The 144,179-nt window shown below is 38.0% G+C and overlaps 6 protein-coding genes and 1 non-coding gene across 10 annotated transcripts; 1 reads left to right on the top strand and 6 right to left on the bottom strand.

Moving 5' to 3' along the window:
* Window positions 1-28,294: 28,294 nt before the first annotated feature.
* On the bottom strand, window positions 28,295-36,170 carry LOC145777444 (uncharacterized). Its single transcript, XM_082588817.1, has 7 exons — window positions 36,086-36,170; window positions 35,078-35,155; window positions 34,712-34,837; window positions 34,300-34,442; window positions 33,570-33,709; window positions 32,844-32,933; window positions 28,295-32,442 (listed from the first exon to the last, which is right to left on the bottom strand). The coding sequence occupies exons 1-7, from the start codon at window positions 36,168-36,170 to the stop codon at window positions 31,953-31,955; spliced, it is 1,152 nt and encodes a 383-aa protein (XP_082444943.1). The 3' UTR covers window positions 28,295-31,952.
* Window positions 36,171-41,668: 5,498 nt separating this feature from the next.
* LOC145777443 (transcription factor E2F5-like) lies at window positions 41,669-42,514 on the bottom strand. The gene has a single exon (XM_082588816.1). The coding sequence runs from the start codon at window positions 42,494-42,496 to the stop codon at window positions 41,669-41,671; it is 828 nt and encodes a 275-aa protein (XP_082444942.1). The 5' UTR covers window positions 42,497-42,514.
* Window positions 42,515-55,400: 12,886 nt separating this feature from the next.
* Window positions 55,401-66,617, bottom strand: LOC145777595 (dual specificity tyrosine-phosphorylation-regulated kinase 3-like). Its single transcript, XM_082589015.1, has 9 exons — window positions 66,344-66,617; window positions 65,207-65,379; window positions 64,599-64,753; window positions 62,555-62,689; window positions 60,757-60,886; window positions 60,265-60,358; window positions 59,867-60,112; window positions 59,044-59,161; window positions 55,401-56,827 (listed from the first exon to the last, which is right to left on the bottom strand). The coding sequence occupies exons 1-9, from the start codon at window positions 66,516-66,518 to the stop codon at window positions 56,758-56,760; spliced, it is 1,296 nt and encodes a 431-aa protein (XP_082445141.1). The 5' UTR covers window positions 66,519-66,617; the 3' UTR covers window positions 55,401-56,757.
* Window positions 61,686-61,796, bottom strand: LOC145777816 (U6 spliceosomal RNA). The gene has a single exon (XR_014290386.1). It is a non-coding gene; the product is annotated as a U6 spliceosomal RNA (small nuclear RNA).
* Window positions 66,618-75,144: 8,527 nt separating the features above from the next.
* On the top strand, window positions 75,145-89,835 carry LOC145777675 (tektin-1-like). The gene is made up of 9 exons (XM_082589110.1): window positions 75,145-75,269; window positions 80,157-80,362; window positions 84,099-84,264; window positions 86,997-87,125; window positions 87,414-87,557; window positions 88,502-88,724; window positions 89,013-89,180; window positions 89,373-89,483; window positions 89,698-89,835. The coding sequence occupies exons 2-9, from the start codon at window positions 80,173-80,175 to the stop codon at window positions 89,773-89,775; spliced, it is 1,209 nt and encodes a 402-aa protein (XP_082445236.1). The 5' UTR covers window positions 75,145-75,269; window positions 80,157-80,172; the 3' UTR covers window positions 89,776-89,835.
* LOC145777676 (uracil-DNA glycosylase-like) lies at window positions 85,960-124,426 on the bottom strand. 4 transcript variants are annotated; one of them, XR_014290347.1, is made up of 8 exons: window positions 124,146-124,426; window positions 96,301-96,368; window positions 95,905-96,019; window positions 94,271-94,441; window positions 93,876-93,987; window positions 93,234-93,412; window positions 92,415-92,686; window positions 85,960-86,226 (listed from the first exon to the last, which is right to left on the bottom strand). XR_014290347.1 is itself a non-coding variant. In XM_082589111.1 (7 exons), exons 1-7 carry the CDS (start codon window positions 124,227-124,229, stop codon window positions 92,546-92,548), a joined length of 870 nt encoding a protein of 289 aa, XP_082445237.1. In that variant the 5' UTR covers window positions 124,230-124,426; the 3' UTR covers window positions 90,405-92,545. The 4 variants fall into 4 exon arrangements, 2 of the variants coding, with proteins under 2 accessions (XP_082445237.1, XP_082445238.1); XR_014290346.1 differs by lacking the exon at window positions 85,960-86,226 and adding an exon at window positions 90,405-92,006; XM_082589111.1 differs by lacking the exon at window positions 85,960-86,226 and having other exon boundaries at window positions 90,405-92,686.
* LOC145777385 (transmembrane protein 53-B-like) lies at window positions 118,987-119,850 on the bottom strand. Its single transcript, XM_082588754.1, has one exon. It carries the CDS (start codon window positions 119,848-119,850, stop codon window positions 118,987-118,989), a length of 864 nt encoding a protein of 287 aa, XP_082444880.1.
* Window positions 124,427-144,179: the final 19,753 nt, after the last annotated feature.

Raw genomic sequence — 144,179 nt, 5'->3', positions numbered from 1 at the left:
GTAATAAACATCAAAAGTTCTTAACCAGAAAAGTTGCTGCTTTTACTTTAAAAGCGACAACTTTCACTGCCAGGGTTAAAATGCACTCAAAGATACAATAACATTCCGATGAAAAAATTTGAAAAACTTTTTGCATATCCTGCTCAGCATTGGCACCTATCCCTATAGGACAGCAGGGACATTTCCCCACCATCTTTTTGCATGTCTCCGCCATCTTTTTACATAATTTTATAACGTAAAAGGGATAATATTAACCGAATGTCACAACTTCATTAGTCAGACGTTTAAAATCTATTGAAAGGAGGGAACAACATTTTTGTTTTATGCGAAGAAGTAGAAATGTTTTATTATGCGGGGAAACCTTGGCGTAACTCGCTAAGGTATCCTTTTTTCCCGCGCTTTTACAAAGTAAGCACTTAAGCAGCAAAGATTTTGTTCTCCAGGTTTAAATATATAAATTGGATTAAAGAAAAACTTAGGCCTAGAGATTAGCTAATTTTAGACAAATTAAAAATGGAATTTAATTGTGGTCATTTCAGTCCAAAAATTTTCGAAATTGATAAAGAATTCGCAAAGACAGAACAATTCAAAGAAACCCCTATCAAGAATCCAAGTCTGCGGTTGCCGCATGTAGCAAACAAGCAATTGACTCGCCAGCTTCAGCTTTGAAAGAATAGGGTTGAGGATAGTAAATTATTATCCAGTGAAGCAAATGAAGTACAGTACGGTAGAAAATTTATCAAACAACGATTAGTAAGCCATGTGGATTAATTGTTTTACATTCTATTGTGTAACATCTTGTTTGCTGCCCATTATCAAATCGGTTCAAAGTTTGTCCTAAAATTTTTTGTTTTAAATTCAGTTGTTTTTTAAACTTTTCTGGATTAGTGTGTGTTGTATCTGTATAAATCAATTTAATTAAACCAGCGCAAGAGTTTTTAATCAGTAGCGTAGCCAGGAATTTTGAAAGGGGGGGTTTTCGCCTAAGACGACACCCAGCGGCGGGGGGTCTGGGGAGCCTCCCCCAGAAAATTTTGAAAAATTAAAAATTTAGTTGAAAGTAACATAACAAATGCCTGTAAATATGTTGACTGTAATCAGTACTTGTGTAATGTGGATGTGGTTAAAATGCTGTGCAAGAAGCTATGTTTAAATAAATCTACTGGCCATGATAAGATTTCTGCTGAACATATTCTCTATTCTCATCCTGTAATTTTCCTGTATCTCAGTATCTTCTTCAATATGTGTATTTTTCATGGATTTGTGCCTAACAATTTCATGTATACTGTGATTTTGCCTATGGTAAAAAGTAACAAAGGAGACATTACTAGCACTGCCAACTATAGACCAATTGCAATTGCTACAATCATATCAAAGATTTTTGAGTATTTTATTCTTCATTGTATCGAGCCACTGTTGAGTAGTTCTGACAACCAATTTGGTTTTAAGGCTAAGCATAGCACAGATATGTGTGTTTACCTGCTAAAGCAGACCATTTCTCATTATGTTAAGCATGGAACCCCTGTGTATTCTGTATTTTTAGACTCGTCCAAAGCGTTTGACAGAGTGAATCACTCTTTGCTGTTTTCAAAGCTGATTGAACGGTCTGTTCCCATATTGTTTGTACGTTTATTGTTATTCTGGTACGCCAATCAATGTATGACAGTAAAGTGGGGAGGTCAATTCTCCCAGCCATTCCATGTGTCTAATGGGGTGAGACAGGGTGGTGTATTAAGTCCATATTTTTTTGCTTTGTACATGAATGATTTGTCGTGTGAGCTGAATAACCTTGCCGTAGGATGCTATGTTAGGAATTCCTGCCTTAATGACATTATTTATGCAGATGATGTATGTTGTTTTGCACCCAGTATTAAGGGCCTGCAAAGAATTATTGATGTGTGCCAGCAGTATGCTATGTTGCATGACATTATATTTAATTGTAATAAAACTGTTGGAGTTATGTTCAAAACTAAGTTCTTAAAACTTGATTTCCAACCGTTTGTTTATCTGGGTGATGAATGTATTCGTTTTGAAACGACAGTAAAGTACTTAGGCATTGTGATTAACAACATGCTGTCTGATGATGAAGACATGAAAAGACAGCTCCGGTCACTTTACTGCTCTGGCAATATGCTGAGAGCAAGATTCCCCAGGTGTTCTACCACTGTCAAAAACGTATTATTTCGATCCTACTGTATGCCAATGTATGGATCTCAGCTGTGGTGTAAATATTTTTCGTACAGTATCAATCGTCTACGTGTAGCGTATAATAACAGCTATAGAATTACATTTCATCGTCCGAGACGTATAAGTATAAGCTCTGTGATGGTAACTAACAAAATTACGACGTTTCATGCTCTCCTTCGTAAAAGTATATATAAATTTACTGATCGCTGCTTTAACACATCGAATACGTGGATTCAGCATTTGATGAATTCCGAGTGTTATCATCAATCTGCTTTCTTCCAGCATCGTGATCGTGCTCTCCAGCCTGAAACTTGTGCTTAATATTTGTGTAGTACCAATAGCTGCTAGGCCTACTCGATTTCTGTGTGGTGTTGTATTTCGTTTTCTTTGTGTGTTTGTATCCTATGGACCAATTCTACTTGTGTCTGAAACAAAATCCAAATAAATAAATAAATACTGATCAAAGTGAAGCCAAAAAATTACACAAGTTATGCATCTAAACTAGTTTGCAAGATTTTTAGATTGTGACTGACAATGTGGTAACCTATATGTGACGGTATAATGATAGGCTACTCGTGTTGCTGAAGTCATAATAGAATGTCGGTTGTAACTTCTAAGCTACAGCATTGTTAAGCCAATTTAGCTTTGGCAGTTAAGTTTGAATTAGTTTTTAGTTTATTTTACTTTCGCGAGGAGACAGGAAGGGACCGTGAGATCATCGAGTCAACTGCCACCTTTAGGCTACCATCTGTTTATGGTAGATAGATGGGATTCCTCTATCTTCGTGTGTGAAGATGGGTTAGGTTTGTGAAAGGTTTAAAGTTTCAGGTTTGAAATAGATCACTTGGCTTAACTCATCAAGTTTGCAATTGTAGTTATTGTTTTTTAACTCGACTGCAATAACGAGGTGAAAATTAATGAAGGAATCCTTTTTGAATTTTTTTCCAATGCACGGAAAAAATGCAGACGAAATTATCAACTGTATTCTCAATGAGTTTCAGCAAAATAGCTTAGACATAATGATGTGTAGCCTAAAGGCCCAGCATACGACAATGCTTCCATCATGGCAGGAGTCCGTACAGGACTAAATGCAGAATAAAAGATATTTGTTCTGAGGCCTTATTTATCCCATGTGGAAACCACTCACTTAACCTTGCAGGAGTTCACGCAGTGGGATCGTCGGAAGTTTCTGAAACATTTTTTGCTGTTGTAAAAAGGATTTATTTCTTCTTTTCTGCTTCTACTCACAGATAGGAGGTTTTGCTCAAGTATGTGCCAAATGTGGTAAAACGAGTGACTGACACACGATGGATGCGCACTATGAAGCTGCGAAAGCGCTTCAGCAATATTTCATTGATCAAATTGAAAATATTGATAGGCTACACCAGGACAAGCGGTTACCGTGAAAAGGTCTGCCTCTGGGAAAATGTAGCCTACCCACACGATGAAAGCATTTATTTTATTTTTTGAACAATTAGCGCAATTGAGCAATGCGTTGGTAAAGCAATGCATTGAAAGAGCGATCAAGATCTGTATCGAAATAGATATGGACAAATTTGAGACAATATGCTGATGACGTAACTTTTACCGAGTTAAGACTAGAAATCTCTAAATTTAATCGACTAGTACAATCTAGTGGTTTTACATAAACTGACGCTACAGCGCTGGACGTGCTGCAGTGGTTAAACAAACATCGTTTATGTGAATCAACACCTTATTTATTTACGAGTCCTTTACCTCAGTGTTGCCGTTTCTATTGCAAGCTGTGAAAGAAGTTTTTTGCAAAACTTCAGTTGATAACATCTTAGTTGAGATCGACTATGGGAGAAAGCAGGCTGTCTGCGCTAGCAATAGACTACTGTCCATGTGAAAGTGATATAGGCTAGTCAAGACATTATCTTTTGACGATTTAATTTTTGAATCTGCTTCAATGAAAGCTGAACGTATTGAATTTTAAACTTTTAATAAAACTAAACAAACACTGCTTTAATTCTTCTGTTATGTGGAATTTTAATTTTACGACGGTGTTAAGTGAGGGGCGGCATTTCGTGCAAAAATCCAAGGGCGGCATATTGCGTTGCTACGCCACTGGTTGCTTTATGTCGGTGGAAAAGTGACAAAAATTGTTATAAATTGTTATTTTGGGCTCAAACTTTGTAATGATACGTTGCCTGGATTTGATTTGTTAAATTTCATCTGAAGAAAACATTATTGACCTATTGTGTTATTCGGTTACACTCAATTATTTCTCATTTACATTCTATTCAATTTTTTTGTCAAATTATACAGTCACATTGCGCTAGTTTCATGCAGCCTAACAGGTCACACTGAGAGTCACTCAGCCATTTCTTTTATGAAAGAACAATAGGCCTATACCTTTTTTTAAATTGTGATTATTTTTGTTTTTGTAATACTGTTACTGAAAAATTTTTTTTTTCGTAGCCTTGTACTATTTATTTTATTGGCTTGAACTTTTCTTGGTTGCACTGAAGTTTAAATGTCCTTGCTACAAGAGTTTATTTATTTCAAAAGTTTTTCCTATTTTTAGTCACCCGGAATAAGTTTATATTTGAATAAAACCACAGGACTTCACTTGAGGATCGCAGCAGCACATGATTTCTTTTCTTTCATTAATATTACTGAACATCAGCCTATCTTGTTTCAACGTAATCTGCCGATGCTTGACATTTGTCACATTAAGAACTGGGAAGCAGTTGACTCGATGACTGCTATAGTCTTTCGCTGCTTCCTGGCTGTTGTGGTATTTAGATAGCTATGGTACTATTTTATTCGTATTGTGAATAATTGTACCGTAGGCTACTATTGTCGCAACAGACAAAATAAAAGGTTTTCTCTCTCTTCTCTCTCTCTCTCGCAAATCGTATTTGTTTTGGGGTAGCCACTTTAACAAGTAGATTTCTAATAAACCACGAGCCAACCACGAACCATTAACCAATCAGAAACTACGCTGTTCATGACGTCATCAAGGTTGCGTTTAGGAAGAACAAAGGAAAAACGCAAATTCTAGCTAAATTAAATCATCGCTTTGCCATCGGTTGACTTGGTGCAGAGGGTTAAGGCGGTGGTAGTCATTTCATTGACGTGGATTTGACTCCCACCCCATTTATAACTCTTTTTTCTTCTGTAATTACCAAGCAAGTTCAAAGTAATAATCAATTCTCTGGCTGAATGCTGGAATGGTCACGAATCGATTCCAATTCTCTGCTATTGTTTATTTTTCTTCTGCAGCTGAATTGAGTGCAAGAAGGATCTTAATGACTGTAACCAATTGAGTTTATAAGGAAAATTGTCCTACCTTTCTTAACCAATGCGCCGCGGCGCGATGGTGGTAGTTGGTTCGCACGGAAAACTGTCCTATGTTAAAGTGTCTACCTCTTGCAAAACGTTTTCTGTGCAAGCGGGAGTTTTTTGCTAAAAAGTTTTAAACAAATTTGAAAAGATTTTTTTGAAAAACATTGAGTGGAGAAAATTTCACCAGATTTCACCGAAAAGTTCTCTGGTTCCTAGTTCAAAAAGCTTGACACCAAAGACCTCTAAATTTCACCAAATTTTTTTAATCTAGTATCCCATTTTCCATCTGGCATCACTATGTTGAACAAGACACAGTATTTCCAATTTCTTTTTTAATTTGACCGCTGTTTGAGCACAGTCTCTATATTACTAGTCTGGAAGGCTAACGAAAAAGGTAGTTGTCGTCGCTCGTAAAGCAGCGCCCCTAGTGGTGGTATAGTACATTATGAAAGCAAAGCACCAAAGTTACGCAAATACAGGCATATTGTCTACTATCAATGGTGAAACTGTGCAAGATATTATGGTTGCAGACTTGTTTTTAACTAATGTAGAATGTTTAGGACGTTAGTTACAGTATTTATCTAGAAAAATTCGTTTGGATTACTTTTCTGAGGCTTGGGTTAGCATGACTACAAGTAGTTAAAAGATGGTGTAAGTTCAAATTATAAGGAATTGAATTTTGGCTTCTTTAGCAGAAGACCAAAACATAGGTTGTTGAAAGGCTGGTTAGTTGATAAAATTTTCTGCCAGGAATATTAGGCACTGGTTAGTTTAAAGGAAGGCACTTGTTTCCTATGGAAATTGACCTAGACTGAAGATTAAACAGTAGGCTACTTTTGTCTATTCAAAGTCTATAAATATATATGTACACTGTACAAGTTATTTATACTAAAGAATTTTTAAAAGATATTAATTACATTATGTAAATCTAGATAAGGCTATACTAGACATGTGCAAATTATGATGCACTGGTCAAATCTATACTTGTCACAATCAACAATTTTGCTGTTCATTAAGAATATGTGAATTACAGTCAAAAATTTCCCATTCTTGTGGCTAGTTTTCTAGGTTAGGCCCAATAAGTTTATTCTAACTTGCCATTGAATATTTGTTGTTTGTCAGTTTACACTACAGACTGCAGATATACTGGCAAAAAACTTGTTTGTTTACTAGCCTACTGATAAAAATATAAAGTTGCATATGTTATTTCCTTTCTTGTTCCTCTTAAGATATTTTGCACCAAAATGAAGAAGTGCATTTGACATGACACATTTGTAGCCTATATATTATGGGGTTCTTATTCACTACCGTAACTATAGTTGATTTTGAGCCAATTCCACTAAAAATATGCTGGTGGTAATTCTCGTAAGCACATACATACGGTAAGCAAAATAACTATGTTTGAATTAAACACCGGTGGGCTAAAATATTGGTTACCGGTACTTACTTTTGAATGCAAACAGCTAGCTTCATACAAAATGAAGTACAGTACTTCTATATTTCAGATATGTCACATTTAGCATGTTACTCGTGGGCCACTCATGATATACAAAACAATTTATATGCTTAATACAAATAGAGCATGTAATGGGCAAATGGGCTGCCATGGGCAAGCATATTAACCCTTGAAAGGGAGGTATCACGACTGCCACGTCGCTCATTGTTGCCTGGTTTCGGAGGATGTTTGAAGTTTCTTGATTGGGGTAGGATCTCTACACAAACATATAAAAAATCATGTAGTGCAGTCAAGCATCTGTAGGAGCAGACAAACCTACACGATCAGCTAACTCAAACAACTGGGCATATTCCTCTGGTACACAGTCTTGGATTTTATGTACATTTATAATCTTGCACAAGCAATTCTTTGCAAGCCAAGCACTTTCTTCGGTGAGATACACTACGTCCAATGTGTCCACTAACAAAGCACGTAACATTAGCATCAACAGTTCAACATCAGATAAATCATCTATGCTAACTACAACAAAGAAATCATCAAGCCAATTGAAAGAGAAATTCACATTCAAATGACCTTCGCGACCCCTTTGTGGGTCGCAACCCCCAGGTTGAGAAACGCTGCTATACCGGTAGGCCTATATGCTATATATACAAGTTAAATCTCAGAACTTTTAACCTTTGTGACTTTGTCGCTTTAAATTACTGAACCTGCATACTTACCAGCACCGTACTTAAAATTGTCTTGCTAATGCTCTTTGTTTACAAATTATTTTTGGGAGTGACTATTTTGAGTGCCACAGATTGAAACATATTAACTTTTTGTTGTAGGCCTATCACTAAATAAAACAACTTTATGCACTTTTTTAAAATAAGTGTCAACTGAATTAGTTGATCAATCAATGTTTTTGGAAATGATGCTGGCTAAGTAGCATCTGCCAATTACGGTACTAATTTCAAGCCTACTTCAGCTTAAAGCTTCCACAAATATTTAGAAATTATAAACCCTTCAATTATTAAGCTGCTGTATGTACTTGAACTGCAGTATGAACTTTAAAGACCACTACTTCAAACTATAAAGTAATCAATTCCTTAGCAATTTGAAAACTCACATCATATTTTAACTACTTGTAGTCATGCTAGATATTAACTGTAACTAACATCCTAAACATTCTACATTAGTTAAAAACAGTCTGCAACCACAATATCATGCAGTTTCACCGTTGATAGTTGGCAATATGCCTGTATTTGCATAACCTACCTTCCAAGCAGATTCTGTAATTTGACCACAGTCTCCATATTAAAAACTTAAGACTAACTTAGAAGGATAATCTGGTAATAAGAAAAAATAGCCTAGGCCTATTTAGCCGTAGTCTGCAAATAAGAATTTAGCCTACTAAAAGTTAAAACAACCTGCAGTTGACATTACTCGGCTAAGCCTACCTAGTGCCTAGACTTTTGGCTACGACTTGCAAAAGTACCCTACCAACACTTTAGGCGCTGTCTCAAATGCAAAGACACAGCCTTGCCTGGCAACGTGGTTTGAGCAGTTGCACTAACTAAGACACATAATTTCTGAGTTGTTATTATTGCCAGTTTCCCCACGTTTTTAACATTTCAATGGGTATGCCAAATTTGAGTATTTAACAAACACTACCGGTAGCCTATTAACTGCACAAGATTACACACAGCAAAGAATAAATTTCACCAAATCTGGAGGATCCTGGTATTTTTCTCAGCACTGTCATCCAGAATGTTCTCAATGAAATCGCAAAATTGGTCAGTGGTCAGCTTTCACAAGCCCCTGGGCACGTTCCGTGTTGTGTTGGGAAGACACTTATACGTATTCCACTTCTCGAAAAGGTAACGCTATCATGCGTGACATGACTGATAAGAAATTTTGCGGTGGCTATGTGCTGTAGGCCTACTGACATCTCTTTAACAGTTTTTGTGTGGGTGTTTTTTTTGCTTTTCTCATAGGACATTTTTGATATCTGAATATAGGCTAATCACAGGACTTCACTTGAGCATTATAACCTCTTTTCATTTTTACTGCACATCAGCATATCTTGTTTCAACGTAGCCTAATTTTCCGATGCTTGACATTTGTCACACCGGTATTAAGAACACGGAAAGCTGGTTGGTTGGTTTTGAATCTTTATCCTCGGACTAACAAAGCTTTCATAGGTTATTAGTGGTAATTTCGCATACTTGTAGACGCACTTGACGCAGGGCCGGTTCAGGGGCGCCGGAACGGTTTTTGACTGGGAGCGCAGGATTATGAAAAAAGGGCACTTTTGTTGCTGAAAGACCAATTTTTTTTTAAGTTCTATGATAAGTTTTTCAATAATGCTCATTCATCAGCTCATCATTGTTTGTTTGCTTGTTTGTTATATCTTTATACTGCATTGCGAGAAAGCGTACTTGAGCGCTATGCATCGGTGTACGCCTTCCGACGTAGGCTACACCTGACCCACGCTGCAGCCGACGGCAATGTCTGTTTCCGGTTGTCTACTTTACTTATGACTTAAATTTGGTACTACCCATTACTCGAAATCGATCACTAGCGTAAAGGCAATTATCGTAGGCAATTATCGTAAAGTTTCTTGCCCAGAAAAACAACAGCAAGTGCAGTGGCTGGAGTCGAACATGCAGGCTCTCGACTGCGAGCCCAACGCGCTAACCACTCATCGAGTATTGATACAAGTGTACGGTAGGCTATAAGTTACAAAAAACAATGGCACGGGAGGGCATCATGCTATGTTATGATAATGTGGGCTATATTATACAGTAGGCTACCTACTGTAATACAGAATTTTGTGTCGTGAATATGATTTTGAGGCAGAAATGAAAGATTATAATTAGGCTAAAAGCTAATAGCTGAAATTGTTATATCGTAGCCTATTGCAAAATGTGCAGTAGCTTACATGACCTTAAAGGGCACCATTGCCCCCCCATCCACAGAAAAATTGAGGGCAGTGGGGCATCCGTCCCCCCGCTTCCGACGCCCCTGGGCCGGTTACCGAGATTAGCAGAGTGAAGTTTTTAATTGTTGAAGTGTTGTTGCCGGGGAGTTATTCCATTCTCTTGGTGCCGCTGAATGGAGAGCAGTCCTGAAATGCGTTGCTCAAGCACACACCCAAAGAGTCAAACCAGCGCCCCCGAGAGTCGAACCAGCGCCCCCGAGAGTCGAACCAGCGCCGCGTGATTTGAGCCGAGCGTGTAACCACTGAGCTAACGGGGCGGCTTACAAAAATTACACGATAGGATAGGAAGCAGTTGACTCGATGGCTGCTAACGTCTTTCGCTGCTTCCCATCGTAGAATTTTTGTTTACAATCGTATCGGTACCGTAGCCTACTGTAACAACCCCTTATTACCAGCTACACAGCTGTAGTAGTTCATCACCAGTTGATGGATTGCTGTTTGATAAAGACTATACAATGTATAGGCCTACATTCTGGCCTACATGCCTCATTAATGTCATTATATCCAAGCTTAAATCCGCATCATAAAGTGCCCATCGAATAATATCATGTGGATAGGCCAAACGTGCAAGCCAGCAATGGCAAATAAAATGTTGAAGTAGTCTCACCCAAAGCTTACGCATAATTCATTAAAGAATTAAAGCTTTCACTCACGGCAAAAAAATTGAGTTAAGCCACAGCTCTTTCTTGCTCTGCTTCTGGTTAATAAGGTTGATTTATTCAACACAGAGCATAATTAGCCTATGCGCAGGGCCGTTGAGAGGATATATTGGCTAAGTAGGCTACTAGTGAGATCCTTGTGCGCCAAATCAAGACATTAATAAATAAAATGTAGGCCTACTCTATCCAAACAATACGCTGTGGTTTCCGGGACTCTAAAAATAACCCGGGCCCGGTCAAAAAGTAACCACGTCAATGTTTCTATCTATCTGTGTATTTCTATGTGTTTGTGAATTGTAGCCTATGTTATTGTAATGTAAGCTTATTGTGTAGCCTACTATTATACAGTGGCGGCTCGTGCCATGGGGCTACAGGGCTGCAGCCTCACCTGAAAGGGAGAGAAGAGTGAAAATATGTTTTCCTCTGTGTTTGTCCGACCCGGTTACTTTTTTCACTTAAGAATTGCGGATGGAAAATTAAAATATTAAAAGTTTCGTTTGGCAACACCGAGTTTGGGCATACTTTTTTGCAGGCCGAGAATCTGGATTTCAAGCGCTCTGATTGGCTAAAAATTATCTTTGAAGCTCCACCTCTTCTGGTGTTATACAGCAATTTTTGAATCTGTTCGGGCTGCATGGAAAACAGCCCCCCTAACCGAATAACTTTACAGACTTTTTAAAGGTAGTTTTTGTTTTGCGGAGTAGCGATGAGCCATTAATGTAGAAGTGTTAGCTGTAGAGTTAGGATATCTAACAAGTTATAGGAAGTGCTTAGGGCATCTCAAAATCACTTGAACCTTGTATGCAACGGCTAGGCTAGTCAGACTAAGGTCAATACTAGTAAAGTTTGTCTCCAAAGCAATAGGCTACTGTTAGCTTTTTTTTAATAGGCCTACAGCTTAGGAATACATCAACTTTTCAACAAAGTTTGAATGCATTTTTTCAAAATTTGGGGTAAACACATGCTCAGCAGATAACCTACGCACCAAATTTAATGAGATGTTTTGATTTTTTTTGGGGAGAGAGAGACCCCCCAGCGAAGTCGTTTGCAGCACTGAACTGCTCTTACACCAAATTAAGAATAGGATAAGGCTTTTCAGCGGTGTGTGGAAGTAGGCCTATCTGTCAGAGAAAAATGTCGGCATTGATGATGCTAAACTGTTCGATCTATTTCAGTGGTTCTCCAACTGGCGTCTGCGAGACAATTCTCTGGAACCGCGAAGCACCTTCAAAAAAAAATAAACACAATTGCGCAGTGGCGTAGCTAGGGGGGCGGACCGCCCCGGGCGGCACGTCTGGGGGGCGGCACTTTCAGACAGGACGTCTTGTTTTTTTGTTGATAATGCAAAAGTACATGGAAAATAAAAGCAAACAGAATGGCAACGTTCAAAACAGTGGCGTAGCCAAGGGGGAGGAGGGGTTTGGGGGTTACAACCCCCTTTGGCACGCATGTGACGTCACGATATTGAGAATGATACTTTCAGTCTCTATGTCTCTAAGACAAACTTTGCCTAATTTTAAACGAAACTCCATTAAAAGAGCGAGTTTTGCCAATACCAAACATTCAAATATCTCAGCCAGGAATTAGCAACAAGAAAACATACCGAAAAATTCCCAAGAAAACATGATCTTATCCTTTTGCTATGCCACCGGACAGCACCATTTTACAGGAATATTTATACTAGAGGATTTATACCCACATTTTTGTTGAAAATGCTCTCAGAATGCAGCAAATCAAAAGTAATTTTTCAAAATTATTTTTCAAACCAAAGTTAAAAGGTAGGCTATAAGCTGGCTTGGCATCCCTCCACACAGGTTTTTAAGCCTGCAGGCTAGGCGAAGTTGATTAAGGCTGGTTATATTTACTGATTAAACTTTTCAATTGAACGCATCTCCGAACTTTTAGCTTTTTTAGCCTTAGTCAAATTAGCCAAAAATTAATAACTTTTTAACTTTGTGCTACTAATTGAATTTTTAACTTAAATTTGACTCAGTGATTCCTATGTTCAATTTGGTTTCACTGTGATACATTGTGGAGAAGAAAAGCCGCAGTGCGTGCTATGTTGTAAAGTTTTAGCAAGTTCTGCTATAAAACCGGGGTCTAAAATTTAGCAAGCTGAAAAAACATTTGGTAACACATCATCCAGATTATCAAAACAAAGATGCAGATTTTTTTATACGGCAAGCTAATAGTTTAGTTAGGTCAAGATTTGATAGCACTAGTGATCAGTAGCGTAGCCAGGAATTTTGAAAGGGGGGGTTTTGACGACCCAGCGGCGGGGGGGCTGGGGAGCCTCCCCCAGAAAATTTTGAAAAATAATTTTGAATTTGATACATTCTGAGAGCATTTTCAACAAAAATGTGGGTATGAATATTCCTGTAAAATGATGCTGTCCGGTGGCATAGCAAAAGGATAAGATCATGTTTTCTTGGGCATTTTTCGGAAATAAAGCTAAGTCTCTATGTTTTCTTGTTGCTAATTCCTGGCTGAGATGTTTGGTATTGGCAAAACTCGCTCTTTTAATGCAATTTTGTTTAAAATTAGGTAATTTTTTTTGACTGAAAGCATCATTCTCAATATCGTGACGTCACACGCGTGCCAAAGGGGGGGTTGTAACCCTCACACCCCCACCTAACCCCATGTAACCCCCACACCCACACCCCCCCCCCCCCCTTGGCTACGCCACTGCTAGTGATCATTGGAAGGAAAATATTGCAGGATTAAGGGCCTCCTACGAAGTTGCAAGAAAAATAGCTATCGCTAAAAAGCCTCACACCATCGGAGAACAACTGATCTTACCTTGTTGCCAAGTTATTGTATCAAACGTTTTGGGAGCATCTGAAGCTCAAAAGCTGAAGCAAGTGTCTCTGTCAAACGACACTGTGAGCAAAGGTGGGCGAAGTTACTTTCAAAAGTAACTGAGTTACAGTTACTTGGCCAAAATAGTAACTGAGTTACCGTTACAGTTACCGATTTTAAAAAGTAACTAGTTACCGTTACTAGTTACTTTCAGTTACTCACAAATCTGAACATAAAATTCTGCACCTGGCGAGCTCTGCATGCAAGTCCAGTTTAACCGCAATGTTTGATATACGGTATAGTGTTAGAGCCATCCATGCTAACCTAACAGCACAAGTACAAAACCAACAATGTTTTATTTACAAAAAATTACTGACTGGTTTATATGTTTATTTCCTTTGAGAAATACGAGCATTTCAAAGTGCTCGTCACTTAGGCCTGCTCTTTTGGGCTTTAAAATGTTCTTGCCCAATCGTCGTCGTCGTATGAGCCTCTGGGGCCGATGGTCTATCCTTTTACCGCCCCAGATTCACGATGCTCCCGGACTACACTGGAAGGTTACTAAAGAGCAGCCAGTCTTTGGTTTCATCATCCATGACATGCAGATCTTCCACTCCATTAGGTGGCTTGAAGATGGTACAGTCATTGATGATGTCCGCCCCGATAGTTCAATTGGTTAGCGCATCACTTCTGGAACGGAGAAGCTTCAAGATCAGCGGCACTGGTTCGACTCTCAGGGCGTGCGCTTGAGCAAGGCACGTTAAGGACTGCTCTCCATTTAGCGGCATCTAATAGATGGAATAATTCCCCGGCAACAAGACTTCAACAATCGGAAACTTCACTCTGTCAATCTCGGTGACCGGGCCTGCGTCAGTGATTTAAAGTCTTTAGACTACAAGTAAGCAAAACTGCCAGGATTAAGCTCTGCAAGAAACTTTCCCAGTCCGAGGATAAAGATTCAATCAATCAATGATATTGTCTGCGGTCTATTCCTCTGCACCATATTCACAGGAGGAGGAAGAGGCCATTTCCCATTGGTGCATGGTTGAGCGGAAAAGCCCGATGCCCGTACGGAGACGGTTGAGGCGCACCCATGCCTGTCTTGGTAGTGTCAGGCCGATGAGGCAAAACAATATTTCCACTGCAGCACTTGACGGAATGTGAGTGTTATGTTTTTAAAACAGTTTTTTCATCGGTCCGCTTGTGAATCTGGATCCGCTTAACTTGGGTTCAGGGTCCGCTTCCAAATACTCCTGTAACAGATTCAACGCGCACGCATCGCTTTCTTTTCTTGGTTTTGCGTAAAGTGGTGCAAAAAAAGTGCTCCGTGGCTCTACCACCATCCACTTCAATGTCGCTGCTACTCCCCTCTTCAGCAGAGTAGTTTTCTTCTTCAATTGCTTGAAGCATGTTCTGTTTTATTTTGGTCTTTAATTCAGCAGTATGGATTAATTGTCAGGCATTAAACACAGATAAATCTAAATTGTGGGTGGAATGCAGTCGCAAGCTGAAAGTCACTGTCCTCGACAGTAGCGCACCCAGAAAAAAATTTAGGGAGGGGCTAATTCAGAAATGTCGGCCGAGTGATTGCGACAATCGTTACAGTGACAATAGGGCAAGCCCATCCCATTGATTACTATTTAAAGGCACTCACGGCTCACAATTCACCGGTTGCCGATACATCAAGATTCGTTCTCTCAATCACATTAAAAGTTGGCCTACTGAACCTCATGCTACTAGCACCATCAGCACCCTCATCCCTACGTCCACTCTCGCAATCTTCTATAGATCTCGACTTTTTTGTCATGTAGGCTAATTTATGACAAAATAGAATTAGCTTTCCGTTTGCCAACACGAATAAGTTCGAAAACAACAACTAGCACGAAAATAGTTTGAAACAAAACACTAATTTTGTAAACAGTAAATTTGATGTGGACATTTTTCCTACTTAAAAAACATTCAAAATTAGTTCGTATTTTCAAGTAAAGTCCCAGACGCCTTCGTCTCTCTGCTCAAATGTCGTATACAGTTTTACACCACGAGAGTATGGGAGCATCTGAACTTTAGGGAGTTAACCCTAGCTGTAGCGACACGGGGTTTAATGAGGACGCCCCACTCTAGTAGTGAAATATTTCTCAAAAGGAAATATGCTAGAAATGTGAAATTTCTTAACTTTTAGTTTTTGTTCTTTGCGAATTTTTTAAACCTACACTGGTCATTTTTTTACCTTCCTGCCCTTCACAATAAGCATTTCGTCTCAGGTGGCTAGACATTTTCGTGCAATGCTAGATATAGCCTAATGTAAAACAATAAAAACTATTAACCCTTTGCTTTTCAACGTTTTTTTGGAAGTTAACTGCTCAAGGGGGGGCCGTTTTTGGATCAAATTCAATCAGCTGTTACGTGTTATCCGCTGATGCTATTTGAACAGAAGTTGCACTGGTGTGAAAGCAAATCATTTGTATATAAGTTTGAAAAGTCATTATTTTAAAATTTTATATGTTAAACTTGATATTTCAATTTTTGCAAAGGTACCCAAAAACGACAATTTTGATTTAACTTGCCGCTATTTAATTACCGTGCTAATCCGATTTCATGCAAACTTCTGAATAACAAAGAGCTCGATCGAACGCACGAAGTGTGTGTGCGGTGTGCCGAATCATTGCATTGATTAGAATTTACGACTTGCGAGCAAATCTTATTGTAAGCTACTCACTGATTCTAAAATAGTTACAATCAAAGTAACATTGTTACACGAATTTGAAAAAAAAACAAAACTGCGTTTGTTGTCTTACATTTTTATCCTAAACTAATGCATTCCCAAACTCATGGCTAGCTTCTAGTTTTATGGAACCAAATTTCTCATAAGTAACACCTTAGCCTGCTTGAATAGCTGTTTACATCTTCGTTTGTGTATTTAGGTCTACAATTGAGTTTGTAGTATGAATATTTTTAGTAGAGAGAAGACAGTTGAACAAGTTGTTGAAATTATCTGAAATTTCTAAGTTCAAATTAGGTGCTTTTGAAATTGTGGATTTGTGTCAAGTCGCATCACAAATATCATGCAGGCCACATCATAAGTCATTTCGCTTACGGGTGTTTATAAACATGACTCATAAATTACATCCACAAAAAATACAGCATTTATATCAACAAAGCTAAGTTCGAAGCTCACTTTTTATTGAAGATTGTGTCAATCAATTCGAAATAATGCAACAGCGAATTGCCGCCAGCGTCGAAATAATGCAACAGCGAATTGAGGAACGTGCGTAAACAAAGGAAATGTGAAATAACCCACAGTCAGCAAATCTACATAAATTTAACGTTTACAAATGTTGAATCAATGTAAAAGGACTGGATTGCTGACTGGGTCCTTATTGTTTGAAGCACTAAAAATACGCGTAATATCGACAACATCAGCAAGGCAGTGATTATGTTTCTGGCCAAAAAAAAAAAAATAACTTTTGACTTCAAAGATAAAAATGATTATAACGAAGCTTCAAAGTTTGTCGTAAAACATTTTACAGAGATACAATAAACATAATCATTTTGTGCCAGATTGTGAGAAGACTTCCTAGATTCTTTCCAACCATTTGCATGATTGCAAATTATTTTCTATAACTCTATATTGCTAAAAAATGGCTTCTTTGTTGAAACAACGTGGCTACAATTCTATAAGAAATTCTTAGGCCTACTACATTGAAGTAATGAAATTTTTTTTGTGATTTTGCTGATGACGTTTTACAATATCCGAGAAGTAAAAAATAATAATGATGAATTATTTTATAAAACCGTGGTTTGCAAGTGCTTCACAAAAAATTGTTGAGGGAAAATTTACTATTAGACGTAAAACGTTTGTAAAAGAAAATTGTCGGTTTACGTATTTATAATGTTTATTGCGCTGTTATCGAATTATAAACTGCCTGTATTGTCTACCTTTGTGGTTGCCGGCCAGCTTAGAGCAGCATGCAAACCATGCGTTTTTGGTATTTGCATCGTGTTATGATTCTCGAAAATCTCCCACAAGGTCTTTATTTTTATCGTGATATTTTTGTGCCTTGTCTGTCCTGAACTTGAAGTCATTGTGCAGCACAATCCACACCGGTTTTTAGACTCAGTCTTCATTGAAAATCTTTTGTGTGGTGCATCATTTCAAGTAGTGTCTTCCCCTAAACTGTTACACAAATCGCCCAGAACCAGAACCATCGTGTTATCTTACAGCAGTTGAGAGCCCGTTATTGTATGTGTGGAATTATTACTGTAGATGTCTGACTAAATTCATGCCAAAGTTGAGCAAATTCTGCTTTCGGGATCCTTGCCGTTATTTACGGTATTTTTTGTTGATAAGTTTGGGCAGCATTTTTCCAAGATAAATGAAGACATCGGTATTGTTCGTCACTTAGATTTAGTTTTCTCAGCATTGTTTATTCATTCTTTGATCCACTAGTTTGTCCCACTTTTGGTATAATCGGATCGTTTATAGCCTAAATGGCGGGTCTTCACAATAGCCGGCCTCTTATACATTGGCGCAACGTATTCAGATGTTGAATCAATGATGAAGAAAGCTGATTTGTTGTTTGTCTTATGTGACGCCTAACTTTATGCCTCGTCTACAGTACAAAATATTTTGTAATGTACATTGTGTACATTGTACATTTTGTTTGTAGGCCTACATTACAAAATATTTTGTAATGTAGATGAAGCATTATCATCTTTATTTTGCGCTCTTTGGAACAAAACACAGTGCACTGTGAAACAAAAATACAGGACATAACAACAAGTAGGCGACATAAATCAGTGAAGGGACGCCATCGAGTTAGCTGCTACGTGTAAATGAAGCCTATCTCATAATTTTGAGTATCTCACAATTACTGTTTGCAAAAACGCTATTTCTCCGGCTTCTCCCAAAAGCATTTGCAGTGATACATTTCCTCAATTGCAAGTTTTGTCAATGAGAGCATTTCCATAGAACGTTTATTTCGAAACCAAGTTTTCGTGTCTTTATCCAAGAGAAGATTTCTTATTGTAACGTTTTTTATTCGTCAATGAATATTATCTGCTTGAAACAACTGTTTTGAATAGTTTGTGGCCTCCATAGTCTACTATTTTGATCGTGGATTGCTATTCTTCTTTGTAGAGCTGATAACGCAAAAAACGTTTGCTATTATTGTTTCTAATTAACAGCTTTGCGATCACTGGCTTTTCTTTGTAGCATAAGAAATAACGCGCTTTGTATTATTGAGGTCAAACCAAACAAAAGAAAGCAAGAGAATGCTTCTCTCTGCTCGCGCATATCGATGCACGAAGCAATTATGAGCTTATGGCTTGTCATCGCAATGTAATCCATTTCACGCTTTGCTGGAAGTTAGCTAGAAATAGCAAAAATTCACCAAAATCTTGAATTTACAAGAAAACTACACAACTTTTAGCATCAAATTTAATATCATCAGATCCGCCTGGCAATTTTAGGAAAAGTCAAGAAAAACCAAGTGCATGGCGTTACTGTGCTTCAAATAATTAAAGGAAATATGAGGGGGGGGCCAAATCCGGCCTCCCTTTGAGGAGCAAAGTGTTAATACTACAAAAAGTGCTCAATGCCAAGTAAAGCAGAGCGAATTAAATCAAATATAGTAATAACTATATTTAATTTTTAATGCAAATGCAACATAAATGTTACTGCAATTAAGCTTACTTTGAAATGTAAAAACGCCCAAAAATGCCTTATATTTATGAGCAAAAGCAATTTTTTGTTTACTTTAGCATTAGCCTACTTTATGCTATAATTCAAAACTTTCAATTTTGAAGCTATTTTTAGGAAAGTAGAATAAAAACCGACTTTCTGACGTCTTTTCATCTCAAACACTTTGTTTCAATAAATTTGTTGGGTAAAAATTTAATTTCTATACGCACAATACACATTGCTATTATCTTGTAAAATATTTTAGCCCTGTGATTTTCATAGCTCTCGTTATTAGCGATTAATTAACCCGGGGGCTAAGATAGCCTGTGACGTGCTTTCCGCGTACGAAAACAGCTCGTATTAAGATAGGGTTGAAGAAAGGTAGGGCAAGCTGGGGTAAGATGATCACGGGGGCAAGATGATCACCCCCATTTATTTTCTTTTAAAATGCAGCTTTAACACAATGCTGCCAGGTAGTGACAGCTCTACCAAAACGCCATTTATATGTAACTTTCAGCCATTTTAGACTAGCTGTTGAGGACTTGTGCTGAAAAACGTGATTTTGGTAGCTAAAAGTAAAATTGCAAAATCACAAAAAGCAGGTGATAACGTTGTTTTTAAAGAATGTCAGAAAAGCGAAAGTATGCGCATCAGGTAGGGAGTCAATTCATAATTCAGCCTTGCTTCTTACAGCTCATTAGTATTTTTAAGTTTCAGCAGAGTGCAGTTGAAAGTAAAATGTTTGGCATGGGGCAAGATGATCACTTGCACGTGGGGCAAATTGATCAGGGTGATCACCTTGCCCCACTTGAAATTATTTTGGACAATATAATTCTGCTAGTTTGAGACTAATTTAAATGAGTAAATTTATAAGTTAAAATTGCTTGCACTGTTCCTGGTTAACCTCGTGAAATTCCATAAAGTGACATCTCCCTGAATTACTGTAATTTTATTGCAGATCTTTTGATTTAGGCCTACCATACTTCATAACATATTATCTTTTTCTGAAAGAATTAGGCTATGGTACGGGTATATAAACGAAAAACTGATCATGGGAATGCTTCTTTGGAACGTCTTTTGCAAGCTTCTAAAGCGGTTTCTGACGGTTCTGGGTTTTAGACGGCAGCAAAGCGATATAGTGTTGATCGAATGACATTGAAACGATTTATAAAGAGGCAAACGCAAACACCTGCTGATCAAAATATTTTGACTGGACTTACTCACCTTGCAGATATCAAGAAAGTTTTGAATAGCACTCATGAAGCTGACCTAGCTGCACATGTTATCAAACTTTCAAATATGTATTTTGGCATTACTCCGGACAAATTTCGGAAACTTGCCTATGAGTTTGCGAAAGCCAATGGCATAGCAATTCCAGCTGCATGGAACCAAAATGAAAAAGCAGGAATTGAATGGTTTAGGTCATTTCGAAGCAGACACAGTTTGTCTGTTAGAATTCCAGAAGCAACATCAGTTGCTCGTGCTACTGCTTTCAACAGCCGTGTTGTAAATCAATTTTACGACAATTTGGCTTCTGTACTGGACAAGCATGCTTTTGAGCCACAAGATATCTACAATTGCGACGAAAGTGGTTGCCACACTGTGCAGACTCCAGGGAAAGTGATCACTAGAAGAGGTCAAAAGAGAGTTGGAGCTATAACCTCCCGAGAACGAGGAGAATTAGTTACACTGGTGTACACAATAAATGCGCTTGGAAATGTCCTGCCCCCGATGTTTATTTTCCCCAGAGTAAGGTTCAAAAATCACTTTTTGAATCTTGCACCCAGTGGATCTACCGGTGTTGCGTCCAAGACAGGATGGATGAAAGAAGAAATTTTTCCAACATACCTAGAGCACATCAAGAAATACTCTCGCTGTTCCAAAGACCATCCCATCCTACTAATCTTGCACAACCATGAATCACATACTTCGTTGGCCTCAGTTGACTTTGCTAAAGAAAATGGTATAACGCTTCTCACAATCCCACCTCACACATCCCACCGCCTTCAGCCACTAGATGTGACCGTTTTTGGACCTTTTAAACGTGCATATACTACTGCAGTGGATGGATGGATGCGAAGCAATCCCGGAAAAACGGTGACAATACATGATATTCCTGGATTAGTAAAAGCAGCTCAAGAAGTGGCAATGACTTCTCGCAATATCGTTTCTGGATTTAAAAACACGGGAATATTTCCATTTAACCGTGATACCTTCACTGAAAGCGATTTTGTTTCCGCAGACGTTTACGATCGACCGCTTCTTACACCTACAGTTGACGATCTGGCAAATGAACCAGGCACATTTGATGCAAATGCTGAGGAAAGCATAGCTGATCTGGGTCATCGAGATGGGGCTGAGGAAACTGAAAACCCGTCTACTCAACTTCCAGGAACAACAAATCCTCAATCATGCTCCTCCACCATCACCATGTCTCCACAACTAGGAGATCATCAGCCATGCTCCTCTACCATGTCTCCGCATACACCAGTACATGATCTTCTTCCTTTGCCCAAAGCTCCACCACGAAAGAATACCAACAAAAGGAGAAAAACTGGCTCTACCAAAATATTAACAAACGCTCCAGTGAGAAATGAAATTGCGAATGCGAGGATGCAACGAGAACAGCGCAAGAACAAGCCCAAACGAAGAAGAATTCTGAACAAAATTTCAAACAAAAATGCTAGACCCCCTCCACAAGAATCCAGCGACGAGGACTGCAATACAATGCCAATTCCTTTTGCCGATAGCTCCAGTGACTGCGATCTAAGTGATACAGAAATTGTAGAAGGAGACTTCGTTGTAGTAAATATAACCGGAAAATCGAGAGTAGTTCCATATATCGCGAGAATCGACTCTTTTGAAGATGGCGAATACGAGGGAGTATTTTTGAAGAAAATCCAGAGCTTACCAGGAAATTTTGAAAAGCTTCTCTTTGTAATTGATGAAGATGATAGTGCTTCATTCACAAAAAGTGATATTGTTCACAAATTGCCGTCACCTCACTTCAGGAGTGGAAGTATGACACTGTATGGCACAGCGGCCTTACCTGCAAACTACTCCGTCTCCTTCCTGATAGGCACATGGTCCATATGATTATGGAACTTGTGCAAAACCGCAGCTTTACCCTTTCCACCGGTAGCGGCCGACGAAGTAGACTACGTCGACTCAGGAACGGCGTCCCACAGGGCTCTGTCCTGGCTCCCCTCCTCTTTAACACTTACATCTATGACCTGCCTGACACCATCTCCAGGAAGTATGCTTATGCAGACGATCTGGCTCTCCTGCATCCAGCCGGAGATTGGCAGTCAATGGAGAGGAACCTAAGCCAGGACATGTCAACTATATCAACATATCTCCAGAAATGGAAGCTACAGCTCTGCAAGGCAAAGACAGTGTCGGCAGCCTTCCACCTAAACAACAAGGAAGCAAAACGTGAGATCAACATTACCACCGATGACGAACACCTCCCCTACTGCGCCGAACCCACCTACCTCGGCGTAACCCTGGACAGGTCACTCACGTACCGACGACACCTGGAGTCACTGCGCAAAAAACTATCTGCGCGCGTTGCACTTTTGAGGCGGCTGGCGGGTTCCGGCTGGGGAGCTGATGCGAAAACCCTTCGCACAGCTACCTTGGCCCTTGTCCATTCTACCGCTGAGTACTGCGCACCAGTGTGGTGCCGCAGCTCTCACACCCGCCACATTGACACCGCCATCAATGACGCACTACGCACTGTGACTGGATGCCTGCGTCCCACTCCAACGGACTGCCTTCTCATCCTTGCAGGCATCCAACCTGCTGAGCTTCGCCGTAAAGGAGCCATGATTTCCCTTGCTCGTCGCGCACTGGACCCCGACCACCTCCTCCACAGTACATTCCAGCGCCTACCTGGAGGACAGCAGCGACTGAAATCAAGACGCCCATTTGTGCCCGCCGCACGACAGCTTCTGAACAACGTTGAAGATCTTGGAATAAGTGCGGCACACTGGACGAACTACACATGGAACATGGAGTGGCAAAACAACACCTCCCGACTCCGTGATTTCCTACCCGACGTCGATCCCCACCCTCCGGGAATGTCCCTCGCAAGACTTGCGTGGGTCCGGCTTAACCGCCTACGAACCGGCGTCGGTCGCTTTCGTTCAGACATGTGCAAATGGGGCCTGGCTCCCTCACCGGGATGCGAGTGTGGCGCCACAGACCAGACAGTAGATCATGTCGTCCATGACTGCCCAATCCATCAACCACCACATGGAGCGCTTGGACTGAAGGCCCTGGATGACGAAACTGTCGAGTGGCTGATGACATCATGCCCAAACATATAGTCCAGAAGAACAGCTCATACGACGAAGAAAGGAGTGGAAGTGAGAGAAAATCACACCAACTGTATTTTAATGCCAACCTGTCCGCATTTAATTTGTAAAAACTTTGTCTAAGATTCTCCAAACAGGGCCCAACTATAAGGGAAGCACATTTATGTTTGGGGAGTAGAATAAAAATCAACGTTTTTGGGAATATCATGAAATCAGACGATTAACATCCCTAAATTAGCCTTTGATTGACATTTGTGCATGCTACAGTAAAGAATTGGGTTTTGTTCAATTGTACCCCATGATACCCCTTGTATAGTACCTATGGCCCTACTGTTGAGCAATGTGCCGTGTGTTTGAATGTTTTTTGCTGTTCGTTTGAAAGATTCTTTTACAGTTCACGTATTGCATATCAATCGTTGTTTTTCATAATGTCAGTCACTTGCCTTTTCAATTTGTGGTTACACCAAGTTTTTTCTATTTTTGATAATAAACCCCACCTCACAGAATGCATAAAATGTATGATCACCTTGCCCCATATGTGTGATCATCTTGCCCCGGTACTGGGGCAAGATGATCATCTCGTCTACATTTTTTCAAATGGCTATAGATTGTCATGCTTTTGGCTTATAATGCAAAGCATGCTACCATTAGATGCGCAAATGAACACATACTTTTGTAATGCTAAGAATTTGTAAATATCTTTTAAACTTTGGATTTTATTGAGATTTTAACCTTACGATGATCATCTTGCCCCACCTTCCCCTACCATCAAAGATCATACCATGGAGTGTTCTTTTTGCACAGATCAAAAATTCTCTGCTGACTCATTTAAAATTTTACGCAAAAGAAAATCCCAATTTGACACCAGAATTCAGGAAGCACTGTTGAGTGTTAACGCTACAACCCAAATTCAAACAAACAATTACTTGCTGGAGACGCGTCCATTCTTCTTAACATTTACTTGATATATCACGTTCCCTGTGGTGCACATTTTTTTGTAGTTATTTACAGTATGTTGTTGCCTTTTCCTAATCTCAATTTACCTTCAAAAAGTTGAAATTTATTGCATTTTTTAATTAACTTAATTATTTTCAGATTCCTGATGAGGGCTTAAAGTTAAGCCGTAAACGTTTGACTGTTAAAACCATATGTACTGTAAATATGTAAAATATATTGTTATAATGCTCAGCCCTGTTGTAGGCTATTGTTGTGTCTTATTCATATCTAACTTGTAAGCAAAAGGTATAACTTAAATGGGGAACATACAAAAACTTCATTTTTTGTGGCGGGTTTGGGGGGGGGCTTGATCCCCCTTAGCCCCATGCTGGGTGCGCTACTGGTCTTCGAACCAATGACCAAATCTGGTTTGTATTGATTCCACAAGAACGTCCACCAACGGCAAGCAAACAGCAATGCTGTTGCTGGTTTTGATGTCAGACAATCTTTTTAAAAGCATTGAACGCGTTACACTAAATGCAATAAATTTCAACCTCTTGAAGGTAACTAACTAACTGACTATAAGCATCAAGAAATTGCTTTTAATCGCTGCGTGTTTCGTGATGCTTATAGTCAGTTCTACCAATTCGACAAACACTGGACACAAACGTGCAAAGACAGACAAAATCATAAAAATATGAGGAAGGCCTTCGTCCTGCAGTGGAACAACAATGGCTGACAATGATGATGATAGTCAGTTAGTAAGTTAGCCTACCTCTTGAGACCCCAATATATCTGGCTACAACAATCAAAGAATTTCCCTTCTCTAACAAAGTCAAGGCACAAGGTTTTTTTTCCACTTTCTTCTTCTTTTGACCCATATTAGTTTTTGAAAAAAAATTGCAAGACCTCGAAACTTTAAGAAAATGAAAAAAATATTGTGCGATTTCACCCCCCTTACTATTCACGAAGCTGGAAAGCAACACAAGGCACGCAAAGCAACGGCTTTACGATGAAGTGTTGCCAGAGAGTAGCTAATGATGTAACTATAAGCGTTTTTGTGCCGAAATGCTTTTGGCGGGAACAGTAAGCTAAGAACTTGTGCAGATTCTACATGTAAAGTTTTTTTTTGCCGATTGAATGTAAAGATTTTTTTTCCGGCACTGTAGAACTGATAGCACCTAAGCAGTTGCACCCATTTCATTGACGTGTGAATTTTTAATTGCATGTAACAAGTAAATTATTATTATTTACCGTTTTTTGCGCTAATTTGCCTTAAGTTATTGGAGGACCGTAAGTCGTTGAAAAAATCACAAGAGGACCGTTCAACAAAGTTTTTGAAAAGTTTGAGAACCACTGATCTATACCAAAGCTAGTGCAAAGGCGTCTTAAACCTGATAGCTAGCTTGCATTAACTTTATTTAAATGATGGCACATTAGAAAATGGACAGAATAGTTCAAACATTGCATAACTATTAGGGTGGGTCGAAATTTGGACTTTTTCTCCGATTTCATTGCTACAAACCTTTTTTCTTGCGAATAGTCATAAAACGACATTCCTGAAAATTTGAGCTTAATCGGACATCGTCTTCATTTCTAAAAATCGCGATTTATAAAGGTACCTGAAGCGATTTTTTCGAGGCTTGAAAGTGCATTGTTTTTAATAGGAAGTTGTTTTTACGAGATTTGAAAACGTCATAACTTACCTAATTCTTATTGTAAAAAGATGATTTATGCGTCCACAGATTCAATATAATTAGGAGAATCCAATTCATTGTGTCCTGACCCCGAAAAAGGTTGACGTCATCAATGACGTCATTAAACAGTAATTTGGAAATAGCGATAAAACTGATAATTCTACATGCATGTAGAATGCTTCATCTCTAAGTTATTTGATAATGAATTGATGTACTTTCCAAACATAAACATCATGCTGGTCCTTGATGACGTAATTGATGACATCACCCACTTTATTAAAATGAAACTGTTAAGATAGCATCAAGAACAGGTGGAAAGATTTTTGTTCGCGAAAAACACTACAGTGTTGTTCAGAAACCTGGATATCAGTATTTAACTGTTGTCAGTCCAATATCAGAAACAGCTGAAGATATTACAAATGCTCTCATGGACTGTATCAAAAAATATAGTATGGTGCATTGTGTCAAAGTAGTTGGGTGTGATTCCGTGAATGTAAACACTGGATTTAAATCAGGTGTGATAACTGGACTGGAACAACGCCTTGGTCATCGTGTGAGTTGGTTTATATGCATGTTGCATCCAATAAGTTACCCCTTCGACACGTCTTCGCTACATTAGATGGACCTACCAGTGGTGACACACCATTTAAAGGGCCAATAGGGAAGCTTCTAAGTAGAGTTGAATTTGAAGAAGTCAACCCTTTATTTGTGCCTGTGAATACGGGGCCAGGAAATCGTTTGCTACCGGAGCACAGAGTAAAAGATCTATCGACTGATCAAAGGTATCTGTACGAGATTACCAATGCCATTAGGAATGGCTATGTTTCATCTAAACTGATGTACGCAAAGATTGGTCTGTTAAATCATTCGTGGTGGCTAACTTTCGCATCACGTTGCTACAAACTATACATCAGTGATCACAAATTGCCAAGTGACATTGCAGAAAACTTGAAAATAATTGTTGCGCATATAGTCATTCAATATGCCTCATGTTGGTTCAATATAAAATGTGAACCATTGTACAAAGACGGACCAAAGCATGTCCTTAAATCATTGCAGTGCTGTTCACTTTTGCCTGATAAAATTCGAGACATTGCGTTGAAATATGTTAAAAAGAATGCCTATTTTGCACACCCGGAAAGGCAGTGTGGAACAAATCTTTAAAGAGCAATATTGTTATTTAAAATCAAGCGAATCATAACTAATTGATAACGATCCATTATCTATCACAAACACGCAATATTTTCCAAAAGCCATCATAGTGAAACGTAATTTAATAATGTAGATGACGTCATCAAGCACCAGCATAATGTTTATGTTTGGAAAGTACATCAATTCATTATCAAATAACATAGAGATGAAGCATGCAGGATTATCAGTTTTATCGCTATTTCCAAATTACAGTTTAATGACGTCATCATTTTTCAAAGTCAGTAGACAATGAATTGGATTCTCCTAATTATATTGAATCTGTTGACGCATAAATCATCTTTTTTCAATAAGAATTAAGTATGTTATGACGTTTTCAAATCTCGTGAAAACAACTTTCTATTAAAAACAATGCATTTTCAAGCCTCGAAAAAATCGCTTCAGGTACCTTTATAAATCGCGATTTTTAGAAATGAAGACGATGTCCGATCAAGCTCAAATTTTCAGGAATGTCGTTTTATGGCTATTCGCAAGAAAAAAAGTTTGTAGCAATGAAATCGAAGAAAAAGTCCAAATTTCGACCCACCCTAATAACTATAGATTTTTTTCAATGAATTGTTAAAAATCGAGCAATTCTTTATCTGCAATAAGCTATGGCTCAAAATGCAAATGTAAAACGCATGTTTTCTGTGGAGAAAATCAAAAAACAGCAAAATGTTCATTGACCGAGTCTGACAAATAAATATGTTATGTTTTTTATTTGTCACTTTTGCTACGTAAGCCTATAATCATCTAAGATTTAAAATTGTTTAAACGTAAAAGTCCACTGGCATTTTACTTGCTTACTAAACATGTCTTCTTTTTGGGTGATAAAAATATGGCAAGCCTACAAATGCACCAGCAAGACTTTGAAACGAACTTGGTCAAATTTTAGAATATCGTATTAATAACAAGTTTAAGTTTTACACCTTCACGATGTTAAGGCTAAAGATTATCATCAATCGGCCTGCCATAGCCTACTATAATCAAAATACTGACGACAAAACTTTATGCTAGACTCTTGAAAGCTTTACGTGCAATGCTGTGTCTACCTGATAAAATAAAGAGGGTGGAACGATTCAGTTTATCGTCAGTGCTTTAATTCGAATGCAATCTTTCGACCACATACAATTGCGAACATAATGGACATTTCAAACAAGGCACATTTCGAAACAAGCTATACATTTTTCATGCACAAAATAGAAAAATATTTTTCAAAACGAAAAACAAAGACAGTTCATTTACTAAAGTGGCAGCAATCTACAAGAAATTTACAATATGTTTTGTTGCGGTTCGACTGCATGTGAAACAGTGTGATATCGTTTCTGCACATTTTTGGAGCTTCACTTGGACAAAACAGGTGTTGAGCTGGAACTTTCTACGTGCACCAATGAACACGACAGAGCAGGAAGGTTTTTATGGCATCACAATCAACTCAGCGCTGAAGTTTTAACCATATTTCAATGCACATTGGAAAACAACGATGCTAGGCCTATATTTATTTCATCATCAGTCGTCATCTCCGCTTGCAGCAGATTGCGCATCAACATGGGTTATTTTCTTCCAAGATTGGCGATTTTGAGCCTATATTTATTTAATCAGCACCAAAGCCAACAGCTCCAGCGTGGAACACTAAGGTCTTTAATAAGATCAAAGAAGTTACTTTGCCAAGCAGAGCTTACCTTTGGTAATCTCTTCTATTGTTTTCCGCCCCAATAATGACCTTTGACCCCCCCTCCAACGCTGATCTTGCTCAACAAGGCTAAGCAGTGACGGGAACTTCATTGTAACGAACAAACGGAAAACGAATATTGGATGATATCAATAGAAAAACATCGTTAAGACGGATCAAGAATGGAAAGTTACATTTCGTATCAGGGCGCAAAGAAACACTCTTCATGAAAACAACAAGACGGACGTTGCGAACGTATCTAGTCTAAATTATTCTAATATCAATAAATTATAAAATTTATAACAAACCGCAATACTGAAACACAGAAGACATCACAGCAGCATATCAAGCAGAAAATAACAAAAGACAAGGGAAATAGTTCGCATAGCTGGCCTTCACAGGCACCGATAAGTTAACGTCTATTTAACGTACGGGGTGGAAACAATTTCCAGCGAAAGGGGTACGTTGCAACAGAATCTTCTTTTCATTTGACCACTTTCTCAATATTGCGATGCACACCCTGTGAGGTGCTCGACTCTCTTCATGGCCACCTAACTTGACTTTGAAGTAAGCAAGATAAAGTCTCTTGACAAACTCGTTGATTGGGCGGCGCTAATTAGGGGTCCACGTCTTTTAGGCGCCGGTCAGATAGGCGCGCACACTGTGGCGTCTAGATATTTAGGTGCGGAGCACTGTGGCGCTCGTTCATTTAGGTGCTATTCCTAGTAAATTCTGCAGATTGTATCAGCTTGGCAGGTAGGGCAATGCTTTTCACACAAAATGTTATATTGAACAGAAAAATATGTCGTTTTGTCAATACGCTTGTGGAGATGAGGTGCGAGACAACGCTCTACTACTGTTGATATTAGCACATCTCCACAGGACATTTGCTATGCATTGGTCGTGTGGCGAGTTCGTATGAGACAGCGCTCTACTACATGAATACCTTTCTATAGGGCATATGAACCCTGGCTACAAGTTGCAGGCATAATGGTACGACTTTGCTCGTTATTAAACCTAGTCGGGGTTTTGACGGAAAACTAAGTTACTCTTCACTCAAGCCTACCACCCACTTGAATATTGGCTACAGTATATTTTTGACTGATGTTTAGTGTAGTTATTATTTGACTCACTAAAAGTGAACTCAGTCATGTTCGGAAACTTGAATAATTTATCGATAAAGCTTTCGCCGACGCAAACTTGGACTAAAAACAAAAAAATGCCGAACACGCGCATTAAAATACAATATATTTTTCTGTTCAATATAACATTTTGTGTAAAATGCATTGCCGGTTTAAGTAGCTTCACGCACGGAAACCATAACATATTTTTCTGTTCAATACAACATTTTGTGTGAAAAGCATTGCCCTAACTGCCAAGCTGATACAATCTGCAGAATTTACTAGGAATAGCACCTAAATAAACGAGCGCCACAGTGCTCCGCACCTAAATATCTAGACGCAACAGTGTGCGCACCTATTTGACCGGCACCTAACTGTCTGCGCCAAAAAGACTTGCTCCCCTAATTAGCCAATATGGTTGAACCATATATAGCAAAATGAATTACGGTAGTTGAAGCTGTTGGGCCACTCCTGCTAACCGCGCCAAGCAAACCAACCTTGGTTGGCTTGACAAAACTGAAGACAATCGATGATGACATTATCAGATGATGCATGACCACGTTGACTGGTGTGGGCATTGTTCGTGAGCATCGCTGCCAGAAAGATTTTGCTGTCTGGATATTTGCAGTTGGGCAACAAGAGCAATTTTTCTATTTTCTAGTAGTTTAGGAATAGTTTTGTACAAAGCGTCACAAAGATTAAACCACCACCTAAGCACAATAAATTATCAGTCGGTGATGATTGAAACTGTTCAAGCACAATAATTTACTCTCAAACGCGAACGGCATGCATGTAAAGTTTAAAAACGAACAGAAATCAATAATAGTCAGAAATGTTACAACAACTACTTGGAAGGTAGTTACCACTCGAAAGCGCTTAAGTGGATTTTTGTAATTTTCCACTACACATGAAGAATCTGAGACGAGTGTAGCAGAAACCGTGTGAGTCCGAGTCATGTTCAAGAAGCCGATGTGTTGGCTTGGATGCTTGCAATGCAGAGGAGACCACGGCACTGAGAATTCCTACCTTCAGTTATAACATGATCAAGTTGCCCATGCCATCACCCAGTACAGATCATAAATGTTGTTACTCTTTCAAGCCGCGTCCCCAAGCGCATACCTCGGACTTTTACAGAGTGCGAGAGTACAAGGTGGATTCACGGGCATCACACTTCCGGTCTATATAAGGGTCCACGTCTTTTAGGCGCAGACAGTTAGGCGCCTGTCAAATAGGCGCGCACACTGTGGCGTCAGGATATTTAGATGCGGAGCACTGTGGCGCCCGTTCATTTAGTTGTTATTCCTAGTAAAGTCTCCAGATTGTATCAGCTTGGCAGTTAGGGCAATGTTTTTCACACAAAATGTTGTATTGAACAGAAAAATATATTGTTTTTTTAATGCGCGTGTTCGGCATTTATTTGTTGTTAGTTGTAATTTATTGATAAAGCTTTCGCCGACGCAAACCTGGACTAACAACAAATAAATGCCGAACACGCCCATTAAAAAAACAATATATTTTTCTGTTCAATATAAGATTTTGTGTGAAAAGCATTGCCGGATAAAGCAGCTTCACTCACTGAAGCCATGACTAACAACAAATAAATGCACGCGCATTAACAAAACAACATATTTTTCTGTTCAATACAACATTTTGCGTGAAAAACATTGCCCTAACTGCCAAGCTGAGACAATCTGCAGACTTACATAAAAATGCACCTAAAGAAACGGGCGCCACAGTGCTCCGCACCTAAATATCCTGACGCCACAGTGTGCGCGTCTATTTAACAGGCGCCTAACTGTCTGCGCCTAAAAGACTTGCTCCCCTATATAATGAACCGCTTTGTGTAGCTCCAGTGAGAAAACATCGCCTTCAAAAACAGTGACATGCTGAGTTAATATTGTGCAAACAGGAGGAAAGATGTGTGGCCATGAGAAGCAGAAATGTCATAAAGTTTCCATTAAATTATGACAAGTATGGGTTGCTAGGTCGGACTGTTGATCAAATATAACACCACAAGTTGCGCATGTTAGTTCTGAACAACCGTCCTCCAAGTCGTCATTTGTTACCATAGAAGCATACCCGGGGAGTACGAGTGGCTTGCCAGGAAAAGGCCGATCTGGTCCATTGTCCACATGGGTGGAGGTCGTCGCTTTGGACTTGACAGAGCAACGATGCTTTTTAAGATAGCTGTCCAACTTGAACTGTTTGCCGCACGCTTCACAGTTGTACGGCCTGTCTACAGAGTGGGTTCGGACGTGCCTGGTGAAGTGACTGTTTCTATCGGTGGTATACCCGCAAATATCACAAGAAAACTTCTTCACAGTCGCTTGACCTGAAGAAGCATTGGAACTTGTGGGAGAAGAGTCGTCGGTTGAGCATTTGACACGGAACATCAAAGCATCGTTTTCACCCTGTAAGAGTGGGCCAAGATTTCTGTAAAATCGACGTTTTTTATGTAATTCGATTAAATCAGGCACATAAACTAGCAACACCAAGACATAATCAGGCTTCAATTGCATTGCATTATTACATCAAAATGATGTCAGATTGATACTGCATGTAGTTGACAAATAAAAACTTGCCAAGCCCGTATCGTTGCCAATACAGCACGTCATTTCAACGTTTGATAACGTTTCCAACAGGGTTGCCACATATCTTCGACTTTTGATTACAAAAACTTGAAACATTCACACGCAAACTTCATTCTGTTTTCAGTATTTGCCGATAGGCAAACTGCCTCTAACTTGATGAAACCGAATTTGTACGATGCCGCTTTTAAACGATTGAAACTACATAGAGCCTCGAGCGAGGCTTTGTCACGTCTATCAGCCCACCTGGCATGTTGTGAAACGCTCCGTATCCCATTGTATTCACATTGCTTGCTTATTTCTTCCTTGCTCAAACCATGGCGCCCCAGATGGCGTCTGAAACACGAAAAGGATTTGTATCCGTGGATTGAAATAACCGTCATTTGAAAATAAACGTTAATTTGAATTTGTACTTAAATAAACAATAAACATATGTATTCCATAGCCGATTGTGATACGGACCTCTGGAGCTACCTTTCAACAAGTGAATGCGTAAGCAAATGTTCTTTCCCTGCACACACTGGGCCCCATATACCAGGCTGTATCGGGTAGCAAGACCTCCTTAGAATTTATTAGTTGTGAGGAAGTCACACTAATCTGGATGGACCTAGAGAAGGAATCTCGATAAGACAGTAACTGAAGGAGCCACTGCACGCAAGTAGACGACCTTGATACGGCAATAGAGGTTGAAGAGCATGTGAAAAAGGCTTGAAACAAAGCAAATTAATCAACGGACCAGGGAGAGTTGTAGTAACAACCCAAACATCTTATCTGCAGGCTATGCTTGATCTACTTACAAGATTTACTACAACTCCGCGTGATTGAAAGTTAGAAAAAAAATTTCCTACATTGAAGCATATCTGCTGAAGTGTACGCTGTAGTTACAAGTCAAAAAAGGCAAATTCCAAAACATAATACAAACGTGCGACCAGTTAAAAGGCTTTATAAGTTTTTAAACACGACCTCACTTACTTAAAGTGGTCCGATCTCCCGCTCCGATAGCCGCAAGTCAAGCAAACGAGGGGCTTCTCCTCAGAGTGGGTTATCAAATGACGTTTGTAATGGTCGCTTCGATTGGTGCAGTAGTGGCATACATCGCATTTATATTTCACCTGCACAAAAAAATCTTTCAACAGAATCAAACTTTGACAAATACCTGAAATTGGACACACAAGTTCCTTCAAGGTTGGGGGATATTCGATAAACATACGCAAAAAATTACTACAACGTTGCGCAGTAATGTAGTTGCTAGAGTAGGGTAAATCTGGTTGTTGGAACACTTGTAAAGTTCTCTCAAACAATGTCAAGAAACAAAAAGCACGCATTAGCTTGTAGTTTAAGCATATCAAGCCAGCCGAGAAGCACGGCGCTATAATGAGATAAGCCTATTCATAACATGATAAAACGTCTTATAGAGCTCGATGCTGACAGTTTCATAATGCAGAAGCTTGAGCAACAGATGCAGCCTCATCACTTGTGTCGGCAATTTGAAACTTCCGCTTGATATCGAATTTTCAACACATGAGGGACAGAAGCATGACAGGCTATTGTGGTTGTTCGGATAATAGTGGTCGATTTGTTCACCACGACGTTGGCCTTTGAAACATGAGGGGTTTTCTAGCATTTGAATATCGCCCAGAACTACAAAGATTTATGGTTACTTGTTCCATATACTATCAAGTGCATACATCCTCCGACAAACCTGAGAATTCTCATGATATTTATAACGGATTTTTCTTGTCTTCTTCGGAAAAGGCCGAGAATTACTGTAGTCAGACATCAAAGGATCATTATGTTCCCCGTTTGTCAACGGGCTTCCTCGCAAGACATCGAAAGCATTGTCATCTGCGGATGAAACAAAGTCGCATATAATTTTTGCTATACAAACAAAATGAACACCAAGTAGATTACTTGTGGAGCAACATGACAAATATGTATAAGACTTACGTTACTCACATACAGATACCAGGCAAGTCAACTCACCATGTATCTTCACGTGACTACACAAAAGAGAATTTGACATTTCAACAGCATTTGACACCTACTGCTTACCTACTGTAGGATGCACACAAAAAACGACAGAATAAAATAATTCAAAAGTGCAAACCACTTACCACTGCTTTTTCCACCATAGGAAGAACTTAGAAGCCACTTTGAGTTGGATGTGGCATAAGGCGATACCATGGTGGGGGGGTCTTGTGGTTTGTTGGGGAGAGACAAAGTAACTTGCCAGGAAGAAGCTTAATTCATAACCAATTTTTCAAAAAATAACTATGCAATGATGCAATCGTAAACGTAAAACATGTAACGTTCATTTCCTTTTGACACACTAGCAAATATCATCAATAAAATCCATCTATCATTTTTTTTGTGAAGTTGACTGGAATTCCAGGTAGCGACAATGTGTATTTTAATGCCATACCTGGGTATTTAATCAAAATCTTATAAAGTAACAATCTTTCATGGAAGACGTGAGATACCTTGTTCTGCTCCAGAAAAGCCTTGCTCATGACTGCTGGGGAGCTCTTCATCTGGATGAGGAGGAACTGCTGGAAGACCTGAATAATTTGAGATGCAATAAACATACGTCAGTTATAGGATTATTCAACAAAAACACGCATGGAAGGAATATAAAGTTAGCAATGAAAATATAAACAGTTTCACAGGATACTTACATCCCTATTTTTACCAAGTTATCTATCATAGACATTAGACACTCCTCTGAAGTAATAAGATTAGACTGTGGGTCAATTATTATTTTCAACCAAGCGCAAAAAAACATAAACTTTAATTCAAAATTATTTTCTTGCACATTTCTAAATTATTTTCTACGAGATATTTTATGCAAAGAGTATGTGGATTGTGGACTGATTAGTTACAAACCAATTGCTCGATGCCATCATTATTATGTCAAGCATTTCAAATTGATTGGTTTTATGATTCTCTACCTATCTAGTAATGCAAAGAAATTTATTCTCACGTACGTGAGTCAGTTCAATCATATATAGCTAAATATCGATTTCGATCAGCTAGAAGCTAGATCATCTTCATATTCTATTCAAATAGAAATAGAATGATTCTATTTGAATAAGCTTAACTGAAGATGATCTAGCTTCTAGCTGATCGAAATTGATATTTAGCTATATATGATTGAACTGACTCGTGTGAGAATAAATTTCTTTGCATTACAAGACATGTAACCAAGTCGTTCATATCAAGCATTGTTGTGGGTTTGACACCTGTCAAAAGATACTTCATTTTCTTGATCTACCTATCTAGCATTCAGTGCAGGCAGGGGGCGTGAAAACGTATTAAAGTCGACAATAAAACAAATATTAACAATGACAACAACAACCTATTCACAATATTTAAGTTCATGCAGACAAGTTACACATTAAAGAACTTCAACAATTAAATTACTATTAGACATTCACCATTACACTTGTTTTCCACAATTACACGCTTGAATACCGAATTAGTTTTCTTACCTGACTGGACAGAAGGGTTGCTGCTAGATTGCAAAAAAATATCTGAAACCCTGATTGGCTTTGTATTTTTTCTTTTAGAAGACATTCTTAAAAATGAATTCTCATTGAAAGTTTTTAAACTATAATACAATGATCACTAAATAGTCTCAATCATAAGATTTATAATACAGTATAGCTACATTCTAAAGATGAAATATACACAAAAATGATGAAAACATATTTGGAAATAAAAAGGGAGTGCCACAGAATTTGGTAAATGGCGATACAAGTCTAATAAAGTGTTAAGGTGAAAACAACTACAAAATGTTAAAAGACAACCTGTATATGTAATAAGATAGACAACATTTTAAACCAGTAAATGTTCAAGGTGCTTGGGTTGCTGTCTAACAAATTTTCTTTATCAGTGCTGCATGACATGGCTATAGGCAAATCCAGATAGCTTCACAATATGAACAGCATAAAGATCTTCAATGTTAAACAATGACCGACATTAGTTGAAAATATAGTTCAGTTTATTGCGTATGACTTTAATAGAATCAGAGATACAAGCAAATATCAATTGTGCAATTTTTTTGAACGCAATTTATAACCAATCAATCACTTGAGCACTCACTCTTTATTTACAAAATATAATTCTTTTTATTTCACCTTTACTTAGTCATGTATTGGTGTAAGATATCCAACATGTTGAGTTTTGGCAGTGCGTTAAAGTGCACATTTGGAATAATTAATTAAATGCATTGCTTATGGGATACAACACAATGAAATACAACTTTATTATTAAATAATTAATACGATACCAATAATTAGGAAAGTCCATAGTAGCAAAGGCATAATTTGTTGAGTCACAATTAAACATAAAAATAACAAACACATTTGAAGACTTCAAAGCTATTGTGGAGACCTTAGTTCAAAAGTAATTAAGTTAACAAATGAAACAGTCAATTAGTTTAACTGTGGTGAGCAAAGCATAACAGATTTCGTTCAATATGTAGCAAAAATTAGTTTAGTTAAAAAAAACAGCTCTTGGTAATTAAAAGTAAGCAGAAAAATCACAACAGACCAAAAACTAAAAAACACTAAACAATGTGATTTAAAATTACTTAAAATATAAAAGAATTATCAATAAAGCAGTTGCTTGTTGTAAAACTTTTCTAGTTTTGAAAGGGAGATAAAATGTAGATAAACAAAGCTGGTGATATAAAACCTGTCTTGATATGAGAGCAAAAAGACTTGGGCTAAAAAAACTAAATTATGCTAGTCACAATCAAAAATCGCAGTCTAGAAATAACAACTTCACTGCACTTGGCAACCCTTCTCTAGCCGATTAAAGACTCAAGTTATATGCAAAGCGCAAGACCACCAATATTTATGTTACAATAACACATGGGGTGGCTGGTATCGATCTGCTAGTATTCGGAGAATCCAACTTGGAGAAATCCCAATTCAGAGAAAGCCTTTTTCGGAGATTTTTAAAATCCCACAGCAGCATCTGTTTAGTGTTTAATAGTTAAAGAAATTAGCTTATGATTGAGATTAACCAAGTAAAATGTCAGCGAAAAAGTCTCAACTAAAGTCATAGCAAGAAAAAAATGTTATCAAGCGACGTTTCATGATTAAATACAGTGACATAACTAACAAAAGGAAAAGGTGGCAAAGCCGTAATGGTTTAAGACATTCATGCAAAGACCCTATTCCAAATTACCCATCCATACATGTTATGCATGAATCATAACCACAAATGACATATCAGTGGCGAATCTGGCAATTGCTTCCTTAAAACGAAATAAAGATAAGAGTTAAACTGACTGGTAAAGCGGTGGTCGAATAAATTTGTGGCAGAATACGGTGCGATACTGATGAGCCCAGCCTCATGGGCGAAACACGTGTCTATCGCTGTCAATTCTTGCTACAAATCGGCTGCCGAGAAACATAAATTAACTTTCTTAACCCAGGCAAGCTTATGGCTGGTGGACAGCTTCATAAAATTAGAAGATAAATTTGTACCTACTTTTTGCATATCAAGCAAGCATTTGTTTCAATGTTCAATCAACCTCATCTTGAGCTACTTGCTCTACTCTAGCACAATACTTGTTAGTTAGTTTGTCCTGTAAAAACTTCTTCAGGACCAGTGTTATAGGTTAAGTTAATTGTCTAACCTTTTGTATGGGTATAGAAAGGTAAACAATGCCTATTATACTAAATAATCCCTACAAAATCTCAAAATTCACCAAATTGCTTTTCTCCGAAAAAGCCAGTCTCCGAAATTGGATTTCTCCCAATGGGATTCTCTGAAACGGACCATTCCAAGCTGAGATAGAGTCACAAAACCATCATGTCGTTGGAATCCATATTAATAAATATAGTTTCATAAATAAAACATCAGACCAATAGTAGCCATGATTGAAACTCAAATATATCTGAATTGAGAGTAGACAATTCGTATCAAATTCATGTTGCACACTGTTAGTATGTTCTGCTTAAATTCATCAAACACATTTATTCTGATCAAATCCAAGTTCAACCACCACATTACAAGAAAAAGTCAAATCATGGTGTGAAAACTCAGCTACCAAATGTCATAGCACCTACAGCCTATTGTGCTCAACAACTAATTTAACATGTATTGCATACCATAGTTTACCCTTATTTGCAAACATTGTATATACCCACCCACATAACCCACTGTCATAGGCGCCGGGTTTTGAAAATTGCAAACTTTCTAGCCGACCGATTGCTTACATTCAAAATGCTGATGTTTGTTTGTCAGCATTGATGTTTGTTTGCGTCTATCTGCCATTGTATATTGCCAAGCTTCATAATGTAGGCTGGCCTCGAAATTCACGGCGGACATGTCCGCCGTCACAGCATGTGATGTCCGCAGGAAGTATCATCTAGATCGGTCATATTTGTTCGTCGAGAAATAACACAGGAACTAGCGATACAAATCGTCATTGCATAGCACGAACAATTGTTGCGATAATATATTTTCCAGCGCATTTTAGCGCGCATCTAGAAAATGTGAATGCTGTATCCCTTAGCTTCCATTCAGGGAGAAAAACTGTCAAATTTTACGTTGCTTCAACGATTGATGACATTGAATCTGCGTAACAAAGGTGAATTCTTCGCTAAAAATCGATAGGAGTACAGGTACTTCTACACTAATCACGCGCAATTTAGTTCAAGTATTACGTCACAATGTCTGGCTTTGATCTCCGAGTAATAATGATACGGCAAGGTTGGTTACTAAATTAGATTATACGAGTAGGCTATTACAGCAAGATGCAACAAAATTTGTTAAGTTTTGGTATTACAGTAAGAAAGAAAAGACCCAAGGAAAATTTACTTTCGCTCACATGACACGCAAAAATAAACTTAAAGAAAAAGCCTGTGAAACTTTGCACAGCAGAAAATAGTAGCGTTGGTGTAGAAATTTTCCGACTCCTGCCCACAGTGCCCAGAGCATCGTGACGTAATAAGTCACACGACCTCGTTCGGTGGAAGTTAATCAGTTATGTGACGTATTGACCAGCTACACGGCGCTTTGACTCTTCAAGAGCAAGTCGTTGGTCTGATGAAAGCCTTTCAGAGTGACTTTACTGATTTTTTAGAAAGCCTTCTAAAACCGCGCGAAGAATTATTATCAAGATAAAGTGATTAAGCATGACGATCGACGGCTAAAACTGGTGTGTCCGCCGTGAGACTTGATTTGTCCGCCGAGATAGCTTGTCCGCCGTCAACAAAAACGAATTTCGAGGCCTGTAGGCTACTTCGAATTATATGCTGGTCACTTTGAACTGTAGCTCTTCATACGCGTAGATACTAAACTGAGCAAACAGCACTTCGTTATTGACACTCCCAAGAAAAAATAAAGCGGAAGAAATCAAGAAAAACGTTTTTCAATCATTGTTACTATGCTTCAACGGCACCATGCTGGCGTTTATCAGCTACCGTACTTCGGTTTCTTTTGTTATCTTAGGAGCAGCGCTCTTGTTGCAACAAGTAGATCTTTTAATTGAGATCGATCCGCAATGAAGGTCAAACTAACGCAAATCTGAACTTGGAAACATTTGATTTAGGATTTTTTTAAATAATTTGCGGGGGGGCAGCCACCCCGAGCTAAATTCACGGGGGGGGCGCCGCCCCTCTGCCCCCCGGAGTCGGTGCCTATGCCTACTGTATATCTAAGTTAAGAATAGTTTCACGATCTCTCTTCAAAACTGTTTTATCTTGAAGTTATTTTTATTAAAAACTTACATCAACTAAACCAGGGATGTGCAAACTGTGCCAAGCAGACTGAATGCAGCTGTGACTCCTGTGAGCTTAAACTTTTGACCCGAGATAAGGTCGGGATTTTAAATAACGTGTAGCCCGCTAGATGATTTTAATTTATATCTTAAGTTTGCAAAGTTTAGAAAACATTAGTTTTTGTTTGGCAACCCGACAAGTTCAACCAGTGTGAAATTAAATGCGAGGTAGCTGTGTGGTTACTTATTGTGTGCACATCTGTCATAGCATAGTGAACAACAGATATTTCCAGTGAACACAAGTGAGGACACTGGACAGTGCAGGTGTTTTTTGTTTCAAGGATATGGCCTAGTTGTGACAGAGCTGATGTTGTTACCGGAATTTACCTACGTTGAGGCTACTTAGTATTTTACATAGTGTATGTGAAACACAGTTGGGACCCACGGACCAAGGTGATTATGTGTATTTGGCCCAACAATACGGCAAGTTTACACATCCCTGAAATAAACCGTTTGTATAATTAATCTATAGTGGAAACACAAAGATATTTCACAAAGCATGGCTGCATGTGACATATATAGATCACATAATAATATCTACAACCTAGGAAGTTGTTTTGTCAACAGCACACTTTCCAATAGCATGATACCATCAGCATGGTAGCTCTAATTGTGCAACACCTATAAGGGCGATACACACAAGCAAACGTTTAATTTATTAGAAATAATTCTAACAGAGATACAAAACTGCAATTTTGAATGCTCTTTGCTAACAGAAACATGAGCTTAACATTTAAAAAAGTACAGTTATACAGAAAATCCAAAAAAGTGGTGATGCATGGCAGAGAAGCAAATTAATTTTGGATTTGAAGGTTTGGAACAAAGCAACACTTCTGCTGAGCGGATACTTTATACAAGCATTATCTTGCTTTTGCTTTCTTATTTATGAAATCAAATTGTAACTGTTTGTACTACATCTTTGAAAAAAATTACGACTTTACGTCATAAACAAATAAAATCTCACCAGTTGGGATGGGTCTCATGCTATTGGGGAGCATATTATCGGTACAGCACCACCTACAAACCACAGCGATCAAGTTGACAGTTTGTACAAGGATAACATGTAAACATGAAACTGTAAGAACGTTAACATTGTTGTTTTCTATTCATAAACGAGTTCGTCTTTTCCTTTTCTGTTCACCTCCCACACTTCAATTGGAGCTTCAAAAACTGGGAGTTTGCGTAATATTTGTGTTTTCTAAAAAGAATTCTTCCAGAGTCATACTCTTGTTTGCAATCCAAACATTGCTGTTTAACAACAGTATGCTATATACTATTATAAATGAATATCAAATAAGTCACAGGCTCCTTCACTTTCATCAAGATTAAAGCAATAATCTTGATCAGCAGGTAAGGGGGACAAGCTAAGAAATGGTTCAAAAGCATCCGATAAACCCCATTCATCAAACGAAGTGGACTCTGTTTCATTAATAGATGAAAGCATGTCGAAAGATTCAGAAATTTCAATATCTTCAACTGGAGCAGCAGCCGGTGGAGGAGGAGGAACTGGAAGAGCAACAGGAGGATAAGAAGAATCTTTGTTTACCAGCAACACTGAGATAGGCCCAGACGTTGATCGCAAGTGTACCTGGTATTTCTTTTTGCCATCTACACCATCAGGTACTGGCACCTCTAGCTGAGTTCCAGATGGAGCTTGAATGGACAGTAAAGTATCTCCACGAAAGCACTTACAAAGATCTTCATGAGTGACATATGCTAGTCGATTGTTGTCAACATCGTCAGTTACATTTTTGATGCTCTGATGAACCCACATTTTTTGCTTATCTAAGTCCAACTCTTGCTGTTCTAGATCATTGATTTCTTCACGAAGTTCATTCAATCTAGCTGTCATGTCACTGCTGTTACAATCTGGCCCAGCACCTTTCCACTGGATGCTATTCTTTGAACGTTTTTCAATTAATCCAATTCCTTCCAACACATTGGTGATGTCATAAATCCTTCGTTTTTGTCTTACAGCTAATTGATCAGCTGCTACTTTTAAGTCCAAAACGCCATTTTGGGCATTTTTTAGCAATCCAACAAATTTTGTTGTTAACAAACCGAGTGATTTCTCATGGCGACTTGTCGGTCCAATTTCTGCCATTGTATCAAAGCAGCTAACATATATGAGTACGAGGAAAAATAAACCTGATTACCACATAAACAAAATTTCATTAAAAAAAAAATAATGTAAAGAATATCATATATATATATGTAATGCTTAAATCAAATATAGTTATTACTATCTGAAGCCTTTACAAATTGTTTCACCTAACGGATCATCAGAAGGTCTGCAAAAACATGCAAAAAAAGTAATGAATCGATAATTCCTGAAAAGATATTAAATATTACAACTGTAATTTAATCTGCAAAAAAAACCTTTAAACCTGTACTTCCTGAAAAGATATTAAATATTATAACCGTAATCCAATCTGCAGAAAAAAAACCTCAGAATTACTAAGGGCTACCTTCATCCATTACTACAAAGATTCAATTAATTTGTCCATCTGGAAACCAAGCAACTTGATGGCAACCTCTATGACATCACAAAAAAGCAAAATGCAGTTTGATGATCAATGCAACCTGTAGTAATCTGAACAAAATAAATGGAAATTGTTTGTTTAAAAACCTGTAAAAATTAAATGAGATTTATAACCTGTAAGAATCAAATGAAATTTAATTTTTTCAAAATTATAACCTGTGAAAATCACAAAGAATTGTGATGATGTAACCTGTAGTAACCTGAACAAATGAAATGAAATCTGTTTCTAAACCTGTGAAAATTAAATGAGATTTATAACCTGTAAAAATCAAATGAAATTTTTTTTTAAAATAACCTGTGAAAATCAAAAGGAATTTATTTTATTTTGAAGTACTTGAGTTTAAATTTGTTTCTATGTCGACATTTACCCACCAGTTCGGAACGCTTGTTCAAAAGGTGGCCACTATCAGCCTTCAGAATGGCCAGCTTTTCAGCCAAACATAGGCCACAATTATTACGACCACCTCCACTATAAGGCCGAGCACAGCTGTGGATGGACTCTACAGATGTGATGATGATGATGAGATGATGATGATGAGATGATATGATGAGATATGAGATATGATATATGATATATATATATATGTATATATATATACAAGCCTTAAAGCAGCCGGCGGCCATCGCGGCCATGGCCGCTAAGTAGTTCTTGAATGACCGCCGGTGCTGCCTCCTCGGTCGGCCAACTTGGCCGCCGGTTTCTTCTAGCTAATTATTTAATTTCGCAATAGAATGATCGTGGATTAACTGTCGAAAATATCTAGCATCAAAGACTGACGCAGAATTAGGTCAGCACGTCATAATCACCACTGTTGTATTGTGCGGAAACATTTGCTATTGTATGGAAAATATAAAACTGTGATCACCAGCTATAAGTCTTGTTTGTAATTCCCAAGTCCCGACGTTTATTTTAACAAAGTGTTAATCCGAAGTGCTAATTTACATCGGTAGGCAATATTGTCGTTTTTATGTCGATTCAATGTTGTCGGACATTGAATCGTTGTTAAAAAGAAGAACTACCTAGACAACAAAATTCGTCATTTTTACCCTGATTTAACGACTGCAAACGTAGAATCAATGTAAAGATGACAGATTTTGTTGTCTGGGTAGGTTATTTGACATCCGAGGGAAAAATACGTGTTTTCGAAGTTGAGAAATGTTTCCGCTGTGGGTTAGTGACTTCACACTCTCAATGGTGACATCATAACAATATAAATGGTCAGGTTTTATGAAAGGCGGTATGCAGTTGAAACAATTTACTGAGCAGCGAGCAGTTGAAACAATTTAGTGTCGTTATAGTTAGATGGTCCCGCAATACCGGATTACAATCCCGCTAAAGCAGTTATTGCGTGGTACAACGATTCTATAGCAGGACGTCGCCCAGACTTCAACACTAAGTGATCATTTTGGCCTTGTTGCAAGTTTAATTCCATTTACTTGTGCTATCGTTATTTGTATTTTGGCCTCCAAGCACGCAGATTTGGCCGCCGAGAAGGAGCTCTCGGTAGGCCACGATGGCTGCCGGAAAAAAACACGAGTTTTAAGGCCTGTATATATATATATATATTTATATGATATATATATGATATATGATATAGATATGAGATATGATATAGATATGAGATATGATGATGATATGATATAGATGAGATGATGAGATGATGGAGCACAGATGTGGATGGACTATAAGGCCGAGCACAGCTGTGGATGGATGTGGAAAGTGGAGGTGGTCGTAATAATTGTGGCCTATGTTTGGCTGAAAAGCTGGCCATTCTGAAGGCTGATAGTGGCCACCTTTTGAACAAGCGTTCCGAACTGGTGGGTAAATGTCAACATAGAAACAAATTTAAACTCAAGTACTTCAAAATAAAATAAATTCCTTTTGATTTTCACAGGTTATTTTAAAAAAAAATTTCATTTGATTTTTACAGGTTATAAATCTCATTTAATTTTCACAGGTTTAGAAACAGATTTCATTTCATTTGTTCAGGTTACTACAGGTTACATCATCACAATTCTTTGTGATTTTCACAGGTTATAATTTTGAAAAAATTAAATTTCATTTGATTCTTACAGGTTATAAATCTCATTTAATTTTTACAGGTTTTTAAACAAACAATTTCCATTTATTTTGTTCAGATTACTACAGGTTGCATTGATCATCAAACTGCATTTTGCTTTTTTGTGATGTCATAGAGGTTGCCATCAAGTTGCTTGGTTTCCAGATGGACAAATTAATTGAATCTTTGTAGTAATGGATGAAGGTAGCCCTTAGTAATTCTGAGGTTTTTTTTCTGCAGATTGGATTACGGTTATAATATTTAATATCTTTTCAGGAAGTACAGGTTTAAAGGTTTTTTTTGCAGATTAAATTACAGTTGTAATATTTAATATCTTTTCAGGAATTATCGATTCATTACTTTTTTTGCATGTTTTTGCAGACCTTTTGATGATCCGTTAGGTGAAACAATTTGTAAAGGCTTCAGATAGTAATAACTATATTTGATTTAATTTGCTCTGCTTTGCTTTTTTGCTTAGCATTGAGCACTTTTTTGTAGTATTGATAGTTTTCATTGTTTTTTTATGTAATGCTTATGTAGACAAATGATAAAATTTTCCATCAGTATTTATATATATTCCAATTTCGAAAAAATTGTGTGCATGATTCTTATGGTGATTGGTTAAACATAAGTGGTAAAAAAGTTAATATTTATTGTCATGGCAGTATATAAAGCTATACAGTATACTAAAAATAAACTTGATTGATTATTATTATTATCACGGTTAGCGGTTTGGTTTTTTGCTTTTTCTCAAACTATTTGATTGATTGTTTTCGTTTTCACATAAACAGAATGATTCAAGCACGATTTAGTGCTTTTAAATGAGTGAAGTGAAAGTACAATATTATATGGTTTAATACCGTATTATACTAATTGAAAATCGAATTAAGTTTAATTCAAGAAACGTAAACAAACAGCAATTTTTACTCAGGTTATTTTAACATTTTTTTATATCTTAAATCGTATTAGGCTAGGAAGTTAATGATGGGAATTGAGATGGAAGACTGTCTTCCATCCCATCATCCAAATCTTTCATCACATTCCAGCTTTGACACTTTCCAATCATCCATCGTAAAATATGCCTTCCATTCCATTTTCGGCTTATAGTTACTTGTTAATTCAACTACCCATACACTTGCTTTACACCTAGCCTATTGCAAAGATTACCGTATGTTAAGAAAAACACCTTCCAACTGGCTTTCCAAACAAGTACCGTAAAACGGCACAGGATTGCCCAAGTGGAAACTTTGCCCAATATTTGTAAGTTAAAGTGTGACAGCAATTATATATGGTCTTTATGTTTTATTGGGCTTGCCCAATGGATGATAATTAACAATATTATCCATGAATACTGAAAAGCTTGGGTGTTCATCAGGATAACTATCATTTCTAGGGTAGGCTACCCGGACATTTTTCCAAAAGACATTTTGCCGAAAGACATTTTGCTGAATGGACATTTTGCCGAAACTCCTTTTTGTGTTATATGTATCGATATTCTCCACAATGTGTTTTAGTCTATCGTTCACAACCTTAGCTCTTTCGGCAATTTGTCCATCGGCAAAATGTCTTTCGGCAAAATGTCCTTTCGGCAAAATGTCCATGCACGATCTCTAGAACTAGTTGCAACCTTCATCTGATGAAAGTGAAAAGTCAAGCAATAAACAGGTTGATGTATTGCTTCGCTGACGTTTTGCGCACCATGACAATGCGCATTCTCGGAGCGGATAACATACTGAGGATGCGCATTGCCATGGTGCGCGAAACGTCAGTGAAGCAATAAATCAACCTGTTTATTGTTGCTTTTACTTTCATCAGACAAACATTGCGACTAGTGCTAGAAACGAATATTATCCATTAGACCAGTGGTTCCCAACCGGGGTGCCGCGGCACCCTGGGGTGCCAATTGCAATGCTCAAGGGTGCCGCGAGATATTGCAATATTCTGGCCCATTCTTTATTTTATCTTTAACCCGTTAAGTGCGGAATTTATTTATTTCTAACCGAGTTTCAGTGAGTAAGTTGCGCGTCTCGCAGTTATTCCCAGCTCCTTTCTGGAGGGTCGCTTAGTGGAGAAGTCGCTGGCGGTAAGTAGATAATCCGCGGTAAGCCTTTGTTTTCTCGCCCAGGAAAAACAGCGTGAAAGAGATTTTGACTCGTTGCTGTTCTTTCCATAAAAACGTTTGAAACGCATCATTATTGCCAGGTTTCATGATTTTATTTTGCGAAGAATTCGAGAAATCCAGTTTTACTGGACTATCATATTGTTATGAATCTTAAAGAAGAATTAATTGACATTCGTAACGATGGAAATTTTAAGCTTATGCACAAGCAGATGCCTCTCCACAACTTCTGGATAAAAAATCAAAATGAATATCCTTGTAGCTAACTGCAACTTTCCAATGCAAGGATATTCAAAATGAATATCCTTGTGTTTGTGTTGATCAAAATGAATATCCAGTTGCAAAGAAAGCTATTGTGCTTTTGCTGCAGTTTTCCACGTCATAGCTTACCTATGTGAGAGTGGATTTTCCGTAATGAACTAAAACACGAGAACGACTGCTTAGTAGTCGAGAAAGAAATGTAAATGGCTTTATCGAATGTGCCCCACATATTAAGGGACTTTGTGCAAGAAGTCAAGCCCAAATTTTACACTGACTTTTGAATAACAACATTTATTTACGCGCTATACTGTATATACAACTCATTCTGTGTTATTTCATACAGTTATTTGAAATACAGAAACCCCATAGAATTGATCTAGTTTTGCCAGGGTGCAGCAAACTATTTATCTCTTTGATAGGGTGCCGCAAGGTCTAAAAGGTTGGGAACCACTGCATTAGACAAATTAAAATACAAAAATGAAGATCATAACACGATCACACTTCAACTCATAAATTTTGGGCAAAGTTGTCCACCAAGGCAAAATTGTGCTGATTTATCTTACAGTACAGTATTCTTTAAATATGCTCTACATAACATTTGCTGTCTTTGTAGCTGACTGTATCAGCTGCACCACAAAACTTTCTGCTACTTAAAAAAAAAGCATTTTTAACATGGTACCAACTACCACCTAGTGTCATGAAAATAAGACAATCTGTCCGCCCCGTTAGATCAATGGGTACGCGCCCGGCTCAAGATCACGCGGCGCTGGGTTAATTCTCGGGGTGTGCGCTTGAGCAACGCATTTCAGGACTGCTCTCCATGCAGCGGCACCGGCACATAGTGAATGGAATAATTCCCTGGCAACATGACTTCAACAATCGCAAAAACTTCACTCTGTCAATCTCGGTAACCGGCCCTGCATCTATAAGTATGTGAAACGACCAGGAATAACATATCAAGGCTACACAACAGCAGTAAGGTATGTAGCCTCACACTGCTGCAGTAAGATGTTCTAGCACACAAAATTCCAAGCAAAATATAGCAGTTCATTTGATGAGAATGAATTTACGTAAAAGCAAAGAAAACATTTTGCAGTTCTGCTACCGGTAATTTGAGAATTTTTTAGTGACCCTTCAGCTGTCTACTTTGCAAGAAAAATCAGTAAAGTGGGTCGTCCCAGTATTCCAATGTCCCTAACTTCATCAACAGACGGGTCAGTTGCTCCGTGACGAGTTGCATTGTTCTGTGTTCATTAATCATTTCCATAAATGATTTATTCGCTAGAGCGACCAGATGATTGTTCTTTCACGCTTGGCCAGTTCGTTTGCAAAATTAAATTAAATTCAATCGACCTTTCCCCGTAGCCAACTCATGAAGCGTGACGTGGAAAACAAACCGATCCACTAGCTGAGTTCATAGTGGTGAACAGTGACGTTCGGTGGCTTAAACCGTTGGGAAAGCAACTTGGAAATATGCTGCAGCAAGGTAGTAGGCAAGAAGGGCGTAACCGTCGGGCAAAGCCCGAAGGCGTGTTGCCGAAGGCAACACTTCCAGCGAGGGGTCTGGGGGCCTCCCCCAGAAATTTTTGAAAAACACTTCCAATTTGGTGCGCTCTGAGAGCATTTCCAAAACAAATCAAAAATAAAAATCTGTCAAATTGTACTTCGCCTATGTCGTGATCATACATCCATTTAATGTTTAGAAGTCATGAACAATCTTAAAGGGGACCTGAAATGAAAACTTAAAATTTTTTTGGTGATTCTTTAGTGTTTAAGTAGCCTATTATATTTTTCAAAAATTTTTTTTGATATGCCTTTTTGTTTGGGAGATATAACCAAATGAAAATCGGCCACCTGATGGCGCTATGTGTCTTGTGACGTCATCGGCTGGCAACCAAGTAAACAGCTTCATGCATTTGCTTTAGAAACGTCGCATAGGTCATTGTATATTGAGCATAAACAAGATGTCTGAAACAAGACAAGGATTTCTCTTTGAAGCAAAAAGACGGCGACTTGACAGCGAAGAACATCATTCTGATTCGTGCTCTGACAACACCAGTTCGGACAGCAGTCGGATGGAAAATTTGCATTGAAAAAAATGCAGGAAAATAATTTGCTTGAACCAAGTGGTTTATATCAACTAAAAGTAGCCTATGTATTCAGAGTTGCCTAATATGCCTTTACCTACCCTGCCAATGTTTTACTGTCCTACTGACCTGTTTCAAAGTCTTGTTGTTTTCTCGCTTTGCTATTCGATCCAAACGCCCGATCGTACTCACAGACCTGTACCTAGGTTGATCGAGTTTTGTGGGTATACTGTACTGTATTGACAGTGGCTTTCACATATCTTGAAAAATCAAAGACAGAAGAATCAGCTTCAGGGATGAGCAGGTGTTTGGACTTGGTGCTTTGTAGCTCTGCCTGTAGATCGCGTTGGTAATCGCTGGCCAGAAAATGATTGGTGCACACACGGCAGTGCTTGTTTACAGGTGGGTTTTTGAGTTTCATCGCCGAGATCCATTTCTTCAGCTTGTCGTCATTATTCAGAGGTAAACGATGAAAGATTTGACGATTTCCCGGTTAGTACAACCGGGAGCCATACAAGTAGCCACCATTTTAAGGGTGTAAAAACTCCCTTAGCACAAAATTGTTCGCTGTTTCGGTAGCCTACGCGATTTGTTCCTTGTGTTTGTACGCAAAACAATAGACCTTGGATGCCGCTTTGCCAGCCAATGACGTCATCAAAATTTTTGACCAATCAGAATCATTCAATTTAAAAAAGGTTTTTTTTAGGTTTTTTAATTAATGGTAACACAAAAAATAAAAAAATTGTTGAAAAACGTTTTATTTCAGAAAGATCTACAAATACAAAAGCTATGTATTTTCGTTGCAGTGCACCTTTAATTTTAACGTTGCAGGACCAAAATCCTGTGTTAGACATGGAATAATAGTTGTCTAAATGTTTAATTCGTCATGAATGTTCATTCTCAGTTATTCAGTTAAGCCTACACTACAAAAACTAACACTTAGGCCTAAACATTACAACCGCAAGCAATTTGTACAAAAAGCTGGATAAGTTTGCCTCCTGCGTATAGAAGCTTAACAAACTAAATATTGCATCCGCACCTGAACGTTCATTGGCGAAGTAACGTTATATCAACGCTGTAAAAAGGGCAAAGGCATGACTATGAAAACTAGTACAGTATAGGCTAAAGTACATGGCGAGGAGACATCAAACAACAGCAACAAGCTTTTTGGCATTATGATGCTGTGCGTATACCGCGACGAGATACCATTCTGACGAGTTAGTCTAGTCGCTCTAGCGAATGTACGCATTGACGTCACTGGGAAAGCACAACTAACCATAACAAATCTGATTGGCTAAGCAGCTGGTGACGTTTTGCAAAACGGGTGAGGATTGGTTAAAACGAAGGCGTTTTTTGACATTTTTGAATCTGGGAAAGCAAGTTTGATAGTTGCTTCCCAGCTAGAAAGCTACGTATATTACACGTTGATTTTTGGTTGATTTTAGTAGTATGGTATCTTAGGTAGAATTCAGGTGTTATTAAGGAGTTTGTGTACACCAACAAAAATTCACTTGTTTAAAAAACATTTTTTTAGAGACATATTTTAGGTATCATTTAGTATGACTAGTGTGTAAATATGATTCTAGAAGTTTTATCAGGGATTATTTTGTGAATATAACTCTTGCAAAAATAACACGTGTTTTCCACGTATATTACAGGTGTTCAAAATCCTATGATTATTTGACTAATTTTTAAGGTAGGCCTATATAAGGTAAAATCACACCCAGAAGAGGGCATACAAAAGAGAAAAAATGTTTACCCGAGCAGAAGGATGTTTTACCGGAATTTTTTGTATGTTGATTATATGTTGTTTCCACGTGTATTGCACGTTTCCATCTGTTGAAAAGTAACACGTGTTTTCCACGTATATTAAACGTGTTGAAGTTCTTTTGTTCATTTGGGCAATTTTTAATCTGTGTTAGGTAAAACTACCTCCCAAGGACGGTATAAACAGAAAGAATTCTCCACTCAAGTGGATTGGTGTCAACCACGCTCCTCCGCATTTTTTAGGATATAAGTTAGATTATGTGTTTTTGTAGGTGTCTTTACACGTTTTTATTACGTTATGTAAAAAGGAAACTTCATGACATTTTTTAGTCGCAAATTAATGTGATCTTTTAACGATAGTTCTTAGTGTAAATTTAAGTGGTCTCGCTTACTGATATTAAACAATTACTTACTAAGGTTTGGTACGGTAGCCACTTTAACAAGTCGAAACTCTGCCACTAAAAATGACTAGAATGAAACCGCCAACTAATCATAAGCTCCGGTTTAAGTGACGTAAAAATGGCGAAAAGAAGATGATAGAAAGCAAATTAAGTGATGGATTTTTTGTCAGCTGGTTGGCTTAGGGGTTAAGGTTAGGGCTAGAAAGTAGTCATTTCATTGACGCGGGTTCGATTCCCACCACTGCTATTGCTCTTTTTCTTCTCTAATTCCAAATAAAGTTCAAAACAAGCATTAACTTTCCGAATGAGCGCTAGAAGGGTCACAATTGGACAGTAGCCTCTTATAACAATATGTGTTATACAAATGTGTTAAATAAGTTAAATACAAATGTGTTAAATTGTTGATTTCAGATACGGTACGCGGAAATTAGGTAGAATGTGGGTGTAAAAACACGTAAAATCTACCACCAAATATACGTGTAATACATGTGAAATAGTGTCGACACTTATACGTGTATTATACGTGAAAATTAACCTATAATACACGACCCAAGGAACGTAGAATCTACGTGTCAGATACGAGGAAATTAGGTGTAATGCGGGTGTAAAACACGTAAAATCCACCACCAAATACACGTGTAATACACGTGAAATAGTGTCGACACATATGCGTGTATTATACATGAAAATTAACGTACAATACACGACCCAAGGAACGTAGAATCTACGTGTCAGATACGAGGAAATTAGGTGTAATGCGGGTGTAAAACACGTAAAATCCACCACCAAGTATACGTATAATACACGTGAAATAGTGTCGACACATATGCGTGTATTATACGTGAAAATTAACGTATAATACACGACCCAAGGAACGTAGAATCTACGTGTCAGATACGAGGAAATTAGGTGTAATGCGGGTGTAAAACACGTAAAATCCACCACCAAATATACGTGTAATTCACGTGAAATAGTGTCGACACATATGCGTGTATTATACATGAAAATTAACGTATAATACACGACCCAAGGAACGTAGAATCTACGTGTCAGATACGAGGAAATTAGGTGTAATGCGGGTGTAAAACACGTAAAATCCACCACCAAATATACGTGGAAAACACGTGTATTAGTGTTGTCAGATACGAGGAAATTAGGTGTAATGCGGGCGTAAAAGTTCAGAAAATTTGCCAAAAAAGAGCCAAACCATAAATATGAAGCTAAACGTCTTCAAAAATCGCTAGATTTCTGGATTTTGGCGATAAATTCGTCAATATGGCAACCCTGGAATCTCATGTCCTTGGTAACGCCTAGCCCTAGAACATCACGGCAGCCACTTTAACAAGTCGAAATTCTGCCACTAAACTTGACTAGAATGAAACCGCCAACCAATCATAAGCTACGGTTTAAGTGACGTAAAAAATGGCGAAAAGAAGATGATAAAAAGCAAATTAAGTGATGGATTTTTCGTCAGCTGGTTGGCTTAGGGGTTAGGGCTAGAAAGTGGTCATTTCATTGACGCGGGTTCGATTCCCACCACTGCTATTGCTCTTTTTTTTTGTAATTACCAAATAAAGTTCAAAACAAGCATTAACTCTCTGGATGAGTGCTAGAAGGTTCACAATTGGACGGTAGCCTCTTATAACATGTTCTGATTGGTTGGCGGTTGCATTGTAGTCATTCGCAGTGGCAGAATTTCGACTTGTTAAAGTGGCTACCGTATAAAAGTAACTACTTTCAATTCTCTCATTTTCGCAAACCATCATTTTTGGAAAAACCTAGAACATCACACAACTAAGGCGAAAGAGAAAATTGAATTGAGTCCTGTCTTTGTCATGAGTTACCAAGGGGGGTGGGGGGACTTATATACCAGTCCCAGGTATGCAAGTCCCCCCCCCCACCCCCCTTGGTAACTCATGACAAAGACAGGACTCAATTTTCTCTTTCGCCTTAGTTGTGTGATGTTCTAGGTTTTTCCCATGTCCTTTGATCGATTATTACGTAAACAATAAATTGCTGTCTTAACATCAACTTGATAAAGCATATTGAGGACTTTGGCTCGTGCAAATATGCACTGTACAGTAGGCTAAGTATAAACTAAACATTTATTAAGTTTTAATCACATATAACTTCATTATTATTTATTTTAGTTATGTAAGTTTACTATTGATTAAAACTTGAAGTTGTTTATGATGCAGTATATCGGTGGGCCAGATTTAAAAGGAATTTAAAGTTTGACACATGTGAATAGGCTCTACGAGAATCAAAGGTAACTGCATCAAAAGGTGTTGAACAGATCACATGATGTGGTAGAAAGGCAAGGTGCGAAAAAACTAATTTTAAATACTGAGAGCAAGAAAGATGAGCCGCAAGCCGCAAGCATTGTCTGTTCAAAGGTGGATTTTTACGTTTTATGTACAAGGCTTCTAAGATCTTGGTTTGATAGTCAGACATGCTGGTCACAACGGTAAACCATAACCTCTTCGTGGGAAATTTGTAACATAAATTTCCCGGATCCGTTCGTCTGTATGCAATGACCGAAAGAAACACTCTTCTGAAAACGTCTATTCAAAAATTGTATTTCTGTAAAAATAGCCTCAAGGCTGTCGAAGAATGGAGAAACACCGTACGCCACTAAAACTTGTCACTACAATACAAATTACTGAGATAAAGACGGAAATTTCGTCCAGTTGGCAAGTACAAACAAAACCGTTTTAATATGCGACCAACTTTTCAAGCAACAATTTTGATAATGACGAGAATAGATTGCAATATTCCAAACGCACGTAACCATCTTCTGTGACGTAATAATGATAAGCATTATGAAGCTATTCAAGCACCTGTGATTGAATTTGGCTTACACCATATCTCATGCCTCTGGACATGATCTCAAATTGCTTGATGGAAACGTTGTTTTCGCATTCTGTACATGAGAAAATATGATCTTTGATTCTCTTAGAGCCAATATCGTTGAGTTTGAGCTAGTCCGAAGTAGGCTACAGTGCAGTTTTTGTTTTTTACTGTTTATAGATTTAATAAACCATTGTATTTTATTCAGATGTACCGTAGTTAAATTGTATATATGTTATTCCTGAAGAGGGCATCTTGTGATGTCGAAACATGTAAATAATATGTAATATGTTTAATATGTAATAATAAACCGTATGTTCATTGTTTATTCTTAAATGCTCGTGTTGTTGATTTTTCTTTTTTGTATTGGTTGTAAGGTTCAGTCGTCCCCGCATGGTTTCATCAACTGGCACACCTCCAGTTGCTTTAGGTATGTGGAGCCAACTGGTTCTTCCAACTAATTCATCTACTTTAAACTGTTAGGTTTGGTGGCCGTGCTTAATTTACTTTCGTGTACGTAACCTTTAAATTTGCATCGCATGCACGTTTTAAACTTTTGTAGTTTTGCCACCTTTTCCTTTTGTTGGTTTTGTTCCCGTTCACTATTTGTAGCTTTATCATTACTGTTGTTTTCCGACAAAGAAAAATAAATTGAATTGAATTGAAACCGTTCAATATTTAATTTAATTTGTTGCGTAGTTTTGTTTTTCTGTAAATGTGATAAACTTGAATATGTTAAACTTGATCACGTTTCTCGGCTTCGAATGCCTATGGTTCAGCAAGACAAACTCTTTACCGAAGCTCTAAACCCAAAGCAATCACCAAACATCTACTAAAATCTAGTTTTTATTTGATGAGTTTGGCAAATGCAAAGTGTAGGCTATGCCTACGTCTTGATCAATAAGTTGACTCTTTGGGCTCTTGAAACCAAAAAGCGGCCAAAATAAAGCATATGGTAACAATAAATGTTTGTCAGCAGCCAATTGTAGCAAGAATTGACAGCGATAGACTTTGGTGTCTTGTGGTCTGTAGCTAATGCGAGCTTTACATACGTCATTTCTAGGTTGTATAATATGCACTAAAAAAACGGAGACCCCATAATTGCATCGAGGCACCAAGTGACGAAGTTAGGCTGGGGCCCTGATTATATGACAGTGTAGCTCAATATAACCACGAAAAATGCTTCCTCTACAGCTGTGATAGCCTACTTCAAATATAATTTTATAGCCAATATCTATATTGTTATTTCAAGTTTGTTTAATTTGGCTAAATAGACGAGTTTGGTGAATGGTATTCAAAGTTATGTCCTTTCAACAAGGTTTATTAGCCTTCTCCAGTTGATTCATATTCAGTGCAGGTAGGCCATGAGTAAAACATTGCTTTCACAAGTAAAAAAAGCAAAACAGTTTGTAGCAAATGACAATAATTCGCACTTATTATTATTATACAGACACAGTAACGCAGGATATTTTTTCAAGTCTATCTAAAGTTTAAATCAACAGCATTTTGCTTTCACACCAATACGTTAACACATCACCAGCAGTTCTTTCACGCGCCATAGCATATGCGCAATTACGAGAGCCCATTATTAAGCGGCTTTTCATTATATCACTTGCCCAGTTTTTGTTATAAAAGTAATTAAAATATATAGGCCTACTAAAAAGGCGCGTTAAATAGGCGTTTATATAAACATATTAAACAATGGTGTGGTCTGCGGCACCGTTTGCTTCTTCTTGCCGCACATACAGATTGCGGATAATATGCTAGTCTGCTAGGCTATATTTCTGTATATTGAAGTGTAATATTCAGACGCCGGTAGGAAGGCGATTGAACCGCACCCAGGCCTTTAGACAGGTGATCCTTGGTTTAACCAATTCAGGAAAGTTGTGGGCACTGGGTAGCCTATAGTGTAAAGTGTAAATCATATTTACATTACCTACTGTAGGCTATAAGCCTATGTTTAGCACAAAACCGTGCTTACTGGCATTTAATATAAATAATAATAGTATAGGCTATTTATTTTATACAGTTCTTGCTTTGAGCTTTCAAGATATTCCTTTCCCAATAACCCTCGGTTAGGTCGGCCAGCCTTTGGTCGGCTTCTAATAACACAGAAGATATCGTACATGGGGAATACTTATTCTGCACAGCAATCCACGAAAGAAGGTAGCATACGAAATTATAACACAGAATATGATATTAGTACGAAAACTTGCATAACAAAAAGTACAAAAATAAAAACAAATGTAATCACAGTCTCGAAAGTTTTCACTTTATTTCAGTGTGATGACGTAATAAATGGATGAAGTAAGGCTTGCTTCGAAGTTATTCGTTTTTTGTAATCGAGCCTGCAAACACAAAAAAAAACATTATTGAGTGATAATGATTCACCATGTTGTGGTGTTGATAAATTGAACATTACATTGTACTATTTAAGCCTTCTTAAGGAGAGTAGGATGGCCAGTTGCTTTCTCTCGACTTTCCTGCAGCAACTTTTTCCCACCCAATTTGTTACATTCTAGTTGAGGTGAGAGATGTTTTCAACAACCAGCTGAAGCCGGGAATCAAACAAGGTTTGCATAATTGGAAAGCCAACGCCTATCCATTGCGCCATCCCACCGCCACAAGAAGTCTATTCATGTAAACAGGGCCGTTGACAGGATTTCTTGGGCCGAGTACCAATTTATTTTCGGGCCCCTTTTATCCACAATGTTATGAATATAAAGGTTGCTATTGAAATGGGGATGACACATGTCGTTCAAAGTAGAAAATTAAGAAGAATAGATCAGACCCGATATGCCAAAAGCATGGTTGTTTAACTAATCTTGCGCAATATTAAAATTTTCCGAACCGCAAAACTTACTATCTCCATCTAGCAGTTGCTTTTTTGAACTTTTATTTGTCACCTGGCGCTAGAGTATTACTTGCCAAATCCATTGATGTTTCACTGGTCATTCTAGGCTCACCAGAAGAGAATTTACAGCAAAGTTAGTGCAGACGGTCAGAAAGTTTTGAATTTGATTTGGGAAAGGTTTTTGGGCCAATCAAACATTTGGTGATTGCTGCAATCTGAAAAGCGGTTTTGGTCTAATTTTTAGTCCCGAAATAGGGATAGCAATTTTCTTACCTGTGCCATTTTAGTTTTTGAGTTTAAACAAACATTAGCTGGTTTATTTTAAAATTCGTGTTTTGGGCTATATTTCACTAAATATTCGTGGTTAGGGAAAGCACTATACTAGACTAAACTATAAATTTTTATTTTACTGTTTGGTGGCTGAAGTGGCTATTTTACTACCAGAGAGCTGAAGTGGGCCCAGTACCCGGAAGGGGGCCGGTACTTTACCATCTGACGGCTGAAGGGGCTGTTTTAACCTTTGATGGCAATTCCTTTAGATCTGATTATATTAAGATCTTCATAATGTTTGAAGTCGCAGGGAACCTTTTACATCCGGGCCCCTTAAATATTCCGGGCCCTTGTCCAAAAGTACCACCTAGACCCCCCCCTGTCAACGCCCTTGCATGTAAAAAAAAACTAACTAGAATACCCAAAAAATCCCTAACTCATCAAATTCCCTAAACTTGTCCCTAAAAGTGGTCAAAAGTCCCGATTTAGGGACAAATTCCGTAAAATGAGAGCACTGGTTACCATACTTTCCAAGCAATGTAATAGCTGATTTCGCAATTATGAATGATGCAACAATAATTCTAAGGTGTCTCGCCTGGCTTTTGTCTGTGACAAAATATTGTTTTCATTATTTTTTTTTTAAATGCAAGTTGAATTTGTGTGATTTCTGTATGTCTGCGAGTCAAACATAAAACATTGTGCAACAGCAGGCGCGGACCATTCAAAAACGTATCGCCGGACTGTGGACACCTCTGGACTACGGAGTTCAACTAAAAAGTTAGGAGCCCTACTTTTGCTACGAACATGCCAGAATCTTTCCCATTTAACAGCATTTGCACCGCGATTCCACAACAAAATCCTTAACAGGCACTATTATCGAGTTTTTATTTCCACCTTTCCAATATAATCAATCTACGGTAGCCTACAGGTTTTTGTGTTCGCTCTGTTGTTTTGACGAAACGTTGACCTAAGAAAAGTGACATTTTTTTCGAATTGTGGACTCGAAGTTTGAAAATGAGGAAACATAATATTAATTATAATCAGACTTTACTTTCTCATTTTGTTTAACGTTTCCTTTCCACTTTTTACAGATCTACGATATTATTGCATAAGTTATGATTTTCCACTTTCAAAATATTTCATTGATTTAAAAGGAATTTTAAAATATCAGCCCTAATATGCTATTTTCCAAAGCGACATTTTAAAGGTTTTATACCTCGTTCTACTAACTGTAAAACAGTTGGTCTTAAATTTAATTTTTCAAGTATATATCTAGCGAGCCAAGTGCTTTCAGCTGGAAGGGATGGGGGCGGTTAACAAGATCCCGTTAGCGGCAATGACATTTTAATCAAGTAACAAGGTACAGTATTATGTCATTTGCGCATTAACTCAAATAATATAAAGTCAGTAAGTTGATGAAGGCACTTTATTTTAACTTACTCAAAGCAATGCTTGATGAAATCAAATAGTATCGTTGGAACGCCGTATAATACTTCCTCTAAGGACTTCCGGTATGGCGTTCTTTTGAAACCGTTCTTACATTCGTAGCACACGGCCTCTGCGAATAGTTTTAAAAATATTATTTCCAAACTAAAATAATGCCGGCTGTGTGGCAAGGACGTGGGTTCGACACCGCTCCTGAGCACGAGGCTGTGTCTCGGCAAGGCACTTAATGACACACCAAAGAAAGGGGAGCAGCTGACGCAATGACTGTACAATGATTGTTTCTGTGGTGCTTCAAATTGTCTGTTGAGTTGAGTATGTGACTGCAGTGTAACTTATATGGAATGTTGTCACAAAGAATGCAAAATAAAAACTTGTATGGAATGTTGTCACAGTGTATGGAATGTTGTCACAAAGAATGCAAAATAAAAACTTGATTATTATTATAATGAAACTACTTTTAGATTATAATAGTAATTGGAGTTATTTTGCAACGAACTGGTTTTGGGCTTGAACAATGAGGGACTCAAAAAGGTTTCGTCCATATGATCTTCCCACCAAAGGAAACGCTTGGTATGATTTAAAACAGGTTATTTCTGCATAGAAACCACGAGTCTATGAATTACTCATTAAATTAAATTAAAAGAAAAAAATGCTCAATGCACAGTGAATTTTGGACTAATGAGTTTTCAATGACTTTTCAATGAATATTTGGCAACAAATATTTTAAAATCTCTTTGATCATGCTTTCAAATTCTTCTATTTCATTTCTGCCCAGGCAAGTTATACACATTGTACAGTAATTACACTTTCATAATACCTTGGTAAGTGTGTATCCTTTCAGATGTTTCCACCATGTACGGAGGGATAAGTCCCATAACTTCCATAATGGAAGCCAATTGATCTGTGGAAGACTCGCCATAAAATGGAACTTTGTCAAGGTAGAGCTCAGCTAAGATGACTCCAACACTCCACATGTCTGCAGTAGTGCTGTAGTTCAGTGCGAGAACAACTTCTGGGGCACGATAATATCGAGTTTGAAAATACCGTCCAGGACAAGGAAAATCTGTATAAGTTTTGATGAAAAAATATTAATTTTTCGTTCAGAGGTCAAATCCGACGCATGATTTTTTGATAAGGCATTAGCAGTCTACCAACTTTAACGTTGAAAAGCTATACTGCGTCCTAGGCGATTAACTAACTCTTTAGCTTACCAACCTTTCGAATACTGAATGCAAGCAAGGTTGAAGTCAGCTATTTTGACGTGAATTGAACTTGAAATGGTACTGTTTGGTGCCAGCATGAGATTTTCCTAAAGATACCAAATATTCATGTTTTGATACACTGCAAAATACAACAGTGCCCATATTGTGCCCAAACAATAAAGTTCGTTTAGGCTTTAGTTTTACTGTGCATTAGCACGAATAGACTAGCAATAAATAAAATGAATGCAGTTAATTAGGCTATTGTAATTGTTTATTGCGCCCCATCATTATCGTGTGAGCTTCCAAGGCCGAGGGTTTATTTTAAAGGAGTTTTTAATTTTAGCAATGTTTTGTTGATTTTGTCGAAGATTTCCAAGCCCGAGTGAAAAATGTATCGTATTGAAAAAACCAATGCAAAAGTTTTTGTGTTTTTTTTTCGGTCCATGTGAAAATCATTCCTCGTTTGTTTTATCAGTTGTTTGAATAAAGATGCCTGTGCAATTACCGGTTTAAGATCTCCGTGTATAATCCCTGCATCGTGCAGTAGCGTCAAGCCTCTTAGGATATCCAGCGTATACTTTCGGAGAAAACTCAAGTCTTGCATTGGACCTTGGCGGACGTCGTCCAATGTTTTTCTGCAACAAGATAAATCAGCATCAGCAATCGGTAACTCATGAACAATATAGCGTGTTGTTCTATCAAACCGACCGTGTATTGTTTCAGCTTTTGAATATTAACACACTTTTTTTAAACTTGTACTTGTTATTGTTTGCGCATTGTTCGAATCGAACTTGGATATTTTTGGAAAGTTATGAGCTTTATCATTTTTACACTTATTGTCAATAATGATTTATAGTTACCATCACGCATTGTTATCACTATAATCATCCCATTGTTGTTGTAGGCCAAAGGTCACCAACTGGCGGCCCGCCACGCTGTATCGCTGCGGCCCGCGGAAGGTATCAGCGTACAAGTATAACCAAAAATACTTTTCTTGAAGAGTTAAAGAGCACGAAGGCAAAAATACTTTCCGGGAAGCATATTTTCGCTTTGCATACGATTCCACCGACCGACCAATCAGATTATAGTTCTAGGTGGGGGTTGCTTAAAGTTATTCCAATGCGATGTCCAGCCACACCGTCCCAGTGGTTGATTAAAACGTCTGTTTACGAAATTGTCTGTGAGCATAGGGTTGCTTATTATAAGTTTGCAAATGTCATGTAAACACTAGTGTGCGTTTCACCGTTATTGTGTTTCTCGAGCAGTGTTCTCTAACTTCTCTTTATGCAATTTTTTTGTTGGCAAAATAGGTCGGTGTGCCAACTCAATTTATAATAAGTTGACAAAATATTATATATAAATTTAAAGACTTTTTCTGAGATTGTATAATGAAAATATTTAGCTTAGTACTGCAAAATGTTTTTTTGTTTTTAAAGACATATGGAACGCTTCACGATTTTGCGTGTCATGCTTGCGCAGGGGTCGTAGCTACTAATCTTCTCTGTATCGCTCCAATTTTAGCATATGTATTGCCGAAGCAAGTACTGCAAAATGTTGTTAATCAACAAATTGTTGCCACGCTGATAAGCACCGCAAGCGACAGTTGTCTATAATGAAAGAAAGACGGTTTTATAGACTGTCACAAAAAGAATGAAAAACCAACTCATTACGTTTTTAAAGGGAAGACTGTTCATGAATTACGATAGAATTACGATTTTTCGATGATTTCCACAAGCGTTTGTTTCATGGTGCCTGGTTTCTTTTTCCCTGTTATTGGAGCCTATTTTTCGCTAATATGTTTGCAGGTCACTATTGTTGCCTGTATTGCAGTGTGTCAAACATTTCCTTGTTTACTGAAATTGTTAATTGCAAGATATCTTTTGTGAAGCGAAGTGACAACACCACTCTTGCTTGGCGATGAATATTTTGATGAAACCGCTCGCCTCGCTATAAGTGCGCAAAACAAGTGGCCTCGCAGGCTCGTTTATTAGTCATTGTTAAAAAAGTCAAAAGTGTTGTAAAAGGAGCTTGGCCTGGCAGTAGCGTTGTTCGATTAATTTTGTTGCTGCGGTATTCTAACATAACTATGAACATTATGTAACACTGGATACTGGGTACGAAATGCGTTCTTTTCTAGCATAAGAGTCAACCAGCACAAAATTTTATTAGTGCGGCCCGCCACAGCTCTCCTTAGTGCCAAAATGTCCCTCATGCAAAAAAGGTTGGTGACCCCTGTTGTTGTAGGCTATATAAAAATTAATTAAATTAATTTATTAACATAAACATGCAAGAACAGGTCATACCCTAACAACCCCATCACAATGCAAAGATGATTTCGAAAGAAAAATGTCCTCAAAACCGTGGAAAAGCGTTTCGAATTGTTGGTTCGATCTTGAACAAGTTTCATTAAGTCAAGTTCTTCCTTGAAATATCTTTCCCTGAAAAATTACTGAAATTAATCCACCATAATCAGCTGAAGATCAATAAACCAGAAGCTATCCTACTATCTTAGCAATCTACCACGACAGATTTGGTAAATCGTTCTACTTGGTGCACAAAGAAATGGTAACATCAAGCGACGCTGTTTCGGCTTTTGGGGAGGGCGCTTAAGTAACGCATTTTAAGGACTGTTTTTCATTCAGAGGCTCCTAGGGATAGATTAATTTACAGACAACACTTCAAAAATCGGGAAACTTCACTCTGTCAGTCTCGGTGATTGAGCCTGCGTCAGTGGTTCAAAACCTCAACAGGCTATGCAAAAAATGCCACAAATAACCCTTTCAGCAGTTTTCTAAGTCCGAAAATAAAGGTACATTTATACCAACCAACAGAACCAGTAGTAAGGCTATTCTAATTTAACATAACGATCTGCTGTAATAAGCGGTGATCTGACAATGAAATTTTCTACGGTTCGAGAAAAAGTTTTCTCTGCCTATAAAACGTTGACTGGTAGTTTAATTAATTATTTTCTGAAAGTTCCTTGGTTTCATATTATCTGTGTTTTCTATAACTTACATAAACATTCTTATGGACGCTTTTAAAGATGTAAAGTGACCTCTCAAAGTTTATTTCGAAATCGCAGGTGTGTGGTGTAATTGTTATGTCTGAGTGTGAGTTGAATAAATCTAGAAAACGACTTTTCAACCGCTACAAAGTTCCCACCCACGCCTCTGTCTTTGCTTGACAATACAAATTAAAAAAAGATGTTTCTATATTGTACATAACTTCACTGGTGCGTAGTTAAAGGGAAATATAGGCTAAAATTTAAACGTTTTATAATCAGTGAAGCATGCACAAATATTCCAACTTTCTAAATAATACAGAAATGCTAACGGCACAGTACAACAATTGCCTGATGTAAATATTTATACAAATACATGAGTAGGGCGCTCAAAAGTCAATAAAGTCAAAATTTTTTAAGGACTTCGTCTATCCACGAATTAAAGAATAAAGTTGTTTTCAGCACCTAGGGGACTGTTTCCAAGAAGTTTATAGGTCAAAATAAAGTCAAAATTGACAATAAAGTCAAAATTTTCAATGAAGTCAAAATTTGTCAAATTATAACTTTTGACAAACTTTTTGTGTTTCTTGAAAGTAGTTTTTGTCAAAATCCTCGTAGAAGCATTGTAAATCAGGAACTGCGACACAATTAAACCACAATAACACCCATAAAATCAGGACATATGCCACAATGTCCACTTGGATCCGCAGTAACTTTTATCGCAAATTGTCCATTGTTTATTCATTGTTACGTATTTAAATAATTTTTATAAAACACTCCCTCTTCACAAACGTGGTCTTTTCGAAAATTAACAATTTGGATTTTAGGAATAGCCTACTGACATTCTGTAATACAAAAATGCCAGCAAGCTAAATTGTCTTCAGCAAAAGTTAGACAGATTTGTCGTGATTTTTCCATTGCCAAAAAACACGACGCACTTTTTATAATCCATAAAACACCTTGACTTTTCAACAAAATATCACATTTGGGTCTGAAAGTGACGAACTATTATGTTTGGATTACTGGTATCAATTCAAGGAAGAACTGTGCCCTCTAGAAATAAGCAATTTTGTTAAGTCAAAATAAAGTCAAAATTTGATAAAAATACAATCAAAAAAATTTTTTTTAGGTCAAAATAAAAATGGGTCTAACAGGAGTTATTATATTTTTTTTCTCCAGACATAGGCCTATACGACAAGCTTGTTGTTTTTGTCGCACTTTAATTTTCGACTTTCCGAGGTACGTTTGATCAAGCAATTAAACATCAATAAGAAAAGTATCAACATTTTAGAGCAAACGATTATTTCACAGGTTCCATGCAGTGAAAGGTGGAACTATAAACTTACGCTGAACTATCGTTGTGCATGACCTTTACCGCCACCATGTGGTGGAGATAACTGACAGGAACCGCATGATCACGTGATAGCACAACAGTGCCATAAGATCCGGTTCCTAGTTTTTGAATAATTTCGTACCGATATTCCAAGTGATCTGCTTTCGCCTGGTTAGCAAAGAGGATTTAGATAGACATTTAACAATTTGAGAAATAGTCCATAACAGAATCTTGGCAGTCGTTCTGACAATTTGTTTAAAATGATCAAATGATTGTAATCATCATCATTAAGTTCCTTCCTCTCGTCGAGGGTTGGAGGCAATGAGGCGCTATGTTTTATTCTGATATCAGTAAGTGCAGCAGTAGATGTCCTTGAGTAGCCTACTAGACTGATAGTTGATATGTTGAAACGAACAAAAACTTTATGATGATAGTGATACTGATGCAAGCAATTCTATAACGTTTAACTTTTCCAAGACAAGTAAAATGTTTTCAGTTTCTCCATTGCTGCGACTGCACTCTTTGTTGCATTAATAAAAACAAAATTATATTAATTTGAATATACAAAAATATGAATGCCTCAGCAAAATAAGGTGTAACTTTAAATTGGATTCAACTTACGATTTTCAATCTTGCTTCGTCATGCTTGACGTAATCAAAGCCATAGTTACGTGGATCGCTTTCATTGTACGTCACTTTGGTGGCGTTCTCTCCAACAAACCAAACTCGGGGGTAATTATCCATCTCTGTTACTTCCCACCACGGCAAACGGTGACGCATTTTACTTTTGATTTCTTGAATTAAAAAGAGAAAATAAATTTCCATTGACGCAATTGAAGTAAAGAAAAGTCTGCATTAGCTATGCCCATTGTACAACCCATCCAACTCGCTACCAGCGCAGTAAATGCCCCCCAGGCTCAAGTGTTTGTACAGCCACGGGGACTTAGAAATACGGGCTGAATGGTTACATTCTGCGGAATTTTCCAGATTTTGTCAACTTTTGGTAATTGTTTGAATGACATTTTCAAAAATTAAGAGCTAAATTTCAATCAGTCGGTAGCAGCAGTGGCAGTCATCAGCAAAATGTGTCATCTGCAAAAATATGACAAATCAAGGCTGCACTTCAAGGTAGCCATGTGCAGCCCAGTTGACGCAGTGTCGAGTGAGCTTATTTGGTTTCATGCCACAAAATTAAAACATATTTGTAGCTTACGTACCGGTGCTACTTTGTTGTTGGCATCTCTTCGAAGCAAATTCAACAATTTGTTTGGCATAGCGCGACTAATAGGCCTGCACATCATTCTTGTCGATGAATATTTATGATATCACAATTCATACGCGATTACAAGCGGAAAATCTGATCAGCTTAGTATTATTATCGCTTTTGCATTTAGATTACTCAGCCTATTCTTCGCTGTAGTACTAAATTAGACCTTATTGATTACTTGGCTCCATTTTAAGGTTTATAAAACTTTATGTGAAGTTATGTGTAATTGTTATATCTCGTATTTTTTTGTAATTTTAAAGGTAATTCATAATGCAGATGCAATGTGTTTTCTACATTGTTTTCTAGGATTAGGCTCCGGAAATAAACACGAGAAACGTTTTCGTTGTATTTATGTTACATCGTTTCTTGAAGTAAGGAAGACAAATAAAGTATAGGCCTACTGTAGGCTTTATAGATGCTTTGTGGTGTATGAGGCTTACAAACATAGGTTACAAAATGTTAAAACATCAGCAACTGAACACTTTACTTACGTTGAGGAGTTAAATACGGCAACAACGTAGTTTGTTTTTGATTGTCAAAAAGATATTTTTTCTTGACTTCGTTATCCATGTTTATTTGGAAAAAATCCATTCCTTTCTTTTCAAGTCCTCCACTTCGTTTTGGAGCTTTTTTTACTTCTTCTCCATCACGTTTTGGACTCAACATCTCATCGACAATCTCTTTGTCTTTAGACACAGCTTTTCCCTCATACCCTCCTTTAAAACTTCCAAGATGATTTAGTGATGAAACGTTGAAGACTTTTTGGTTATCTCCCAGCGGCCTAGTAGCCAACAAATCAGCGTCCACAAAGGCATGTCTTGTTGGACCTGTGTTAATGTTTCATGTTTAGAATACGAGAAAATCATTTAATAAATCAATCCAAAAAATACGACACAAAAATGCAAACAGTTTTATTTTTGCCAACAAGTTAGTAATGTTTAGTCTGTTTTGGTTGTTTACAGCAGTGTGGTTGAAAATTTATTTCCTCCGTGGTGAGGCCTGCATCTGAGCAGAACTCTTTAAATACGGGTTTTGGAGTTGGTCCAAGTGCGTGTGATAGTTCACAGATAACAAAGTTAAAGTTGCAAATACAAGTGGGAACTTTACTTGATCCACTCAGTCTTTCTTAAATCTAGACAAAGCCGCCAAGGTTGAGCTTCTTTAAAGGTAAAACAATCAACAAAGACGTTTATGCAAACTTAACAAACATTCAATATTTTCGTAACTTTTGTTATTAAAACAATAAATAATTCAATTTCACTCCACCTTCGTTATTTATTCTTTTCTTGTAACTTTTCCGATCTACCATCTCCAATCTGGGTTGAAAACTTTGTGAAGTTTCTGTGAATTGAGGAGGATGTGCATCTTCGTTTTGCTGAAGATTGTTTAAACGAACAAGCTTGTTTAGGCTTTTCATATCGTTGTTGCTCACTTGCTTTTCATGTATTGTGTCTATCTTGCGAAGCAATTCTCTCCGATAAATTGGCATTTCTCGCTTGTTTTGAGAAGCTAAGCTTTTGCTCAATAAAGCGTCAAGTTCCTGTTCAACATCAACTTCCTCCTTTTGTTGGCATGCGGGAAGTTGGAAATACAAGCTGACGGCCACTAGAAGGAGCACAAGAGTGGTAACATAACGAACTTTAAACTTTGTTCTTCGCATTGCAAACAGAACAGCAAAACTAACACACAAAATAATTATTAAAAACAACACACAATTCATCTAAAAGTTATTGAGAACAGTAATACAGAGCCAAGTGCCTGTATGCGATGGCGAAATACAATAGGCTACTTTAACCTACACTAAATTAGCTATATGCGTCCGCACTCCTTAGTCTTCAGCAGGCCCGTAATTATACATTTTAGCTTGGGGGGGCTCAAAAGCTGTTGCGAAGTAAAAGGCTATGCACATAACATTTGTAGTTGCAATGAGTCTAATTTGCGGTTTTTCGGGCAAAGGCACGGCATATGTTATAAAGTCACAAGGTGCTAGATAGCAGTAATTTCGAATGATTGGGATAATTCCAGCCAAAACATGGGTAATTCCAGCCAAAATGATTGCAGAATAAAATAGATGCAATATTTTTAACACACAACTTTGTCAGGAATGACCCTCGTGACTTTGTCTGGTACAGGTCTCCACCAAACCAATTTATCCCCTTTGGGGTGTAATATTCTCCAGTAAACGTCAAAAAACACTAACAGCTATCCAATGTTGATGGATTTGTTTTTAAGAGATATTTATGGACAATATTTCCAAAACCAACCTCCTACTCCATTGTAATTGCTTTCACCTGAGATGCCTTGCCAAAAAAACTCACCTAAATTTAAAAATCATTATCGTGCAATCTGTCTGGAATAACCTTATAACACCGACACACGCCCCATCGGCCTGACACTACAGAGACAGGCATGGGTGCGCCTCAACCGTCTCCGTACGGGCGTCGGGCTTTTCCGCTCAACCATGCACCAATGGGGAATGGCTTCTTCCTCCTCCTGTGAATGTGGTGACGAGGAACAGACCGCAGACCACACCATCAATGACTGTACCATCTTCAAGCCACCAAACGGAGTGGAAGGTCTGCGCGTCATGGGTGATGAAACTAAAGACTGGCTGCTCTCTAGCAGCTTTCCAGTGTAGTCCGGGAACATCGTAAATCTGGAGTGGTAAAAGGATAGACCCTCGACCCCAGAAGCTCAGACGACGACGACGACGACGAACCCTATAACTATTACCCTACCAGTAGCCTACATCACAACTACAAAATAACAAGCAAGATAATTGTACAAAGTGACATAGGCTATGAGAATCAAAACAAATTAAATATAGAAAGTCTTGGGTCTGGGATTACTCATTTGGAAAACCAAATGTAGCTTGCCTGGCAGAGTTTGCATTGATGAAGTCCCTTGATATATCGTTTACATTCAAGCTAGAGACTTCTTCTTTGTGTACATGCAACAGCAATAAATTGTACAATTTGTCATGAGACATAGATGTTCTTAAACAAGTTTTTAAACGCTTCATTGCTGAAAATGAACGCTCCCTGCAAGCATTAGTTGATGGTGCTAACAGAATCATTTTCACCAGTGTTTTGACTTCCCCAACAGATTTGAATACAATATGTATCTCTTACTTTGAGCTTGGGGGGGCATTGCCCCCCCAAGCCCCCCCCGGCAATTACGGGCCTGGACTCTTCAGGACATGTTTCGAATTTCGTTTTAACGCCTCAGTAGGCAACAAATTCAAAGATATGAGCTTTGGTGATTTTTTTTGTTTTATTTAGTGGTAAATAAAAAACTGCTTTGCAGAGAGAGATTTCGATCTTTAAAAAAAAGTATTAGTTCGATTAATTATTTCTTAGTTTTTGTGTTAAAAAATAGTAACTATAGGCTACACGTTTCCGTGAGTTTCTAGACATTTTAGTTAATGCAAGTAGACATTTTTCACTTCGAATTTTTATCTCTATCTTACATAGTCATATTGCTAATAATCGCATTGGTTGCAACTTTGCCTTTTGTGAAGTGGCAAACTCGATCGTAGCTGTGTCCATCATAGCGATCAATGTACACAGGTCTTGACAACGTGCCAACCAAAGGCCGATTAACTTCAATTTTGAAATCGAAGCTAATTTAACCTGATATCCCTTTGAAATGATAGTTTTAAGAATTGAAATTGCCAAAGTGTGAATTTTGATCACTGAATCAATGCAAAACTCTTAATTTTACCTTAAAAAATGACAAATATTTTCCAATTACCAGAGTTGTTGGACGCTGTTTGGGTTTTCAGAACAAGTGCCGAAATCTAGTGAATTATTTAAAATTTTAAATGGTAACAACAGCAAAAAATTAACTAAAAATCACACAAAATATATACCGTACTATATCTATTAACTAATACTCAAATTATCAAGTTATGCTAGCGATTTTGGCTACTAACAGATCGGCCTTCAGTCAAATTGTAAGCCGCACGTTGTCATGTCATGGCCTTAGTAGGCTATAAAGGTCGCCATATGGTTCATCATAAGCTCGACTTGCGCCTACAAGATAAACCAATTATCCATTAAGTAGTCACATGTCTAGAAATTAGCCAAACCCAAAATTCTATTGGGTTTATGTCATCTAGCTACTAAACCAAACAATTTTACTCTACTTCACTCTTCTGCAGGCACAGGTTTGTTCATTGAAATATAAGTCAGCTCAGCTTTCCTCTCACATGTCACATCTGGTTGTTTCTGAAGAAGCCAGATGAGCTGCAAGGCCTACTACTGAGTAGGTTTCAGTCAGATTAGCTGTATTTTGTGCAGTTAAGTTAGTAGTCTACCATAGAAATATATAAAGAGCTTTCTAAATTATATCATCATATGATCGACAACGTCTAATCTAGGCCTTCAACAAAACTATCCTACAATTTTCATCAAAAGGTTTTCTGCGATAAATCTGTAAGATATCACACGTTAAATATCTTTGAGTAGCCTACCCAAAGACATAGGGCAACTTTCTCACTGTGAACTTAGCAATTGATAACCCATGGCCTACAAACAATACAATTAGCCTATCTACAGGTTCATTTGTTTAGTTCACACTTTGCTATGCCTATGGACTATTTAACAAAAGTTGTACCTGAGTAAAGAAATCTAAGATTTTCTCGTTTGTTTTAAAGACATGACGCCCGTTATGCAAACAATGGTTTAAGTTTCAAGCCTTTCTTTACTTGCGATGCAGACTACAGTGAAAATTGACCTGGCTGGTTGATTTATCTGCCAACCACAACCCTTTGTGGCAACAACCACGGGACTACCAGTTCAATACCAGCCAACAGTAGAGTGTATGACGTCATTTGGAGCAAGACATACCATGCCATTTAAAACGTGCAGATTTTATTGGGCATTTTAAAATGACGAATACTGAAAAACAGAATGATAGATTCGTTCCACTTTGCCTTACAAAAGTCAATCTGAATGGACTGGATTGTGCGCGTCCATCCATCGTATCCATCAATCAGTCAATTCTTCATCTTGAAGTTAAAGTTTGAAGGTCAAGACTTTTCATCATTAATAACAACATATCGTTATGTAGGCTACTTTTTCTCAGAATCCCACGAACAACCGTGTGGTTTCCAATGCAGATGGTGCTAAACTAAAGTCTTGCGTGTCTCAGATGCCAACTCAGAAAAAACTTGCTCTGACTGTCGTCCTGTAGTAGGCTACTTTTAATAATATAATGCTTGTATTTGCAGGCCTATAGCCCTGTAGGCCTATCCATCGCAAAATACGTTGCTCCTCAGCACTGTACAAATCAAACAGCATCAATGCAGTAGTATAGGGACGCAAAGGAGTACATTATAATCCGAATCCATTCCATTGCTGAGTGCCTGGAAAAATAAGATTTATTAGCACTTTTGAAAAGTCTTTTGTATGACTCAGCATAGGGAGTCGAACCCACGCACGAAGCATCGAAGAGACATAACTACAGCCATCAAGTCAGGTGGTTCCATTATTGTGGCATACTATGTTGTGCCTGGGCCCATCCGTGTGCCCTGGAGCGGTATCGAACCAACGTCCTTTCTAAACTTGCACAGACGTTTTCACCACTCTGCCATCCAGTGGGTGAATAAAAAGACCTGGCCGACGTACAGAAGGCAGAGGTTTAGCTCTGCTTCTGCTCTTAAAAATGAGGTTTTCAACTTTTTTGATCGTGTTTACTTCTTGGTGACTTGAGGTAGTTACATGTAGCCTATTTGCACTAGCAACTTGGGGATCATACTTTAGGTATTTACACGCATTTTAGTTTTCTTCGTTTAGCACAGGGGTTCCCAAACTGGGGTAGCCTACATGTACCCCCAGGGGTACATTTTGACTTTTCAAAGGGTACATTAGGAATTGCTGGGATTTTTTAAACAATCAAAGAAATGTGAATATTTTGTCACTTCGTTGAGGGATGATTTTTTTATTTTTATTCTTGCCTACCTTGTTGATATTTTTGACGCTCAGAATATGCTAAACACGAGTCTCCAAGGAAAAGACCCAACAGTGTGTGAATTCATGGCTAAAGTCAAAGCATTTCTGGCGAAACTTCAGTTGTGGAGGGGAAATGTTTGCTCTGGCAACTTTTCCAATCCTTTCACCACGAACGCTCAGACACTGCAGGCTGGGACAGGGATGCAAGAGGAACTGATTGAACTCCAACATGATGGTTTTGCACGCGATGTGTAGGCCTACTCTGAGAGAAATTTAAGTGATTTTTGGTTTACGATGTGCAAGTCGTACAAAAAGATTGCGGAACCTGCTATTCATGCATTGTTGTTGTTTCCATCAACATGGTTGTGTGAGTCAACATTTTCAGTGCTACTTGGAATCAAATCAAAAAACAGATCACAGCTCAAAACACCTGAACATGATCTTCGTTGTGCTGTTGCTAATGTTTCACCTCGTATTAATGAGCTTTTTGCTAAAAAGCAGGCTCATCCATCACATTAACTAGGATTGCTGGGCTTATTCAGCCGATATATTGTTCGTTTGATTGATTGATTGTAGTGTTTGTTTAACCTTGGATTACATTGTTATGAATAACTTTGTATGCTTTGATTGGTACAAAATATCATGTATGCAGTCTTCTAATGCAGCTCTACTGTTAATTTATTGCAATATCTAATAAACTTTCTAAAGCCAAAAGTATGAGAAAATTTTGGGGGTACACGAGCGAATCTATAAATTGACCAAAGGGTACCGATGAACAGAAAGTTTGGAAACCCCTGGTTTAGCAAATTCACCTAAAGGAAGGCTTACGAATATAGTTTAGTTGTTTTTTTTTATGTTCATAGTAGCGAAAATAACACACACGTCAACGTAGCAAAAGTCAAAAAAAGTAGCAGAGACAATATAAACATTAACGATATGAATATAACTTAGGCTATAGGCCTACGCTAACAGCACACTTTATAGTGTGACAAAATAAATCTAGTTCAATTTAGCAAAAACGTTTTTTGTCAAAAGTCTGTTAACAGCATTTGTATAAATGTGGTGCGTGTTGTCTTGTTGGAAAGCTTCTGCCCACTTTGTGGCCTAATAATTGATTTTGATCATCACTACAATCACCATCAAATGCAGTTTGTTTGTTTGTCATATCTTTATCCTGCATTGCGGGAAAGCGGACTTGAGCGCTATGCATCTGTGTACGCCTTCCCAGAGATGTACGTATACGCCGCATACTTGCGGCGTAGACTTTTTGTGTACGCTAACGCTTGCGGCCACATTTTTTTGGATAGTTTGCGCTTGAGGCTACGCCGTAAAGTTTTCGCGGTTTTTTAGCGCATAGCGTCAACGCATACTTTTTAATGTATTTTTTTTTCGCTACAACACGCCAATACCTTCCAGCGCTGTAGTTGAAAGAATGCTTTCAATGGTGAAAGACATATTAGAACCAAAACACAGCAAAAATGTCAGATGAACACTTTCAGATGCTTGTGTTTCTTCGTGGAAATTCAAAATAAAACTTGTTTGTTTCGAGTGGTTTATGCCGTGTGAATGTTTGGCACCTAACAAACAAAATTAGTTTACGTTAGTGTATGCGCTGACGCTGACGCCGCCAACTTTTTTTACAAGCTGCGTTGACGCATACAACGTATGGTTTTTCGAACGTTTGCGTTAACGCTGACGGCGTCAATATTTTTTGTATGCGCGTACATCACTGCGCCTTCCGACGTACACCTGACCCACGCTGCAGCCGACTGCAATGTCTGTTTCCGGTTGTCTACTCTACTTATGACTTAAATTTGGTACTACCCATTACTTGAAATCGATCACTGGGTGGAGGCAATTATTGTAAAGTTTCTTGCCCAGAGAAACAACAGCAAGTGCGGGTGGCTGGAGTCGAACATGCAGGCTCTTGACTGCGAACCCAACGCGCTAACCACTCGGCCACCTAATCAAGATACATTTCTATTAAAATTGGAGTTAAAAATTTTAATTTAAAATTAATGTCAACTTTAAAATCATATTTGATGACATAGGAATTATTTTTCATTATTACTTTTGAACCAATTATTGGATAGAATCCACCTTTTAGGCATGTGACATCAATGGCGTAACCAAGGGAAGGGTAGGCTACAATATATTACCCCCTGAAAACTTCCTTGCGCCTTTTTGACATTCTGTAAAAAAGCAGCTAGGCCTATGGGCTATATTTACAGTAATCAGGGAGAATTGTTTCCAATTATAATTCTGTATCTCAGTCATAGCGCAGCTGGTTGGTGTTGAATCTTTATCCTCGGACTGGCAAAGCTTTGATAGGTTATTCCTTGTAGTTTTTCATACTTGTAAAGGCTTGTAACCACTGATGAGGGTTACCGAGATTGATTGGCAGAGTGTAGTTTTCCGATTGTTGCTGAAGTGCTGTTGCCGGGGAATTGTTTCCTCTAGCCTACCATAGATGCCGCTGAATGGAGAGCGGTCCTGAAATGCGTTGCTCAAGCGCACACTCCGAAAGCCGAACCACTGCCGCTTGAACTTTAGTCGAGCGCTTCGCCTAATTTAATCAGATTCGGTTGCATACTGTAGGGCGTAGGCTATGGATGTGCTCTGTAGCGGAGACTGAGTTCAGAGGGGTGGCCTACTTTTGAAACTATCCCAGGATAACTTTGGAAACCAATACCTTTCCAAAAAGGCAGGCACCTAGGCCTACCACCGCGTAGGCCTACGCTGTTTTTATAATGCATTTGCATCCACCTTTATTCCATTTTAGAGTTTAGAGACAATTCTTGTCTTGGAAAAAATTACCTCTTATCTCGGAGATTTTACAAAAGGCTACTAGTGTTTACCCTCTTAAAGGTTTTGTAAGAAGTGCGATGAAGCGTTGTTTTGTTTTCGAAAGTGGAAGCCTAAAATTAAGCAATCATGAGATTGAGAGGAAACCCAGACGGTGTAACCTAATAAGCTGACAAAATAAATTGCAGCATAGTAAAATAACTAAGATAATTTAAAAATTATGCATTTTGATGCGAGGACAAATGGGCCATGAAATACTCACTAAAACTTTGAGTGCAAGCAAAATAGGCTATAGACACGGGCCCCTTTTCACTAATATAAAAATGTTTACATTGGCTCTCAATAGATTTCTTCCAGATTCTACTTGTAATTGTGTCCTTGGCCTAACTGTTGGTGTGCAACATGGTCACTCAACTCGCACAGATGCTGATATTGTAAACAGTAAAAAATATTCCATCATTTCCCTTTTTCGATTTTTGGTACATTCCCTTTAAAGTTGTTAAGAAACTGTTGCTAGGAAACGCATTGACACAGGTTTTCCTCCCAGCAATTAATGAGATTTAAAGATTAAAGAGCACTTTAAAGGTAACTGGCTCGAAACAAAAGAAACATGACTGTGTTTTGAATATCAAGTTTCATTGCTCATCGTATTCGTGTGGTAGGTATTGAATTTAATGATATTGTAAGGAATGTAATAGACATCACAAGGCCAATGCAAAATACATAGCAATTTATCAACGCTTTATCAACGCAACTTTTATCAAAGCACGCTTGATATCTGCAAGACATAACTTCCTTGGGTAAAATTGAATTTCCGCAAGATGATGATGTTGTTTTTGCTAGTTTGTTTTATTTGTTTTTGTCATTGTTTTCAGTGTCGTCAAGTTATAGCCTATCTATTTTGTGAGTCGTGCAAGGCCTATGGTGCGTTGCGCTTGAAATGGCTTTGCCCGTGGTAGGATTTCTTTGTGGGGTTTTCTTTGCCTGCCTTGCTCTTCTTGCTATGAGCTAAACGCATCAAGACGTGTTCCCCTTAAGACCATCAGCACTCTTGATAACGCACCATGGCCGATCTTCATAGCAACTGTCCATACTGATCTTAAATATATCAGCTAAAGCCATGTGGGCTAATAAAGCTATAGCCTAAATTTATTTGTTTTTGTTTTTTTAACATTTTCTTTTTTTTTTATTTTCTTTGTATATCTTAAATTTTTCTGAAGGTGTTGCGACCGTGCCAAATTTTTTTTCAACTCAATAACTTACTTCGGTCACAAGCACGTTTTTAACGTTCGCGTTTTGTCGCTTCTACCTTTTTCTCGACCTTTGCTATGTTGACGTGTATTGTTTTGATATGATGGTCAGAAATAAAAAAACAACTGAACTGAACTGAATGCAACCTAGAAAGACTTTCAATTGCTTGAACTATTTCCCACAACTTTCAAGGTTTATATAGTGGTGTATTTGATAATGCTGTATACACATTTTATTTTTAAGTTAAAGGCTTTCAGCTGTATATTAGATATTTTATTGCAATACTTGGGTGCAGATTTAACATACGGTAAAAAAGCATTTTTAAGATTCCTCACATGCAGCATGGATAGCTAACATGTAGTCAAGTCAATTTATTTGGTATCAACAGCAAAAACAAACAGAATAAATGTAACTGTCAAAATAAAGCATTGTACAACTACCGGTATTGGTTTGATTCTGATGCAATCAGGCCTGTAGCTTATGCCTGTTTCTGCTGCACAGCAAACAAACCATTAGGACTAGGGACAACAAGTTTTTGTGCTGAAAAATATTTAACTTTTTTGTGATCTAACATGACAACATCATGTTTGATTTTAGTTGCTCTTATGGCTATGTCGGCTGTGTCTTTCCTAGAAGGCTCAATGTGGTAACAGAAGCAGATTTATGGTAGTTCTTTTGTTTGGCTGACATGGACCCCTATTGGATAAAACAAGTTCATATTTGCATAAAATTATTTCTGAGCTTTCTACTTTAAAAATTCTTATTCCTAAACAAAACGTTATCTTTTATGGAATCAATATGCTAAATTAGGTGTCTCTGTGACATTTACTTTTAGTCTTATTTAAGTGAAAGTTCCTCAAAGTTTGACCGTATTTTGTAAAATCATAGCAAATAGTTTGAAATTTTGAACTCAAGATACTTTTGTAATTTCATACTCAGTTTGAATATTTTTTGCATGGTCTACTTCCTACTTGCACTTTCTTTTCATGGATCTCACAATTTATTCTATCTTTTATGTTTTTTTAAAGACTCACAAGAGTTATTAGATGCTTCATTACAGGCCCGAGGTACCTGTTTAGTAAACGTAACAATCAGGAGAACAATGATCAATGGAACAATGAATTATACCGAGAATCAGAATTTAACGTTCTTGCCAAAACACAGATTTTGTGCAGGGTTGATGTGCATATTTGCGACCATCGTGGTAATTGCGTCTACTACCTCTACTCCACAAATTTGTAACTATTTTGGAATTGAAAATAATTTGACAAAACCAAATTTAGCAATTTATTTTTAGCAATTTATTTTAGCAATTTATAATGTTACCACAACTTGTGTAAGTTTTATGTTTTTACACTAACTACAGTATGTGACTTGCTTTTTGGTTTTAAAATTACGTTTTTAGAAAAACTCTGCTTTGTATAAAAAAAAATTAAAAATAGTGTTCTGACTTTCAAGCGGCATAAAAATAAACACTGGTATGTCAACAAAAAGTGCTTTCATCAAGGTCAGCATGTTGCTGGTGTCATCGCATTTTTACCGACCATTTTATTAGGTGGTTCGCACAGAATTATTCCACCAGAATGACAGTGGTGTTTGGACGCATTTTGGATATAAAACAGCAATCACAAAATTTGCAATTGTAACTTTAGTACACACAACACTACCGGTACCACCAAATTTTTACATGCTTAAGAGTACAGTATGAAAATATTTATTATTCTAATATAAAAATAGTAACTGTTTATGTTAACAAATACAATTTTCAGAGGTCCTTGAAAAAAAAATGGTTGCAATTACTCACATAGACTAGTCTATAACTAGTGGGATAGGTTATAAGGGAACGTTCAAATATTACGTAACGCCTTTGAGGGGGAGGGGTTTATGCAAAGCGTTACGTTAGCGTCACATCGGGGGGGAGGGGGTTCAAGCAAAACGTTACGTAACGCTTTCGAGTACGGAATGGTAGTTTTTTGTGCTGAATTCGTAGTGAAAAAGCGTTACATGGGGAAGGGGGGGATTGAAAAAAGCGTTACGTTGGCGTTACATGGGGGAGGGGGGGGTCAAAAATTCGGGAAAAAAGCGTTACGTAATATTTGAACGTTCCCTAAGTGAATGATAGATTCATTGGCATGTTTGTGGTTTTTTGTTTTGTACAAACATGGTTTGTAAGTGAAATGATTTCTCAGATACCTAGTCATTTTGACACATGCTTAAGCCTTGTACGAGATACCTTTCATATCCGGAGAGTTTGTCTGCTAGAGATTCCACTGTACATAAACCCATTCATTAGGAGTATGAAGAAGATAAAACTTTTGTCATACAAAACGTTGGTGTTAAAGAATGATGCAAACGACCTGTCTTAGTTTGATGTTGTAGGTTCATTGGAGTAGCAGTGGTTTGCAATAACTTTCGGAACACCGTTCCCTAATCATGTACTATAACATTTTATTGCATCATGTACTGTTTAAATTGGTGTGATGTTGTTTTATGCGGTTCTTTTCTTTGGCTTACTTAAGGCTGCTGTATGTTGAGTTTGTGTGTTGTCATGCATTATCACTGTGCATTTTCTCGAATCAATTGGTTAATAGATTTGGTGACATAATTCTTCCCTCTTGACAGAACTGTTGATCTTTGGACTCTGTCTAGTTATAAATATGATTTCTTTGAATGCAATGGTATTGTGTTGTTCTCTCTGGCAATAATCATAAATAATTCACTCAGTAAATTTCTTGAAACAATTAAAGTCATCCACGTATTGATTAGGTTTGTAAGCCATTTTTAAAAGCCGACATGTGGAAGTAATATAGAAAGTTAGGAGATTGTTTTTAGCAGAGATTTATGATTAATACCTTAAGAATGGAATTCAATGGAATCACTGTACAAACATACCTTGAAAAAACAAAAAAAAACGATTAGAATGGTACCGGTAAAGCAAGAAAGGGTTGTTGAATTGCTTGCTGTGTAAAGATAGTGATTGTGAACATTTTTGGCAATCTCAAAATGTACACTGCATTTGCACTTTCATATTTTTTGTTTTTAGTTTGAAAGCTACCGTCAACCAGGGCTACTTTGAACGGTAGTCTAACTTTGAACACTAATTTAAAAATCCGACTACCCTTTGTATTAAGGCCTGTAAATGAAACACTTTAAATTGCATTTTGCAGAAAACTTCATCAAATGATCGTTATTAATTGTCCTTTCCGAAAGTGGCAAAATAATAATATTGTTGATAGTAAAAACTGCTTTGAAAATATTTTCTGGAAATTTGAATTTTTTGCCCCCAGATAACAGCTTTAAGTAGGCTGGAAACTTTTATGCCGATCTTGGAAAGTAAAAGAGCTTTTGACCCAGTTTTTTTAGAAAAAGGTTTCAATTTTATTAGCATGTTGAGGATAATATTGAAAACTGGATTTGTGTTGAGCATATCGCTTGTAATTACGAAAATTCTGGATTGCATCACTGTTTTAGTTTAGGTTGCCTAACTTTCAACAGTGTTCAAAGTAGCCCGAACATTTTCTTTGGACTACACCACTGTGATATAGCGATGTTCAAAGTAGCCCTAATATGTGGCTGTATTGAGGTTGTTCGTTTGCGTCATGTTTCTCATGCACATGGCATGAACTGTTGTGTTTGTTGTCATTTCAGTGTTTCGATCGCTGTATACAACTGCTTTTTCACGTGATTAAATTTAATACCATTTGCTCTGTGATTTATTAAACCTTGCAAGAAAAGTAGTAATTATTGCTTTATGATTACATTATGTGAAGTTTTGCTTCATGATCCAGGGCAGTATAATATTCATCAATATTACGAGATTCGTCCTGGAGAAATTTTTCTGGGGGGGGGGGGGGGTGTAGGAGGCTTGTTATTGACTTTTTTAAAAGTTATTTGATCATGAAACTTTTTCAAATGGCAAAACTTGTTCAAAGTAATGCTACATGACATATAAGATTGAACAAACTGCTCAATTAGGGCCTAAAATATGCATAATAAGTGAGTGTTCAAAGATAGCATACCCCAACCCTAACTTTGAACACCCACAAATTTGGCAAAAAAAGCCCCAAATTTTTACTTTTTTAAAAATTGCTTACACCTCCTTGAGCGTTTACACACAGCCCCAGTTTTGGCTAAATCTGAGCTTTCTAGCATAAAAAGGCGTGAAAATACAAGCAAATACGTGAAAAAAGTGTTCAAAGTACCGTAGCCCTGGTTGACGGTATGTTTTTAAGTTGCTGAATGGAATTTCCAAAATTTAGTCTTACAATAAACATAACTTACACTTTGCATTTAGGTTACCTTTAAAGATAATGGCTAAGTTAGTACAAGCTCCACCTAAGTTTACTCCACCTGAATGGCACACATCGAACTCCACTCAATACAAAAATGCTGAAACTCTACGCACAAAAACCGAGAGACTTATTGATGAGAGTTCTCGACTTATTGATGAAGTTGAAAAAACAACACAAAGAAGTCAAAAAGATGTCAATAAAAAGTTTGGTAAGTTTAATTTTATATTTGAAACTTACAAGGAAAATGAAGTTTGCCTAAAATGCTGTTGATATGTTCAAGATAGTGTTTGAAATGATAATATTTTTAGATGCCAGTATTTTGCTTAATAATTACAAGATGAGAAAATATATGCTTATTTGCAAGGCTATGCCTGCACTCTGCAGTATCAAAGGTGAAAGCTGCAGCAAGGTGTTTGTTCAATGGAAACGTTTCCAAGTTAGCACTGATTTTGTTGGCAGTGCCAGGTAGTCAGATGGAGGCTACATCGTCATATCGAATGAAGTGAACTTCAACTTATCCAGGTTGTTTGACTTTTTTTCATAAAAGAAGTCAATAACAACATCATCTTCCCACGACTAGTAGAATGAATCAATTAAGTTGCTTTTACATGCTTTTGTATCACATTTTCATAAATATATAATTTGTTTTAGTATAAAATTGTTTATTTTGATTTCATTTCAATTTTTTTCTGTGAAATTTTTTATTTTGATCAAAATATTTCATTTAGAGTAGCTCTAATTAGTTTGAAATTGTTGAATTTTTCTCATTTAGGAGCAAAGTGATTGAAACGCCTGGTTACTCTAATCAACAAATATTGAGCCAAAAATGTACATATATATTAAATTAATAAATCAAATATAGTTATTAATCTCTAAACCCTTGACAGCCTGTGTCACCCTAAGTGAAATCAGAAGGTCCTTATTCAAATAGATGAATAAGATTGAATAAGGACCAGTGTTGCCGGACGTATTTTTAGATTTCCAGCCCAAGTGCCAAAATCTAGTAGCCTACGTTATTTGGATGATAACAATAGCACTAAAGTAACTCAGAATCACACAAAAACTATGTTTATTAACTAGCACTCAAACTATCACCTTATTCGTGTGAATGTGGCTACTAACAGATCGGCCTTCAGTTAAATTTTAAGCTGCGTGTTTTCATGGCCTGTGTACAAAGGTCATTATGCAATAAACAGTATTTAATAAGTCTTATTAGCCTAAATGCATTTTCAATTGGCTGTGAAAAGACTGATCTGGGACAAACAGTTGTTTTAGTCAACAAGCCTTGTCTGCTCTTAGCGTGTTGTGGTTGCAGAAACACCCATAAACCTACTCACTACCAGTGTTGGGCGCGATAACTCATTTTTCAGTTAAGCGATAACGATAATCGATAAACGAAAAATGCCTAAAGCGATAACGATAAACGATAAATCAAAAAAAAGTTAAGCGATAACGATAAACGATAAATTATCGCCGATAATGTCCGATAACGATAATTTTTTTTCTCGATTGGCGCTGCCCCATCCCATGCAGCACGAACTGTTTTCATCAACATGACGAAAAATCGAACATAATATACTGTAAAGGGACAAAACTTTTTGTAAGTTATGCATGAATAGAATCGCAACAGCGGCAGTAGGTATCAATCTTCAACCTCTTGATCCAGAATCAAACCACTGAGGTAACCGCCGTGCTTATAATTATACCTTCAGATACCAGTTGGATGCTTTTATCAATTGGGTTACACTGCCGCTTACGTGCAGTAGGCAAAATAATTAAATCAAATGAAACTACCATAAAAAATTTCAAACTTTGTATTTTGCTTTCTGCTTAAAGGGCTGTTTACAGCAAAGTCAGCAATAATTAAAAAAATTCCAAAAAACGCAAAATGCTTGAAAATTTATCAGTAATCTTAAGCGTTATTGGTAGTAAAAATATGCATACTGTGAAATCCATCAAACTTGTCAAATTAGTCGTGTTTGTTCAAGAACAATAACATAATTATCGTAATATACTGATAATCTCAGATAAATTTTTCTGTTTTCTTTGTGAACACCATCAAACAATGGCAGAACGCTGAGTTGTTGAAATAAGAATTACAATATAGGCACTGTATTATTAGTGGAAATAAAAATATTTGATTGAGCGTTGGCTATGTCGCATAGGTAAATCATCGTCGTATTCAGGTTCACGCCCGGTGGTTGAAGATTTAGATTAAGTGGACGGGAAGGCAAGGAAGCCAATCTTCATGTCCACCTTCAGGCATGCCTTTAAGTGTCCTGCCCTTTCGATTGCCGTTCCAGCGCTCTCACCACTCGGCCATGCAGCATAAGTAAATGAGAAAGGTTATTTCCACTTGTATTAAACCACTTGTATTTAGCATAATTTTACCACGCAACTCGATACGCAACTGTATGCTCATGAGCGGTGTCGAACCGGCGCCCTTTCGATTGCCGTTCCAGCGCTGTCACCACTCGTCTATGCAGCGGTACCCGGTCAATTGGTCGAAAGACAATTGGTCGACAGTCATTTGGTCGACAGACATTTGGTCGACAGGACGTTTGGTCGACAGACATTTGGTCGACAAGACATTTGGTCGACAGGACATTTGGTCGACAGGACGTTTGGTCGACAGACATTTGGTCGACAGGACGTTTGGTCGACAGACATTTGGTCGACAAGATATTTCGTCGACAGGACATTTGGTCGACAGAACGATTCATTTTAGGGTTAGGGTTAACTAACTAACCCTACTAACTAACCCTAACCCTAGGGTTAACAACTAACTAACGTTAACTAACCCTAACCTAACCCTAACCTAATCCTAACCTAACCCTAGCCCTAACTCTAACCTAACCCTAACCCTACCCTAACCCTAACTGTAACCCAAATGTCCTGTCGACCAAATGTCTTGTCGACCAAATGTCTGTCGACCAAATGTCTGTCGACCAAATGTCTTGTCGACCAAATGTCTTGTCGACCAAATGTCTTGTCGACCAAATGTCCTGTCGACCAAATGTCTGTCGACCAATTGTCTGTCGACCAAACGTCCTGTCGACCAAATGTCTGTCGACCAAATGACTGTCGACCAAATGTCTTTCGACCAATCGACCGGCCACCTATGCAGCATAGGTAAATGAGAAAGGTTATACTGTATTTAGCATAATTTTACCACGCAACTCGATGCGCCTATTGTAATGCAAAAACTACTACAAGATGCAAAAAGTGTGATGTCGGTCTGCATGTCAAATGCTTCAAGCAATATCATATTCTGCAATGACTTGTTTCAGTGATGGTGGTGCGAAAGACCATGTTTCCGATGTAAAAGCGGCCTCGTATTGCGACACTTTCATAAACCACTTGCCAATTTTTTTCGCTTCGCTTCAAAGGAATCTGTACCGCCTGTGCGCTTACATTTTAATTGTAAAATTCACTCGCGATTGCCGATTGCAGCAAAACAACAAGAGACTTGTTGCATGCATTTCATTGCATTGCAATTTGCAACTCTAAAAATTATTGTGTTGTCAGGGCCGTCGCTGCAGGGGGCGTGCCCCTCCCATGACAACGACCTGTACACACACACTTCACGCACTGAAGATGAACTGGTTTTAATTTTAGTTTCATGAACTAGGTGGCTAGTAAAAGTATTACTTTTCATTGTCTTTCCACTTGTGTGTTGATCCGAAATAAAATTTATCGGCGATTAATTATCGGCGATAATCAAATATTGCCTTTGGCGATAACGATAAACGATAACTGAAAAAATAATTAAGCGATAACGATAAACGATAAAAATTTATCGCCGATAATTATCGCCGATAAATTATCGCCGATAATGCCCATCACTGCTCACTACACAATTAGCTGCTCAGTCTTTTCCTTACACCCAGTACTGCAAGATAGAACTCTCTTTTACTAATAAATTAATGTTCTTGTTTATTTAGCTCAACGCTTAGAAGACATTGACTTTTGGAAGTCCGAGTTGGAACTCAAGCTGAGTGAGCTTACTGCAGAAAATGACGTATTGCTCAACTACAAAGCTCGAGTGGAAAAGGCACTTGCAGCTTGCGAAGAGCCTCTCGCCATCACTCAGGAATGCTTGTTGCGCAGGTATCGCTATATCTCATTTATTCATAAATTCAGTGTCTTCAACTTTAATTTATGAAACCTTTATTAGTGTTCTTCGTTGGAGCAAAACGTGTGATGGTAGGCTTAATTTATCATATGCATTGCATAATTCATTACACTGCGTGAGCTTTAAATTAGGCTATTATTTATTGCTGTAAAGTTCACCTATGTTGTTGTTAGCTATAACGAGAGTTTGCCTAGGTCTATAACGACGCTTTTTTATTGATCGGAGAGAAATTTTTTTTTTCAACATTTCAGTTTGGCTATGTCGCCTTCGGCTGTAGGCCTATTCTTGGCTTGCTTATAGCCTACAACACAATCGACATAATTTTTCATCTAGGCCTACTAATGCATTTTGTTTGTCTTCAGTGACACTTGTGGCTTTTCTTGTATAGAAGATTAAAGCTAAAACCTCAATTGCTAAGGTAACAGGGATCAGTAGTCAGTAGCCTAGATGTAACAGAAAATAGATTTCGCACTACGTTAGTGCATCGTCAGTTCTGATCTGACCTGACGATGCACTAACGCAGTGCGAAATATATTTTCTGTTACATCTACTGATTACTGATCTATGTTACCTTAGCAATTGAGGTTTTAGCTTTCTAGATATGGAACAGGGATCGTTTCAGAACAAGACTAGGTCAGAAAGCGAGGCAGACTCCGACTCAGCTCAGCAGCAGCCTAGAGCAGTTAGCTATAGAAGATTAAACGATAACTTTTTTCTAGGTTTGATGTGTAGCCTAATCCCACCCAATGTTTCTTCTATTCTAACAACATTTTACTCAGGGCATAATAAAAATAACATTTATACAGCGCTACATCCACAGTCCACCACATCCTACATCCACAGCTACAAACTATGCTCCCAGGCTTCTTCTTTTGCAACACAATGTGCACAAACAGTTACCTGTGTTTTTTAGGATATGCACGTAGCAGTAAGATGTTAAAAATCTGTCCAAGGCGCCCACCTTCCCCAATATTGTACAAGACACACTTCGTCTCACATATCTATTAACGCCGAAAGACGTAAATTGAATTGTTAGCATCATTATTGTTGAGTGTTTTTACTTCGGAAAATTCCATTTTTCTCATTGTGCCACACCACAGAATTGTTAGATCGTGAATCCGCTGCTGATTTATAGCACTCATATCGTATGTAGGCTAACCGGCTTAAAGTGCAATAGCACAATCGAACTAACTTGGCTAGAATCTATTACCAAGACATCCGGTACCGGTTGAAAAACTCACTTCCTTACAATTGAGGCGCACAGCCAAGAAACCGCCCTTTTTCCCACGCTCTCTAGCGCTTTTCCGTTACGCTACCTGGAAGTGGTAAACTCGTCAACGCCATCTGGTGATATGACGTCAGTTCAAGGCGAACTGAGTGGAGACCAAACTAGCTGAGATAGGCTTGACATCTAATAACGAAAAAATAACGAAAGGATTTGTAATTAAGCGATTGTCGCTTCGAGGTCTGTCTCGAACTGACGTCATAATTCGGTATGTTGCGCAATACAATCCGCCATTGCAGCAATGCGGCCGAAAATACAAGCGCGTGGAAAACCATGGTTTTGATAATTTTTATTGAGATAAGCATAGCCTTAAAATGTAACGGCGAGGCTGGTATTTATTATATAGTTTGAAACATGTTTCAGATAAAGTGCGGCAAAAGTCATCGTACAGTTGCACTTTAATACAATTCGTCTGAGAGAGCAAAGCGAGCACGAAATTGTTACATGTTTTTTTCTCAGTCTTGAGAAGCACGTGGCCAAGTGTCCCCACAACCTCTACTGGATGGCATTACTGTAGCCTGGACAACCTCTTTTTTGTCTTGATGATATTTCACAAAGTAAAGGGGCATCTTTCACAGTTGGAACTAGAGGCTTGGAAAGTTGAGCATATTTCAACTTGCGACCATAACTTTAGGATTGTGTTAATCGCGGTCTGTAAAAACAAGAATACCTTGCAAATTAAGACTCAGCTATTCCCATGGCTCTAACCGCAAGGTCATAACCACGTTTTGAAATATGTCGTTTTTCTTTTACTTTTAACTTGCTACAAGGAGCAAGAATCAACTTTCACTGGAAAAATAACATTGGTGTTACTGCGCAGTTGCGTAGCTTAGAGGGAATACTGATGCTACCTAAGATCGCTACACCACAGCCTGTGACCAAACAGTCTTGTGTATAAGTTATTCGATCTATTGTCCTGTCTCTAATATAACGCAAACAGGAAATTATCTCAAAAGCAGCGACCGCTACTAAAAATTCTTACATTCGCTTACAAAGTTTCAGCAACACAGTTTGAATAAAGCTATCACAAAAATAGAAATGACGTTTTTGAAACGAATTAGTCGTCTATATACTTACAGCGTACTTTGAAAAAAAAGTGAGAAAAGCTAATTGAAAAGGCAATTTGGTACCGTACTAAGACACTTCCTCAAATAGGCGATCTACCATATGTAAGAAGCAATCACTTGAATGACTTTGCAAAAGTACAATCACTAGTGTACTGTACTTTTGCAGCGGAGTATTGTATTCCTATTGCTCTTTTCTTGTCTCTTACTTAACGACATGACGAGCTAACTGAGAAACCTGCTAGAAGCTTTTTTGTTCTAAACACACTATCTTTCTTTCTATCTGTAAATATACTTTCCTTCATTTTTGCCGGTATTTGCCGCTCAGCAGTAGATTAACTTGATGTTTTGTCTCCAGAGAGGGGCGTGTGTCCATTGACTTGGTCCACGACAACGTTGAAAAAGAGTTGTTGAAAGAAGTGGAGGTGATTGAAGGCGTCATGGCTTTGCTTAAAAGAACCGACGAGCAAGCGATAGAACAAATAAGGTTGGTTTGCTTCATTCTATGGCTTTCTTATAGAATTTTTTTAGGTGGCCACGTTTACTCTAAGCCCTACTGCTACTATGTGGACATATGTTGCACTACTCACTACTCTTAAAAATTGTATAAAAACATGACCCGCTGTGTGCGAATGGCACACCGCAAAAAAGTTAGCCTACCATCTAGGCAAAGATTCTTATACCGTATACTTCTTTTTACTGCAAACAAAGAAACAGAAATTCACCTTAAACGCATCAACCGCCGTCTTGCTACAATTGTCAAAAATGTTTTCAGGTTGAATCGCTCTGCAAAATATTACCTAGAAAAAGATCTCAAAGATAAAGTCACAGCGAAAAACATCGATGATTTTTGTGCCGAACTCCACAATAACAGCCAAGGGATCGGATTTAGAGCCAATGTCGTTAAGATTGAACCGAAGTAAGATGCTTTGTAACTGAATTTAAGTTTACCACTTGGACAGAAGGCTTGCTTCCGGGTGAAATGTTGTTGTTTGTGAATTATTCTATTCACTAGGTGCAGCTGAATGGAGAGCTAACTTTGAAGTACGTTCCTCAAGCGCACACCCGGCCAAAGTAGAAACAGTATTTTTAATCTTGCTATTTATTCGTTTGTACAGCTGGAAGGAGGTTCAACTTTCAAACATTTGTTGTGTTTTCTTATCAGTATTCATATAATTAGATGTGCTGCCAGGGCTGCCACAACAATATACGTTTCTGGTCAAACGTGATTGTGTTAGGTCTATATCAAGATCTACATGTTGCAATTCGTTGAATATATTTCGTCAACTTCGGTAACTGATTCTAAGGCGGTAGTTCAATACCTCTGTAGATTTTTGAAACTTCCAAAAACTTTCAAAGAGCTTTTCTGGTATTCAAATCAACATAATAACTAAATGATAGACTTTTAGTATGATTACTACATGAAACAATTTGAAAGCAAGTGGGTTGCTTCTTGAGATCAGATCGCAGAGCATTTAAAAACCAACCTGACACTCCAAAAGTTACATCTAAAATGCATCAGATTTGTTGCCACAACTTGTTTCTAATGTCAACTGACAGTTTTTTTTTAAGGTTTGGTTTGGGTGACCGCTAAGTAGTTTTAAGAGACCGCAAGTGTTTCATTTAAATACCAAAAAATAGCCATATTTGCTTAAGACATAGCGAGAAACAACCATTACTTTTCTACTGTAGTTGCAAGTCCAAATTTTGGGAAACCGCTGGAAAAATTTGGGGGACCGTTTCGGTCCCCCAAAACACCTTAAAAAACACTGTCAACTGATATTATTCTGCCCTTTCTCTCGCAACTGACTGCGCATACTTCCAAGCACTGGTATTGTTACTGGCATTTTGTTTTCTTTGCAGCTCCGTTACTCCGCAGGAGTGGGCTACTTTCAGCAACAACAACATAGACAAGTCTGAAAGAGAGCGCAACAGCTCGGTGGCCCTGCGAGCCTCCATAGATGGGACTTTGAAGCAAACGGCTGACGACATGATAGCTCAATGCAAAGCTGTCAATCTTGCTTTCAGAGAGAGGATTGCCGAAACGAAATTGGCAAAAGATAAACTTGAAAAACATCTTGACAAGGTGAGAATGTCAAATTCTCCAAATAAGAAATTAGCAAGTTGTCCATTTCGTAAGATCCGTTCAAGTAGACCTACGCTTCTGATTACTGGCTTAGGCTTGTTAGGTTAGTTACTTGTATAGTAACTATTGTACTAAGCCTCCCGTGAAGCTACCTGATTAAGAGATCATTGGCTATTTTAAGTAACCGTGTTTGTTTCTGATAACAGTGAAGTGTTCTCATTCCTTGAAACAGTTGCGTTGATAGCTTGCTTTATACCTGACGGCATCCATATATTTCAACATCGCCAGGTTCTTCGAGAAATTGGTGAAATGGAGAAGAACATCATCGAACTAAACAAGGCAATCGCCGACAAGAATGGACCGATGATGGTCGCACAGAGCAGGCTCGGTGAAAGGACGCTTCGGCCGAACGTGGAATTGTGTCGAGATCCAGTGCAGTATCGCTTGATTGCTGAGGTAGGTTGAACGATTGGAGCATTGTTATCGGCACCGCCTTTTTATCTGCTCATTTCTTACTGATATTGAATCAATTTCACAAATGTAGATACAAGATCTACATTGTGAAGTAAACAACGATTATGCTGCTAAAAGCGAAACTCAATCTATTGCAGGACAGATCGATGTTTAACCTTTTTGTGCCCGTCTTAGGTCAATGAGATCCAGCGAAGCATTGACAGTTTAATGAGCACGTTGGCTCAGTCGGAGATCGACCTCAAGGCGCTCACCCGGAACCAACTTCTTCTGGAAGAAGACATTCAGGTAATCGTCTCTCTTCAGTGACTACAAAATTTCGAAAAAATTTCATCAAAAATAATCTTAAAATATGTGAATGCCGAAACTGTGGAGATTTGCACAATATTATTTTGTCCAACCTCAATCTGCGTAAAGCCCTCAAGCTATTACAAATTTTATATTATTTTGTATAGTTTAGAAGTGTTTCCAAACTAATCGCCATCTTCTTGAAACCTTACAGGTCAAAGCAAACTCCTTGTACATTGACGAAGTGGAATGTATGAGGATTAGAGAAGCCATCTCAATCAACTATTTCTGATTATTCTTTTTTTATTCTCTGCTCAGTTTTTGTATTATATAATTAAATATAATTCGCAGAGCTAACCCTCTAGGTAGGCTATCACTGAACAGAATTGCACATTTTTGCTGTTGATCTAATCTAGACCATTTTTCTCACAAACAACTCGTGCTTTTTTAAGCAAGGATACCGATATCTGCCTTAATTATGTTGTATTCTTGAGTTTATTTGTGAAGAACTTTTACATCACGGAGAAACTGCTTTATTCGGAATATTCAAGGTGTCGATGAGAGCTCGTTTGGCTCCACCGGAGTCGGTCAATGTTTATGTAGCTACTTCCTGTTGTGATAGATAGAAAAATATTTCATAAGACTCGGTATCTATTGCATCGACGACGCACGGTTGTATAGAGACGGACTTTCAAGTGCATCGTATATTAGTAGACAATGGGACTGTTTACAGGGCATGTGAGAAAACTCTTGCGTTGTTCCAGTGCCAAATGCGTACATTTAACACAAACCATGGTCCGTGATAGCAGTTTCGTGAACACTTCAAATCATGGAAGCCTTGATCAGGAAAGTCTCCATGATAGACCTTCGATGTTGTGCGTACCTGTCTGTACTTTCTTCAACCAATCACACGCGTTTATCACGACTGGCAGTTGTGTTGTATTTTGAAAGAGATAGAACAGCGAAACGAAAGTTGTATAAAAAGAACGAGTGAACAGCACTAACGTGAGAACACGTTGTTGAACGAGAATACATTGATCTGGCGGCTTCGTAGACTGCACCACAAGTTTCCTACGTAGTCACGAGAGGCTGCACCTGTCTGGGAATCAAAACTGTTTCCAAATTAAGAGACCATTTCGCTTCGTTGCAATGACTTATTTCTCATTCAGAACAGAAGCAACTGCTCGGTTTTCACATACAAAATTTGTTTACAAATTAACCACAAGCGTGGACGTCGCCATAACAGCATCTGGACTAGAAGCCAAACGCTGCCGTCAAAAAACTCTGTTTATCAATGCGCGGTAGCCTATTTCCGATAGCCTACATCAGGTTTGAAAAGACAACTTTTTCCGAATCTTGATGATGCTTTTCATAATATTGCATTGTGGGCTGATTTTGTAAAAAGCATGATTACTACCATAGCCGTGCCATATTTTAACCTGAGAATCCATAAAAAAAACAACGCTCATTTACTTAAATTTGGCGTTAAAACCGCCGTGGCAATCCTTTTCGTCCTCATCTGGACGGCAGCGTTTGGCTTCCAGTCCAGATGCTGTTATTGCGACATCCACGCCACAAGTATACGACTTGACTCCCTGCTTCCAGAAGCACGTACCAAAATGATCTACGAAGACATACCAACATTTGAGGCACAACCTATGGGCATAAATTTGGTTTCTTCTCATGCTGGTGAAATCCCTTTTCACTATCATGTACACGGTGATGTCAAAATTTACCAAAGCAACAAAACGTCTCGCTATAAAAACATTCATTCTTTCAAACCTCGTGATAGAGACTTGTAACAGCGTAAGTTGTAACGGCGCCACAAGTCACGAAACCAAGCACAACAATGATTTCAAGTCCTCGCTTCTTGGGGCTGCAGAAAACTTCCACTGTGTAAAAAAGACATAACCTCTCTACGCTATGCAGCATGTGTGGATGACAGCGAAAGTCGCTTGAAGTCAAACGTTTCAAAGACACATTTCTGTTGCTTTAATGCAGGGGTTCCCAACTTGGGCCCCCTAGTGGGCTATGAGCCTTTTTCAAGGGGGCCATGGAAAACTTTGAAAAATGATAACTTTTTTTTAATTTGTCATCTCTAAGTCCACTCCAACACTATATAACAAAAGAAATAAATTAAAATTTAATAAAAACACTAGTGCATTTTGCCCAAGTCTTCATGAAATGGTCTTTATAATTATTTCCGGTTGTTTTAAAAATAATAATATAAGGACGTTTCTTAATTTTTTCTAAAGGTTGAAAAAATAGGGGGGCCATGGTGTAAAAAAGGTTGGGAACCCCTGCTTTAATGTGAACTTTAAGATACAATCAGATAAAAAATATTTGCGTGTATATAAAACTAAGAAGTTGCAAATTTTGAAACAATAAATTGTGTTGATGTTTATTGATTTCAAAAATTTCGCATGACGCATTAGACTGTAATAATAATATTGCAGCTTTGGTGCGGTTTGTTGGTGGGTTGGTTCGGGGTCGCTAATAATTAAAAAGTAGCGCTTGGAGATTCTGCAGAAATAGAAATGGTGAAGCCATCAAATTACGTGCCTATGATAAAGACAATGTAAGTGAGAGAAGGTTGCCAAACCCGGGACACGACTTTAGTATTCAACACAGCGGAAACACTTTTCAGCTAGTCAAAAGTTGTCCATCTCATGGCATTGCTCAAATAGTAAGCTCAAAGCAGACTTAGCGCAACGTGAGTAAACAGCGAATGGCAGTGGATTCTGTGTGACTCCAATTAATAAGGAGATGATAAATACAAAAACTGAAATAACGTGACATTACAAAAGAGTACAAAAATTCACTCGGCATGCAATTTACAAAACCAAGTCACGTTTCAAATTTACTCGTAAGAAACTTATTCGACAATATTGTAACATTATAAAAACACCTACACAGCCGAAGCGTACTTACAGAAGCCAAGACCTTGCTTTTACTTGTGCCGGCAAACCAGAGAAAAGTTCCCATTCCTAGAACGTCAGGATGTCGCTCACGCTTCGAAGAGCTGTATTTAGTTTTGTTCAAAAGTAGTTTAATAAATTAGTTCACAGATGATTCCAGTCGATTGGAGACTTTCCATGTGCAGCTAGATAGGTATTTGCTTGTGAGAAATGTTTGCAGCCGAAAAAACCACGATATGCCGCCAGAGGGGAGGGGTGGGAGGATGAGAGAACTTTGTGTTTCTTCTGAAGACAAAAATATTATAACATATTTAGTTTTAACGAAAACCGACAACAAGCGTTGATATGAGTCTGTGCACTTTTTTTTTCAGTTCAGAAACACAGGAATTGATACCTTCATAGCTGAAGGTTCAAAAGTAACAGAATATTTACAACTGACATCACTCAAGGCGGAAAAAGGAGCATTCTTAGCTACCAGCCCACGTCACAAGGCGGAGGACCCACTAGTAAAGCGAGCATATTGCGCTTTGCCAATATGGCTTCCACGCTAGCCGTGAGATTTTCAATCAACAATGTGTTCGGGTGTTGGGTTAGTAACAGCGATAGACAACATGCTAGGCGTGCACATTGCACACTCGACTTCCGCATGCCAACCTACTGATAATAATTAATCTACATAGTCCAAAACGAGAAACCCTAGGAAAAATTTGTTTTATTAACAACGTCTTCTACAAAAAAGTGACTCAGCGTCACGCTTGATTGCAAACTCAAGCGAAAAAAGTTTGAAGTGACGTCATCTAGTCGACCAACACACGTCACGAAGTAGACTCACCAAATTGATTCCGCTCCCTTTCTTCTTGGCGTAGGCCCCCCACAGCATGAAGACGACCCCGGTCAGATTTGTATTGAGCCATCGGATGACCGCGTCCGTAAATTGTTCCCAACCTTTGTCCTTGTGCGAGTTTGCTTCGTTGGCCCGCACTGTGAGCACAGCGTTCAAGAGAAGGACACCTGGAGTGATACGCTTATGACGTCACCTTCTTTCTACAATTCTCATTAATCCAATGAATCGGTACCGCTAGTGTCCTTGAGAGAGTGCACAAAGTATTGGATTTCATAATGACTTTCATACAACGCCACATACGCAGTGCAGACTATGCTCCTAGACGTTGTGCAAGATCATGATGATAGTTTAATATATTCAGTAAGATAGAATACTGTCAAGCGAGTTTTAACTTGATTCAAATTTTCTGCTTTCAGCAGCTAGCAGTTTGGAAATTACGGTCGCCACATTGTGTCTCACATACGAGCAATCGAAGTGCCGGGATGCGAGGGGTGGCTCACCAAATGCGAGCAAAGCGTGACAATATCTTTCATTGAAAATAACTACTCAAAGCTGAACGAATTTCCAACCCAACACAAATTTAGAGTTTGTTACTCTCTGAAAACTAATGAAATGGTTAAACAGACCAACCTTGTTCCGCCCAGCCGGTCAGATCACCGTGCTCGGGCTTCTCGAAGGTTCCAAGATCTGATTTCAATTCCTTATAAATGTTCTCCAAGCTCGGTGGCGGGGGAATTCCCTTCTGCACAGCATCACAATAAACACGATAAAGCATTTTCAATCAGTTTGTTGCAAAAAAACAGCAAGAAAATTGTTTCTTATACACAATCAGTACACCGATAGCGAAACAAAAAAGCAATGTGGAGGCAAGAAATATGTAAAAGCCTGAGAAAACTTCAACTATAAATATTCTACAGAAACCCGCGCACAACGTTGGTTGATCGGGCACGTAAGCGTAATTATTTCAGCTTGGAAGCAAACATGTAATCACTAAAACTATTCCTATTAACACTTAAAAGGTTCACCTGCACACTAAAGCAAAGCCCGTGAGCTTGCCCGACACCGTGGTATGGATCCTGACCAAGGATGACAACTTTAACATCTCTTATATCACAGTGGTGTGTCCATGAGAACACTTGCTCAGGAGGAGGGTAAATTGTGCGCATACTTCGTTCCGATTTGACAAACGCAGTCAACTGTGCAACAGAGCCAATAGTTGAACACTGAATCCTTAGAATCTTGGCTAAATAATTAATTGCAATTGGTCAAATAATTGACAATGCAAACATCGTTTTTGTGATCATGAACATGGTGTCATGGGAAAACCAGCCTGACAGTGCTGTAGGGTGGCAATAGACCGTATGGTCGTTTCGTTGTTTCCCTGTCAGGATGGGAATTTGTGTAACTTTTGCAGTGTGTAGGGCTATACAACTTCCATATTATATCTGTTCTGGCAAAATATCCATTGATTCATTGACAGGTAACAGGGACGCAAATCTTTTATGTGATGAGGAGTGACAAGTAAAAAGCATCGTTATGTTCACCGGCCGTGAATATCTTTATGCAACAATATCTACATTTCAACGGGGGTGATCATTTAAAGCAAGTTGAAAAGTTAGACTTCTAAAGTAACTGTAACTACATTTGTGATCACTGCGTTTGATAAACTCAAATTGGTTCACTGTAATTATCCAACGCTGGTTGGTTGTTTCCCTGTCAGGATGGGAATTTGTGTAACTTTTGCAGTGTGTAGGGCTATACAACTTCCATATTATATCCGTTCTGGCAAAATATCCATTGATTCATTGACAGGTAACAGGGACGCAAATCTTTTATGTGATGAGGAGTGACAAGTAAAAAGCATCGTTATGTTCACCGGCCGTGGATATCTTTATGCAACAATATCTACATTTCAACGGGGGTGATCATTTAAAGCAAGTTGAAAAGTTAGACTTCTAAAGTAACTGTAACTACATTTGTGATCACTGCGTTTGATAAACTCAAATTGGTTCACTGTAATTATCTAACGCTGGTTGGGTAAAACGAGTCAAGAAATCAATAATGTCGAACTAACAAATTTCTTACATCTTACCAGAGCAAACTGGAAAATTACTACCGTGCTCTTAGTACAAGCTTGTTTAACGTAAAGCCAAAACGAATAACAGACATGAAACAAGTCATTTGGATTGAATAACGTGACAGCACAAGCTGCGGTTCACACAGAAGGAGCAGACTCATGACTTTACCATTAGGTTAGTATTTTCTTGTGCGTGCAGAATAGAGAGCAGAGATAAACCAAACCACATTCTTTCCAAAAATGTGAGTTTGGTTGTTCTTCAGGTTAGGTAGTTGATTACATATCTTACCACTTGACGGGACAATGCCTTTCAAAGAATGACGTAATAATTGTTCGATCAACATTGTTGCTGCACTGCTGTTTGTTTGATTGTTCTATATATATTTTTTGAAAATAAAGTCAATTAGGTATTGTCATCAATTGGAAATCGAAATTAAACCGGATAAGAATCTCCAAACGAAACAAGTTGGGATTCATTGACTATCACGCAAACCCAATAAAGAAGTTATATAATCAGTTCAAAGTCCAAGCGATGTTAAAGTTTGCACATCCGCACATCCTTGTTTGCAAGCCGCCACACACCTTTTTGTAATAAGGCTTTGTTAGTTCATACTTCAACGCATTCGACCAAGACCGACCCATCGTTTTCTCGTTGCTTTGAGACAAGTCACAAGTAGGGAATGTTTTCTGGCCAAGCCTTCACAAAAATTCGCACGTCAGCAGAATAATAACAAATATTCGGCTAAGTGAATGTAGGCTAAGGCCGTTAGGCTAAATATGATGGTAATCTGACAACTACTTCCTTTTCAACGTTTTATTAGTCAAAATGACTGATTACATCTTTAATAAATTCAAAATAAGTGACATTAAATTGTACAACAGCATTAACCACATCACTTTACACTAAACCGACTGAATATTTACAGTACTGTGTTCATTCCGTTCTTACAATTCACAACAACTTCGACATTTACTTGCCTTACAGCGTCAGTCTTGGAATTCGTAGCAGGCTTCGGAAGCTTACTGCAAAACTCATTATCCTTAACCTGTAAACAAACACACGGATGATCAAATGTGGGTTACACTCAACAATAGAGGCAATATGTCTTAGAACCCTTTTAATGCCACGGGCTCTTTGAAAAGCCCAAACTTTCAACAGATTGACGACTCTAACAATCAGTGAAACTGTTTCTGAACAATTTATGTTAAAGATTTTTGTCTTTGCTTTTCCAATCCCAAGCTCCAATTGTTTGAAGTAAAAAGGTCACAAACGGTGAACTGAAAGGGTAAAGTGTGTGGCAGTTAAAGGGGTACATGTACAACTGATATTCGTAACTACAACTTCACGAAAAAAACTACACAGCTTAATTATATCTAGTCAAACATTTACACAGCTTTTGTTTGTTTATTATATTACAAAGCTTTTTGTAACACAGCATCAAAATGGTTGGAACGCCTGATTAATCTAACCAAAAAAAAACGGAATGGCCGGTTTCGGTAAGTCCGATCCCTTAACGGGGATTTTTCATTTTTTTTTTTAAATTATCGGGTACCGTAGCCTAATTATCATTGCCGTTTTAGGGTTAGGGGTTAGAGGTTAGGAACTCACCAATTCGGACTCACCGAATAGTAGCAGACCCAAAAATAAAGGGCCAAAAATGTAGATACGATACTCATATTTAGAAAACGTTTCAAAAACTATACTGTTTTCATCTTCAGTGCTATTCAATTATTCTAGACAAACAGTTAATAAAAAACAGAAAATATTTTATCTCTTTTTTATTTTATTTTGTGATAACATCCAGTACTGGCTACAGTGCCAACTGCCAAGTAAAATGGTACACGACAAAACAAACATACCAGCAATAAGTTGGCTATGTTTATTTATTTTGGCATGTCAATAAAGTACCTTTGCAAAGTACCTCCGCATGCACTACAGCGATGTGGAGCTGACAGAGCAAGTCTTTATATTTCAATCCAAATGATGCAATCCGTATGCCACCATACACCGAATTTCGCGAGGCGTAACGACTTCTTACCCAAATGTCATGTAGGAATAATAACCTAACACTAATGATGCACTTCTTGAAATATAGAAATAAGTCTCTCATCATCCAGCTTGATGTCATTATGCCACCGCTGCATTCGCGCAAGAAATCATACGAGTTCATGGCATGGTAGCATTATAATGAAGTCATTGAGATAGCATCAAAATCTCATGGTCATACCGATGCCTTTTAAGCATCATGCACGTCCTCTTAACTTTCGGCCATGTAGTAAATTGTTAACTTCAAAAGCCCGAATGAATGACTCTGTCTGCTACAGTATTTTCAAAGCCGCTTTGATGCTAGTTTCAACGATTTTCTAATTTTATTAGTTTTTGAGTGAATTTTTTATTTTGAAAACATCTTTTGCCATTTTTACCGCCTTTTTTATATCAGTTTTTAAAGTTGAAACAAGTTTTCAAGCTGTTTGGTCAGGCGTTGATTGATTGAATCTGTTTTTTTTGGACTGGGAAAGCTGAATCCTGGCAGTTTCACATAGTTGCAAAGGTTTTGAACCACTGACGCAGGGCCAGTCACTGAGATTGACAGAGTGAAGCTTCCAGTGGCGTATATTCAGGGTGTTCAAGGTGTTTACTGAACACCCCAAGAAATCCAGAAAAAAAGAAAATTTCCATCGGTTGTCGATGTTCTTTACTTTCATGATATTCTAACATCTTGCTGCATGCTGATTGCTTTCTTTTCAATTGCAAAACTCGTCCCCTTCTAATTTTAATACTCCAACGTTTGAAGTCATTGCCTTTAATTTTTTTCGGTCATTACCTTTAAGCTGGGTGTGCACTGACAGCTTGGCGAGTGCTATTTAAAATAAACAATTAAGAAAAATGACGTCACAAGGCAGCGAAAACAGCAATGGTTTTAGTTCAGCCAGGCTGTTCACTCGCTGATCTGAACACCTTGGCGCGTCATTGGGGGAATCCCAGGCAATAGCAAGTTTTAGCTTGTTGGATTAGAGTTTGAGGTGATCAGAGTTGGAAACAAGATAAGACAAAATGTTTTTTATGCACCAAGTGCCAGTAAATTAGGACTAGCTTGTCTGAATCTGCAACAAAGCTTATGGCAACAGCCAATATCATTGATGCAGCATTCTAAAACAACACATCTAATCGTTTTGTAATTATTTTTTGTTTTAACTTTCACCTGTTTGTTTTTAATTCGCTTGTACATTTCTCAAGGTGTTGCGACCGTGCCTAATCCTTGCATGAAGTAAATCATTTCCATCTCGAGCACGCTTTAACTTTCGCGTTTTTTCAAACTCCTGCTGTGTTATGGCAAGTAATATTGTTCGTTTTGATGGTCGGAAATAAAAACTGAACTGAAGTATGTGACTTTAGAAATGCAACTTAATGTTTGATATTATTAAGTCTTTCATTCAATAGGCGCTGTCAAATAAATATCTATTTTGTATTCTTCTCCATTCCGACAACACTATTTTTGTCAGTTCTGTTCATGTTCAGAATTTGTGCTGAAAATGCTCTCAGAATGCACCAAATTCAATGTTAATTTTAAAAATTTTCTGGGGGAGGCCCCCCCAGACCCCCCGCTGTTGCTTTGCCGTCACTGAACACCCTGTCAAAGTGGTGACAGTACGCCATTGGAAGCTTCCCATTGTTGAAGTCTTGTTGCCAGGAATTATTTCATTCATTAGATACCACCGAATGGAGATTGGAGAGCAGTCCTTAAAGTGCAACTGCACGATGACTTTGACCGCACTTTATCTGAAAGAGCATGTTTCAATCTATAAATACCAACTTCGCCCTTACTTATTAAGGCTATATTTATCTCAATAAAAATTATCAAAACCATGGTTTTCCACGCGCTTGTATTTTTGGCCACGTTCCTGCAATGGCGGATTGCATTGCGCAACACGCGGATTATGACGTCAGTTGGAGTCAGACCGAAGCGACAATCGCTTTTGCAAGTCCTTTAGTTGTGTTTGATCTAGAGCAGTGGTCGGCAATCTTTTTTAACAAAATAGCGATTCTGTTACATATTTTGGCAGATATGACCAGCTGAGAGCCACAAAACGTAATATATATATGTGTTTTAAGTAGATCAGACCACAGTTTCTTTGCTACCGAACAATTCTTTTTTATGCCGTCATCTCTATCTGTGTATGGCTTTCCTTGCTTAACAATCTATTGAGCTGCCACAAAACTAGCAGCATTGGGCTGTTATCCATTTATTGAAAGCTTCTTCACTCTGCTCCGATCTTTGCATAAGTTCCAATACTGCCTACTTTAACTAATCTCCAAAATGGGATAATGTGCAGCAAAATTAATGCTCTATGGCTGTTCTGACAGTGCCTTTTGAAGTCATTTATTTTGGGATTTTTTCCCACATAGGCTATTAAGCATGCAGATATGCCAACATCATTTGCATTGAATGCAAAGTTCATGTTTATGTCCAATTGTCCATGCTGAGTAACATCTCTGTTTTCTCCTAAAGCTTTTCTCTTTTTTATTTGTGCATGGCTACTGATAAAAAAGGGTATGCTGTTCAGTGTTCACGCCAAAAGCTGTAAACTGACCTGATAAAGTCAAAACTTGAATAACAAAAATTGTAAAAAAAGTCTATTATTTTCTGACAGAGTATCACTCGATCAGAGTTGGCTCATTGCTGCATCATCTTGCACAACTAGTAAACAACGCTTTAATGCCGTTTTTTTTTTCATTATCACAGTCGAACGCATAGGCTATACCAAATCATGTCAAATCTGGAGGGAGCCGCTTCAGAGGAGCTAAAGAGCTGCAAGCGGCTCCGGAGCCGCTGGTTGCCGACCATTGTCTAGAGCAGCGTTTCTCAAAGTGGGCGAAATTGCCCCCCAGGGGGCAATTTCAAGCGCCAGGGGGGCGAAAAAATCAAAGGGGCGATTGGGGGGCAAAAACACTCAAAGGGGGCGAATTTATCAAACCACCAATAACAGCCCAACGCGCTAATCAGTTCTATGCACTATGGCTATGGTACTATGAAGTTAAATAAACCACAAATTCACTTATGGACATAAACTAGAGTAACAACATCTCACAATCTTGCAAAAGTTTACTTTATCGCGTCTTGTATTGAAATCTAATCAATTCACTGCAAAATTATCTATTATTTATTGTAGCGTCACAGTGCTCTTAGCAAAATATGAAATTGAAAGTTGTAACGTCACAATGCTCTTTCATATTCCCAGACATTGCAATTGTTTTGGCGTGCGTTAGCGTTACACAGCTTGCAAGAGACAGATCAGTTGTAATTTTTCAGTAGTTAGGATCAATTTATATCGTTCAACTACTGCAGCACCAACATCTGAGCTCGAGGCTAAGGCTAAAGACTTCCGAATTTTATCACTGGTTTTCACCCTCGTAAGTTACGAAGTTTTGGGTCAGTGTCAAGCGAAGCAGTCTTAAAACAGCGGGTCTGCTACTATTCGGTGAGTCCGATTCGGTGAGTCCGATTCGGTGAGTCTGATTCGGTGAGTTCCTAACCTCCAACCCCTAACCCTAACTCCAAACCCCTAACCCTAAAACAGCAATGATAATTAGGCTACGGTACCCGATAATTAAAAAAAAAAATTGAAAAAATCCCCCGTTAAGAGATCGGACTCACCGAATCGGACTCACCGAATCAGACTCACCGAATCAGACTCACCGAATCGGACTCACCGAAACGGGCCATTCCGTAAAACAGCATGTACGGTAGTTAGTAGTTGATCACAGTGAATGATAGGTTGCCAGTCAGATAACAGGTTTCAATTACAACAGGATTAACAGACTTCTTAAATAATAACCCAACATTCTCTGCTGATAGTTAGAAACGTTCAGCAGCAAAAATTGGGGCTAGACTTGTCGATGAGTTATTGTGGCAGACAAAGGGAAGTAATAAAGTGGCTTTACGATTTTGATTTGATAGAGATCAGAACTTTATCTCCAATTTTATAGTAGGCAAAACCTGTGACAGAAGTTATAGACATAGATTTTAGATAAAAAGTTTTAGAATGAATTTAAAAACTAGCATCAAGTGATATATTTTTGATCAAGTCTTCAGATACCAATACTCTGCAAACCATTATGTCTTCAACATCATCAGACAAGGATAACTCATCTCAGCCTCCTGCTAAATTGCAAAAGATTAGGAAAGTAAAAGTGCGGCAATATGATATAAATTATTTGAAATATGGCTTCACTACTACCCCGCATGATTCTAGTCGACCAATGTGTCTGGTGTGTGATGCCGTCTTTTCCAATGAAGCAATGAAGCCAAGTAGACTCGATGACCACCTCAAAAGAAAGCATCCAAACAAAATTGGCTGTGACTTTAGGAAGCTTAAAAATAAAAAAGCAAAGCAGCCTACTATCCAAAATTTCTTTAACAGGACTGACACGAAAATGGAAAATGGTCTTATTGCCTCTTATAATCTCTCTTTGCTCATTGCAAAAACGACGAAACCTCATACTATTGGCGAAGATCTTATTCTGCCAGCTGCAAAAGAAAATCATCGAAACAGTTATGCAACAAAAAATGCTTCATCAATTTTGAGGGCTGTACCTTTAAGCAACGACACAGTCCAGCGTCGTATTGACAAAATGAGTTCTGACGTGTTGGAACAACTTATTGAGGTTCTACGTGTGACAAATCATTCACTGCAAATAGATGAATCCACCTTTACTGACAATGTGTCGCTGCTGCTTGGATATGTGCGTTTTGTTCATAATATGAGAACCCAAGAAGAAATGATTTTTACGCTCAATCTTCCTACAGATACTCAGGCATCAACCATCTTTAATGCAGTTAAAAACTTTTACGACGAGAAGGAGATTCCACTGAAGAATATTCTACAATGCGCAACCGATGGTGCTCCGGCAATGGTTGGAAAGCATCGAGGGTTCATTGCACTGATGAAAAGAGAAATTCCTGGACTTATTGCAATACATTGTGTAATTCACCGTCAGCATTTGGTTGCCCGTAATCTCAGTCCTGAACTGCATGAATCACTGAATATTGTGATAAAATGCATCAACAAGATAAAAGCGCATGCTCTCAACCAGGGTTTTTTTTAAGGTTTGGTTTGGGTGACCGCCAAGTAGTTTTAAGAGATCGCAAGTGTTTCATTTAAATACCAAAAAATAGCCATATTTGCTTAAGACATAGCGAGAAACAACCATTACTTTTCTACTGTAGTTGCAAGTCCAAATTTTGGGAAGCCGCTGGAGAAATTTGGGGGACCGTTTCGGTCCCCCAAAACACCTTAAAAAAAACACTGCTCTCAACGACAGATTGTTTCGTTCACTTTGTTGCCAAAATGATAAACAATTTGAACGTCTTTTATTGCATACCACGGTAAGATGGCTTTCAAAAGGTACTTGTTTGAGCCGCTTTTATGCCCTTTTTGTTTCAGTTTCCGAATTCCTATCAAGCACTGACGCGACATTAGCTGAGGATGTGATACCCTTAAAGAATGACATCGCATATTTGGCGGACATTTTCCATGCCATGAACGAAGTAAACAGAAAACTTCAGGGAGAAATGATAACTCTCATCAAGTGCAAAAGCGTGATTACCTCATTCCTTGCAAAGCTATCTTTATTCAAACAAAATTTGGGTCGAAATGTCTTAACTCAGTTCCCAATTTGAGCGAGAATGTTAATACAGAAGAGCAACGGCAAAATTACTGCTCACATTTAGACATGCTTCATGAGATATGAAACTTCGCTTTGCAGATCTCGTAGACCTCCATGTTCCAAACTGGGTGGTACAACCATTTTCTACGGAACCCACAGACATAGAAGTGGAACTTCAACAGCAGTTCATTGATATGCAAACAGATGAGAAGTCAAGAGTGAAATTCAGAAATGATCGATACGATTTGTTTTGGGGCCAGGTTGCTGGCAAATATGAGCTTCTCTGGAAAGAAGCTAGAATGTGGATTTTGTCCTTTCCTACTTCTTATATGGTTGAAAAGGGGTTTTCGGCTGTGACATTGAAGCTTTCAAAGCAAAGAAATCGCTTGCTGGTTCATAAACGGGGTGATCTTCGACTCTATCTTACGAAGATGTCGCCAAACATTTCAAAACTTTGTAAAAGTCGCCAAGCTCATCCATCCCATTGAACATTATCATGTTACTGTCAATTTTGTTGATTAAATTCCCAAAACCAAATTTGTCTATCACTCTATTATCAATGTTTATTTTACTTGACAGAATTAGGAGGGCCAAATTTTATTTCAATAACAAAAAGGGGGCGATGGACTAAAAAAGTTTGAGAAACACTGGTCTAGACGAAAGAGGTTTTTTTTCGCTGCTTTGATCTTGTTGCACGTGCTTATTATGTGAAAGCAGGTAGTATAGGCTCTTTGCAATCTCAAGTTTGAAAAAAATAAACCAGGTCTGTTGACTTATCCATTGAAATTGTTGGTTAAGGGACAGACCAAAGCTGTCATAGGCCCATGTGAGGTAGTACGGTACGTCTTAACCAATGTTATGTGACATTCGAACCACGAAATCGAGCAGTGTGTAAGGATGCTTAACAGCATGGCGGAGAGCACCTCTTGCATCACTGTGTTGGACGACTTCCATGCAATGGTCAATCCAGCAGTCCTACAAACCTTCTTCAGGGTTGATAGGAAGAATTGGGAAAAAGATGGCAAGCCCAGAGGACGCGATGGAAAGTTGTCAAATGAGTGAGTTTACTTGAGCTGGTTTACTGTTCAACGGCCTTTCAAGAGCTGGTTGCGTAATTGTTCCATTCATTATTAAACGAAGCTGTTATATCTTCCAGGCAATTCAGGCTGGTCGCTTATAGGCACGTGCTGGAGTGGCTGTTGGATGGAGAAGTTCTGGGCAACTCGAACAGAGTCATGCTGACATCCTGCATTGTCTCTTTCATCCGCAAAAAGTATCCCAGCGACGATGGAGATTATGCTGGGTTCCGAAGAACAGTGTTATCTCGTTTATTTGCAACCGTTTGGTTTATTTTTTTCGATTTGGTGTGTTTTTTTGGTTTGGTTTGTTTTAGATTTGTGTGTCGTAAAGCGATTTTTCAGCAGTGTCATATGTTGGTTTATTTTTTAGTTTATTTCTGCTTCAATTTGGTTTATTCTGGTCTTTTTTTTAGCTTCATCTAGATTATTTTAAAAAAACCTAGATGTCAACACTACCGAAGACAGTCCCAATGAATGCTACAGCGTTAGCGCATGATAGTCGACTGTACTATGTCCTACAATACAGTATGTTTTCAATATAAATTTGTATATATAATGCTGGCTGAAAGATGCGTCTTCATTATGGAGGCCTTATAAATTTGCGCATTCACTAGCAACCAAGCCTATCTCGGCTAGTTTGGTCTCCACTAAGCTCGACTCCAACTGACGTCATATCACTAGGTGGCGTTGACGAGTTTGCCACTTCCAGGTACCGTGAAAGAGAAGCGCTAGAGAGCGTGGGAAAAGGGTCGGTTTCTCGGCTGTGGCCTCAATTATAAGGAAGTGAGTTTTTCAACAGGTACCGGATGTCTTGGCAATGGATTCTAGCCAATGTTAATTCGATCGTGCAGTTGCACTATAATATGCCGGAATGGCCCGTTTCGGTGAGTCCGATCCCTTAAAGGGGGATTTTTTTAATTTTTTTTAAAAATTATCGGGTACCGTAGCCTAATTATCATTGCCGTTTTAGGGTTTGGGTTAAGGGTTAGGAACTCACCGAATCGGACTCACCGAATAGTAGCAGACCCATAATATGCGTTGTTCAAGCGCACACCCCGATAGTCGAACCAGCACTGCTTCATCTTAAAGCTTCTTCAATCACAAATTCAAGCGCTAACCAACAGTTATTAGGCATTAATTAAAAAGCTTTTCCTAAGATGATACCACTGGTTCGACAGAGATAAAGATCATAAGAATATTGCAACAACAGAAAGAGTTAGTAACCAAACCATCACTTACAGGGCCAAGGACTTTTCTTTTTGTGGCATTAGGTTTGGAAGTAAAATAAGATAAAATCTTCTTTTGTTTACTTGACATATTTAAAAAAAATTAATTAGCACTATTATAACAACAGGCCTATTGTATACGAACAAGGATTTATTCTTAAAATCATGCTGCTGCAGAATGAAACACTTCTAATTCAAAACAGAAACGGTATATACATTATATAGCTGCTCCTGCCAGTCACTTCATAACTCATGAATTTTTAGTTAGTTATAAAGCAATATAGGTGCAAGCAAAATTACTAAATCGAATGATGAACAACCTTCTATTTTGATCGCTGGGGTCAGTTAATTATTGTTAATGTATTAGGATTTAAAATCAAGTTTTGAGAAATTTCACTTTGTTTGCTGTGAAACTTTCTCAATCTGTGAGTAAACATAGACACTGATACGAGAATGAAGATGTGAGGGCTATGGCCTCTCATGAAATCGATTTCTAATAAAATATTGAGACTGTTGACCGATCCTTTGGTACTTAGACACTTAGACAGTGCAGACAGACCAACTAAGTTAGTAATGGACAAAGGATCGTCGCAGCATAGTAGCAGTTCAGATGGTCAGGCAGATCTCCTCCATCAGTTTAATACTAGAGAACTTCAAAGACATTTTAACCTATATAATACACATTACACACACATACAAACAATGGCCAAACAGAAATGAGAGCAAGCTAGTCACCACAGAAGACTAACGTTGATCTCAGCATTTCATACAACATTGTACAGTTTACGAATCAAGGTAGGCTATATATTATCGAAGATTAATACAGGCAAACATTCACAAAATACTGCTTATTATGTTATATTCCACTCACACCTTCAGTAGACCAGATTACAGTAAATGGTTTCCCACCAATACCATGTAGCTTGTTTAAAACGTTTCAAAGTTTTGGAAGTGGACTTTTCAACCACATGACTGCATTTACGCACAATCCTTAGTTATTTTATATATAAACAAATAAATAACTCAATACATTGCTACTGCATATACTGACACATGAATCTGTAAAGCAAGTGATCACATTCATTGACTAAACAAAAGTATAGATAGAGAAATATCACAATAGAATAGAAAATTAAAAAAAAAAACGCTTAGCAATATACAAAAATCAAAATAATTACTCTGATGCAGTGCTTTTCCACCTTTAAAACAGCGGTACGGTACGCACTTTTTCATTTCGCAAAATTTCCATGTGCACAAATCAAAAAACAGTTAGTTTGCAGGTACAGTAGAACTCGGTTAATCCGGATCTTCGCCTAATCCGTATAAAACTGGAAGTACAAACGATTTGTAATCTTTTTCTTGAGAAACAGCTTTGGATTATCCGGATTATTTAATCCTGATCTTCGCCTATTCTGGACAAAAGTTGCGCTTTCTCTATTGCTTTATCCTGATTTGCTCGATTTTTTGTAAGTTTTCCATAAAAACTCGTCTTCTGTAACTGTTTTCAAAAGTTTTGAGTGACTACAGATTATTCCGACACGCTTGTCTGAAGATGTAACTTTTGCCAGTGTGTTCTTGCGTTAGACGCAGAGTCTACAAATACATTCATTTTACATGCATACTGAATTTCAAAAGAACTCTATCATTGGGTCGCTAATGTGGTGATTGCGCGTCTCGGAATTGGCAGATGACCACACTAGGGGTGTTCAATTTCGATTATTTGAATATTCGGAATTCGAAATTCAATTTATTTTCGATTTCCGAATTTCGAATATCACAACTATTCACCACAATGCTAAACGCCATGAAAATTTGCTAGAAAACACGAAAAAATGCCATGAAAATTTGCGAAAAAAGAACACAAAATAACGTCTACAGCTCCAGGCCCATGTTGGTGTTTAAGAACACAAGCTGATCGACATGGTCACCCGTCAGTCGAGATCTCAGCTTTGTGACGGTCAGGCCAGCTTTTGAAAACGATCGCTCCGCTGGAGCCGAGGTTGCTGGGGTCACAAACACCTTCTCGGCTAGCTTTTTCCGCAGCGGTAGCTCGCCTTCGTTTGCTTTCCACCAGGAAAGCGGATCAGCTTGCCCAGAAGCAAGCTTCTGCTTCATAAAATAGGAAATCTCATTTGAGATTAAGCTGATTTCATCATCATCACTGTTGTTGGAGTCTTCCGTCTGGACCCTGCCCATGGAGAAGAGTTCCGTCAGAGTGGTCTGGCGTCTTCGCTCATCGCCTGTGTTGGCTCAACGTCGGGGCTATTGGAATCGGAAGAACTGACACCTCCTGTTGGCTGCACGCGCGTGGAAGACAACGAAGTTGCACACGGCTTTGTGATAGTCACGTGATCACGAGAGCGTGTGATAGTCACGTGATCGACGATGCGCATGTGTCGAAGTCTTTTTTCGCTTGCAAAATGCGACAAGACAGATTTCGTGCCACTCGCGTTACTTTCAACCACGTTCAGTTGAAAGAGCAGCTATAATTTCGAATATGTCTGATACGAAAACGAATTTCAAGTATCACCTTAATCGAAATCGAATCAAATCGAAAATCAAAATTGAACACCCCTAGACCACACTGATGCGTTTAATTTCGGTGATTTTTACTGATACCCTTCTATCTAGATAATGTCAGGCTTGATAGAACCGTCATCGATTAATCCGGACCTTCGCCTAATCAAGATGGAATCGCCGGTCAAATCGAATCCGGAATAACCGAGTTCTACTGTATTCATTTGCCTTATTTGTGGTATAACAATGGAAGGGTATGGATCAAAAATATGGAGTCAGCAAAATCTACATGGACGGTAAAATTAATGGAAAGAGGCAGACCACCAAACCGATACAATGACAACATACAGACATGGACAAATTCAGTTTGGCGACATTGGGCGAGCTACCTATTAGATTAAAAACATCCTTCACTTGGACCAAAACGTGCAAACGTGTTGCAAGATTAATCATACATTCTTTTTTCGTGTTAACTTCAACAAGTAGCACACTTTTAAGTTATAAACTATAAAACTGCAACCAAAACGTAAACCTAGCCCAAAAAACCACAACCGACAACCGGTAAATTTTTCCTTTGATTTCAAATCAAAATTAGTACAATTTCCAAGAAAAACCACACAACTGACAACCTTGTAACAGCCAACCACATGAAAAGACTGAATTAGCATGAGGGAATCAAAGACACAAGGCTTTTGCTAATTACAATACGGCTTATATAAATTATTGCACGTAACAAAAAGTAAAAACCATGGGGTATTTTCATCCGCACCACGTTTGTCATCCGCATTACAATGTTTTTCATCAGCAAAAGTGCGTACCATCCCACAGGTTGGAAAGCACTGCTCTGATAAACTTTGCAAACTTTTAAGCATAATAAATACCGACTGATAAAAACGAATAATCGCACAGTCAATACTCAATTTATATACCGATTTTTTTTATAAGCAAATATCCGAATTAGATTACCCTGTTATATTATGGTTTGGCATTTAGGAATTTTATGCACATTTGTCTGTATATATATCCAGTAATAGCCTAAACTTGCAAGTACAATTGATGGTGCCAACAGTCATTTTAGTTAATTCAGTGCCTACGTCAGTCTTGTCTCGAGGCGTGATTTTCTTGGTTTCATGTCAACCTAGTTTCAAAACGCATTTTAAATGTCTGGGTCTTGAAGGTTTTGACAAAGCTTCATCATTGCTAATAATCCATTTCTCTCAACTTGCTATTACATTATTTTTATTGATTATTATCTGTAGTCTAAAATTAACATATTTCAATTGAGAGATTTCGATTTTACCAAAAAGAATGGACCGAGTTTAAGCTCATGATGAAAGGTGCAGCAGCAATGCAGCAATAATCGTAATAAAGATGATGACATCATAGCTACACTACTACAGACATACAGCAGGATCTAAGTGAAACACAACTATCAACATTTGAAGTAAGAACATACATCAAAATTTGCTTTCAAACCTCAAAATACCAGTGAAAGCAGCGAGAAGCAATTAAATGTCACCTCAGCTGCAACCCAAATTGTTTCTCAAATGTGGCCAATTTCTTCTAAGTCATTAAAAAGGAGCAATGTCAGTAAAACAAAAAGACAAAGTACATAAAAAGCAGCAAGAAAGTAAATGTACAGACAGAGGCATGGGAAAATACATCACTATAACTAGCAAAAGAAAAATTTCAGGTCATTCAAGAAAAGTGCGCACTATTCTTTTACAAGTATTTTTCTTTTTTCTTAGGATGAGCACAGGAAATCTTATAGGTTCATTCAAAATATGATGGCAATAAACATTAACTAGTAATCATTCTTTCATTGACATTAGTAAATTATAATAACCCAAGTTTTTCCCAGGGTTGTACCTGGGTAAAACTCAAGTGGGGGAAACCTCTTTGGCGAACCCTGTTAACCCATCAATGGTTTACTAATTACACTGGTCAACAGCAAATTTTAATCGAGCTCGTGATTGATTGATTCTAGAAGCATTTTGTGCGCTGATTTCAAAAATGTCTTTATTTTTTTCCTAGCACATCATGTTTTCTAGATATTCCAATTTTAAAATTTTGAAGACATGCCACATTTACAGGCAAGTAAAGCAGTTTTGTTTATTTGCAAATTAAGTGTGACGTCATAATAAAACAATGATAAGCCGTACAATTGATGAGCTGGAGCCGTACAATTTTAGGCAGGCCACAGTTATTTTCCCAGGAGCACTTCAATGATTTGATTAGAGACCTTGGCCTTTCAAAGCAAAAGTCAGAAATCCTTGCGTCAAGATTAAAAGAGCGAAATCTGGTTGAGGAAGGTGTTGCAGTGAACCATTACAGAAAACGAAACAAAGACCTCGCTGCTTTGTTTAAAGTTGATGGCCCCCTGTGCTTTTGTCATGATATTGAAGAACTTTTTCACAAATTGGGAGAAGTTCACTATCCTCATGAGTGGCGAGTGTTCATCGATTCCTCGAAAAGAAGTCTGAAAGCTGTTCTTTTACATAACGGAAATGAAAAGCCATCCAACCCGATAGCACACTCGGTGCACCTAAAGGAATCTTATGAAAACAGCGAAATTCTTCTCAATGCTATTAATTACAGGGATTATGAGTGGAGTATTTGTGGAGATCTGAAAATTTTGATTGGAATCTTAATGGGGATGCAAGGGGGATTTACAAAGTACTGTTGTTTCTTGTGTCTGTGGGATAGTCGCGCTTTTACTGAGCACTACCAGAAAAAGGATTGGCCAACAAGAAGCTCCTACAATCCTGGAAGAAAAAGTGTCCAAAATGTCCCGCTAGTTAATCCTGAAAAAATTCTTTTGCCGCCGTTACATATCAAACTCGGCTTGATGAAGAATTTTGTGAAAGCAAAGGGCAAATCAAATTCAAACGGTTTTCTGTACCTCTGTAAGAAATTTCCAAAACTAAGTCATGCAAAGCTTAAAGAAGGAATATTTGTTGGTCCACAGATTCGAGAAGTTTTAAAAGATACTGACTTTGAAACATCACTCACTTCATCAGAATGTCGAGCATGGCAATCCTTTAAATGGTTATGCTCTAACTTTTTGGGAAATTTCAAGGCTGCTTCCTCCAGAAAAGGTGTTGAAAGGTTGCTTTCAACTTACAATGACATGGGCTGCCGCATGTCCCTCAAGATTCATTTTCTTCATTCCCACCTGGACTTTTTCCCTGAGAACCTTGGTGCAGTGAGTGATGAACAAGGTGAAAGGTTTCACCAAGATATCCAAAGCATGGAAGCACGCTATCAAGGGTTCTGGAACGAAAGGATGAATACTGCTGGATGCTGCATCGCGATGATCGAACATGTACACCTAAACGAAAATCATATGCCCAGCGATTTTAATGCAGCAATGTCTAAGTGTCATTGCAACATTCTAAACACTATCTTTGGTATCATGCTGAGCGTTTTTCTTGTGTTTTTGTTTGTTGGTTGTTTGATGTATGCAAGGTGTTGCAGCTGATCTTGTGTAGCTTGTTTGAAGCGCACATTCAGCGTCAACCATGATTGTTTGAAATATAATACAGGGAGCTTAAAAACCTGACACTTCAGTATTGCGCAAGCTCAAGTATTTAGTACCTCAGACAAGGTTTAAGGTATTTTTTGCACTCTAGTGTCTATGCATACATTACATATGCAACTAAATAGTGTTGTCTGTGAAAGCAATGCACAAATCTGAAACACTCTGCTCTCTGAAGCTAATCTAAATTTGAAAATTGTAGCGACAAAATCGGTATTTGAACGTAATATTGACGTTTCTGGTCAAAAATTTTCAGACCAATAACTTTAAAACCTGATGTGCTAGAGCAAAACTAGCGCCAGATTTGAAATCAGCAGCAAATTGTAGTCTAAGAAAAGTTACTCCCATTCTCGATTAAAAAATTTTTTCAAATTTTGTTAACCTGTGTTATTCTTCAAGTTTTATAGTACCGGTACACTAAAATTTGACATATAAGTACTGAAACAGGTGAACAAGGAAACAGAAAACCTTTTGAGGCCACCAGTTAACTTCCAGTAAAATAAAAATGACATTGCCATAAGAAAGTTTAATAGATACCACTGGCAATATTATGTCATTATGTTAAGCATTATAAACAACTGTAAAGCAAGTTGAGGAGGAAAGCAGCAAGGTGGGCTTCACAAGAGAGGACGCGTTAGCCGTTAGACAGATCGATGTGGAGGCAGGGTGTGAAGGCGATTGCGGCACTTAGAAGTGAATCCGGCCACCCTCGGTAAGGGGGCACATCACCGAATTAAAACCGGACTACTACTACTACGTATATGAGCATTGAGTAATGATAGGCACTAGCAAGAATTTTATGACAAAAAATTAACAAATTTGAAAAGACACAATTTGTAAGCACAGCGGTACTGAATTTGCGTATGCATATATAGCTCTCATGAAAAAACAGCGTAAAGTTTTAATGCAAATGCTGAGAAAGGAAGACAAAGCAATAACACATAAAGGGTTGAAATGCAATAGCCTATAGATTCATACCAGTTCATGGACTACACAATGCATAATTGTACATAGTATCATCATCATAATCCATCGTCGGCTTGTTCCCCACTAGTGGGGGTGGCCGATGTGCTAAAACCTAATGACAAGTTGGAAATTATTTTCCACATTGATGACTAATAAAATAACTTCTCAAGTATATATATTATACATACGAAAAAATTGTTGAAAAAAGTATGCAATTCTGACTTTATAATTATGAAATCTAGTAGCCTGTTAGGAATAATTGCTGGATGTGCTTGGTCAGAATGGCCGTTTTGGTGAGTCCGATTTAGTGAGTTCCCTATTTGGTGATTTTTTTTTAAATTATTAGGTACCGTAGCCTAATTATCATTGCCGTTTCAGGGTTAGGGTTTTATTTCAACGTTTAGTGACGTTAAAATGATGTAAAAGCGGCAATGATAGTTAGGCTACAGTACCGGATAATTTTCAAAAAAGATTCAAAAAATCACCGAAAAGGGAGCTCTTCGAAAAAGGCTCTCACCGAAAAGGCTCTCACCAAATTGGACTCACCAAATAGTAGCAGACCCGTGCTTGGTAAATGAATAGAAGCCAGTTTAACATTCTCACATTTGTAATCAAATATTGGCAAAAAAGGAACGTTTATGCAATAGGGATAATTTTTTTTGTGAATATGTAATGTAACACGTTTAAATTATGTTCCTTTTAACCCCTATTTAACTGATGTACCGCAAGCAAGGTTTCATCAGCACAATCAATCCAGATCAAACCACTTTGGTATGCTTTCTTTTGATACTTAGGGAAAACATGTGTATATATACTGTAGCCCAGGGGGCATTACACGTCAATCCACCAGGCCATGTAACCCACCATCTCATTTTTCAATATAAAGTTTACAAGCAGGTAGAATGTTCTATTCTGAATCCAAAAACGCTTGTTGGAATGAAATTGGTCAAGTAGAACAGAAGTTACAGTCATTTCAAAATTGATTGTTTTTGTGACCGTTCATCCGTGACGAGACGCTCTTTAATTTTAGTGTATTTTTAAATGCTTGGTATATACATTCTACTTAATGAAATAAGTTGCAACTATGTAAGATTGATGTATTTGTTGTTGTGACTCCAAATGTGCACCTAATTTGTTTTTATCCACATGGTGGCAGTAAGTATAGGGGAATTTATAGCTGGATGCACTAAAAATCACTCATGCGTAACGGTATTTTCAAAAGGTTGTAACTCAAAAGGGACAGCACCTATGAACTTAAATTTGGTGTTGTTGGAAAGCCCTGAACCAGGAGATTTAGCTGTGAAAAACTTGTTTTGTATATTTGATGATATGGAGTGTATAATGCGATTGGTAAAAATACTGATAAATTGAACTGATAGCCACTCCTATATTAGAAGTGGTCTATACTGTACATGGGTCAAAAATACTTTTTTGTTATTTTTCACTCCAGGGACACTTTTTGTTCTATTCTATTTAACCTATCTCAACATAAAATGACAAAAGTTTTGATCTTGTATCCAAGAAAAAAGTGTGCAGAGCAAAAATCCAAAATGGCCGCTTTTTTCTATGAAAAATCACATTTTTGGCCATAACTTCCTTATTTTGGGGTTGTCTTTACTGGTTCTGGTGCCCAACCCTATGTTTGTGGGGTCAGGCAATATGTTAGTGCATATCAGAAAAGTCACTGACAATTGGAGGTTGATTTAATACTAATTTTTACAAAATTTGTTGTTTATTTCACCTTTGTTGAGTTATTTCTTTAAACACACTTTCAATCTCCAGGCCCAGGGCATTGTTAAAAATGTAACATGGTTTTCTCCAAGAAAAGATCCAAGTTCCTGAAACTGTCACAGGCATAATCTGTTGCTTTATAGTGCCCTGAATGTCATCAGTGCCAGGTGGTCGCTGCCAAGTTTCATCTTCTGTGGCAGCACGCATCAGATGATCTACTTAAAATGTTGCATCCCCATTATCGTCGAGGTAAAACCCAACGACCAACGTACCATCTTTTGTTTTCTCCCACATCCCATATGACGGCAAATGACTGGTTTGGCTGGAACAGTTCCTTATCCTGACCCTCTGTCTCTTTAGCTCCTGTAAGTGTTTGCACTATTTCCTCTTCACAAGGGAAGACCACTGCTTCCTCAACTTGGAAATCATCTCCAGGGAGTGCATTGAGATTCTTAATCATCTCCTCTTGGGATACCTTGTTGACCTGGTAAAGATCTCTGGGGACATCTGCATCATGTTGGTGGGTGACTCTCTGACATTGGATTTCTTGCCTTAAGAATGTCTTTAGCTCAGGTGGCTTTTTAGAAACAAGAGTTTTTACTTCATGAACAGATGTAAAAGGCCCCCATCTTTTTTTTACATTTCACAAGAAGTTGGTCAATAAACTCACTGGCTCTCACTTTCTTTGGCAAATTCTCTTTCAACCTTTGCTTTTTCTTCTGTTTCTGCTTGTTGCTCCAGATCACCTCCATTTAATCTAGTTGTTTGAGAATAGTAGTGATTGACCGCTCAACTTCATTGATTTGTCTTTCTGACAGCATAAGGTCCTCTTTGATCCTCTTAACTTTACCTTGAACATCCTGTTTGAGTGTTTGGCCGATTGTGAAGAAAGACAACCAAACTTGGCCAAGTACCTCTCTTCATTCAAGTTGTTTTCGGCAGGTTTTCCGTTGGTCTGATACCAGTGTATGGAGAGGAGTTGCTAGAGCAGCATTAAGATAAACATCCCAATACTCAAGCTTGTACTGCAGTTCTACTCCTTTTCCAGCCTGGGTGCACATTTCTCCAGGAAGAAGATGATTGATCGCTTTGTGGAGCATTGTCTTCCATTTTCACATGTGTCCACAGTCCATATGGTAGTCCTGGAGGGTGTGTGTCTTTTTTCAGCAAGGTCACTGCAGGGCTGAGGAAGGATGTCAATTAACAAATCGTGGTTTGCTCGTTCCACACAGATAAAAAAGGGCATTGTCACTCGGTATGTAAAATTTGCAAGAGCTTTGAATCCTGCTATGATGAAATCATTCTCAAGGTAAATTTTACAAGCTAGAACAAGATTATTAAGCGGCGTCTTGGCAAGTAACTGCTTCATGTACGGAATGCAATCATAGACTGCACCTGGTTATGTCATCTCAGTCTCTGTTTTTATCTGAGGATATGCAGCATGATGTTCCAATGGTATTCCAAACCCAAAAGCAAATCATTGAAAACCTAAAAATGAAAATTCCTAATGTCCAAACAGTTGAGTATTTCACTGGTCATGGGTGTGCAGCCCAATATAAAAATTGCAAATCCTTTCACAATCTTAACTTTGCCTCCACAGGAATGACTGTGGGATTGATGCTTTGTGGTCATTTTTTGCCATAAGTCACAGTAAATCTCCATACGATGTCATTGACGGAACTGTTAAAAGATCGACAGCAATGGAGAGTTTAAAATGGAGAGTTCGAAATGAAATTACTGACACACATAAAATGTTAGAACATTGCCAAAAAAATATTCCCAGCATTCGTTTTCAGATAATATCTACAGATGTCCTTGCTGACACAAGAGAGCAATTGAAGGAAAGATTTGCAATTGCAAGCACAATCAAAGGAACATGGGGGCTCCATTATTTCAACCCACTGCAAGGATCGTCATAAAGATTGTCATAAAGATTGGGATAAAGCGCGTGAGCTGTGATTGAGAATATTCACTACCCGTAGTGGTTAATCTGCATGTAAAGAAGCGCAACAATCTCAAAGAATTGAATGAAGGGAAGTTTGTTTGTGTGGTTTACGATCATAGTTGGTACATCTGGATGGTTAGCACAACAGACCAAGATAATGAGGATGCAAGCATAGATTTCATGCATCCACATGGTCCATCGACCTCTTTCCGTTGAGAAAGGAAATACAACTGTTGGGTTCCTTTTGATCACATCTTATGTGTCACTGATGTACCAAACTTGATATCCATACGTGTACAGTACAACTTGTCACTCGGCTCATTCACAAAGATTCTGGAAGAATGGGCAAAGCATTCAAATCATAATTAAATTTGTCACTGTTGAACTCTTGAAAACATTCCCTTTTCTCATGCTTTATTCATTCACATTTGTTGCTTTGTCTGCTTGCTGGAGGCTACACAATTTAGGATTTGTGCTACTTACAGTAGGATACTCCATCAAAATTCTCCAAGTTCGCAAAATTTCTATGGTCTAGTCAGACTCTACTGGTTTATGTTATAAAGGGTTAAGAAGTATGTATAATGGAATTGAGAGCAAAGTATTGCCAGTAAGTCATTGAAATACATTTATTCCTGTAACTTTTCATATTGTGAGGGACATGGTCGAATTAAATTATTACGAAGGGTCTTATTTCTACTGAATTTGCCTTTATTTGGGCATATTTTTTTTTCGATTTTTAAAGCGCTGAATTGAGACCCTCAATGTGTAATATACAAAACAATATTTTACTAAGTAATTGACCTGTTTCAGAGCTTTCAAATGAGATATTACACAACTTTTTTCGATTTGTCCTTTTAAAGTTATTATCATTTCAAGTATGCGTCATGCTTGAGTGACTTCGATAGTATATCGTATGTGATGACCCCTCATGACCTCAACAGAAATGACAATTGATTTTTTTTACCATAAATGAATTATTGATACCTAATGAGTATGTGTTTCAAACTTGACTATTGTACATAATCAATTGTGCAAGTGACAGCTATTACAAAATTTGACTGTGATTTAATCGATTTTGATATGCTTGAATGACCACGAAACGCATATATTTTAAATTGGCATAACTCGACTTCCACTCGACCGATTTTCTTCAAACTAACTTTATTGAAATCAGAATTAATTGGTCTTCCAGTATACCAAATTTCAACTAAATCAGCCACCATGGGTTACATTTGAAATTATTTTGGGTGGCTTGACATGGAATGACCCCCAGGGCTTCCCAGTGGGGGTCGCGACTCCTTGAGGGGTCGCGTAACGAACTTCGGGAGTCGCAGAAAGTATACAAATTTTACACAAAGCACTGCATATTAACACGCTGTGCAAGATGCTGTAAAAGTTATTAACTTTATTAAAAGTCGTGCACTCATTAGGCTACCTGTATTTGGTAAATTTATGTAGTGAAATATGGAATACCGTAGTAAGTTATTAAAACCCTCTTTGTTGCATTGTAAACTTGGATTTCAAAACCAAAACCAATGCTTTAAAAAGTTAGTAGTGTTAAAAATCAATTTGTGATTTTTTCAATGGAAAAAAGTTTAGACTTTGTCTGCCGTTTTTGTAAAGACGTTTTGGAAAGGCTTTTTAAATTATGCTGTTTGTCAGGTTTGCTTGAAAAAGGGGTACGAATTTAATTTTTCCTTCCAAGGAGAAACAACTATGTTTTTACATTGAAATCTAAAGTTGGAGCGTTCATTATCTAGAAACAAAAGATTGAAAATGATTCATTTAAAATATTCTCATTTTGGCCTACCGTACTGAAAAGTTTTTGGCTAACAATGGCGTGAAATCATGCGTTATTAAGCTTCTGGTTATCGACACTTGTCAAAACTATTGAAAAAGTTTAAAAAGTATTTTCTTCTAGAGTTGGACAATGGACATTACCGATTTAGATTGGATCCAAAACCCATTTGCAATGCAAAAACAATTTACTGAGCACCTCTTTCAAATCTCAGGAAAAATTTGTAGATCTATCTTTTGACTCTAAGTTGTGGCTTGAATTTTCTGGAAAAATGTTTCACACTTTTTGGCTTAGCCGTATGTTAGAGCGGAATATTCACCATTATATGGCTTAGCAGTAACTGCACTCCTGCCGTTAATCTCCACGTATATTATGGGAGATTGGGCATGTCAGTGTTTTCAACATTGGTAAAATACCGTTTCAGCGGAGGTAACATTGAAATTGTCTATTGACAAACATCGAGCGATGGCTAGACTTGCTTTGTAGCAGAGAGCAGTCGCACCCATCACACTGAATAAATGCAGTATGTTCAATTTTTGGCTTTGTTTCTAGCAGGCTGCAAGTAGGAAAGTAGTAGGCTTCAAGTACGGATAGCTTGTTTTTAGTTTTTGTTTAAATTAAGCCTTTCAATAAATATCACAAACGTACATTTCGCATTGTTTATCCTTTTAACCGTAAAGGGTCACGGAAAATTTTAGGAGACTAAAAGGGGTCGAAAGCAAAAAAGTTTGGAAAGCCCTGCTCTAGCCTATCCGTCCGCATTCCGCAAGTGGTTAAAAGCAGAAGTGACTTATTTCTTGAAGCATATAAAACAATAAACACAAAAAAATATTATGAATCATTCAATAACTAAAACGAAAAAGTGAATCTTGAGCAGCTCTCCGTGGAACATGTAGTGGGGTTCTATGAGGGTTTCTCGTTTTTAGGGGAAATGAGTTCTTGCTTCAGTATATTGATGCATCAGTCTGAATTTTTGATCACTGTGCCACATTCACACTCCAAGTACACCAGTGAAACAAGAGGTTATTTCTGACTTTGTAACTTTTGCAATATCGGTTTATTTGTTGAAGTGTCTAATTAATTTTTGAGCTATAATAACAGATTAGGCCTATTTGATTTTGTAGTGTGGGTTCCATAACAAAAGCAAATGTAAATCAAGGGTTCCTTGATAACAAAAAGGTTGAAGAATGGTGATCTAGAGTTTAGATGGCAAAGATATATTATCCCCTAAAGCATCAATAAGTAGTTTGTAGATCATTTGTTTATATAGTTCTGGATGGAGTTTCAAATGCTGTGCATGTTCAGAGTTGTTCCATATTTTGCTGCAAACTGGTTTTCCTGCATCTTCCCAAGATGTTATGAAATTGTGCAATGCTTCAGGTAAAGCCATCTTATCTGTTGTTGAAGACAAAACCAAGGAGGGCACATTGGGTGCATGATATTTTATTGCATCAATTGCCTCATTGTACAGACGTACTGTAAAAGGTTTAGTGAGTGCAAAATATCCTTGAGTAATGCCACTGTAACCTAATGCGGCCCATCTGTTAGATGTCGACACAGTTGAAACTGCAATAGCCATTTCCTTCAGTGTTCCGATCACAGGGCTATCCACAACTTGTGCTTGAATATTTTTTGCCACAGAATGAAACCTTTCTGGATCGTTTTTCATATGAAGAAGTATCAAAGAATAAAAGTAACTCCCAATTGAAGTTGAGTGAATAACTATTGGTCGACCGTTTGGCTGAATATTTTGCATAACTTTCTTCAGAAAAAGAGCACAATTTTTTAAGCCCAGTTTTGGCCAAAGAAAATCTATCACACTTGATTGTTTAACCATCACTTCACATCCACAGCTTTGATATAAATTCACATATTTTGCTATAGCACCTTGCGATGCGCCCAGCCAAGGAAGAAAGACCACAAGTGGTACTTCTGGTTTCCTAAGTTGTGTCGTTGGATTCAAAGAAAGATGGCGAGACAAGGGAAGATTCATTCCAAGCCATGTTGTCCATTGTGGAACTGATTTTAAAAGATTTATTTCTACAGTAGCTAATGACATTTTACTCCAATATGCAACAAATCTTGATAGACACCTGAAGAAAAATGATACGGTATGTTCTAAAGCATAAATACTAAGAAGATCTTTCAAATGACAGAAGCATACCAAGATTACAAAAACACAAATGTGCTTGCTAACTAACTGTTGTTGGTGCCTACTGTCTAATTATATATATCATTTTAACGCAGACTATTAGATCAATTATAATATACTCAAATTCGCATCATCGAAACTGCTTTTAGTAGCCTTAATTTTTTGTGCAAACTGTTACTGTTACAATAATAATCTTTTTTCTTAATTTGCTTTTAAATACTTGTTTTGAACTTTTCATCGCTTAAGGCTACCTTTTGTTGGCATTGCAAATCGATTTAAATTGTTAAAACTTGTTTTATATGTGATTTTCATTAAGCTTTTGAAATTTTGAATTGAATTTGGTTAATCAAACATTATTTAAAAAAAAATAATAGCACCTATATATTTTTTGGAGCTGGTATACAAGTCCCCCCTGCACCCCCCTGGTAATTCATGACAAAGACAGGACTCGACCAAACATATAATATAAGGTGAAACTACGGTACTTTATCTTTGCTTTACTGTTCACACACTTCAATCCACATGTTTTGGTCAATTCCTCTTTTTTGTTTCCTGTAATTTTGCCTTGCTGAATCTTTTATAGCATCAATTTTTTTAAATGCTTTTGAAGACTTGCAAACTTGTCACCTTTGAATTTTTTTTTGTGTTATAAAGTTTAATCGCCCTTGCAAGTGTTAATTGTAATTGTATGACTATTTTACAAAAAAAAAAAAATTTCTATCTCGCTTCTAGGTTTGGTAGCTGTGCAATTTTAAGATAGTGGTAACCAACACTGTTTTATCCTGTAGCGCACCCAGCATGGGGCTAAGGGGACTCAAGCCCCCCCAAACCTGCCACCAAAGATAAAATTTTTGTATGTTTCCTATTTATACCTTTTGCTCACAGGTTAGATATGAATAACACACAACATCAGGGCTGAGCATTATAACAATATATATATTTTACATATTTACAAATAGTTTTAACAGTCCAACGTTTTCGGCTTAACTTAAGCCCTCATCAGAAACCTGAAAATATTAATAAAAATGCAATGAGTTTCAACTTCTTGAAGGTAAAATTACATTAGGAAAAGGCAACTACATAAATAACTACAAAAAAGTTCGCACCACAGGGAACGTGATACATCAAGTGAATGTTGAGGAGAATGGACGCACCTCCAGCAAATAATTGTTTGTTTAAATTTGGGTTGTAGCGTTTGATTAACACTGCTTCCTGAATTTTGGTGTCGAATTGGGATTTGCCTTTGTGTAAATTTTAGATGAGTCAGCAGAGAATTTTCGATCTGTGCAAAAAGAACACTCCATGATATGATCTGTGATAGCACTTTTTGTCGTCGACTTCAGTTCAGAACTCCTCATAGTTCAGATGCTCCCGTACTCTCGTGGTCAAATGTCTGGTGGACATACCGATGCATGTCAATGCCGAATCACACGAACATGTAAGACTGTGTTTGTGTACGAAATTTGAGCAGAGAGATGAAGGCGCCTGGGACTTTAGTTGAAAATACGAACTAATTTTGAATGTTTTGTAAGTAGGAAAAACGTCCACATTAAATTTACTGTTTACAAAATTTGTGTTTTGTTTCAAACTGTTTTCGTGCTGGTTGTTGCTTTTGCACTTATTTATGTTGGGAAACAAAAATCTAATTCTATTTTGTCATACATGACAAAAAAAGTCGAGATCTATAAACGATTTTGAGAGTGGATGTAGGGATGAGGATGCTGATGGTGCTAGTAGCATGGCTGTGAGTGCTTTTAAATATTAATTAAAGGAATGGGCATTGGCCAGTGGCGTAGCTAGGGGGGGTGGGAGTTTCAATCCCCCCCCTTTGGCACGCGTATGACATCACGATATTGAGAATGATGCTTTCAGTCTCTTTATTTCTCGAAGACCTTTAAGTAGACCTTAACAGTTTTATGTGACGTTTGATTTGGGGAACGATTGTCCGTAACAATGTCAGAGTACGGTATGATTTTGGTGCAGCTCACTATTATATGATTTTGGTACAATAATGATATTCCTTCTGGCTCCGTCAGTCAACGTTCAGTGTGCAGTTTCCTGGGTTAAACTTATGACTTGAATTATGTTCTGTTGTGAAAAGACGATTGCAATGGTTTTAGGCCTATGTGGTGACAATAAAGTCATATATGCAAGAAGCCTAGACCTCGTTCTCGGATCATTTCTGCCGCATTGTTGCGCCCAAAATGTCGCTGTAAACTTAGTATTACAGCTAGGTATAGGCGGATAAGTTATACGGTACCTGCTGTCTGCTACAAGCCTATATAGGCTACTTGTTAGGCCTATTTAGAACCTACACTTATAATTTTTTCGTGCAGCGTTTTCGTTTAGTAGCCTACTTGATCCTTTTGTCCTACCTTGGCTAATGATTGGGGTCACTCCAAGTTTCTAGCCACTTAACCCTATCTGTAGCGATACGGGGCTTTATGAGGACGCCCCACTCTAGTAGTGAAATATTTCTCAGAAAGAAATATGCTAGAAATGTAAAATTTCTTGACTTTTAGTTTTTATTCTTTGCGAATTTTCTAAACCTACACTGGTAATTTTTCTACCTTCCTGCCCTTCACAATAAGCATTTCGTCTCAGGTGGCTAGACATTTTCGTGCAATGCTAGATATATAGGCTATAATTTAATGTAAGAGCGATATAAATGTTAGTGCAATTACTTCAAAATGTAAAATCGCCCAAAAATGCCTTATATTTATGAGCAGAAGTAATTTTTTGTTTAGTTTAGCATTACTTTATGTTATAATTCAAAAAATTTCAATTTTGAAGGTGTTGTAGGGAAATTAGAATAAAAACCCACTTTCTAACGTCTTTTTATCTCAAACACTTTATTCCAATAAATTTGTTGGGTAAAAATGTATTTTCTATACGCACAATACACATGGCTATTATTCTGTAATATATTTTGGCTCTGTGATTTTCATAGCTCCCGTTATTAGCGATTAATTAGCACGGGGTCAAGATAGCCCGTGACATGCTTTCCGCGTACGAAAACAGCTCGTATTAAGATAAGGTTAATGTTTGTACTTGGTTCGGCTTCTTTTGCCTTTATGGAACTAATGAACACAGAATCAAACAGCATTTGTATTTTTTGCAGTTATTAGCCTACTTTCTGCCGAAATTAGGACCAGTCAAATCACAAGTTTGCGATACACACGCTTTCGTTTTAAATTGGACTCAGGCTACTACAATTTTATTAAATTATTAACTAACTGCTGTCTAAATCTTTAGTAACTTTTTAACTTCATAAAACTTTAATTAACTAGGCAATTTATTGTCACGTAGCGGCTGCATGGTTGAGTGGTGAGAACGTTTGAGCGACGTTCGCAAAAGATGTTGGTTCGACACCGCTCCAGAGTTTGCGGCTGTTTCTCGGTAAAGACATTTTATGGCATGCTGAAATAAGGGTAGCAACTGACGACTAGGCTATATCTCTTCGCTGCTGTGTGGCATTTGTCTGCCCCATTAGCTCAGTGGTTACGCCCTGCGGCCCTGGCTCAAGATCACGCGGCGTTGGTTCGACTCTCGGGGCGTGTGCTTGAGCATCGCATTTCAGGACCGCTCTCCATTCAGCGGCACATAGTGAATGGAATAATTCCCCAGCAACTACACTTCAACAATCAAAAAATTCACTCTGCCCATTTCGGTAACAGGCTCTGCGTCAAGAACCTCTACAGTCTACAAGTATGCGAAACTACTACGAATAACCTATCAAGGCTTTGTCAGTCGGAGGATAAAGATTCAAAACCAAACCATTTGGGATCGCAGTGAAGGCTACGTAGCCTACTCTAGGCTATATGTTGTTGCAATGAGAGCAATAAAATGTGACTGGGCTAGCCTATTACTGGACCCTCATGTCAACATTACTGGGTAGCTTATATGAAACTGGGTAAGCAAACAAATAATTGAAAACTTTCTGTGGTCGAAAAAAAATTAAAGGTAGCTTCGATTTCAAACATAAAGTACCGTAGCCTATAATTACCAAACTTCTACGGAAATCTAGTTTATATTTGATGAGTTTGGGCAAATGCGAAGTATACGCCCATACGTCTTCATCAAGATGTTAGGCTAACCAATTGGGTCATTGACCCCAGGTCAAAGCATAAAACCATAATATCTTTGTGGGAAAGTTTTAACATAAAATTCACGAATCCTAATATGTTCCTGTATTAAGGTACCTGGCAACTCTGGTTGCTCTCACTCCTGATGGCGATCCCGTTGATCCTTTGCAGAAAACTAATCCGAACACCAGACTTCACCATGTTACTTTGCGTCTGTCGTGCAGGGTTGCCAGATTGATAAAACAAAAAAGGCCAAATGCATCCCCAAAAAAGGCCAAATTATAGAAAAAAAGGCCAAACCTGAGGTTTTGTTCTCTTTGTTGAAACCAGTGGTGTTTTTGCACTTACTTTTAACAACAAATTAGATAATATTTACCCAGTTTCTATTGTTCTACATGTTATCTGTTAAAGAAGAATTGCTTAGTAAAATTCCTGAAAAAATGCAATCCATAAAATACAAACAGATAGCATCATCCTATATGGAAACAATTACAATACAACATTAGGCTAAGCATCATCCTGTAGACTAAAAAGCCATTAACGTCCACCAGTGAGACCCTGGTGACTAGTGAGAAGGAGTAAATATTGGCATATCACTTAATGCAATATGAAATAGTATAGGCTACTTGATGTTGTGTTAGTCTGATATTTTGTGTGATGACTGTTAAAAATTTGAATTCTATGGACTTTGAGTCTGATTGCAAATAAATAATAATAATTTTGTTTGTTTGTTTTATTATCTTTATCCTGCATTGCGGGAAAGCGGACTTGAGCGCTATGCATCGATGTACGCCTTCCGACGTACACCTGACCCACGCTGCAGCCGACTGCAATGTCTGTTTCCGGTTGTCTACTCTATTTATGACTTAAATTTGGTACTACCCATTACTCGAAATCGATCACTGGGTAGAGGCAATTATCGTAAAGTTTCTTGCCCAGAGAAACAACAGCAAGTGCGGGTGGCTGGAGTCGAACACGCAGGCTCTCGACTACGAGCCTTACGCGCTAACCACTCGGCCACTGCTGCCGACTATATATACAATATTTATACTCAATACAATTACTTGTAGGCTACATTAAACACCCAACACTGCAAAATCAGAGAAATTAATTGCATTTATGTCCAACATTCTTCCACAATGAACACTCCTTATTCTAGGAATGCTAGCGCCTCTGCCATTTCGTTACTGCTAGTTTCACCATAAACAATATCAGAAGTGAAACGCCTTATCATTATGGCACTGGCATCAAAGTTTGAGCAACATTTTCCATTCAGCAGCATGTCCGTTTGTATTCGCAAAATCGCTTCCAAAAGCTCAGTTTGCATTTTGTTTCGTGGTTTTGTTTTCACTGCAGTAAGTAATGAAAAAATCCTCTCTACTACTGCTTTACTGACAGGGATGCAGAGACATGTTAAAGCATAGCTAGCAAGGTCTTTGAAATGGGCATGATGTAAAACGCTACACCAAAACTTTTCACTGTTGCTAGGGATAAACAAAAGAACTATGAAAACCACAAAAAAAAGGCTAAATAATGCCAATCGGGAAACTAAAAAAGGCCAAAAAAAGGCCAAGCGGCCAAACAAAAATTGTCCAGCCAAAATCTTTTCAAAAAGGCCAAATTTCTGAAATTTGGCCGTAAAAAGGCCAATCTGGCAACCCTTCTGTCGTGCCTAGCGCTTTCTTTGGGAGTCGAGGGCTCGAGGCTGTGACAAATTGGTGGCAGGTGCCACTGCCGCGGCACCTGCCACTGTTTTTGTGGCAGGTGCCACCGAGTGTAATCTACTTGGTTTATTTATCATACCGCGGCTTTTAGAGCAATCCCGCTTCTAGCTTAGAAACCTGGCGAATTGAATTGAGGGAATTGTAAGTAGGCTAAATGTAAATTTTTGTAGGAATGCCTAATCGCATTCTGGCTAGTGCTTTATACACACGTAGATTTGCCGTTATGCTACATTGTGTGGCAGGGCCGTTGACAGGATTTCTCGGGTCCGGTACCAATTTGATTTCGGGCCCCCTTTATCGACAATGTTATGAATATAAAGGTTGTGTACAAACTTTTATTGATGTTGTTTAAGCATGGTCATTTAACAAATCTTGTGCAATCTTAAAATTTTTTGAACTGCAAAACTTACTATCTCTATCTAGCGGTTGCTTTTTCGAATTTTTATTTGTCCCATGGCGCTAGAGTATTACTTCCCGGTTCCATTGATATTTCACTGGTCATTCTCAGCTCACAAAAAAAAAAATTTAGAGCAAAGTTAGTGCAGACAGTCAGAAAGTTTTCAATTTGATTTGGGAAAGGTGTTTGCAATCTGAAAAGCGGTTTTAGTCTAATTACACTGTTCAACAATTTTTTAAAAGTTGTTTGCTTCCGATAAAAAAACAGTGCGTTCTAATGTATTTTTGGACGCTGAACCCAAAAATGTTGGTTAAAATTGTTGATTAGCTCTAGTTTAAAAGATAAAAACTTTTTCTTTTTTGTAGCCTATGTGGAGTAGACTGGCGCAAAATCTCGAAAAAAAATTTTTTTTCTTATAAATTTTTCGTCAATTTGTAATATTGTTCCATTTGGTAAATGTATCTTCTATACCAAATTTCACAAAAAAATATTAACGTTTGACCCTGGTTCACCTGGTTTGAATTTTTTAAAAATATCAAATTTTCGCTTATCCCTGAAACTGCTCACTCGCTATTTTCTAATGCACTCTAGCATCTTAATAGACACAATAAGAGGCAGTAACACAAACTTGTAGCAAGCAAAGTGGTTTAATTAACAGCTCCATGAACACTGACACGTGTACTAGGGTGGATCAAAAATGGCAAAAAAAAAATTTTTTCTCCATTTTAATTAGCTAGATATGGTAAAAGTTGCCAATATATCACCATAACACAATGTAAAAATTTGAAGAGGTTTGAACAAGTTTTTGATCTCCCCCCGCGACATTCAAATTTAGGCACTTATACATACAAGAACTGTATGGCAAATTTTTTGTCGATTTTAACTCGCTTTGCAGACATGGCAAAAGGTTCTAATATAACACCAAATACAATGAAAATTTGTGTACTTAAGAGTTTTGACTTCACCCTCTTTCAACATATTAATTTTAAAGTGACTTGGCTGATGGACCACCCGCGGTTCCAACATGTAAACGCCTATTAAGCATCGCCATCAGATGGCCCGAGTATAGACCACAAGCTTAAACTTTATATGACTAGGTTGACAGGTGGCCCATTGGCAAAGTCACTTCTTATTAATTTATGCGCTCATGCATACAAAGACTGCAAGCAATATAACAAACAGTTACAAATTGAAGTGAGTAAAGTCACGTTTAGACTCAAATGTTGGCATTAACTGACGAGAAGCAATTCGGGCACGAATGAAGCCGTCTCGATATTTCGGTCCACAAACTGCTTTAGATACGTCGGTAACCAGCTTGCACGAGCCTTTCAACAGCCTGCGTGTGACATGGAAATTTGGGAAAAAATACAGCGGGAGTCACATCTATCATGATGAATTGCAGGAGCTCAGCATCCGTCATTGTTTTAATTACAGGAGGCTCCGTGATAGGAAGATCTGTCCAGTTAATCAATTCGAAGTATTTCACTGCATCAAAATTAAGCTTTGAGGGAACTTTAAATTTTTGTATTTTTCCGCTGGGTTTTGCAGCTCTAGCTTTCATCACTCTACGCAGGCCTAGTTCTCGAATATGTGGTCGATGGTAAGTTATCATAGCCAAAATTATATTTTCCGGATGAGCAAAGTATGAGTTGCGGTGCATAACTGGGTCGATAATTTTCATGTGCTTCTGACTAAGATATCGTGATGTGGTTATCATTTGGTGAATGTGTCTAGCTCCATCTTTGCAAGATGAGTGTGATTTTATTGCGAACCACATTGGAGCATAAACACGGAACATGAACATAACCAATGCTTGCAGTTTCTCATACGGATTGTTATCGCTGACATATAATCTAAGGGTTCTATTAATTAGCTGTAGTCAGCCATCGTGAGTGTCTGAGTGATTCAAGCATCCTGGGTTTCGCATCGCCAGATCAATGCTACATTCACCAGTACAAACTGGTAAGCTCAATGGTGAAGATTGATGAAGGGAGTACCAAGTATAAAACTAGGCCATCGCCCAGAAGAGTTACCCGTACTACGGTACTAGTCTAAGTGAACTGCCTTTTAATCCGTAAGAAGCGCAAATAACTTTTATTAAACTTTGTGGAGCCTGCAGTGCAAGCAAATTCCAATAATTGTACTATAAAGCTTCTTTTACATCTAGAATTCTTTTGAAGAATCAAATGCTACATCAGCTAATTGTTGAGATACACAACCAAGTATTTTAGCCATAGTGATAAAACGGTCAATTGTAGCCTATCTGTTTAAACACAAGTCGCTTATTATGACATGATAAAGCGCATAAGTGAGTCACACAGTATTTATGCTTTTGACCAATTTTGCGAGAGACTTTCTCCAACCCGATATTAGGGAAATTAAAACCTTGCGGGGGGCGATCAAAAAATTGTCAAAACCGAAAAAAAATTTGCATGTATGTTATTATGGGTATTTCGCACCTTTTTGACATACTAGCTTAGAAAAATAAAAATTTTGGATTTTTCGATCCACCCTAACGTGTAGGCCTATTAGGCTACTCTCAAAATGTTGAATTCTACCACATTTCAGACATGATTTTCTTTGTGCACCGTTCACTGTAGTAAATATCTACTGCTTTCAGTTTCTTGAATCATTGGACGATGTTTATCGATTTTCACAGGCCAACAATTTTTTTTTTTTATATAAAAGCAGGACATGAGAGAGTCATTTTAAGGTATTTCGAGGCCCCTGATTCTGAAAATGCACTAAGTTTTATCAAATTGGCTCTAGTTTTTGAATTAGCCAAGATTCCAGCTACCACTTTTGATAACTAAATCTTTAACTACTAGGCCTACAGTAGGTGGTAGAAATGGTTTTGAGAAAAAAGCTTGACCTTGCTCCAATACATTACTGAAGGTATTGAAGTCACTCTCAGTCATGCCCGTTTTTCTATTGCTTCAAGCAAATCACCACTTGAAACAAGAGAGGGCAAACAAAAAACAGAAATAGCAACGTCCACGCAATGACTGCCTTGCACACTCCATGGAAACATGTTGTTCCAACTTTCTTCGAACATGCTCACCGTACAAAATTATCAATTTTCATGGTGATTCCACGGCTCTCTTTATGCCATGGCACTCTGAACTTCTTAGCCTTGACCCTTGAGCCCAGAACGGTTTGACTGAGTGCAATGTTTGCATACTTTAGGAGGAACCCAGGACTTATACTGATCACCCAGCTTCATGTCAAAGTAATAATAATGCTTGTTTTTATATAGCGCTGTGTCTATCGCAGAATGCGTTGCTCCTCTGCGTTGCCTCATGCAGTAAAATATATCTGGGTTGTTTGTACAGCATCCTACTTATCAAAGGCGTATTTTATTAGCCTATATGCCATTTATTTAGCCCATAGACCAGAAAAAAACTTCTTGCAGCCAGTGGTGTAGCAGCCACTTGGCGGTTCTGGCTCTGCGCCAGGGGCGGTAGGCTGCAAGGGGGCAGAAAAATGATGCTGCACAGTACATACAGCACGAGAAATGACGTAATGCAAAAATAAATAAAGACGACGAGGTGGACTTTTTGGAGTTAGCTGTGGAAATTGACAAATTTAAGAGGCTGGTGCGAAGCAGTGAAACCACGTTTGATCGTAATGCAACTGCGTTTGATGTTTTACAGTGGTTAGCTAAATCACACCTACTTGATTCGACACCATATTTATGCTTGTGTCTGAAACTTTATCTTAACATTGGTGTTTCAATTGCGAGCTGTGAGAGGAGTTTCTCAAAGCTCAAAATGATAAAGTCGTATCAGCTCTATCGATTCTTTCTATAAAAAGAGACGACGTTCAAAAACTTGATTTTGAAGATATTATCGCTGATTTTGCTTCGGCGAAAGCTCAAAAAGTTCAATTTTGAGGCGGCTATTGATCTTTTATTTGCCTAACACATTTGTTGTCCATTTTTTGTCTTTTATTTTTGGCATTAACGCTGAGACAGTGAGGCTTCTTTCTCACGCAACATAGAACTTCTGAGACGCGTAACATTATTTGTAATTATTTTTATTGAAAAGATTGCTTGAGCATGAAACTATTTCAAAATTTGCTGTCAGTCTACTTAGGGCGGCATTTTCAACGAAAGCCAGGGCGGCAGCATATGCTCCTACGCCACTGCTTGCAGCAAAGACTTGGCCTTAGCAAAGGCTTAGAATAAAATTTTATTTGTACAGTATACATTTCAGTAGGCCTACCTTTTCAATATAAAGCTGCATTCATAAACTCATGACTTTCGGGATATTTTTCTTGTGATGTAGGCCTACTGATTCATAACTGTTTTCATTCAATATTTATGTCCCTTTTCGTTAAACACAGTTCATTTCAACCTTTGCTTGCGTTTTGAACTTTCGTGCAATATGAACCAATTGAACTAGACAAGTGCAATTATGACATCATAATGGTAAACAGGGCTGAAAATAAGTAATTTGCTAATTGAAAGTTTTTGAGTAAGGATTTCAAAAATATCTTTATTGTTGAATATCTCGAAAACTAGTGTAGCAATCCATTATTTCATCGTATAAGTTTTCCTGCCTTTTACTAAAGTTTCTGTAATTTTCCATGTAAACTGCTCCCAAAGTAAATAAGAAAAAGGGAACACAAAATAAAATGGTTTGTTCGTCCTTTGACGAGAGCTCTATCAAATCGGACTAGCTCACATCAAACCAGCTCAGTTAGACCAGTTCAGCTCTTAGAAAAACATTAAATTGATTGTTTAATTAAAATGTAATAACTCGTGATAATGTTTCACTATCCTGTAATTTCATTATTCTGTACTGTTTGAATTCAAATTGTGTTATAGACCTACAACATTATACGAACACCTTCTGATAACTTAAAATTATAATTCGAATAACAATTGTGTGGAAATTATTTCATGGAGTCAGATAGCCAAACTAGATAAATAGAAATTTCATCAGGCAGTTAGACAGCCTTCATCTTAATTCAAATTATAAACAAACCATTCTCATACTTAAACTCATACTTAAATAACCTAAATAATATATTACCACATTCTTTTACTTACACTTAAATAAACGCTAAATAAACATATAGCCACACTAGAGCCAATTCGAAAAAACTAAGTGCATTTTCGGAATCAGGGGCCCTAAAATACTCTAAAATGACTCTCATCTTTTATGCCAAAATTTTTTGTTGATCTATAGGCCTATGTTATAGATTCACTGACTGCGAAAAAGCTGTAAAATCAACTAAAATGACACTAAAAGCATGCACTATTAGTGACTCTCAGACTTGGAGTAGGGTGAAGATGTTCCACGTGGAAGTTAACAGAGGAAGTGACGTCAAAATCACGCGGTCAAATTTTGAGAAATCCCCTCTTCAGATACTGCTAAACCCCTTCAAATTTTACTAATTTTTCAGAAAAATTTAGAATTTCTCCTTGGGTGAACCAGGGTCAAAGGTCAAAACCCAACAAAAATTTTTGGTTTGCAAATATCAGTGAACAAAATGGAATATTATTCCAAACTGACAAAAATTTTAAGAACATCAAGGAAAATGAGCCACCCTAATGTGGAGCTACGTAGCCTATAGCAAGCGTTGGTGCACTTTATTGAACACTACAGTAACAATCTACAAACAGTGTAATAATTGCATGCGTTTATATTTCGGCATAGCCTATGCAATAAATAATTGTCACTTTTCAAATAAAATTTCTAATTTATTTTATCTGTTCTTCTCTTTTTTGCCTGTCGCTTGCATACGGTTAATGGAGCATCCCTAGATTAGCTATCATCCAGCGATGATAGTCAGTCAGATGATAGTCAGCAAGCATTGATAGATTCTTTTTCCCTGGTACCTCTTTTCCATTGTAGATATGCTTTGGTGAAATCGTTTACCATGCTTATTACTAACTTCTCCACAGTTTGGTGGAAAAATATCCAAGTGCGAGTCCAAAAGATGTATCTTCAGCGACATATTGCACCCCATGCATCTGTTTGCTTTAATGAGATTGGACACCAATTCCGCGTAGTTGTCAGCTCTTTTGTTCGCCAACAACTTTGTGGCCAGCAACTTAAACGTTTCCCATGCAATTTTCTCTTCGCCAAATAACACTTGATCAAATTCACCACCTTCGAGAAAGTGCCTCATCTGGAGACCTATAAACACACCTTCCTTTATTTTCGCTTTGCTCATTGGGGAAATTTTTTTGTCGAGGTACATGAAACCAGCTCCTGCTTTGTCTATTGCCTTGACGAAGTTCTTCACTAAACCCAGTTTTATGTGCAACGGTAGAAACAAAATCTTATTTGATTCAACAAGTGGTAGATGTAGAACGTTTTTCTTCCCTGGAGTCAATGATTGACGAGAGGCCAGTTTATATTAAGTGCCCAACTCTATCTGACCGATGCAAGCTACAACAGAAAAACGCACACTGCTTTCCGCGTGAGCAAGTACAGCACATTTTGGCATGGTGCCATATCTCAGAAACTAGAGCTAATCAACAAATTTCAAGTTGATATTCGTGATCAGCGACCCCAAATTAGTCAAGATTGACCCTATTCGTTTCGAAAGCAAATTGGCTGTTGATCAGTAAGGCGATGTGAAAATCAAAAAATTTAAAAAAATCAAAAATCGAATTATCACACATGGTGACTATTGCTATGTAGAGTATTTCTGTAAAATTTCACGCAAAAATATTTAGTAACCTTAAACATGTAGTCGATTTTGTCCTTGGCATTTGTTGCCAGCACAGAGTTGCCAGGTACAATTTTTTTGAAGAAAAAACTTTGTTTATCTTTTTTAAATTGTAAAAATTTCCAACTTTAACAACCACAACAACAATTACATATGATGCGACTGCTAGTTGCCCTTTTAGGTAAAGGCTGGCGGTGTACGGTAAGATATTAAACAATCACCTGGCAACCCTATTTTTGCTTGGTCAGCAAAAACTGATGATATTAAAGCCTTTTTCACTTCCATGGCAAGAGTAGGAATGCACTGTGCATAAGATGACACTTTGGTTTTGTTGTAGTAATAAGTATTACATAATCACACAACGCACTGCATTAATATTCGATTGTTTTCGCCGATTTACATTTGTTTTTTGACAGATATAGTAACTGCAACTCTCCAATGGTAGCTTACACATCAACCAACCAACTTTATGTGTGCTTGTAAAATGTGCACAAACGAATGAAGAATAAAGACAATGAACAAGAAACAATGGTGAATATCAAAATATTATACTGCAGCCAATGAAAGAAAGTCAGATTTTGTGTCTGCTTTCGGCAAGACCCTACGCGAAGCAATTCTCGCCCGAATGAAACCATCCCGTCGTTGATGGCCAGCAATACTTCCACAGTCGTTAGTGACTTCTCAAATGAGACGCTGCACAGCCTGAGTATGGGCAGGAAAATGAGGGTATTCAAACTTTGTGTTTATCAAACCCTTTAGTTCATCCATGGTCAAGTGTGAAGTAAGGATAGACTCAGTAAGCGTGGCATGGTCTCAATCAAAGAGAACACTGAGCTGGCATCCAAATTTAATTTTGGTTGGGTAAAAGTGCGGACAGAAACATCACAAGAGTTACGGTACTGCTTTTGCGAATATTTTCTAACATGTTCACAGAAAAAGATCGCAGAGCAGGATCATCACTGAATACCGGGGCATTGTCACATTCAGATGTACCAAGTGCAGCTGGTTCGAAAGGAGAGTCAATTTCTTCATCAATAATTGATGAAGAAATTGACTCTCCTTTCGAACCAGCTGCACTTGGTACATCTGAATGTGACAATGCCCCGGTATTCAGTGATGATCCTGCTCTGCGATCTTTTTCTGTGAACATGTTAGACTGCTGCAGAAAACTGCTGTTTTTTCCAGTTCTCTTCCTCTATCACTTGTGACTTCTTTGCTGCAGCGAAATCATCTCCTCGCTGTTGTTTGAGGCTCTTGAAAAACAAGTTTTTTGTGTGATTGATAAATGTAAAGAACACAAAATAATTCATGGATGTAAATCAGTTCAGTTTGTTTTTATTTCTGACTGTCACAACGAAAAACAATATATGCCAAACATAACAATTAATACTCTTTCGGACAAATGGCAGTAAAAATCAGTGATAGTCAAGAAAAATCTTCTCGCCATAGCACGACTAGCTTTAGTCAAAGCACAAGCCTGCCTTTACAGACATAGAAATCAGAAAATCTGAATCACTTTCCCACGACGAAATGCTTTAGGAAATCGAAAAATCCTTAAACCACCTACTATCTAGAGTTGGTTGAACTACGGTACATCTGCAATGGTGAAGTGGGGTTGTAGAATTGGCAGTAACCCATTCTCCTTCTCATATGGCTCCATTCAACAAATATAACAACAGACCAACCCCAGTACACAACATGGGACATGTCTATGCATGACCCTGTTATCAAAGAATATACTTATAAAAGCCTTACATTTCATAGAAAATTACTAGACAAAAAAGTTTGAAAAGATACTGTATGTAAGAACTTACCTTTTTGTTAACTCTCTTTTGAAGCGTTTTCGTTGTCCTTTTGTCAAGAGGCCCAATTTGGTATAACGGTGCTTCTACTCTACGATAACGTTGGGAGAGGAGAAACCTCAATTGTTTTAGGAATGCGATCTTCATTTGAAAAGAGAATAGTTAGCTTTTTTCCAGCTTCCTGAAAAATTAATTCCTTATGAGTGCTCTCTGTCTCTGTAAACGTGCAATTAATTATTTCAACACATTAAGGTTTTGAAAAGTGTCTTCTAGTTGGTTATTGTAGCCTACGTGTACTGTTCATTTATGCAAGCTATATGTTAGTATTTTTAACAACTACCCTTCATCCATACGAAGATATACGAGTTGGTCTATGTTTTATGTCACTACCAAGCTTAATTAAAACCAGTCAGAGAAAAACTTGCAGTAATAAAGTACTTGAGTATCACCTTCAACAAAGTACAGAATGCAAGAACATATCGTAGATTTGGTAAATCAGCAGTGGGAAGCTCCTTGGAGGGTCCAATGACAGAAGAGCTTTCCATGCTTCTTACTCTCTTTTTAGAACTTTTAGGCATGATTTAACAGTTAACAATGCTACCCACAACAAGGTCAGCTTTATGAACTAAAGATAATATGTGAAGAGATTAATGCATTTTTTGAAAAAAACATAGCCCACTTACAGTACACAGAACTAAGAATTTAAGTGCTGAAAACTTAGTTGTCTGAGCCTTCCGTAATACTATGAACTTTATTAGTGTCATTCTCAAAGCTACATATAAAAAATACAAAACCACAAACAGCAACTTCACCTGAATAAGCAGTTTTTATTCCAGAAGACCTGATAGTTACAGACACTGCCTCTTAGGCCTACTTTACACAATTTGGAAAACCTAGCCTAAACTAACTTTGAACCGAAGCCTGAATGATTTAATAACCAAGCATAAAATCATAGCAAACATTTCGGCTGAACACAACTTCTTATCTGAGTTTTGCAGCCTTATCTTCAATAATAATCAGCAATTCAGCATCTCAAGCTATAAATCTCTCAGCAGCAGACAGCAATCGCTCGCGCGCGCGTGTGTGCGGCACACAACGCGTTTTCCCTAACTAGCCATTCAAAGCGCGCTATCTGGATCACGTGGATTGATGCGTTGTGATAGTATTTTTTGTGGAATCACCTTGCAAGAATTAGAAAATACTAACCTTAAAACGCTTACATGTTTACGGATACTGGATTTTATTTTTATTGCATAAAACTTCACAAAAATACTCTACACAACAGTAGTCACCCTGTGTGATAATTCGATTTTGTCCATTCAAATTTCACATCGCCTTATTGATCAGTGTTATTAATGCAGAAATAGGGATAGCAATTTTCTTACCTGTGCCATTTCAGTTTTTGAGTTTCACAAATATTATCCTGTTTATTTTGAAGATCGTGTTTCGGGTAATATTCGTGGTTAGGGAAATCGCTATAGCCTACTAAACAAAATTCTTATTTTACTGTTTGGTGACTGAAGTGGCTAATTTACCACCAAAAAGCTGAAGTGGGCCGGTACCCAGAATGGGGCCCAGTACTTTTCCATCTGACTGCTGAAATGGCTGTTCTATCCTCTGGCAATTTTCTATCCTACGCTTCCTCACAAACGAAGCTACGCTGTAGGCTACCTCCCAACCCCACACATCATCAAAGTGAACGAAGCCTACCAGGACTTCTGTGATGCAGTCATATCTGCGGCAAAAGACTCCATCCCGCGAGGTCGACGGAAAAACTACATAGCCTACCTTGCTGGGATGTGGAGTGCGACAGGCTCTACCGCGACTTCCTAGTGGATGCAGTCTAAAAGTCGAAGAAGCCCCTAGGGAATCCGAAGAGATACGTCCCGTCTCTCTACTCTGAATCCCCTTTAAGATGCTCGAGAGACTTATCTATGCCCGTGTCTAACCGATAATAGACCCTCAGCTCCTTCGGGAACAAGCCGGCTTTCGCCACGGAAGATCAACCGTAGCCCAGGTCACTCCGATGACCCAAGACATCGAGGACAGCTTTTCGGCAAAAAAGAAGGCTGGCGCCGTGTTTGTCGATCTTACGGCTGCCTAAGACAGTGTATGGCACATCGGCCTTACCTGCAAAACTACTCCATCTCCTTCCTGACAGACACATGGTCCATATGATTATGGAACTTGTGCAAAACCGCAGCTTTACCCTTTTCACCGGTAGCGGCCGACGAAGTAGACTACGTCGACTCAGGAACGGCGTACCACAGAGATCCGTCCTGGCTCACCTCTTCTTTAGCAATTACATCTATGACCTGTCTGACACCATCTTCAGGAAGTATGCTTACGCAGACGATCTGGCTCTCTTACATCCAGCCGGAGATTGGCAGTCAATGGAGAGGAACCTAAGCCAGAACATGTCAACTATATTAACATATCTCCAGAAATGGAAACTACAGCTCAGCAAGGCAAAGACAGTGTCGGCGGCCTTCCATCTAAACAACAAGGAAGCAAAATGTGAGATCAACATTACCACCGATGACGAACATCTGCCCTACAAACTGCGCCGAACCCACCTACCTCGGCGTAACCCTGGACAGGTCACTCACGTACCGACGACACCTGGAGTCACTGCGCAAAAAACTGTCTGCGCGCGTTGCACTTTTTAGGCGGCTGGCGGGTTCCGGCTGGGGAGCTGACGCGAAAAACCTTCGCACAGCTACCTTGGCCCTCGTACATGCTACCGCCGAGTAGCCTACTGCGCACCAGTATGGTGCGCAGCTCTCACACCCACCACATTGACACCGCCATCAATGACGCACTACGCACTGTGACTGGATGCCTGCGTGCCACTCCAATGGACTGCCTTCCAATCCTTGCAGGCATCCCTGCTGAGCTTCGCCGTAAAGGAGCCATGATTTCCCTTGCTCGTCGCACACTGGACCCCGACCAGTCGACCACCTCTTCCACAGTACATTCCAGCGCCTACCTGGAAACAGCAGCGACTGAAATTAAGAAGCCCATTTGTGCCGCCGCATGACAGCTTCTGAACAACGTTGAAGATCTTGAAATAAGTGCGGCACACTGGACGAACTACACATGAAACACGGAGTGGAAAAACAACACCTCCCGACTCCGTGATTTCCTACCCGACGTCGATCCCACCCTCCGGGAATGTCCCTCGCAAGACTTGCGTGGGTCCGGCTTAACTGCCTGCGAACCGGCGTCGGTCGCTTTCGTTCAGACATATGCAGATGGGGCCTGGCTCCCTCACCGGGATGCGAGTGTGGCGCCACAGACCAATAGTAGACCATGTCGTCCATGACTGCCCAATCCATCAACCACCACATGGAACGCTTGGATTGGAGGCCCTGGATGACGAGACTGTCGAGTGGCTGATGACCTCATGCCCAAACATATAGTCCTGAAGAAGACAGCTCATACGACGAAGAAGCCGTACGGTACGTAGCAGGCTATGGGATTTTAGAAATTCAAGGTTGACACATTGCACCGTGTTTTGTAGGTGGTAGACAGATACCAAACTCGATGATCATTTCTATTTGTCATTGTTACATCACATTTTCACCACTGGATGTAGCTATGAATGACTTTTGATATGAAATTATATAGGCTATTTTTTATCAACCTTTATTTTATTTTTTGTATTTTTATGATCTTATGACATTGATCTTTCTATACAGAATATAATTATTAAAGGACATTTGAAAAACATCACCTAAATGTTGTAAACACAATGTGATAACTTCCTTTACTCCACATGTCAGATTGCAAGTATTGCTATGAAGATTCATCTACGTGTCATGTGTGCAGGATATGTTTGAATAATAGAAAACTCGCTCTTTTCGTTTCTATAATGTAAAATTTTTTACTAAATTGCGTTGCAAAAAAGGTTTCAAATTATTACGTGACGTACTGTACAAGTTTCGTTTTCTACATAGCTAATATGATAGTCATAGACAATGACAATGGTCATAGACAATGGATAGACAACAAAATAGGCTAATTGGAATTGATTAGTGTTTTTCAACAAAAACAAAAAAGTCAATATTTTAGCTAGGCTACTATAGGCTATTGCTAAGGGATGCTTGGTTCCATAAAGAAAATAAATTACTAGCTTTGGAAAGCATTGGCTTATAAAAAACAAATGCAAGTTTCGTTTCCATGTGATATTGAAAACGAAAGAAACCATTGATATCAGGCCGATATATTTAGTCATTTTTGCATTGCGCAACAATGTAAACCGTCATTATTTACTGAAAATTTCAGTCATCATTTACATTGTACTGCAGTTTTGCATTCATCAAATGCTGGCATTTGCACAACAATCTAACCTCTTAATGTTATTTATTAAGTAAGAATCGATTTCGCTATAGTAATAGCATCTTCAGCTTATTCAAATAGAATTGTAACATTGTAACATATTACATTGTAACATTGTAACATGATTACATTGTAACATAATGTAAATGATGACTAATAAGTAGGGCAAGTTTTTGTTGCACTAAAAACATGAGAAAGTTGCACTTAATTTTAACAAAAGTTGCAGTAAAAAGTTGCATTTATTTATTTACCTTTTTACCATTCATTTACTTCGAAAGACTAGACACAACCTGTTTCCGTTTATGCGGGCTTGGCCAAAAGCCAAGTCATACTTCCACTTCTAATTTAGTTCGGGCGCTGTCGTGCTTGGCTGAGGTTGTTGAACTTCTAGCTTGCAAGCAAACTGTTGCGTCATAGATAACATTGAGATGCAGCTAATCCATCACATAGCTTTTGTTGTGCAAATCAAAGAGAATAGAACCATACTGTACTAGAAACAGTTTTATAGCATGTTTTTTATATCACTCCTTTACATTTTGCTCAATACTTGATAAAAGTTGCAGTAAAAAGTTGCATGAAAAATAGAAAAAAGTTGCAAAAAGTTGCAATATAAAATTCCTACAAACAGCTTAAAACATCATACTACATAAATTCTGAGTATTTAGGAAGCTGCCGGAAGCTGTAAAAAAAAGTTGCAAAAGTTGCAAAAACTTGCCCTACTAATAAGTTAATGAATAACACCATAAAGTGAATGTCATCTGAGACACCGAGACTTAACCCTGGCACGCCGTCAGCAAGAAGCGGTTGACTTGATCACATCGAAATAAGAGAATTAAAATAAAGTTCAACCAGCCTCATGTTTAAAAAGAATATATATTTCGCTACATAGTAATGAGCATCTTCAGTTCTGCAAACAAACAAACAAATTACTGCAATGAGTGCTGCATAAAGGGAAAATATGCTGTAAGCCTCTATAATCAAAATTAAAATGATGAGCAAAATTTCTTCAACATTTACACATTAAGAAAATTATTTACGTCATGGGATATAAAAACCAATGTTCAAAGTGAAGAATAAAAACCAAGAATGGATTCGGCAAATCTTCTCTAGTCGGTAAATGGTAGTTCATCCTAAGAGCTATCAACAGGTAAAGTAAATTGGTATCAAGAAATGCAAATCATTCAAAAACAGCTGTTCAGTTTGTAAAATAAAAAATCAGTTGAAATTGTTGATGTGGTTGCCAAGGAATAAATTGTTTTGCGAAATTAGTCTGCGAGCAGTAATAATGAAACATATTTATGCAAATTATAAAGGTCATTAGGTCATACATTGTAAAGGCGAAGTGAACATAGGGAGGGGTTCGGTTCATTCAAAACAAGCGTTAATTACAAGAAATAGTAGCAACAGTGGATAAATTAAAACCGTAGAAAACAGTAACCCTTGAAATTACAGTGAAGTCTATTATCATTTCTAAAAACATTCTATCTGATCGTGGGTAAGAACATTTTTTTAATGTTGAATAACACCATGTAACAAAAAATTAGTGGTGTTAAGTTTTTAGTATTTTTTGAACGTTATTGCTGATTATAACATGTTTCTAGCAATTTTTTTCTACAAGTGTCGTTTAAAAAATATTTATTTAAGGTTTTTGAACGTTTAGTACCCTGTTTCTCAAGCTCTTATTCTAAATTCCTTATAAGGTCGATGAAGTGTGACGTCATAATGGCTATTATTTTAGCTTCATAATTATAGCTTGCATCATAACAATGATCTTTGTTGCATCATAGAGCAGGTACAGAAATTTCAAGTTGTTTTTGTTTACTATCAATGCAATCAGAAAATACAGAACTTAAAATGTTTCAATCATTCGTTGTTTTTTACTGTGTTCTGTAGAAAGCTCTAGCCTAAATTGCAAATAATTCGGAGATTGGATCATCACGTGAATGCAAACTTTCTACTGATTCCAAAACAAAACTTCGTTCCTAAACTTTTCATCAAATTTTCCTATAATTCAACTGATGATCCACTGGGATGCACGGTGTGACAAAACATTTTAAATAAAGTAAACAATATCACACCAAATCAGAAGAATCGGTTTATTTAACTTTTTTTTTCGGTTTTCTACTGATTGTTTTGAAACATTTTGCTACGTCTGTGGTCTATCTGTATCAGACTCAGTAACCATATCAGACTAACAAGCGAAATGTGCAATGAAACAAAGCTAGAAGCAAAGCTTTTATACTTATGAAATGTATTTTGGTATGGAAATTAGAGACCAAATTGACCAAGTTAAAAGCTGTGCACCTTATGTGATCTGTAGAACACATCGGTCCAATTTAGACGGCTGACTAACGGAAAGCGACATTTGATACTACAGTATTTGCTGTTTCAAGAGTTTGGAAAGAACCCCGAAACCATACAGAAGACCGTTGTTGCTATATGGTTGACAGTTCACGGTTTAGCAAAAACAAAAAAAACGACATGACATTGCATATTCTTCCGTATTATGTTCCATTGCACCTGTTTCGCATAGCACTCAGCAGCTGAGTTGCCACTTCTCAAACCCTCGAACAAAAAGCTGCATAAGACACGGTAGTGTCTCAAGATATAGAAGAAGTCTTTCATGACGAATTCAACATAGCCTACCTAATACAGACATAAATTCAGAACTTTGGTAATAGGTTAAACGAAGCAATAATTATCAACTTTTGGAAACAATTTGATGAAAGAATATGAAAAATGGTGTGTTTTATGTCTATAAAAATGCATTTCCTGCACTCCCATCTTGATTGTGTTGATCCCTGTATGGGTGATTGGTGGAAGCGGAAAAGATGGTGAAAGGTTTCATCTTATATGGAAAAAAATATCAAGGGCGGTGGATTTGCAACATGAAGGGGGGGAGGGCACGTATGGTCCGTAATACGAGAAGATGTCTCAGTTTTTAGACACAAGTCACACAAATGTGATCACTTTTGAAGTGTTTTCATCTTTGCATGATGCATATATGGCTTATATTTGCATACTATTTCTTTGTGTTTGCATGCTTACACGTTTAATAGAAAATTATGCTGGTAAATACAGAACATCTTTGAGAAAAACTAACAATCAGAAAAAGTGACATTTTATCAAAAGTAAGGACACTTCAGATTTTTTTTTGCTATTTTAGTGATTAGTTTGAAGTAACAGAACACAATACATAAAAAATTTTCTGCAACTAAAAATTTTGCAAAATTTTGTTACATGGTGTAATAAGATCTATTTGCACTGTCTAAGTATCAAAGGATCGGTCAACAGTCTGAATATTTTAATAGAAATCGATTTCATGAGAGGCCGCAGCCCTCACATCGTCAGTCTAGAATGAAACAAGTTGCGGTTCGTGCAAAGAAAACAAAAATATACGCACTATGACGTAATAAGAATAAAACAAAGGCGTGAATGCCACGGAATGCATAGCAGTGGAGTCAACACTAGGTCAAAAGTAAATAAATAATTGGTAGAAAATAGACAATTGTCTATTTTGACAATTGTCTATTGTCTATTTGTCAATTGACAATTGTCTATTTTCTACCAATTATTTATTTACTTTTGACCTAGTGTTGACTCCACTACTATGCATTCCGTGGCATTCACGCCTTTGTTTTATTCTTATTACGTCATAGTGCCTATATTTTTGTTTTCTTTGCACGAACCGTAACTTGTTTCATTCTAGACTGACGATGTGAGGGCCTGCGGCCTCTCATGAAATCGATTTCTATTAAAATATTCAGACTGTTGACCGATCCTTTGATACTTAGACAGTGCAAATAGATCAAGTAGTAATGGACAAAGGATCGTCGCAGCATAGCAGCAGCTCAGGTAGTCAGGCAGATCTCCTCCCTCAGTTTAAAACTAGAGACCTTCAAAGACATGGTGTAATAAGTTAATTAATCTAAATTCCTGTACCCATCAGTTATCAGTTCCTATTCAACATTTCACCACTGTCGTTGCTGCGAACACTCCATTTTACTTAAAACGATGCACGGTACATAGTTTTTTGTATGTAATATATTTAATATGTAAATAATATGTTTAATATGTAAATAATATGTTTAATATGTAAATAATATGTTATATGTTTAATATGTAATAATATGCCGTATGTTCATTGTTTATTCTTAAATGCTCGTGTTGTTGATTTTTAAATTGGTTGTAAGGTTCAGTCGTCCCCGCATGGTTTCATCAACTGGCACACCTCCAGTTGCTTTAGGTATGTGGAGCCAACTGGTTCTTCCAACTAATTCATCTACTTTAAACTGTTAGGTTTGGTGGCCGTGCTTAATTTACTTTCGTGTACGTAACCTTTAAATCTGAATCGCATGCACGTTTTAAACTTTTGTAGTTTTGCCACCTTTTCCTTTTGTTGGTTTTGTTCCCGTTCATTATTTGTAACTTTATCATTGCTGTTTTTTTCCGACAAAGAAAAATAAATTGAATTGAATTGACAGATTTTCCAACTAGTCAAATTGCATCGAAGATTTCAGAAGTAAAGCATAAGATTCTCACGCAAAGCTATCTAATAGTAATATAATACACTGGCACATACACTCCGCATTGTGTTGGAGCGGGCTCATTGTTTTGCAGTGCTTTGCGTAAAATTGGATTAGCAGGGTATTTAAAAGGCTTCAGAATAAAGCAAAATAACTGTTTTTGAGTATCTTTGCAAAAAATGAAATATCAAATTAAGCATACCAAATTTCAGAATATTATTTTTTCAAACTCATAGAAAAGTGATTTTTCTACACATTAGTACAAATTCTGTTCAAAAAAACCCAGCAGATCACACGTAACAGCTGGTTGAATTTGGTCCAAAAACGGCCCCCCTTTGCGCAGTTAACTTGCGAAAAATGGTTGCAAGCTATTTAATCACTTCTTACAAATAGAAAATTCTGTTTATTTTGAACACGAACCAACGGCTTATGTCGATGAGCAACCAATGCCCTAAGGCGGAGAGTCTATCTTTTTACTGCCCCCCTCTACCCCGGTCACCTGACTAGTAGTGCGTCAGGCTGCATGTAAGTAATGGATATTACTGTAAGCGGAAATTTTAAACGAGTAAATTAACGTGATGGGTCGCGAAAAGTTGTAGACTCATAGATTTTTATATAATTGGGGTTCAAGTTGTCAACCTCCTAGTGGTGAGCTCTGGTAATTGATTTTTGCAATC

This window comes from Aplidium turbinatum, chromosome 9 (assembly GCF_918807975.1).
Source record: "Aplidium turbinatum chromosome 9, kaAplTurb1.1, whole genome shotgun sequence".
Taxonomy (NCBI): Eukaryota; Metazoa; Chordata; class Ascidiacea; order Aplousobranchia; family Polyclinidae; genus Aplidium; species Aplidium turbinatum.
This window is presented reverse-complemented; position numbering and strand designations above follow the sequence as displayed.

Bases quoted from the DNA above. Each gene is read 5' to 3' on its own strand.
- LOC145777444 (XM_082588817.1), bottom strand. From the start codon at position 36,170: ATGTCTTCTAAAAGAAAAAATACAAAGCCAATCAGGGTTTCAGATATT. The intron at 35,156-36,085 runs GTAAGAAAACTA...CAAATTATTCAG, and splicing joins CAACCCTTCTGTCCAGTCAG to GTCTTCCAGCAGTTCCTCCT. The intron at 34,838-35,077 runs GTATCTCACGTC...TTATGAATTAAG, and splicing joins CTTTTCTGGAGCAGAACAAG to CTTCTTCCTGGCAAGTTACT.
- LOC145777443 (XM_082588816.1), bottom strand. From the start codon at position 42,496: ATGGCAGAAATTGGACCGACAAGTCGCCATGAGAAATCACTCGGTTTG.
- LOC145777595 (XM_082589015.1), bottom strand. From the start codon at position 66,518: ATGTTGAGTCCAAAACGTGATGGAGAAGAAGTAAAAAAAGCTCCAAAA. The intron at 60,887-62,554 runs GTATGACCTGTT...ATCTTGTTGCAG, and splicing joins ATTGTGATGGGGTTGTTAGG to AAAAACATTGGACGACGTCC. The intron at 60,113-60,264 runs GTTGGTAAGCTA...AAACTTATACAG, and splicing joins TTGCATTCAGTATTCGAAAG to ATTTTCCTTGTCCTGGACGG.
- LOC145777675 (XM_082589110.1), top strand. From the start codon at position 80,173: ATGGCTAAGTTAGTACAAGCTCCACCTAAGTTTACTCCACCTGAATGG. The intron at 87,126-87,413 runs GTTGGTTTGCTT...AAATGTTTTCAG, and splicing joins CAAGCGATAGAACAAATAAG to GTTGAATCGCTCTGCAAAAT. The intron at 87,558-88,501 runs GTAAGATGCTTT...TTTTCTTTGCAG, and splicing joins GTCGTTAAGATTGAACCGAA to CTCCGTTACTCCGCAGGAGT.
- LOC145777385 (XM_082588754.1), bottom strand. From the start codon at position 119,850: ATGTCATTAGCTACTGTAGAAATAAATCTTTTAAAATCAGTTCCACAA.
- LOC145777676 (XM_082589111.1), bottom strand. From the start codon at position 124,229: ATGGTGAAGTCTGGTGTTCGGATTAGTTTTCTGCAAAGGATCAACGGG. The intron at 96,369-124,145 runs GTACCTTAATAC...GTTTGTTTACAG, and splicing joins AGAGCAACCAGAGTTGCCAG to GTTAAGGATAATGAGTTTTG. The intron at 93,413-93,875 runs GTTGGTCTGTTT...GTATCACTCCAG, and splicing joins GACCGGCTGGGCGGAACAAG to GTGTCCTTCTCTTGAACGCT.